Below are 144,179 nucleotides of genomic sequence, written 5' to 3' on the forward strand. Positions count from 1 at the left end.
GTAGACCCAGCTTCCAAGAGAAAATATGCCAAAGTTATGGTGCCATCGTCAGATAAGGACAAAGGCGACATACAATCTGAATATTATACCATGCAGGTCGTAGAGATTGAGGTGGAAACACATGAGAGGGTGAAATTAGATTCTTAGAAAGCCCTTAATTCTTTATTGAGAAGATTGGATTAGGAGAGGGATGAGAAAAATATCTTGAAGCAGAAGTGTGAACAGCTGACCAACGTTCTTCTAAAGGTCACACAATATTCTCAAGAGATAGAGCCTATAGGATCCTAAATAGATACCGAATCTCTCAAGAAGATTGAATAGGTGGGAGCTAAAGGCCGAGTGATGGATGAGTGGATTTCAAGGCTAAGGTCAGAAGACTCTCATCTTCTGAGCTCAATAGTGGAACTATTGTCTAATTATGAAGTAATCCAGAGTCAGGTGCAAGGACTCAAAACCTCTTTATCATAGGAGATTGAGGAAGTTGTGAAATGTACTACCTTGTGGAGCAAAATGGAGGACTTCAGGATAGATGTCCTGGTTGAGAACAAGGCAATTCCCACATGGGAGAAGTACATCCAAATCTTGTCTTTATTATCTCGTAAGCAAGAGACAATAAAATTAATGATTGCAGAGTTGGACCGGGAGAAGAAAGAAGGTGATGACGAGGTTGACCTTATTTTTGCCAAAGTTGGTGATCTCCCTTGCTATTTATATGATGGTGATCAAAATCTCATCACTACTGAAGTTGTCATGCACAAATTCCTTTCTTTGATGGATCAATGCATAGGACAAGATTTCTGTCTTGATACATTTGATAAACTGTTAGAAATTCAAGTCAACTTTGAAGTCCTCGCATGCATGCTAAAGGATGTGAAAAAGAAACAGGTGAAGATTCAAGATGCAATGTCCTGCATCCAAATCATCACAAGTTCTACCTTGATGCTGAACGAAACAGAGATGAAAGCCATCCTTTCTAAATTCGAAGATTTCCAGAAATCCAATGAAGAAGAGAATTAAGAATGAAGTTCCCCCTCCTGGAATCCTTTCTTCATGTGTCTGCACTAATAAATGATGTCATTTTTTGTGCAGCTGCACATTTTCTTTATGTAGTAGTTGTAGTAAAATGGGACTATGCAGTTGAATAAGTCAACTGTGCCACCTTTTTCTCAACTTATTTTCATATATAAGGAGGCCCTTTTTGTAAATATTTATCTTTTTCATGCTTAGCAAAACTTTGCTGAATTTTTATCCCAATTAAGACTTTGGGCTTTTGTGGTGAAAATTCCATCAAACAAATAAAGAAAACAATTTTGTTAATTGCAAACTTTGCGTTGTATCAAGAAAATTGTTTATATTATTTAATGTTCCTATGTCCTTTGAATATATATTATCTTTACTTCTTTGATCTTTAAGATATTGCTATGTGGTTAGAGAGCTCTCAAATATTGCAAATAGACTTTGTGCTCTTAGCATACTTGAGAAATCTGTTGATAAATTAAGTAACTTGTGGTAAGCTTTGTATTGCTGCGGTTATTTGTAGTTTAATGGATTAGAAATCTATACTTGAAGACTTTGAGCTTTAAGCTAAGTTTCTAGTTGTTTAATTTGTAACGATTAGTGTGAATTAATGTTACCTTAAAGGAGAATTTGTGCTGCTTAATAGTAACTCTTGGTGTAGTTTATTAGATTAATAGTTCTTTTCTTTAAGTATCTGAAGAGGTAGAGAAATTGTAACTAGATGAATGGAGAATACATAAACTCTGAAAAAAGAGAATTATATGCCTAACACCAAACCACAAATTTAATTTCTTATTAATTAGAGGAGAAATTTCATACGGAACCTCCCCTTGATGAGAGGAGAGATTAATTTCTCAGCATAGCGTTGTGTGAATTATATATTTCGTCATTAGTACACTAGTGACAAAATATTCACCCAACACACATGTTGCTTGCAACTTTCGTCACAAACACATTTATTTATAGTGGCTTGAAAGAGCTTGGATTTAGATTGTTACCACTTTGGTCATTCCCTTTCACTTGGCCTTATGGGCTATTCGGGAGCTGGCCCTCTAAAGGTAGGACAAAGGGAGCCTATTGCTCAAGACACAAAAGACACTTGTTCATTTTTGAGCACCAATTGAAGTGTTTTGCTAGACTAAAGAAGACAAAGAAAGCAATTTCATAATAAAATATTTGTCAAAGATCCTACACCAAACTTGTTAATAGTTGTGAAATAATACCCCTCCCGCAAGCACACAAGTTAGGTAGTTTTTTAGAAATCCAAATGACTTTGTGAAATAGGGGCCTTCGACAATACATTTTTTTGACAAATCCAAACATCTGATTTTCCATAAGTTATGTTGTATAAAAATTAAATTCATAAAGAATAGACCACCTGTAGAATTTAGAGACATTTCCAGAAATGTAAGAAATCCAAAAATTTGTTGATTTGCCCCAAAAATTAATTTTTATGAAAAATCATAAAAATTCATACAAAATTCAAACTTGATCCAAAAAATCTTAATGTTTACTAGAAACTCCTGATACCATTCCCAACCTGCACAAAAAAAAATATTGCAAAAATTCCAAGTAGTTTGTGAGATATGATCAAAACATTGAAAAAACCTAATTTTTAAAGATCTATTTTTTCATGAATTATTTTATTTCAAAATTAAAATCACAAATAACAGATCCCTTGTAAAATTTTGAGAAATTTTGAAAAATGTAAGAAAATCCGAAAAAATTCACTAATTTGCTCCCAAATTTATTTTTTTTAATGAAAAATCATACAAAATTTATAGAAAATTCAAATGTGCTCCAAAAATTATGACTTTTGGCCTAAGCACTTCACATACTGTTCTCAACCTACGAAAAAAAAATGATGGAAAAATTCCAAATTGTTTGTGAGATCTGACCAAAACATTACAAAACCCTAAATTTAAAAGATCTGATTTTTCGGGAAATATTTTGCACCCAAATTAAATCACAAAAAACAGACCCCTGTGGAATTTTGAGAACTTTCCAAAACTGTAAGAAAATCCAAAAATATTTCTAATTTGCTCCCAAAATTTTTTTTTTATGAAAAATCATAGAAAATTCAAATATGCTCTTAAAAATCTGAATTTTGGATTGAGCACTCTTGGTATTGTCCCTAACCTTTTAAAAAAAATTGATGCAAAAATTCCAATTGATTTGTGAGATCTGATCAAATGTCTTCAAAATCTTAATCTTGTGTCCAAAACCCTAGCATTCACAAGGTTATTCTCTAATTTTTTTTTACAAAACAACAATATAGGGTTAGAAAAGCTTGCAAAAAAACATAGATCTAACAAAAATCCATGTCCCACCGGGCATGCCAAAATGTATATGGTGAAAAATGATGATAAACTATTGTAGAACCATAAAGATTCAACACAAACAATCTAAGTCCTACAATGAAACATTCACCAATACTAATAGAGATACCCAAGATTGTGTAAATCAACAAAATAAAGCATTATTACCTTTCACATGTCTAGTAGGGTTTCAATCTCCATTATCTTCCTATCTCCATTGATCTTGTTTGATATATTTGTTCTCAGATTTTATGTGTGCACAAGAGCTCAAAAAAGAATGGAAAAGTGGTTGATAATTTGATCACAGGAAGGTTTAATTGCATCGTTAGGTGATTAGATGATTAGATGATTAGTTGATTAGACAATTAGGGTTGAAAATGAAGGAGAGTATCCTCTTATATAAAAGACACTATAGGAAATGGAGGGATAAGATTGAGAGGTGTAAAGATAAATGGTCAGCTAGGATTAAAGGGTAGGTAGAGGAAATAATTAAATGATAAAGTGGGTAGGTAAGAGAATAATTAAGAGATGAGTGACATGTGTCATGGGTAAAAAAGGTTAATGAATTAATTAAATAAAAAAGATTTATTTAATTAATAGAGAAAGTGAGACCAATTAAATAAATAAAATATTTATTTAATTTAGGAAAATGATAATTTAAATAAATAATAGTATTTATTTAAATTAGAAAAGGCATAGAAGAGGTTAATGAAATTAAATAAATAAATAATAATTTATTTAATTAATAGAAGACTTAGGATAAAATAATTAATTAAATAAAAATATTTATTTAATTAGATAGGACAATTTTAGATGCCTAGAACTGCTATAAGCTTCCACTGAACCATGATACCAAGCTCTCCATAGCATCATGATAACCATCTCCAAAATGAAGATCATCCAGGTTTACACACATACAACTAAAATGTCAATGACATCAAGTAAACCATAAACTCCATCTCAAGAAGATACACAACAATCAAGATCAAATCCTACATCACCACATCATCACTGTCAAAAGGTCCCACTGAAAGTGTGTAAACAATCTATCCATGACATAATGATAAAACCATCCTATAACATGAGAATCAACCAAAGTCATCTAACAATCAAAGAACTCAAAGTGCACATCATGAGCTTGCAAAAGTCAAAGTAACCATGATCCTCAACCAAGAAGATACACTGCCATAACAAATTAGGAATCCAAAACAAATCACCATCGATAAAAGCACCTACAAATCCAACCATGTCATACCAAAGTTCTTAAACACAAGGAACAACCATGGCATCATGATTACCTCCATGAAACAAGCATCAAACTCTCAATATGTCCAACCTGTCAGCATCACATAGTCAACCATGTAGGTGCCCCATCATGACTGTACCTGGTAACATCTCTCATCCTCAACATGATAACAAATCAATGAACCAATGATTAAGCCAAGCCACCAAATCTGAATATGCATAAACAATGAAAGATCTATGGGCATAAACAACCCATATCTAAGTCATAGGCACAATCTGTAAGTAAAGACAACTCACAAAACTGCATAACTTGTAGACCAACCAATGCAACATACATAGCCAAACCAAACTAATATCTATGTCATCATAAGAGCAATATGAGATAAAACACTGAGTATACAATGACATAAAATTAAAATCTCCAATATCTAGCATGTCTTAAACTCATAATGTCACCATAGTAAAAAGGAACCATAATAAGCTCAAGTCAAAATATCAACATATAAATCATGTCAAATCTGCTCCAAACCTGAATCAAACTAAAGTGCTCTCCAAGAATTTTCTTTTGACTATTCAAAGTCCAAAATCTGACTCCATATGCTCAAGTTATGACCTCTCAAAGTCATAAAGGTACCTGTCACTTCCAGCTCATATTTCATTGCCCAAATAAGAAAATCTAGAAAAAATAATCATATCACAATGAATTAAACAAAATCATCTTTCCAACGACTATAAAAAGTTGAAATATTGACACCATATGCCCAAGATATGCTCTGTAAAAGAAAACAACCAATTAGGCTATATGCAAGCAAATGGACTCCCAAAAATCACTAATATGTCATTAAATATTTTTCAAATTTTCTTCAATATGCCAAAATTATCATTTTCAATTTTTTATTCCAGGTGGGGCCCACTAGCCAAACCCACCCCTCTGGCATATAAAACTTCATTGGAAGACATAATACAAAAGTTTTTATTAAAAAAACTTTCAAAAACGAATTTCCATTTTTTATTTCAAATGGACAGATTTTTTTATTTTAGAAGTTGTTTGTTATAAAACAATTTTTATTTGCCACCAAAGTGGGAGGGGACCACGGTCCCACCCCCACTTGTCAGTGGGTCCTGGATGAGGTAAAACCACTAATGGCAAGTGGTAGCGTCGATACCCTTGTAGTGTCGGTAGTGGCTGGCAAAGCCGATACCACTGTGTACCGCAAGTGGTGGGAGGGTCTGCGGACACCCCCTCCCCCCACTCAAAATATTTTTTAGATTTTTTTTTAATCTCTTACGCCTTTTTAATTTTTCAAATAATTTTTTAAAAGGTTAACGGGTTTAATTAACAGGTAATTTTTAAATAATATATTTTCTGACCACTGTGCAGGTGGTACAACCATACCGTCTAAAAAAATTTCAAACTCATTCCTCTGTTATCAAAATAGGGCAAGTTATATTTCAAAATTTGTCTCTCGACCTCTCTGATCACAACCATGGGGTTTGTTTTGTCCCATAGGGCCAAATATGAAACTCCAACCCTAAAACCCCCAAAATGCTAAATCATGGAAACCCATTTTAAAACAAATTTTTATAACACCAAATTTGCAACCCACAACCTGCAACAAACCCTCATATCTTGTCTTATCTTTCATTCTTACATGCATCCATGGATTCAATATCTAGGGTTATAACACCATAAAAAAACCATATAGCTCTGATACCACTTGAAAGGAAACTTGCAACCAACTTTATGACAATTTCCACATAACCCAACTTAGATTTTAATTAGATCAACACATAGAATCAACATGCAAAGAATAGACAACACACCCATGAAAATGTGACACAAGATATATCTTGGGAAAACCCTAATGAGGGAAAAACCCAACCTCTAAAAGCATCATCCACCATGTATTATTAGCAATGTGTCTATTACAATACAACTATGGAAAGCCTTCGCAAAACCCAATCATCAACAAGCACTCCATGTGAACAAACATACAACCACACATCTCATGCCATACTTCCAACCTCCACAAATGCTAACCTGACTAACTGAACAACCCAAACAACTACCCTTGTGGTTGCTGTTATAAACACAAGCTCCCACATTTAAACCATGTGACAATAAAATATAATATTTTTCTTACCTACCCTTGACCCACATTCAATATTGGGTACTTCATCACAATTACATTCCCCAATATTAAATAAATACAATATAATAATACCATTGTATCAATACAAATCATCAAGTGGTTACAAGAATATTCCAAGAGAATCTCTACATGTTGCATGTCCATCTAGGGGGTCCTAGGTGCAACAATACAATATGATATTACAATATAATTCCATGTCCACCTCACACAATAATAAAATAATAAATACAACAATAAAACATTATTATGCATGGTGTACAACACCATTTTCCCAACAGTCATCATCAACATTAGAAGAGTAATCAAAATTAGAAGCATCAATAGCAAATGAATTTCATTTGCATCTTTCCACCATGTCACATAACCTTTACGGAGCAAGAGAGAACAATTAGTGGCTAAGTGACTAGTTGAGAAGCATCTACAACAACAAAATAGGAGGCCCTCATAATCCAATGATTGAGTCCATGGCCTATCTCGAACCATAAGAACCACATCCCCGAGGAGTGGCATAGAGATGTCAATGTCAATAAGGGTTTGAGAAATAGTAGAATGACCCATAAAGGATGTGGGATCATCCACCTTCAAAAAGCATCCGATAGAGTTGCCAATGGCCTCATAACAAGATTTCTCCCAAAAATGAAGATGAAGATTGGGAAGATGAACCCACATTGGAAACACATTGAGTGGTTCGGTAAGAGGGTTAAAAGAAGTTGTCCAAGGTTTGACTGAGAGAGAGTTAACTCCCCAAGCCTACAATTTTATCAACACCAAGTAACGATCATCAGAAGAAGCTAAATATGCAATAAAAAAATCCTTATCACAAGGGTAAAGCTCAATGGGACTAACCACGAGCTTCCAAGAGACACTCACCCAACAGTATGGATCTAAGAGGGAAGACTAAAACCTAGCAAATTTGCACACCAACCCACAATGTTCAGAGAAACCAACATTCTCAACCACATCTTGGCCACAAACCACAATAGGGGAGGTCTTGGCACAAGGAAGAGGACGAGACCTCCCCTTGGGAGGATGAACCACAATAGATCTAGCAACATGAGCAAAACTCCGCCCATCTGTAGAAAAAGGCCCATGAGGGTAGACCCCTTCCTTGGACAAACCAACATCTTGAGCAAGAGACCCACCCACAACCAGGGGGTCGAGAGAACCCACAACCTAAGGAAGAGTCCCCAAAGGTGTAGGCGCAACGGATAGAGAGTTGTCAACACCACATAGGCTAAATGAGTAGGTTGCAAGCGAAGGTTGGAGGGTCATTGGGGTAGTAGAAACAATAGTTTTGAACAAAGGGAGATTTGTTGGAGCAGCACCAAAAGCGGTTTTGAATGACATAATTGTTGGAGAAGCACCAAAAACAAGAAAAACGTGAATGTGTTATTCTTGGATTGTGGCAATATGGGATTCTCAATGAAAGAGTAGTTTGTATGTGTAGAAGGAGCTTCATTTCAATATATATTTCTACTCTTTTGTGGTGCATTTGGTGGAAGTTAAGGGTTTCATCTTCCACTTCTTGTGTTTAATTTTGTTTGATTTAGTGCCATGCCCAATCGAAGCGGATGCATTGAAATTTCCTTTTCTAAGAAAGATTGCTTGAGTGAAGTGTTAAATTGATGTAAAATCAATTCAACAATCCTTGTTGCATATATTTCAAAATTTTACATGTTATGCTAAAACTATGGAAAATTTGCTTCAAAATATGTGTGCTTGGAAAGCAGTGTTTCTCACCCCCTTAACTCTAAAAGGGAATGCTTTAATTCTTAAAAAATAATGTTTGAAAATTTAGTAAAATTGACATTGGAATTTGAAAAAGCTTGTATGCTTGATTTTAGAGGTGATAGATATGATCTTGTCTTGCTTTTAATGGAGATGATATATTGACATTGCATAGTAGATTTGTCATTGATAATACATTATGTGGTTTTTTAGGTAGCTTTTTTTTTTCTTGAAATGGTTTTTGTATTCTATATCTTGTGTAATGTGTTTATTTCTCTATTGGAATTCTTTGATTTTGTTTTATCTTTGATTAATTTTTTTGAATTGTTTGAATTGATTTCCATTTAATTAGTTGTAATATTAACCTACCAAGTATTGATACATTTTGGATTTCTTAAATTTGATATTAAAGCTCGTTTGGATGTGGGTTACAAATTTGTGATATTTTTTTCATTAAAATAGTAAATTTTGTCTTAGGATTTATAGGTCTTTTGGATGTGTTAATAATTTAGATTTGTAAAGATAATTTTAGTATATGCAATTATAGGCTTTATGGCTGATAAAAATGTAAATTGTAGATTTGTAGAATAACATTTTGTAGCATCCTAAAATTGCACCCTTGTACAATTTTGACCGCAATGGGTCCCTACCTCAACATTTGCACCCCTTGTCTTGATTGGGACCTGATTATGCTCTATGTCCCCAATGAATTGCATCATTTTTTAATTTTTCCAAGCATTTATCACCTTATCCTAGCCCTAAATAGGGGTAGGACCAGGGTGCCATGCTCTAATCCCCCCTAATTTGGGCCCCCTTCAAACCCTTTGCCCTATTTCAAATTTGAGCGAGATTCCCCTCTTTGTGTCGGCTCACATCAAGAAATTAGCAATTTATATGATGGGTAAGTATAAGAGGAGGATTTCCTCTCTCATTTTAACATCCACAAGCATCACATCAATCCGGCAATCAGTATACACACATGAGATCAAACATTCAAGAGCAATTGAGCATTAATCAGTCTTCCTTCAAGCCTTGGATCAACAATAAAGTCAAGATTCAATAATTGAAGTAGACATCTTTCATTCTATTGAAGACTTCATCAAGCCCTAATTCCGTGTTGAGACAAAGAAAATTTCACAAAGAGGTATATCATTTGATTTTCAAACATTATTCAACATCTCCCTCAAAAGGAGAGTCTTGCATTCCAACAATTTCAATTATATTTATCTCAATTTCATGGTTAATTCCAAAACAGGGGTTTGACCTAAGGCAAGCCCCTATTCCCAACCTATTTCCCTTTTTTTCTGTGTGCAAGATGTTGGCATTCTACACTCTTATGAGAATAGTTGATGTTGTCATTGATGGAAACCAACTGGCAATCACCTGGCAACCCATTGGCAGTTACCGGCACCGACAATAGACTTCTACATCCACCGACAGGCACTTCACTGACAACGGCAACAATGCATACCAACATTCAAGCTGACATGGAATAAACTTTTGTTTATTGTTTTATAATATAATTATCTCTTGTATAAGCCGACATGGCATATTGTAAAAGACTCATATATGTATGAGATCTTATAGGTCATTTTAAAAATGATGTATGAGTGAGAGAAAGGATAGATAATATTTTTGTATAAGGTGATATAATTGACAATGAAGGTTTTGGTTATAGACGGAGCTTAAACTAGTACTCAACCTGGCATAGCTAATGCTGATCTGAAGCAATACATTGTATTCGATTATGATAATCCACTTTGTAAGTCAGTGAGACTTCTATTTTGTAGTTGACCAGTGAGCTCTAGGTTACTAGCCTTCCTGCATTTGCAGCCCCCTCATTGTAAGCAATATTTATTCATTGGCCAGTGAGTGAATATTGTGGGTCACAAATCCCACCGAGGTTTTTCCCACACCAGTTTTCCTCATTAAACATCTTATGTTATGGTGTGTTATCTATGTTGTCTCTATTATTCTTATTTGATGCAATAATTCTCATCTATTGATACACTTTTTTGGGATACAAAATTCTTAATAAGTTTAAATATTCTCTTAACCGGTTAGACACTAATTCACCCCCCCTCTCAGTGTCTTTGGGACTGTCATTGATTCTAACAATTGGTATCAGAGCGTGATCCTCTATTTTCAAAAGCCTAACAACTTGAGGAAGATTCTGACACCAGTACAGATGGAGAACTTAAGAAAACAATTGGAAGGAGCTCTTGTAGATTATGATGCAGAGAAATTGAAGAATATCAAACTTGAAGATGATCTAAGGACTGCATAGGAATTCATTAAAGGACTTCAGGAGAACTTTGCTATAGCACAAAATAAAAGGAAAGAACTTCATGAGAAGATGCAGAAAGATGATGATGAAAATGAAACTCTTAGAGAACTTGCAAACAAGTTGAGACAAGAAAACGGTAATATGAAGAATGAAATGCAAGATATGACTATGAGGTTATGTAAAGATATTGAAGACAGGAAGAAGAATGAAGAAGACTTGACTAGGAGACTCAATGATGTTGGAAATGAAAATCTAAGACTTAGTCATGAAAATGATATGCTGAAGACAGATCTGATTCACATGCAACATGATAAAACTAAGCTTATGAGACAAAAGGGAAATCTGGAAAATGAGTTGGCTACTGCAAATAAACACAAAGACAAATTCAAGAAAAGTTCAGAGGAGCTTGATGACATGCTGAAAAAATCAGAAACCTAATGGAGATACTAATGGACTTGGATTTGAAGTTGGAGAAATTTTTGGTACTGCAAACAATCTAGATCAGAACAAACCTGTAAGACAACCTAATGCTTATAATTTTAATGGCAAATGTTTCAATTGCATCAAATATGGTCATAGAGAAAACCAGTGTAGATTAAGAAATAATCAGAATATTAATGCACCTACCGGTCAATGTTCTAAATGCAACAAAGTTGGTCATAATTCAGAAAATTGCATAATGAATGTGAAATGCTATGTTTGTGGAAGATATGGAGATTTATCTAATCAATGCAGAACACAAACCGGCATAGGATATGGAAAGGCTATTCAAAGGAATAATGTGACTTGTTATGCTTGTAACAAAATTGGACATATTGCTAAATTTTGTAGAAGCAAGACTTCACCAACAAACAATAAAGGATCCAGTTTGAAAGGCAAAGAAAAGGTAGATGAGGTAAAGCAAGAATTTTCAAAACAATAGATCAAAAAGAGAGATCAGATAGTTGATGAAACTGTCTCTATACTGGTAGAACAGAGTAATCCTCCACCGACAGGAGATTCTTCATCGAACTAAAAAGTAACCCTTTGGGGGTATTGCAACAAGTTGAAAATCATGCAGATTACCCTCGGTTGATGGTGAGAAGATAGATTTCTTCCTTATCGACAGATGTGTTAAGTTTTCACTTAACCAATGAGCATTTAATGCGGTTGGTGGAAGAAATATCATTATAAATCAACTAATTTCCCTCATTTTCAACTCACCGAACATTCAAATTAGTAGAGAGCGCGAAAACTGAGCTAAGGCATTCAAGGCGAAGGTGCGGAGTGATTTCTTGAGGCATTCATAATATTTTCAAGCAGTAAAAGGTATTTTTCAATGGCCTCTTCTTCTGCTCCTGAGTTTATTCTGAACCCTACCATTGTGGAAAATGTGAAACACCCTAGACCCATGTTTAAGATAATTCTCAAAATTGCCAAGCAAGATGACTTTGTAGGGGCATTTTCAAAAATTGCTAAAGGTGTAGCATTTGCAGAAGACCCTAGGATTTATATACATTGCAATATAGAAGAACCAGGTTCTGAGGAACTAATGAAAATGTTTACAAAAGTAATTTGTGATGAACATGGTGCTGTTAAACCCGAACATAAAATTGTGGAAACTCTAGGTTTTGTGGAAATTCTGAATATCCCTCAATTTCCAGAGGAAGTAGTGAGGATTGTATTGAGTAGAGCACATGGAGAATTCTTATGGTTGGATTCTGTCTGCAAAATAACCTAGCAGGCAATTAGGGCAGTGACTGGTTTACCCTCAACCGATAGCAGACTTGATAAAACAAAGAATATTACCAACAACAAAGTGATAAGCCTAACTGGAGCAACATCTAACAATAGATCACTGAGAGTGAATGATATTAAGAACATCAATGTGATATTTGTAGGTATGGTGCTAGGTTACAAGGCCACACATACCAACAAAATCAACTTTGTTTCTAGTCTTTGTATACACAGTGCTTATGAGATGATAAATAACAATGCAGTGATAGATGTGTGTGAATGGCTAAAAGATGAGCTTATTGACAATTTGAAAAAGATCAAAGGAGATAAGAAAGGCACATTCCGTTTTGGAAATCTTTTGGTATGTTTAATGTTGTATTTCACTAAAGAGATCCCCAGTATAGGACCTAAAGACTTTGGATATGATATACCGATAGGAAAGCAACTACAGGAAGCTTTTACCGGCATGGGAATTGCTAGAGACAAAAACATAACATACTACTTCAAAACCTTCCAAGCTAAAATGAGAACTAGAGAAAGGCTACTACAGAGTGCAGTAGACAAATATAACAAAGAGATCTGTTTTGTTATCAAAAGAGATGAGACATAGATGGAGGTAGTACTCCCTAGGACTATCTGGTCACCGAAATGGGATATGAAGTAGATCTTACCATTTTGGAGACATATGCTAAAGCTTTACTGGAAGCACCAAGAGAACCATCAAAAAAAGTCTTCGGTAGTGCTGAGACTATTAAAGGAGATGTAAATTTGTTGAAGAAAAGAAAGAAAAGAGAAAAATTCATTAGAGATGCTTCTAAGAAAGTGAAGGAAATCAAAGAAAATGTCATGAAAATTAGTGGCATGTCGGCTAGTGAGCTTGAAGGACTTCAACCGGAGGCACATATTTCACCGATTGACACATCTTCTAGAACTGATAGTGAGAAACCAGAAGAGTTTAAAAGAGTTGAAAGGAGGAAGAGAAAAATTTCATTGGTACCCTCTCCTTCACCTAAGAGAGCAAGGACTCCAAGAAAGAAACAATAGGCAGTAAGGGGACTACCCAAGAAACTCACACCAAAGAAGAAACAACAACCGGTTACCCCTTCTTTGAATGATTTATTGAATGAGATAACTGATGATGGAAATTTGGCTAATGTACACAAACTGTATAACACATTTAATGATTCTGACAGGGAAAGCATTGAGAACAATATTATCTTACACTTGGACATATATAAAAAGGTTTTAATTGAAGTTGTGGATGACTTACCAAATGAATTATATAGAAGATTGGAAGCAAAAAGGATAGCAGTGATGGAATTAGACAAGAAACTGAAAGTTGAAAAACTTCTAGCTGTACATCCTGTTAATTCAAAAGAAGTTGATGAACTAATTTCTAAGGCTAACCGATCTGTTTTTGCCAGTGGGCACCGACAAGTAAGCTTAATGGCAGGAAGAGTAAAAGAGATTGCAAATGAGACTACAGATAATTGGGATATATTTTTTGTGGAGAAGGAAAAACAAGAGGAAATGAACCGACCAAAAAAGACATTTAAAGTGTATCAGAAGGACAAGGACAAGGGCAAAGGAAAGACTGGTGGAATTCCAAACATCAAGATTACTGACAATCTACTGCCACCACCTTTGGATATTGCACCGATACACACAGATAATCCACCGATTATTGACACTGAAGGTGTTACACATGATGACACCAATCTCGAATCTAAGATACTCTTTAACATGAATGTGGATACTCAGGAAGTAAATATTGTTGTGGACAAGGATAATTCAGAGGTTAAGGAAGACAATGTTGATAGTGGCAACATGGCAAAAAAACTGGTAGAAACTGTTGAAGTTGAGATCCCAACCCAAATAGAGCAACCGTCTTAAATTGGAAAACCTACTGAAGGTAAAGATGCTGGTACAAGGCCACCAGAGACAGAGATACTGACAGTTGAACTTTCAGGAAAACAATCTGAGGCTGAGGTACACACTGAAATAGAGAAATCGACAATCACAGAGACATCAAAATAGTCTAAGAAACCTTTGCAGGTTGAGATGCAAACCCAGACTTATCCACCAGAGGAAAATGCAAGTAAAATGGTTACAACTGGTGGAAATACAGAGGTAATAAAGGTAATTGGTCAGGCATATAGCACATCAACAAGTGAATTCAGACCTACCAATGTTACAGAGGTACTTTTGGATTCAATCAAAAAGATAACGGATTGCAATGCATTGGCCTATAAGGCAATTGATAACACTGATCCTATTCTTAAATTGATTGCACCAAATTGTAACATAGATCATATTAAGGATTCTTTGGGTAAATTGGACACATTGTCCAAATTTTTTGCTGACAATGTAATAACCATTAACAAAGTGAACGAGGACACAATAAAGGAGAGAGTTGAAAAAGAGAAGGACAAATTCTTTGATGACACCATAAAGAAGTGTACAGAACACCTGCATACATTATTACCAACACTGAACTCTACAATTTTGGAGTACAAAGAGCTATATAGGGAAACATGCAAATCTCACCTTCTGACAGAGGACGTAGATAAGGAGATCAGTAAAACACAAAAACAAATCGATGACATAGTTGATAACATAATTGGCTCATCCGGACACATAACAGTTTTTGAGCAGGAAATGGTAGGTTTTGAGGAAAAATTAGAGAAACTTGAGAAAGAAAAGGCAAGGATAAGGTCTAATGCCCAAGAACTTAAAAATAAACTTGGTCCCAAGTTGGACAATCTTATTTCTCAGAGAATAGAAATATCTAAGGCATTACTTCAAGGAGAGCGATCACCGGAAGATCACATGCATTATCTCACTGACATGATCCAATAGACCGAGGCAACCTTGAATGACAACAAAAGGTTTATGTAGAGTCTAAATCTAGTTTTGGCAGATATCTTTCAGATTGTAACCAACCGGTTATAGACTTTGAGGTGAAATTTTTGCACTCGTTTGATTATTTTTGACAACCTTTGTCATTGATGTCAAAGGGGGAGTAGTGGAGAGAAAAATGCTTATTCAGAGGAGATCATTTGCTCAAGGGGAGCACATCTTTTTGGAAACATTTTGGACTTCAATTTTTGGAACAGTTTTTGGATTTTTCTCATGAGTGTTGCCATCAATGCCAAAGGGGGAGATTGTTGGAATTCTACACTCTATGAGAATAGTTGATGTTGTCATTGATGGCAACCAAATGGCAATCACCTGGCAACCCACTGGTAGTTACCGACACTGAAGATAGACTTCTACATCCACTGGCAGGCACTTCACCGACAACGGCAACAATGCATACCGACACTCAAGCCGACATGGAATAAACTTTTGTTTATTGTTTTATAATGTAATTATCTCTTGTATAAGCCGACATGGCATATTGTAAAAGACTCATATATGTATGAGATCTTATAAGTCATTTTAAAAATGATGTATGAGTGAGAGAAATGATAGATGATATTTTTGTATAAGGTGATATAATTGACAGTGAAGGTTTTGGTTATAGATTGAGCTTAAACTGGTACTGAACCTGGCATAGTTGATGTTGATCTAAAGTAGTGCACTGTATTGGATTCTGATAATCCACTTTGTAAGTCAGTGAGACTTTTGTTTTATAGTTGAGCAGTGAGCTCTAGGTTGCTAGCCTTCCTACATGTGCAGGCCCCTCATTGTAAGTAATATTTATTCATTGGCCAGAGAGTGAATATTGTGGGTCACAAATCCCACCGAGGTTTTTCCCACACTGGGTTTCCTCGTTAAACATCTTGTGTTATGGCGTGTTCTCTATGCTCTCTTTGTTATTCTTATTTGCTGCATTAATTCTCATTTACCGGTACACTGTTTGGGATACAAAATTCTTAATAAGTTTAAATATTCTCTTAACCGGTTAGACACTAATTCACCCCCCCCCCCCCCTCTTAGTGTCTTTGGGACTGTCATTGATTCTAACACAAGAAATGGGCACAGAGCTACGATCTTCAAAATATGCATTATTTGTAGAAACAAATCAACTGTATTTGGCGTGCGAAAAGTTAGAAGTACCAGAGTGACGGGCACTTTGTGTTAGAGTAATTGGGTCTTTACTTGATTAATTAAACAATATTTGTTTAATTCTTTAAGTTCCCAATTATCTTTTTACACTTAAGCTAACATTAGGTGCATATCAATTAATTATTTTATTAATTATTATGTGCAAGTCTAGGGTTTATTGACCTATTAGAGGTTAATTTTTATTTTGATTGTATTATCTTTTCACAATACTTTTTTGGTGAATTGGAGCTCTCATCTTTTGAGAATATTTTTCCTATGTTTTGTGTGTTCTTCAAATTATTGCTTCCTTGCTTCTCCTTATAACAGGTTATTCGGCTTGTAGAAGATCTTCAAGCTACTGTGGGGTTGTATTTCTCAACTCCAATATGGTATCAGAGCTCAGATCTGCAGCTACCTGTTCCTATTTTTGAGAATTTTGCATTTGAAGCAGATCTGAGGTTTTAGGCATTTTTTGTGTGCTTAGGGATAAGGTTTTTTTCTGAGAACTTTGGGCCTAAACGGACTTCACCGTCGTGCTTAGAAGGCCCAAAAACCCCTACAGTCATATAAAATTGTCCATTTTTGCCTCTTGAGCATCTGGGTGATTTTTTTTCTCCCAACTAGGTCGTATGACTTTGGCACGCAAATCGAGAATATTTTTTTTTTGCCTTTTTATGGCATGCAAGCTAGATCTTATCATCAAAATCTTTCAAAAGTCGTACGACTTTGGCACGCAAATCGAGAATATATTTTTTTTGCCTTTTTACGGCATGCAAGCCGGATCTTATCATCAAAATCTTTCAAAAAAATTTCAACAAAATCAAAAGGGGGCATTAAAAAATTTTTACAAAAAAAAAGGGGTTTTTTAGGAGGTTGCAGTTGTCAGAAGGTATCGCAGGCCGTCGTACGACGCCTGTGGCCCTGTCTGCCAGGCCTTGCCGGCCAGCCCCCACCACCGCCATCGGCTATCGTCTCCCGCTCAGCACCGCCACCCGCTTAGTGCCGCCACTCAGAGACTTCTGCCCGAGCACCACCTCTGCCCGGCCGCTCTGCTCAGCCCCTCCTCCGCACGATTGCTCCGCCCTGTTGCTCCACTCCACCCGGTTGCTTCGCCCGACTGCACCACCAACGCACCACCGGAGTCAGGCTTCTTCACCGGAGCTCCACCCTTCAACCTTTTTGAGGAGGAGTTGGTTTTTTGGGTCTAGAGTGAGTTTCCAGAGTAAGATTTTGGTGAACGAATAGACGTCGAAAAGGTGATTCCGAGCCAGACCTTGTGGTGGTGGAATTTTTTCCTGAATCTATTGTTTGACTGTATTTTTTACCAGTCAAATTCGGGCTTCTTTTTTGCACTTCTGGGGCCGTAGAATGGGCAAATGGACTTCGTTTTTCACAAACAAATAGGCGTTGGAAAGCTCTTAGCATGCTCTATTCAGATTTTTGATATTTTTTCTCATAATTTTTCACCAGGTACATGAGATATCAGTTTGAAGTTTTTTTGCTTATGCACTACTTCCGTCTCATTACTATGTACTAGTATTTGGGTTTACCTATTGTGGGGGGTGTCTTTTTCTCGCTTTCTATCATTTATATCAGAAATCAAGAACACCAAAACTCTCAAAACAAACAAACCCTTCTGCATCTTTTGTCTATTCTGAAAGATCACATAATAAAAACAACAACAAGCAGGTGCAGGTGCAGAGTTTTTTTTGTTTTGTTCTCATAGCAAATCCTTCAGTTGAGTTGTTGACTTCACACAACTATCACACCTAGAAGCTCCGCATCACGAGGCTTCTCAGGGCACGAGGGTTGTAGGCTTCTTTGGATGAGGTTCAGCCAGTATTGCAACGTCCTTATGGGATTCTTATGCATAGGAACAAGCTGAATGAGGCCATGGGTTTGTTCTCCTTGCATGTCTCCGACAGTCTTCTATTTCACCTTGATGAGTTGCTTACTCCTTGGGATATGTGGTTGAAGTTTGATTCTCTCTTCGAGAGGGTCAATGAGATTCGGGCATTACATATTGAGGCAGAGTTGGTGTCTTTGTCACCTGATTCCTTTCCCACTATTAAGGATTTTTTGAACAAATTAAAGACTACTAGATCTGTTCTTTAGGGATGTGGAAAAATCAAGATAGATACAGAGTGCATTCATTTGATTCTTTCGAAGCTTCGGGGTCACTTTCAATTTTTTGCCTCTGCTTTCTACTCCACCATGGATGGCTTGGGTGCTCGTTTCAACATGCCCACCTTTGATGTCTTTTGTGAGCAATTGTCTCGTGAGCAGTCTCATCTTTCTCAGCTGAATACGCTCTCAGGCTCCAAGAACAAAGCATTGGTCGCTCAGTCCTCTAAGGAGAAGGAGAAACAGAAGCAGAAACCAAAGCCCAAGAAGAATTCTACAGGTAGTGAGTCTTCCTCTAAGCCACCTCCTAAGTCTGATTCTAAACCTCCATTTACTCCCAAGCAAGGGAAATCTTCATAGTCTGGTGAGTCTTCCTCCAAGACTAAGAAGAAATCAAGAGACACTTGTAGTTTTTGTGGCAAGGAAGGACATCTAGTTTCCAGGTGTTGGAAACGATTAGAGGCTTTAGAGGAAGCCATGTAGCAGCATCATATTTCCTCACCTCAGGCGTCTTCTCCTTCCACAGGGAAAGGTCATGCTCTCACTGCTCGAGCTTCGACCTATGGGTCCACATGGATTCTAGATTCTGGTGCTTCTCACCATATGACTCACACTCAGCAGATGGTTACCTCTCTTGCCTCTTGTGGCACTTCACAGATTGCAGTGGGTGACTCGGTTCATCTTTCAGTCTTGGGTTCAGGTTCTGTTTCATTAGATGGGGGTACTCTGCAAGATGTTCTAGTTGTCCCTGACATCTCGACGAACCTCCTGTCCATCTATCAAATTTGCCACTCTGGCTCTGGTAAGACAGTTGAGTTCTCACCACATGATGTGGTTATTCGGGACCTCCATGACTCTGATTTAGTTGTTGCTACTGGGAGTGTTGACATTGCATCTTGTCTGTACAGATTTGATGGATTTGAGCCCTCTGAGGGTGCGGGTTCTTCTCTTATAGCACATGCAGAGTCCGTGAGTAAGCTTTGGCATGAGCGCTTGGGCCATGTCAATTACAGATACCTTCAGTAGATGAGTACATAGGCACTTGTTCTTGGGCTCCCACAGATTTCCTGCACTAATGGTGTTTGTCATGGTTGTGTTCTTGGCAAGCATCACAGAGATCCCTTTCCGAAGGGAAGAGCCTCTCATGCTTTGGCACCCTTGGAGTTGATTCATAGTGACCTCATGTCATTTCCCACTCCTTTTTCAGGGGCCAAGTATGTACTCACTTTCATTGATGACTTCTCTAGATGCACATGGGTGTACTTTCTTAAGTACAAGTTTGATGTCTTTGATTCCTTTCAAGTCTTCAAGACATTTGTAGAGAAGCAGTTTGGTTGTTCTATTTGACGGATACGTACAGATAATGGGGGGGAGTATGTGAATCAGGCTTTCAGAGATTTTTGCACTGAGCATGGTTTGCAACATCAGTTTACTGTTCCCTACACCCCTCAGCAGAATGGTGTCGCTGAACGCAAGAACATAACTTTACGGGAGATGGCGAATTGTATGATTCAATCCAGGTCCATGGATTCATTTTTTGGGCTGAGGCAGTCAATTGCGCCAACTATATTCAGAATTGGATGCCTCATAAGGCTATTTGACATATGACTCCTGAGGAGGCTTGGTCTCATGACAAGCCTGATGTTTCCTTTTTCAGAGTGTTTGTCAGTGACGCGTGGGCTTTTATTCTTGATGCTCAGAGGCGTGCCATGGAGCGAAAGAGCCGACCATGCCATTTTGTTGGCTACTATGATGATTTTAAGACATACAGGTTGTTTGATCCTGATTCCAGAGAGGTCCTATTTCGACAGGATGTTAAGTTTGATGAGCGCCTTCCCACAGTGGATACCCCGACTCCAGTGTCTACTCCTCTGCCTCCTCCGACCATTGCACCCCTTCATGATTTTTTTTGAGGATGATTCTAATGATGGTGTTGATGATCCACCATCCCCACCTCCACCTGCTCCACCTCCGATGCCCAAGTGGGCTCGCCTTACTGTTGAGGTGGCAGGTCCTATGGCTGGTGATCCTTCAGATACCCATCGCACTCATTCTCATACTGTGGGTTCTAATCTTTTAAGTCATGCTATTTCAGATGATCCTCAGAAGTTTTCAGAGGTGACAAGTCACCCTGAGTGGGATTGTGCTATAGAGGAAGAGTATTCTTCTTTGATGAGGAAGCATACTTGGGATCTCTATCCTCTTCCTAAGGGCAGAAAGATGGTTAGGTACCGCTGGTTGTATCACACTAAGTATGCTGCTGATGGTTCCATTGATAAGTACAAATCACATCTTGTTGCGAAGGGTTTTTCATAGGTTGAGGGTACTGATCACTCCGAGACATTTGCCCCTGTTGCCAAGATGAATTCCATTCACTTTGTACTATCTCTTGCAGCTTCTCGGCGTTGGCATGTTTTTTAGATGGATGTGAAGAGTGCCTTCTTGCATGGGGATCTACATGGAACAGCCTCAGGGATTTGTGCAGGATAGTTCTTTGGTTTGCAGACTTTAGCGTTCATTGTATGGTCTCAAACAGGCCCCTCGGGCTTGGTATGAGAAGATGGACTCTTTCTTGCTCTCCATTGGGTTCTCCCACAGTCATTCTGATCACACAGTGTACATTCAGCTTCTTGAGGGTGACATCCTGATTCTTGTGCTATATGTTGATGATCTTCTCATCACGGGTAGCTCATCCTCTATGATTCAGATTATTCAGTGTGCCTTGATGGACCGGTTTGAGATGACAGATCTCGGTCTTTTGCACTATTTCCTTGGTCTTCAGGTGATTTAGTCTTCTGATGGGATCTACCTCTACCAGCAGAAGTATGCTCTTGACATGCTTCAGCGCTTCGGCATGCTTGATTGCAAGCCTGCTCCCACTCCATTTCAGTCAGGGGTTGTTTTGACCACCGCTTGCCCCACTCCTTCGGTAGATTCTACACTTTACAGACAGTTGGTTGGCAGTTTGTTGTACCTGACTCACACCTGTCCTGATATTTCCTTTGCAGTTGGTCTTGTCTCTAGATTTTCCCATGATCCTCATGAGAGTCATTGGCAAGCTGCCAAACGTATTTTGAGGTACATTTAGGGCACTAGTTCTCATGGCATTCACTACACATCTGAGGAACCTCACATTGTTGGCTACACTGATTTAGATTGGGCTGGTGATGTCACTGATTGGAAGTCTACTTCTAGCTTTGTTTTCTATCTTGGCTCTGGTCCTATCACATGGTCTTGCAAAAAGCAGACTGCTCATGCATTATCATCTACAAAGGCTGACTACCGAGCTGTTGTGCTCGCTAGTCAAGAGATCTTATGGCTTCGACAGTTGATGACTGAGTTTGGTTTTCCTCCTAATAGTCCCATTGTTCTTTGGTGTGACAATCAGAGTGCTATTCATATTTCCCGCAACCCAGTAGAGCATCAGCGGACGAAGCACATTGAGCTTCACATGCATTTCATCCGTCAGTTGATTCAGGATGGTGTTCTCATTCTGGAGTACATTCCCACTTCCGAGCAGGTTGCAAACATCTTCATGAAACCTTTTGCATCGCCGCGCTATCTTCAGTAGCGCTCTATGCTTGAGGTGAAGGAAGTTGTCCTTGGGGGGTCTTTATGAGGCCTTCCTTCCTCCTTCTTCTTCTTTTAGCATGTTCTTTTATCTCTTTTTGGAGAGGAGTTTTTTCCCACTAGGTTTTCTCCTTTGTCTCCATTTCACAGAGATTTCATTGTATTTGGGTACCTGATCAGGCCTTGTTGCCGGGACCCATCTTTCATGCTTTCAGTAGTTGTTCTAGGTTTTAGCTTCTCCCTAAGTCTAGCTTAAGGGGGGGTGTTAGAGTAATTGGGTCTTTACTTGATTAATTAAACAATATTTGTTTAATTCTTGAAGTTCCCAATTATCTTTTTACACTTAAGCTAACATTAGGTGCATATTAATTAATTATTTTATTAATTATTATGTGCAAGCCTAGGGTTTATTGACCTATTAGAGGTTAATTTTTCTTTTGATTGTATTATCTTTTCACAATACTTTTTTGGTGAATTGGAGCTCTCATCTTTTGAGAATATTTTTCCTGTGTTTTGTGTGTTCTTCAGATTATTGCTCCCTTGATTCTCCTTGTAATAGGTTATTCGACTTGCAAAAGATCTTCAGGCTCCTGTGGGGTTGTATTTCTCAACTCCAATACTCTGCTCCCTACTTTTTTGAAGTTTTTCTGAGGATCATATCTGAATCTGCATATACTACTCAGATCCACGTGCATGCAAAATTTGACGATTGTAGCTCACTATTTCCGTATATTTACATTCATTTTTTAGCACTTTTTCTAATTTTAGCATTTCAACTTACAAAAGTGGGCAAACCATTCACAACACCTTAAAAACATTAGTTTTCAGTCCTTACCACTCTTCATTTGGGATTAGATCTATTGGATTTATCCCTCTTTTGAATGTAATGACAAATTAGCGGTTTTCATCCCTCTAATGGTGGAAACCCTAATTTTCACCATTAAAATATTTAGAATGGATTTTTAGATGGACAAAATTTCAAACCTATGGTGATTACTTGTTTGATTCCTAAATGAACAAAAGTTTCAAGTTGATTTTTTAGGATATTGGATTTGAGAGATTTCAAATCTAAATTCATTTAATGGGAAGAATCTAGATGATGTTTTGTTTCTATTAATGTTGATGGAAGGTGAATCTACATATTTTTGGGTCTACACTATTTTTGTGGATCCAAGTTGAAATGTATTAAGATTTATGAGTTTTACATTTTTCTATTTGGCTTTAGGATGAGCATTACCATGATTTCTATTACCTAGGGAGGTCACACGTGGGTTTTTTTTGGGTGCTTATTTTTTGTACATCCATGTTGTAGGAAAAAATTAGAGAAGATTTTTTGAAGTGTTGTTCCATCTTTTAAGCATATATCAATGGTTGGAACAATATAAACGACAAAGAAGAGAGGAAGTTTTATTTTTGTGAACGTTCAAACTAAGTTTGGTCAATGTAGAATTGATCTATTTTCTAAAATCAATGCAATCACATAAGGTTTATGTGTACAACAATTTTGATTTAATAACAAGTGTCACAAGTAATGTTTCAACCATTTTAATGAGATCATGTAGCTAAAAATCTTGACTAATCTTATAAATGTACTCTACAGTCAACTAATCAAAAGTGTTTTTAGTCTTGGCAACCTCATTTTTAGTTTGGGTTAATATTTACGACTGACTAGTATTAAAGTGTTTTTAGTCTTGGTAATTTCATTTTTAGTTTGGGTTAATATTTAAGGTTGACTAGTATTACAAAATTTAAAGCATGTGAGAATGATATACAAATTTATTATTTTGGCCTATAATAGAATAACTTTTAATGAAAAAATCTTTAAATGAAAAAGAAATTTCTATGCAAACCATATCCTCATCCACAAGTGTATATCACTAATGAAAATTTAGAACAAAATTTCTAAGGTTTTGTGTGAGTAGTTTGATTTAAAGGTGAAATCCTAGGGGTTTAGACCATATCTCTATAAGCATTAAAAGAAATCTCAAACATGTTTTATGGTCACAGGATTCCAAAATACCCATCATGTGCAAAGGTTTTATCTTCAATTTTCAATTTCTTCAAAACCCTAGAATATATCAAATTCAACTCATCAATTGATCTATGATTAAGGTTTCAATATTCATTAGAGGATCACGAGGTTTTAGTGAAAAAGTTGCTTCAAAATCACATAGTATTCACGTGTCAAATTGCTATTTTTGATAGTTGGTTTTAGTGGTCTTATTTCTAGAATTAGTTGAGGGTTAGGTCTTTTAAACATTTCAATATAAACCATGAGTTTTTGGGAGAAAATGTGATTATTCTAAATTCCAAATTTTTGGTACCTTGTAACTCATGAATAAGTGCTTTGTGCACATAAATTCTTAATGATAGTTGATTCTACATTCATGTTGGTGAGATATCATTTGATGTGTTATTTATGTTTGCTTTACTATTTTGGAGATCACATTGATTAATTCGATTTAAGCTAAATGATTACATCAAACTTTGTATTGAAATTGTTCATCCATCTAAGTGGTAGCAATTTGGTTCCTATAGTCATTCTTGCCTTCGAATTGTTTTCCTCTTTCCAAATTGTATATTGCTCTATTTTAGCTCCTTTAATCCATAAATTTAGAAAATCTCATTTGTGAGAGAGTTGATCTCAGTCTTGTACTTATAAACATTCTATATATATCTATATATAGTTGAAGGTAAGTTTTACCCAATATACTATTTTAATTTGAGTTGCTTCGAAAAAAAGATAAATTAAAATACTACACATACCAAAATATTTTCAAACATATGATCTATGCAATTTCGAATATTAATATTTATTTCAGTTTTTACACTGATTTTCTTTTCAAAATTATAAATAACATTATACACATAATTTTAATATAATTCATATTTGTTCACGTAAATATAATAAATAATGAGGTCTTTTATATATTGTATTTATATAAACTAAGACATTTGTTATAATCGTCTCTCACGAATTTATAGTTAATTGAAAGCACATATATGATGATTATTTCAATTGTACAATCTACATAGGAACCTATCATATAGTAGCTATAAAAGAACAAACATCAGTTATATTAAAATTTTGTGCACAATGTTATTTACAATCTCTCTTTATATGTGTATGGTTTACAATTCATCAGTTTTTGGAACTATGGTGAAGTAAAGGAGATGAGTATTCTGACTGTTTGATGAGAATTACATGTTATTGTGAAGATTGGAGAAAAGCCTATATACAGTCAACAATGGAAATGCAGTTCATTATACACACTCTCCTTTGCTAGAAAGCACAATGAAGAACAGCCAAATTGAATTCCTCACTGGATGCATAAATATAAGTACCATAGAAAAATCACTTTGTAAGTAATTCTCCCTGCATATAATTTTCACAAGATCATATCCCTTATTCATCAAACTAACAACAAAAATAATAAGAACTCTTTGAGATTTATCTATCCTTGAAAATCATGTCCGTTCTCTTCATCTTGAAACTGCTATTGTAGTTGTGCAGGTCTAAGGATTATTCCAACTCAGACTAGTATTAATTTTTGACATATGTATTATCAACAAAATATTGCCAAAGGCATCAGCATGATATATTATTACTTCTGCATCCTATTTCTCTATGATATTACATGAAGGCAAATCCTTTAAAGAGCAAAGATGATGAAACTTGAATCTTTTTAATCATGGCATTTCATCAAACTTGATATGGGTTAGTGGAAGCCATTTAGAAGCAGATATAAATTCATCAGCATTGAATGAACTTGATTGTTTTTCTGAAAGTTGTTTAGACCAATTCACTCTTTCTAAAACTTTGCTTCCAGGACCTTCACTCTGAAACTCTCCCATGAATACTTTATCCAGGGGCAGGTCTTCACTAGGTGTAAGCCATCCAGCTGGATGTACAACTTTGGACAGATGTGAATGGATGAAAACTGTGGAAGAGTATTGCTTTAATGGTGTCCCCAAGTAAGTAGAAACGTCCCCTGTTGAAAGGAGCTCAGGGGTTCCATCAACCTTGCATTTCTGAAATGAAAATCCTGTGTTCTGATTGGGATCAGATTTGGTCTGTGCTGTGCAGGTATTGTTTTGACCCCGAAGGGGCTTCAAGGCTAGAAGACTGCAATTCTGAAAAATTGCAGCAGAATTGCCAAATATGAACTCCACAGTACCAAATATTGTACATTCCTTATAAAATTGACGATAAGTGTGGGAATAAAGAGTTCCCTGATATCCCTTGATCGTGCACTTGTAGAAGGCTGTTTGGTCTGCACTAACTCGAAGAGCTACAGCTTGCATTTTCTTTGGGCCTGATGTGTTTTCTATAGTCAAATCTCGAGCAATGAATCCATTGCCATCAACAGCTTCAGCATTAAACCAGTTTGTGTCAGTTCTATGACGAATAATCTTACAAAGGGGCAAGCTAAAAAAGAATATCAAACTATAATTATTGAAAGACAAATAACCCCAAACTAGGGTTTGTTATTTTTCATCAACAAATGGGAAAATTGATCAAGTGAATCTGATACAGGGCTAGGCATTTCGGTTTAAGTATAACCATCACATACTTCCCAGTTGGAAATTGATAAAGATTCTTGTAGCAATTTGAACCTGGGACCTGTTCTCAAGAGCTACAGCTTACCGACTTCATGTAGATTAATATAATCTCCATCATTCTGAGTCTGTCACATAACTTGAGCAGGGATTAAACAAAATCGAACTGAAATCAATCTGATCTTCAAAACTTACTGAATCTGGCAAAGTTTAGCTTTGTTTGAGAGAGACTTGCCGATTCAAAGCATAAGACTTAATTGTTCAAGTTTCTACAGAGAGGAAGCATTCATCTTGCCAAGTCTTAGCAGAATCCAAGGGTAGGTACTATGACCTATCTGAATTTTAAGCAAAACAAGGCGTTCAAGAATATAAATCATAGATAAATGTTTGTTTATGACAGTAATTAACATTATGAGAAGGTTATTTAACATGTTAGACAAAACTATTCTAGTACATCTAATGAACAGAATAAGGAGTCCCGGAGAGAGGGAAAGGAAGACAACGCTAGGCTTTTCAATTTGCAAAATGAAATTGTATCATAAGAAGAAAAATGAAATTTTTTCATCAAAGCTAGAAGAGGAACCTACAAATTGGATACACATCTGTCCGAAAATGCAACTAAGAACAGAAAAAAAACCAGATCTTTCAACCCCTCATAAGAATACATTATTGATGGTTCAGGCCATTAAGAATAATGAGAAGTCCCTCAGAAATAAGGTGGTGGGTAGGATTCAAAATTCCCTAAAACAGTTTGGCTTCAATCCACTTTGACTTGCTGATTCTTCTGTTATTATTGGGCATTCTTCTGGATTTGCCGGGTTAGTGGTTTACTGTTGTTTTGTTGGCTTTGAGTGGTTTGTTTGTTGTTCCAAACAGTGACTGAGTCAACCTCAGGAAAGAATGAAAGTTCAAATGCAGTGGTGATCCCATAAGTGCTCAAATCCACGACTTGTATGCCTTTTGATCAATGTGAATCAGTGATGATGAAATGCAATGTTTATCTTTCAAATCCACACTTAGGATGAGGTGCTCAACTATTCAATGAATAAGGTGAAGTGCTTGGTGAAAGTGATTTCGTACTTCGAATAATTTTGGAGAAGCTATGTAACACCAAGTCAATCTTGTAATGATACTATCTATCACTTGGTGAAATCGATGGACTTGAGAGATGAAAGTGAGTTTTGTCCACCACCTCATAAAATCTACGCCCAGGCAGAATCCATGACTTGGTGATGTTGAGGTGATGGTGAACAAAGGTTGCACTTAATTGAATTTAGCCTTAGAATCCTCCAAGTTTGCAAGCAAAGGTCTTTGATGAACATTCAATGAACTAGGTGAAGTGAAATGAAGATCAAGTCGAGGTGGAGGTCACACTTCCTTGCGTTGCTCAAATCCACGACCTAAGAGGTGAGGTGATGACTTTTGTCCTTGAGTTGCCAACATCCGTGACTTGTGGAGGTCCAAGGCTTGAAGATCTTTGAAGGCGATAATGAATGAGAGTGATGCTATCCTTAAACCTTAATGAACAATAATGCAGATGCCTTGGAGTGAATTGGATGAAGAAATCTTGATGATAAGAGTGAATGATGATGATCAATCCATGACTTGAGCACATCCATGAGGTGCTAAAATCCATGACTCAAGGGTGGATGGCAAGGTTGATCCATGAAGTGAAGAAGAAACAAAGAACTCATTCAATTTTTGATTTGGAGAATGAAGATCAACAACATTATGAAGGTGAATTAGTTGACTAAGTATTGGAGTTATCATGCTTGAATAATGATGATGACTATCCTACACTTGCTCAAATCCATGACACTCCAAAATCCATGAACATGAGAAATCCACGACTTGGAGATGGATGGTAGTAAATTGTCCATGGATTGAGAGAATCCACGACCTAGTGAAGGTAAGTGCAACATCCATATGTTTGAGTAAATGATGGCCAAGTGAAGTGAGTTCATGATGTGTTGAAGTGTATATATATATATCAATCAATAATTTGGAGGGATTTAAGTAAGTTTGTCCATGGGTGGTGAAAATCCATGGTCAACAAAAATCCATGCCCTTCTAAAATCCATGACCCTAGGAAATCCACAAAGCAGCTAAATCCATGATCTAAGAGGGTAAGTGAGAAAGTTTGTCCTTCACTTGACAAAATCCATGACCTAGGGTAGAAGATCAACATTTCTCCTTGACAAGCAGAAATCCATGACCTTAGACATGGAAAATCAGACCTCTTCCGCGTACAACAGAGCAGACAAGGTGAAGAAATCACTTAGAAATCAGGTTAAGAACATAGGAAATCAGTCCTAAGATGTTAAGGATCAGACTTGAAGAATCCTAAAGCACTCAGACCTAATTCGCTAAGGCTGAGAAAAATAATTATCTGAGATGGCGAATTGGGTTGAGAGGGGGGTTGCTTATCTTGGTATTTATATGCCTTCAAGCAAAGAAATGGGAATCGCCCAAAATCGCCGAGTTTGGGTGATTCCCGAGTCGAGTGAGGGTTGCCGAGTCTATTGGGCTCGAACTCAGACTTGGACGAGTTTGGCCCCAAAAATCGCCATCTTCCAAACTCGCCTAAAATCGCCGAGTTTGGGAGTCAGGACTCGCCAAACTCGGCTGATGTAAGGCAACTTAAAGACACAAAAAAAAACATGTTTTAAAATGTTTTTAACTTAATTTTTTTTGTTTATATTTTGCTTTGCCCCTAAAAGTGAACTTCATTTCATTCATTTGGCAAAATAGGAGGAGAAAAGTGAGTTATGAGGAGAAACAATAGAAAAATAACACCCGACGCCTTTATCAAATAATAAAAGTCTTTTGGCCTTGCGGGGTGCTGCCCCTCGATCCCACCCTGTATTGCAACAAGGAACACGCCAGGGGCATTGCCCTTGGACCCCACAAGGGGCGCTGCCCCTTGACCCCAACTTGGGGGCACTGCCCCCAAACCCCTGTCATAAAATTAGGGGGGAAACTACACCGATAAAAGTAGGGAAATTTTAACCTCCGAATTTGATTAGGCTCCATATAACAACATATACTTTCATTTGGTGCATCAAGAGTTGGAAAGGAAGAGTTTGCATCTCATTTGATCATATGATGACATGGATTTTTTATTCCATGAGTTTGGTTATATTGTATACATTTGACAATATTTATATATCTATGTTTGTTATTTCCTTCAGCTACAATTTGTGTTTATGCTTATGTGATTGATGTATACTTGTGTATGTAATCAAATTAGCTTTTATTTGATGATGTTATTGTGTCTTTAAGGTTTATTTAATGAAGGGTGCATGAAACAAGTTTTAAATCCTTAAAAATCTCTAAATTTCTTGAGTTTTTCACTTTGTCGAGTTTGCGCCGAGTTTCGACTCGGAGTCTTGAGTCCCAAGACAAGTAGGCCTCACCAAGTCAGGTCCGATTCCTGAGTCTCGTTTCTTTGCCTTCAAGATCAAAGGGGTAAATCAGTTGAATTAATGAGGAAAAATAAAACAAATGATGCTATGGCCGACTTGCTTTGTGTAAGCAAAATTTTTCAAATCTGCCAGCAATAAAAACAAAATACCTAAGTTGGCCCTAGATGGATAAATTCATTCAAACATAATGCACTCTACATGAGGCTGACCTGACGTTGTTTCCTCTAACATGAGCTCTTGCAGGGAATTCAAGATCAAAGTTGAAATAAATCATTGTGAGGGCTGGCTTCTCTTAAGGTTGATTTGCAAGCTTATAAATGCAAGGCGAAGGAGGCGAAGGAGATTGATCAATCAATTGAATCAAATTCAAATTTAATTCTGATTTTAATGGTTAAGCAGATTTGGGAGGTGCAATGCCGCAAGAAGCCTCCAATCTGATCAAGGAATCCACGACTTTCTTATGAAATGCTAAATTTGTCCTTGCCTTGGAGAATTCCACGACTTTGAAGGCTTGAGTGACGACCTCAAATGAGATGAAGGAGTTGCTCAAAGGATGCATACTTTAAAATCAAACTCTGAATTAGGACCTGCATACCTGAAAATCAGAAATCAGAACATTTCGAGCCTTTATTAGATAACATGTTTTTGAAATCAAGATATATCATGTGTTTGATGCTATCCTTGTTTGTTTTGTAGGCGATTAAGGAAGAGGGTGAGGGAGCAGGCTGAAAGCATTTCAAGGAAACATTGTAACAAAAAAGGAAAGCACTCCACAACACTTCAGAAAGGCGAGGAGGATTGAACAATGCAAGAGAGAGACATCATGACATCAAGCATTGCAACTACTACAAGGATGATGAGCTTCGGAAGAAAATTTCATCAGCAAGCATGGGAGATCAATCATCAATACAATGATCAAGGTCAAGAGCGATCAACCACACACTTGTGATGTGTTACAAGGCGTGCAAATTGGCTGAGGTGGCAGTAACTCACCTCCCTTCATCAATCAAGGCCAACACATCCAGATACATTGAACCTAATGCATCCAAGAATGGAGCAAGTGACACATGTTAATTTCATCAAATATTGTTTATCTTACCTAACCTTGATTCCTATTGTTTAGAATTCAATGTTGGACATGTGTCCACAATATGTAATCAAATCATAGGTCAAGTATTAAATGTAATGCAAAGTTAGTTGTAACTAACCCTAGTTAGGGTTTTCTCATGTAATCTTGGCCATTGATTTGGATTTGATATTGTCCACTTATTTGTAAAGGGAGCTCTTTAAAAGGACTTGCTCTCCTAATTTGTAAAGGTTAATAGTTAGAAGTAGAAGACATTGGATAGAAAGTAGCTAGAGGTAGAGTAGGAGGAGAAGGCAGAAATTGTTGCCAAGAAATCTAAATAAACATACTTTTCATTGAATTTGTGGTGAATCGTGGCGTTTCTTTTACATATTGTATGGTTTCTTGTTATATCCTCATGTTAGATGAAGTTCATTGATTGTGGAGTAATGTATGGATGTTAGATGGTTCCTTGGTTCATACTATTTGTGGTTGGATGATTTTCAACTACAGTGCATTGTTAGCCTGAACCTTAAAATGTGCTAAGTTCAATTGTGGATATGTTTTTTTAAGTTGTGTCAGTGTATTGGATATTTGGATGAATGTTCATGATATGAAAACCTTTCATTTCCCTTGGAACATTGCATCGGTTTTGTGTAGTTGTTGGCTACATGGCAAAGCAAAGCTCGGTTTAAGGAATATGTCCATCCAAGCATGATCCAATGCTATCATTGATCTTAGGAATAGATTAGATTCCATTGATCTTAGGAGTAGATTAGATTTCTCTAGACCCTAAATCCCTTTTGTCTTTTTTTTTTCAAATCAAGTAAATTTCCACGTTCCAGCAATATTCAAGCATTCATGTACAACGTAAGTCCCCTTGGATTACCAGCAATCACACCACCCATTGAGACTATCCACACGTCAAGACCTAATAGTAGAAACCTTGGAGTTACCTCGTATGATCACATAGCTTAGCATTCGAGAGGATTTTGTTCAAGAGAAGATAAAATACTCGGTATTTTATTTTGTGTTTGAAGGTGTCATAAAAAACACATCAATAGTTCCTGATCACATAGCTTAGCATTCGAGAGGATTTTGTTCAAGAGAAGATAAAATACTTGGTATTTTATTTTGTGTTTGAAGGTGTCATAAAAAACACATCAATAGTTCCCTATCTTTGTGTATTTCTATGCCCAAAATTTATTTTTCTTCCCCTAGATCCTTCATATGAAAGGTCCTAGCCAATTGAGCCTGTAACTTATCAATGTCAGCCATGCTTTTCTTGCTACAAGAATATCATCAACATATAACACCAAGATAATGAATAAACCATTTTTCAAACTTTTAAAGAAAACACAATGGTCATAATCACTTCTTGTAAGGTTTTTGCTCACCATGAAGGAATCAAATTTCTTGTACCATTGCCTAGGTGACTGCTTTAGGCCAACAATGACTTTTTGAGTTTGCAAAGACATATTTTGTTGCAATCTTGTACAAACCCTTTTGGTTGTTCCATATATATCTCTTCATTCAAATCTCCATGTAAAATTTTTGTTTTAACATCTAGTTGTTGTAATTCATGATCAAGTAAGTAATCAAACTAATGCCAATACAATCCAAATGAAAACAAGCTCAACAATTGGTGAATTTTTTTTATAAAAATCAATACCTTCCTTTTGTAAATATCCTTTTGCTACCAGTCTTTCCTTGTACCTTTCAATTTTATCATCGACGCCATTCTTCAGTTTGTGGACCCATTTGCAACCAAAAACTTTCCTACCTGTTCGAAGTTCTACCAAGTCCCATGTTTTATTCTTCTCCAAGACATCCATTTCTTCTTCATTGCTATTTTTCATTTAGCATTTTCAGTGCCATCTATTGCTTCTTGATAACAACTTGGTTCCCCATCATTAGGGATCAAAGAAACAGATAAAACAAAATCATCATACCTTTTCAAAGGATTTTTACTCTTGTAGATCTCCTTAGAAATGGTTGTGGTATTTCCATATTTTCCTGTATATTTTTTGCATCCACATCTTCATCTTTAGAAGCTTCTTTTTTGCTTCCTATTTTTTTGTAGATGGTTAAGTTTCCAGCTAAACTTGTTGATATTGTGGTACTTGTTCGTGTTTCATATCAACTTTTACAATGTCTAGTTTTATAAGAGAAGATTCATCAAATACATCTTTGCTGCTGATGATTTTGTGGGTAGTAAGACCCCATAATCTGTATCCCTTAATTCCATCACCATAACCAACAAAAATGTATTTATTGGAATTGGGTTCCAATTTAGAACATTGGTCCTTCGAAATAAGAGCATAAACTTTCAAAATTAAATAATCACAAGAATGATCTATCCATATGTCTTTAAGAATTTTACAATCTATTGCAACTGATGGTGACCGATTTACCAGATAGCATGTTGTATTAACCGCTTCTGCCCACAACTCTTGCTCCAAATTGGCAATACTGAGCATGCTCCTTTCTCTCTAGAATAGTCATGTTCATGTGTTCAACACCACCGTTTTGCTAAGGAGTGTAAATTGTGGTTTTATGACTTTCAATCCAAGCTTCCTTACAATAATTTTCAAACTCCAAAAATGTGAACTCAGCTCCATTATCTATTTTTAAACATTTGATTGATCGGTCAATACTTTTTTCAACCAAAACTCAAAACTTCTTGAATACACTAAACACATCAACTTTATTAAAAATATAGACCCACACCTCTTTAGGGTAATCATCTATAAATGTCACAAAATATGGTGTTCCTCCAAAATAAATTGTAGGGGATGGTCTTGTTGATGTGTCTTTTGTACACAACCAAACACAAAATAATATACCTAGAGGTATCTTATCCTCTCTTGAGTAAAGTTTCTCGACTGCTGAAGATCTCGCCGAAGGATTAGTCGGAGTAACTCCAAGGTTTTGATGTGTAGGTTCTCTACGTGTGGATAAGCTCTTTGCGGTACGATGTGATTTTGCTAGAATCACAAGGGGGACTTACTTTCGCTGGCCTGAACATCTGATTTGCTTTGGATATTACTGGAACGTGGAATTTCACCGGCCCTTGATTTTGAAAAAAAGAAAAAGGACAAGGGTTGGAACATGATCTATTTCTAACACTAAGAACGTAAGAGCAATGAATGACCTTTGATGAAATTCTAACTAAGTCTTGCTTTGACATCCTAGGACCATCTCCACAAGATTAGTGCAATCTTCTGAGGAAGACTTATGATGTTTAGATCACTGCTACAAGCATGGACACTGTCAGGTTGATGCATATCAATGAAGAAGCGATAATTGAAGTTAAGCTTAAGCTGAATGATTCCAGTTGACTACGCAAGGCAAGTCTGCAATCAACAAAACGCTAGTAGTATGGATATACGAATTTCACTGTTGATCATACAAATTTCTTCCATTCATCTAATAACATGAAATCAAATTTGAGAAGTATAGAGACCATACAAATTGTTGAGTCGACACATAAAATCCACCATTTCTTCAATGAAATTTACAAGTCTTTTACAACAATCTTTGCCTTCTCTTTCTACTCTACTCTAACTATTTCCTATTCTTTTACTACTATCTATTCTCTATTAACTATTCACCTTTTCAAATGAGGAGCCAGGGCTTTATATAGAGAACCCTTTACAAACAGACAGCTTTGATTGAGTTAGAACGAATGGCTAGGATTACAAGATAGAAACCCTAATTAGGGTTTGTTACAACAAACTTCCTCTAGCCAATGAGAAAATTACATTCCCGGAGCAAGGACCAATAGGAAGCAAGGGTAGGTACACCGAAGTTTGTGCCACCTCCAATAAATTAGGTACATTGAATCTAGTCCTGCTGAGGTGGACCAATTCGAGCAGAGGAATGATGACTCGGATGCCACCTTGCCTAATGCTTGTGACTTGGTTGATCCTCCTCTGTCTTTGATATGATGAATGATGTACTTCCTTTGCTTGACCAGGCTTCCTTATTGTCAAGTCTTCCTTCTCCAATAGCATATCTTGCCCTGAAGTGTTGGCAAAGCCTTTCTTTGTCATCTTGTGGTAGAATGAGGTCTTGAGGCTAACTTGAACTCCTTGAACACCCCTAGTCTTCCAACACTTCAAAACACCTTGAATCCTCCCTTTTTGCATGTGGAACGTCCTTGATGATGATGGACTGGAAGAGGTCGTCCTTGTCCTGGCCTGGTCTTCTTTCATGTGCAAAACAAACAATAAGATGATTAATGACACAAAATAAATTCATTCTAACATAGCATTTTCTACATTAAATCATCAATGAGAAGACATCAAAATGGAATTTTGCTCAATATCCTCTCCAGGGACGGGCCCTATAAAAAATTCGCTCTAGACCCTTTGGAAGGGTTAGGAGCGAAATTTGTATTCCTAGCCAATTTAGAGCTCATTTCATCATTTCATAATCTTAGGCCTAGCCTTCAAACCTCTTCTCATCATAATCTCACAACTAGCCCTTTGCCTAGCTCAAACAAGGTGAAAAATAGGAGTTTCATGTGACCACAACTTGCTCAAACAAAATCTTCACAACTTGTGACCACAACTTGCTCAAATGCATGTCTAAGGATCCGTTTAATCTCAACCAACATCAAGCTTGATGCAAAATTGGAGAAAAATGGAGTTTTTGAGGATTTCGCTCTGGACCCTTTGGAAGGGTAAGGAGCGAAATTCAAGTCTTAGCTCAAAATTTACACTTTTGGTGGTCAAAAAGCATTCAAAGGCAATCCTAAGGGGTTTTCTCACCTTGGTCTAGGCTTGACTTGGCACAAAATTTTGGAGGATAGAATAGGTTTTAGGATTTTCGCTCTAGACCCTTTGGAAGGGTCAGGAGCGAAATCCTTGTTTTTGCTTAATTCCTTCACATTTGGTGATCACTAGCAACTTAAAGCCATTCTCAAAGACTTGACTTGGCACAAAATTGAGAGAAAATAGTGGTTTTGTGAAATTTCGCTCTGGACCCTTTGGAAGGGTCAGGAGCGAAATTTCAACTCTAGGCTTGATTCTTCATCTTTTCAACTCCAATCTTCTTTGCAAGGTAAAAATACACCACTCTTCGCCTAGGGAACAAGGTTTGGGACCTAAACATGGAAGCAAAAGAGGTTTATCAAGAATTTCGCTCTGGACCCTTTGGAAGGGTTAGGAGTGAAATTCTTGTTCTAGGCAAAACCTTCATCTTTCAATGCGTCCAACTACCTCTCAAGGCAAGAACATACCAATCTACCCTCCAACATGCCTTGGACTCCAACGCCTAGCCAAAACAAGGAAGCAAATGAGAGTTATAAAGATTTTCGCTCTAGACCCTTTGGAAGGGTCAGGAGCGAAATTCCTACTTTGGGTTGATTCTGACTACTTCGTCGCCTCAACCCAATTTTCAAAGGCAAGAACACATCAAAGTCTTTCCAACCATGCCACAAAACTCAAGAATTTGACCATCTCCAAGAAGAAAATATGAGTTTCCAAGAATTTCGCTCTGGACCCTTTGGAAGGGTCAGGAGCGAAATTCTAGTTTTGGTAAAAAATCCTCCATTCTTCCACATTCTATCACCTCAAAAGGCAAAGACACATCGTTCTCCTTCCATCTACACCCAAGGAACTAGGTTTGTGTGCAAACAAAGAGGAAAAAAGGTGTATAGGGAGAATTTCGCTCTAGACCCTTTGGAAGGGGCAGGAGCGAAATTCACATTTAGGCTCAAATCTTGACTTCATTTCTCACATTTCTTCATCCAAACAAGTGTTTTGCCCTCAATAATGCCTGGGAATGAGTTAGTTCTAAGTTTGGGTCAAAGTAGAATGTCTTATGGAGACTTTCGCTCTGGACCCTTTGGAAGGGTCAGGACCGAAATTTGACATTTTGGTCTCTCCGTCAGGATTCATGTATGGAATATAGCATTTAAGTATAAGTTATACTTTAAGTTATATTCCATATATACTGTCAAGATGTTTGAGAGTGGTTTCAGACCTCCAGGAGTTACAATGCAAAATCTAGTTTTTGGAGGATTCTTCAATTTTCCAAACAGTCAAATTTCAGGATCAGGATGACATTCCAGAGTTAGCCAAATTTCAGGACATTTGAAGATCAGGATGACATTCCAGACTTCATCACTCACCAATTTGACTTAACTCAGACCTTCAAAGATGATATTCAACAAGAGCAAAAGTTTGTCCTAATGAAGACTTTCAAAGATGACCCTAACCCGGAGTATCCACTGACTCACCTTTAGCTAAAATAGAGCCTGCTATCTTAGTGATCCCTTGGCAACACTCAGCATGCAAAGGCTAATAGACAAAACCCTAAAAGACCTAGAAAAACAAACCCCGGAAAGAAAAAAAGTAGGGGTCCCCATTTGCAATGGGGCGATGTGTGAATATGTCACAACAGGTCCCCAAACATCTAAATGAATATAGTCTAGAACACCCTTACTTGTATGACTACCTAATTTAAACTTCTATCTACACTAATTCCAAAGACACAATGCTTGCAAAAATTTCAAATTCAAAGATTTTAAATTTGGAATTAACTTACGGTAACTAGTACCTTTAGCCCTTTCTTGCTCACGTAACCCAATTGCTAATGCCACAAATGAGTAGAATCATTTGTTTCCTTAGATACCACCGCTACTTCATTTTTATTAGTACTCCCATCTAGCCTGTAAAAGTTTCCAACTTTTGTAGCCTTCATGACCATTGAAATGCCCTTGGACACTTTCAACACTTTGCCTTGACAAGAAGATTTATAACCATCAAAATCTAAAACTCCCAAGGAAATTAAATTCTTTTTCAGCTCCAGTACATGTGTAATCTCTGTTAAAGCTTTTACAACACCATAAAACATTTTAATTTTAATGCTCCCAATCCCAACAGTCTCACATGAAACATTGTTTCCCATAAGAACAACACCACCATCAATAGCTTGGTAAGTAGAAAACCAACTCCTAAGTGGACATGTATGATTAGAAGCACCAAAATCTAATAAGAATTCCTCATGATGTTGTAAGAAATTACAAATAGATAATACTTCACTGACCATACCTAAACTTGTCTCAACCGGATTTTCTTCTTTTTGGAGCATCATTCTCTTCTTTCCTTTTCCAAAAATCTTTCTTGGGATCCCTTGATTTATTGCAGTACCAACATTTTCCCTTACCCTTTTTGCCATTTGACTTATATCTAGATGTACCTCTCAAATTCTCCCCCTTTTCTATGGATCGACCTCTAGCCACCATTTCTTTTGGTGTGGAGGTTTTTTCACTAGACATCCTTCACACCTGTTTAGACAACAAAGCTCCCACAATAGAATCAAATTCAAGGGTATCAGTTGTGCTAAATCTAATAGAAGTGACTAAGTGATTCCAAGAATCGGGCAGTGAACGCAACAATGCGACTGCCTTGTCTTCATCTTTGATTTTTACACCCATACTAGACAATTGACAAATAAGAGTATTGAAAATATTTAAATGATCAACAATTTTTATAACTTCATTCGCAAACTATACAATTGCCTCTTCAAACAGATTCGGTTTGTCAAGGGTTTTGTCATGTAAAGACTCTCCATTCTACTGCATAAGCCTGTTGTTGTTTCCTCTTCGACAATATTGAAAAGAACCTCATCTGTCAAACACAATCGAACTGTGCTAAGAGCTCTCATATCTAAATCTTCCCAACCCTCATCAGTCATATTTGCAAGTTTCTTTGACTTTCCTACCAATGCCTTGTGCAATCCTTGTTGCACTAACAAATCATGCATCTCAAGCTTCCAAAGCTTGAAAGAATTCTTTCCATTAAATTTCTCTACCTCAAACCATGTATTTGAAGCCTTCATCATTTAATGTTGCAAAACCAACAATGAATCCTAACACAATTGTGGCAAAATAATTGCTTTGATACCACTTGTTATGGAAGCGGAAACATAAAACCCAGAATAATAAAATATTGCAGCACAAGTTAGTTGTGAATAAGTAATGAAGAAAATAAAACAGAAGAACAAAATAACACAAAAGACACAAATTTACATGGTAAAACCTTGATAATATGCCAAGGAAACATCCATGGGATAAGGTATCAGAATTATTAATGCTCAAAGAAAAACAATTACAATCTTCACAGCTGCTGCTATCACAATTACAATTCAATCACTTTGCCATTAAATAAACTGTTTTTCTAAAAGATGAGATAATATTTGTTTTATTGTTTTATTGTTGTCATAATCCAGCACTTGTGTACTAAGCTTTTGATTCATAACTTTATCCTTGCAACAACAATTTGTTCTTAATATATATTGTATCATTGTGCTTTGAATCTTTTCATATTTATTTGATGGATGAATGAAGTAAATCCAGCAAGCACTATACAGAAACCTGATTCGAGGCAGTTGCTGAGAAATAACTGACAACAATGCTAGAAGAAATTTCAACTCCAACTCATGCAGTAGATGACAAGAATGTTCCAATTATTGATAGAACCTCCTACTGTACCACACGGCACACACCATCCAAGTAATGCCTTCCTCTTAGTAACTTGGCTTCTTCTACAAAATTAAGCGTGCTGCCTTCACTTCCTAAAATCGTTTAAGGAAATGGATAATTGTCTTTCACCACCATCTCTACAAGACCTTTGTGATACTAACCATGAGGCGTCATTCTCTCTTCAAATGGTTGTTTGTAGGACTCGTGATGAAGATATGTTCTGGAGACTATAATTCTTTTATATCATATTCTGGTTGTGAGTATGTCTTTTGACCACCACCTCCCTACCTTGCTATCTTGTCTAGTGGTTACATCCAAGGATAGGTCCATCAACACCAAGTTGAACCTGTTCCTATATGATGTAATTGATCATTAATGCTGTTTGATTCCCTCTTTCTGTCAGTTTTTTTTTCTCAAATATTTTTTGGAGATTTTGTTGCGACTACAATTTGTGAATTTGTAACTGCTGTAGTGGAGTATTCAGTAGTTTTCTTCTTTAGGATAGTAGTTTTTTTTCATTAAAGGGAGTGTGTTGCTCGGATGAGATAAAAAGTTTTGGGAACTAGGATGTTATAGCCAACTTGGAGGTGAATTCGCTGTTGTATTCAAGTTCAGAAATAAAAAGTTTTTTTTTATCTGCTGCTAGCTTTTCTGTATACTGCATTTGTTTCTTTTTCCCTTATGTGTAAACAAAATATAGGGTGAATAATACTTTGGATTATTTGCATTAGTTGCTATGCTGTATTTTTTGTTATTTTGTTTAGATCCATTATAAATGAGAGCAGACTATTGAAGTTGTAGCAATAGAGGTTGTCTGAATCAGAATTGTATTAGAGCATTCACAGATGCTGGGATTAGAGAATTTTTGTGAAGAGTTTTAATAGCTTAGAGGAGAGCTATGGGTATGGCTATAGATGCAGAGGTGGCGTTGGTTCATAATCTGAAAAAGAGGATAACCAAATTGGAAGAAGAAATAGGACAAGGATAAGGCAAAAGGAAACAAGATACAAGCAAAGGAAGTTTAAAAAATTATGGTGAATGTTGTGTTAATGCATTATAGCTTCAGTAAGATAAATGATTGAATGAGAGATAAATGAAGTCTCTCATTCAATCATTTATCCTATCGATAAACTATGATGAAAAACTTCAAGCTATTGTTCCTTCATTTGATGGTCATTCTTCATTTGTATATGTTCAATCTACTTAGTTTGATCAATGCTTAACTATCGATAATCATCTTATAGCATAGAATACCGATTAATATCGGTTTACATTATAATGTATGGACCCCGATTAATATCAGTTATCATATTAACTGTGATCACCGACTATTATCGGGCTAACCAATGTATTCCAATTTATATTGGTTTATATATTAAACAGTAAACAATAATGGTTATTGTGATTAACTAGTATACACCGATTGGTATCGGGTGGCAAATTAAGCATACACCGATTGGTATTGGGTTGTTAAGTTAAGTATACACCGATTGGTATCAGGTTATTAATTAAGTGTACACCGATTGGTAATTGCAATGATGAGTCAAAGGGTGCGATCAAGTAATGTCTTGATCGGTCATGTCTAAAAGACATGACCGGTCAAGGCATTGCTTGATCCTCCTTGCTTGAATATACATATCAATCGGCATTTGTGAGAAGGACATCAAAATCAATAAATGCTCCTCTCACCTGCAATATAAAAGAAGATAATCAGACTTATCATATTAAATAGATAATACATAGATAAAAGAATAGATAAACTAGAATATAACTTGCATTTTGAATTGAGAATTGAATAACTTTACATGTTGGAGCAAAGTGAGGCAAGTAATAATGAGAACACAAAGAATAGTAAAGCTGAAACAAAGGCATTCAAGGGTTGTGTAAAGGTGAAAGGACGTGTGGGAATACATGCTCACCTTGTAATTAAGAGGTGTTCTCAAGGAGGAGGGTTATAAAGTCTAGGATTAGCCAAGCAATAGAATTGTTAGAACAGGGAAAGATAAAATCTCTTTTGGAGTTGATAGAATTACTAGTGGATGGAAGGACCTTAAATGTGATTTACAAAATGTTTGAGAGAGAGCAGATAGATGAATGGGATGAAGATACCAAAAGAAGGGGAAACAATTGATGATCACCTTGGAAGAGTAAAAGAGGTAGAGGACTACAATGAAGAGGGATGCATTCTATCACTAAAGGAGGCTTAACATGTTGCAGCCGTGAAATAAATCCACATTTGAGATGAAACTGCAACAAAGACAGAGATCTAAAAGGTGATACTGTGAAGAATGAATGTGAAGAGCATGATATTGTGAGCATGCCAAAAGTTGACATTGCATAAATAGATGAAGAGGAAATGGACTCTTGATAATCTGTGATAGGGCAACTAGCCATGGAAAAGATATATTGTGATGTCCCTTTTTTGTTGACATCAGTTCTTTAGTGAGGATTAGCCTATTACCCTGACCCTCGTAGGCTAATGGGATTGGTTAGAGGGTCTTTTGAGGATTGGTATCATCCCCAGTGTTTAGAGTGCTTCAGTTTGGTCTTCGTTTGGCATCATTCAGACATCATTTGCTCTACTTACTATTTTTAGTAAGTCTTGGGATGTTAGAGATCAACCCCTGCTATTTTTAGTAAAGGGGGTATGGTCATATGCAGTCTCCTCATGTTAGCTCCTAGTTCAGACGGCGTTCGAAAATACAGAGTATTCATGGAGATATTAATGTTTAATTGGCTCAATTAAATATTAATTATTTGGAGATTATATTATTAAGTCATAAAATGACTTTATATTATAAAGCACTTAAATGAGGGTCTATTTATCATGAGAAGGGGGCCAAGTTTATTAATAATTTATGAGCACATAACCCAAGGTTTAATTACATTATTGATGTCAATGAAATATTATAACATTTCAATGTTAATTAAGAGCTTTTTGAAGAAGTTCGAACTTCTTGAGAAAATATAAGTGTGCAAAAGGAATCGAACTTGATTATGTGATTGGAGTTTTTGATTGAAGTTTCTCTAAAGCATTGAAGTGTAGAATACCAAGGGTTTCTGCAGGATTCAAGGCTCGTCGGCATTGGAGACCGTGGCTTCTTCATTGTAACAACATATAGAGGGTGTGCGATATCATCTGATTATGCTTGTGAGAGTTGGCTTCATTCAGGAGTCAATATTGAGCTGATTGGAGGGTTTATTTCAGAGTTTGTTTGTAGATTGAAAGGGATTATATTCAGAGATTTATTTGCTGATACAGTGCCCGTGAACAATGCGCTACAGTACCCATGAATAGTAAATCGCTACAGTACCCGTGAATAGTAAACGCTACAGTACTAGTGCATTTTAGAAGAGTTAATCTACATAAATTCAAAGGGGTTTTAAAAGCGATTTCAGATTGTTGGAGGCTACATTTATTGTTGTTAGTACCTGTTATGACCTTTTCACACATCGCCCCATTGCTAACGGGGATCCCCTCTTTTCCAGCTTTCTGCATTGTTAGGTTAGGGTTTTGGCTGCTTAGTGGGCAATTTTGTGTTTCTTGTGCCCGAGTCTCGGAGTTTTGATTATGCCTAGTGCCATCTAGGGTTTTTGAGGTTATAGGATCAAGTTGCAAACGTTGATATTTTAATGATCCTAAATTTTGTCTAAGTGTTGACCTTTTTGAGCGTTAACGTGTTTTTAAACACGCGCATCAGTGATTTTAAAGTGCCAGGGTATTCCCAGACCTTTTGGAGTTGTTTTCTTGCTCCTAAGGTATTATTTAAGTTGATTTCACACTTTATCCCGATAATTTCCTAGCGTTTCGCTCATCTTTTTGGAAAATTTGCCTAAGTCTAGTCTAATTTTGAAGTTTCTAAGTGATTTTGAGTGGTTAAAATGCCAAATTCCTAAGGAAAATCCATATTCCAAGGGTTAGGAGGTCAAATTCCATGCTAGAGGTGCTTTTCCCCTCATATTCCAGACTACCCACCCTTTTCCCCCACTCAAAATCCACACTACACATGGGTTTCCCCTGAAATCCATACTGGTTATTATTTTCCACCACTGTTTATCCATACCTGGATCGATTTTCCCCTAGAAGTGCTAAAATTTAGCTAAGTGTCAGGATTTTTCCAAATTGCCATCGATTTTCCACCTGGAGTGCACACTATAGTGCAAACAACATTGAGGATGATTCCATGCCTGAGGTCGATTTTCCACCAAGATGTTTTGTGGCAAGTTAGTGCGGGTTTTTGTGCAGACTCTCAGTCCAGACCCAAGTCGATTTTCCACTGAGAGCATTTTGATGAGTTTTAAGTCCAGATTTTCATCCAGACTGAGGTCGATTTTCCACTATAGAGTATTTTTTGCAATTAAAGTGAATTTAGAGTGTGGATTTTGTGTCCAAACTGCCATCGATTTTCCCCTTGAGTGTTTTATGTGCATTTTGATGAAATTTGGGCATGGATTTTTACCCAAGCTAGGATCGATTTTCCCTTGTGGGGAAATTTTTGACATTTTAATGATTTTTAAAGGGATTTTTTAATACCAACTTAAGTCGATTTTCCCCTAGAGGCTCAATTTGGACTTAAATCAAAATATTTAATAAGTGAGCCTCATTTTAATTGCTTTTAAATGATGATTAATGATTATTTAAAATTTAAAAAAAGCAAAATTAAATAACTTGCAATAAACATTTAATATTTTAAACCTTCTAGAAGCAAGTTGGTTTTTACCAAACAAGTTTATAAGCATGTGTTTTATCCCACATTGCTTGTGTGGTGAAAGTGAGAGGTAAAAGCAAGTATAAGAGACTTTGTGCCATTGTTTGGGGTGATTTTCTTCATGCTTGGTGGCTGCCATCATTCCCAGCTCACTGATTTGTTTCAGATCTGAGGTTTGCTTCAGATTTGACCTCCATTGTTGGCTGCACAATAATTTTCAGACTTCAATTTTCATTGCCCAGCCAATTCCAACTTAGGCGATTTGCATTTGGAGGTGTTTAACGGAGTTTTTAGTGCATTTTCAGACCATTTTATCGCTGTTGCAGGTCTGAAAACTCCATTATAGGCAATTGTTCTCAGAAATTTTCATTTCCAGCCACCTAACCACTTTGGCGAGTTTGCTTGTAGCTGATTCCTTAGTTATTTTCTATCATTTTCAGGGATTTTTAACTACTCTTTGCAAGGTGCTGGTAAGTCTGAAGTAATTAATTTTCAAACTTGTCCTTAGAAATTTATTTTTTACCAGCCACACTTACATTCCTGAATATGATTGTTTCCATCACCAAAATTGATTTTTATCAAGTTATGCACATTTTTTAAGGATTACAAAATGTTTTAAAAGTCTGATTTTCAGGTTGTCTTCAGATTTGTTGACCTCCATTGTTTACTGCGGAAGGTGTCTTCAGACATACTTTGTGTGAAAACACAACCTTTCACACCTTCCCTTAGTCATCGTTGATCCGGTATACTCCTTTGCATTTTAGCTTGCATATTTTCTGAGCATAAGGAGGTATTAATGAATTTTATAGAGGGTTTTCATGCCCTAGCATTGTCACACTTTAAATTTAATTGTTAAAATCCAGAGTTACCTGGGGACGCGTCCCTGACCTGAAAACCCCCGTCCCCGTCTCGAGGATGTTTCGGGGACTTGGGGACGGCTAGGGGACGTTTCCCCCCGTCCCCAAATTGCCCTATATTTTTAGAGGACGTCCCCGAAACGGGGGGATGCCTGCCCTAGCCTTGGGGGACGTCCGTACGTCTCAGGGACGGCTGGGGACGGCTGGGACATCCCCAATCCGTCCCGGGGACGGCTAGACGTCCCCCTTATCTAAGGCCATTAAAAAATATTAAAAAACTAAAAAAAGTTGTATTTTCAAATTTTTAAATTTTTTTTCTAATATAGGCCCCTTATTAATTCAAATTGTTAGTAAAAATAAAAAAATTAAAAGATAACATTAATTTAATTCATAATTTTGAAAATGAAACTATATGGCAGCAGTGTAGCCTTTGGGCATTTTGACACAGAGATTAGAAAATCGCCCAAAAATCGCCAAACTCGGCGAGTTAATAGAAAAATAACACCCAACACCTTTATGAAAGAATAAGTTTTTTTGGCCTCGCGGGGCGCTGCCCCTCAACCCCGCCCTGTATCGCGATAGGGAGCGCGCAAGGGGCGCTGCCCCTTGACCCCGCAAGGGGCGATGCCCCTTGACCCCACCTTGGGGGCGTTGCCCCCAAACCCCTGTTGAAAAATATGGGGGGAAACTGCGTCGATAGAAGTAGGGAAAATTTAACCTCTTTGTTTTGACATTTTGTATGTTATTTCTTTAATATCTATTATGATATGCATATTGACAATGTGAATGAATTGAAATTCTGATTTATGAATGCATAATTGCATATTGTATATTGAGTATTAACAATGTTGTATGTTCAGAATTTACATTCTAAAATGTCTTCAACTTTTCATAGTATCATACACATGCCATTTCCATGTTTTATTGTTTTCATATGAATATAATGTATGTATGCATGCTTTATCCATGTTTTCATATGAACATTTAGAATTTTGAAATTTTCCTATATATTTTAAATATTTCCTATATTTTAATAGCCGTCCCCTTTGCCGTCCCCCGCCGTCCCCAAATTTGGCAAAAAAATTTGCCGTCCCGGAAACGCGTCCTGCCGTCCCTTGCCGTCCCCGTCCCGGAAACTCGGGGTAACATTGTTAAAATCTACAAAGTGTATGGATTATTCTCCTGACTTTATGCTCTAATTAGCTAAAATCTTTAGAAAGTCAAGAATTTTATCAAGAGCATTATTTATTTTCCTAAGTCTAACTTCAAGCTTCGTACAGGTGCGATGTCGAAGTCTGGATATAAGGAAAGGAAAGAACTACAGAAGATGCTGGAGGCTGGATTCTATCCAGAGCTTAAGATTTCATCCAGATGGAAGGAGATTACAGATACAAACATGCATTTCCTAGAATTCGACCAGATGCAACAGCGGATGTTCGAAGTCGGAGATCAAGTTCTTTCCCCAGCATATGCGAACATTATGAAGAGTGGTATTTTTCATGCCGTTGGATTTCCACAGTCCATACAGTGCAGTGAACTTATCCTGGAGTGTACACGATGTTATGATCCGCTCACGCGAATGATCAAAACTCTTAAGGGCGTTGTCATTGCCTGCCTTGCTGAGGATGCTATTGCAGAGGTGTTCAGAATTCCATGCGGAACAGACATGAAGGATGTGACCAAGGATGAATATGAAGAAAGATACACAAAGAAGATGGGTGTATGCAAGAATTTGATAAACAAAGAGTGGATGATTGAGCCTAGGTCTCATCATTCCAAGGCTCCCAAGACACTCATGTGCATAGATTTCAAGGAGGAGAATAGCGATTTAATATTCTTACTCAACAGAGTGATGGGCATGCCGAAGGGAGCAATTTTCGATGGATGGATGTTCTACTTCATCCAGGATTGTCTTAGAGGAACGTTAGTAAATTGGTCTAAGATTATAAGTGACAATCTGGACTTTCAGTTGACGAATGTAGAGCGGTCCAAGTCATTTGCCATGACTTCTTAACTGGTATACCTACTTGCACAGTTTGTTTCATACAAAGGATTAATATGCAAAGGTGAAGTCGGGAATGGGCAAGGACAATTTAGGAGTCATGAATGCTACCCCCAGCTGAGCATGTATAGAATTGAAGACTATAAGAGAGTGAATGATGCATTCACTATGTACATCACACGGATGCTGCAGGGCGGAATCCATAGGAGATTATCCAAGGAGGCAACAGAGTTAATAGAAAAATATGGATCTTGGTATATTCAGTTTCCCACTTTCATGTACCTTAGGATTCATGGGTTTCAATCTAAACCCTACAGACTTCCTAGGTATTCGACTGATAGAATGATCTTGTTGGAAGTGGTGAGACAGCTTCTAGAGTTCGATGTCATTCAAAGAGAGAAGCATAGGACAGGCATGACATTCCCTATTTCAGTTGGGAAGACATCAGAGGTTTGTCAGTCTGCCATAGCCGCCAGCACTGTGAGTGAGGAGCTTGCATTCTATCGATTTGCTACATACAAGAAAAGAGAAAGATTTGATCCAGACAAGAAAGTTGGAAGGATCAAGGGAGAGAAGTTCATCCACAAAGTTGACATAGAGAATTATTGGGCTAACCTGATGGACAAGCAAGCAATGAAGAGAAGAATGTGGTCCAGAATGTTAGTGGATTTCATGAGGAAGTGTGGACTTTTCCTCATTCCTGATCAAGTGTTAGATAACAGAGATCATACACATCCACAGTATGAGAGTGAAATGAAGAAGGCAATCCTATTGCCAAATTGGTCAGAGTCAGAAGAGATTAACCTGAATGTATTGATGAGAGAGGTCTTGAGTTTCTCTCGTGCATGGGTAGATATACAGATGAATAAGTTAGTTGATATGGGTGTTCCCTTCACTTATGAAAGGATGAAGCCAGAAGAGTCTACTTTCGAGGAAAATCAGAGGACTATCAGTGATGTCAGGATTCATGCAGACGAAGAGAGTCAAGCTCCCAAGAGAAGGAAGAACATGCAAGGAGAAGTCAAGGCCAGAGGGAGGAAGATTGAGGAGGTGAAGAAGAAACAGAAGACTATCATTCCCCCACCTATCATTCCTTCACCCCCTCTCAGTGTCTCATCAATCGAAGTGATTGAAGTAACAGAGCAGAACAAGGAGACTCAGCAGTGTTCCAACACAGTGATACTACCAAAGAATACTCAGGAATTACATGTCACAACGATATCTACACCTCCAAATGAGAATGATGATCAGCTGGGATCCCCTACTGTCCTTTTGGAAGTTATTTTGGGAAATGAGGTATACGATTGGACCAGGAATAATCCCGATGATGATGATGATGTTATCTCGGCATTGAGGGGACTTGATCAAGAAATGTGTCTCGATGATGGTATAAAGATGGCCGCTATTCCTGAATGGCTGATGAGAAGTATGGAAGAAAGTAAACAAATGATAGAGGTACAACCTATTGACGACGATAGAGGTACAACCTATTGACGACATTGATGACTACCTAGCTAGGAGTGCTAAGGAGAAAGAGCCCAAGAGAGCGGAGATTTTGTCGCACATAGCTAGAGATGAGACAGGAATGCGGATTGCGCAGGTTGTTGTTCCTATTGCAGGCGTGATAGCGGACATTGCTACTCCTATGGATTTCTAGATCACTTCAGTTGCCCTTGGTCGTACATCCAGAAAGCAAGAATTTTAGGAGGTTGGTGAAAACCTCAAGGCAATCGATGCAAGGTTAGACAGAGAGATTGAAGAGAAAGAAAGGTACAAAGAAGAGAATATTAGACTTAGAGAGTATATTGCAGGGATAAGGCGTGAAGATCCCATCCTTATTTCCCTTATTGCAGTTGTCCATGGAATGCATTCACACTATGAGGCAGCGAGAGGTACACTCTCAAAGGTGGAAAAGTGGGTTGAGAATACAAGAAAGCGAGCAGATGATTTCCTTACTCAGTTTGTCCATGCAAATGATAGGACAACAGGGCTCGCATTCAGAATCCAGTATTTGGAAGGAGTTTGGGAAGAATTCCAACCTATTCAAGACAAGACACCTCCAGGCTTTGAAGAAAATTCCTAATTCCACCTTGGTCAACAAGAACATTGTGCACAGTGGAGACAGATACGATTTCCATGGCTGGTATTGTTCATTAGCCATGAAGAAATCAACTTATGAGAATGCCCAGTCGAGTTGTATGGAGATGGAAGGATTAATTCAAGACATTCAGATGAAGATCCTTGTCTCGATTGAGGAATTATTGGGTGTCGATGTTAGTGATTCTAGTGGTTTACACTTAGCTGAATTAAGAGACAAGATGAAATTTATGTATTTTTGTCAGTTGGACTCTTTGAAGAAGAGTCAAATAGATGACTTGGTCTCTTTGTTGATTCATGTTCATAGTCCGCAGAAGCTCATGCCAGAATGGGAGAACACTTTGGATGCTTGCTTGGATTCACTGGACGTGATTGATTTACAATAGGATACCTTGCCTGGCATTTCCATGGACGAGTTAGATTCAGTATTGGCTAGATTCTTGGAGTATGCTAGGAGAGAGAGAGATGCAGGAGGAATCTTCTAGAAGATTCCCTATTTGATGACTAGGTATCTTTTCATTGGGCCATATGTAGGTGGCACCATTTTTTATGTAAACCCTAATTAGGGCAATTCTAGGGTTTTGTTGGCATGATCTCGGTCATTGATCTTGGATCAATCTTGGCCATCCATTTTGTAAGAGACTCCATATATGCCTCCTTGTCTCTCATTTGTAAGAGAGAATTTTTGTAGAATTGTTGGTATATGCTGCAGCTATTTGAATCATAATCATTGTTCAATTGTTGGTGATTTTGCTCTTCAAGTGTTGTATTTGCATTCATGGTTCTCAATTCCTCCAAGTTAGATTATGATTTTAGATTAGAATTTATTTTCATGTATGTTAGATTGAGTGAAAGATTTGTTGAATTCATTTGTGTGGAATCTTTAATCCATGCCACTAGCCTCTTGCCACTGGTAAGTGAGCCTTGCGTGGCCAATTGGAAATTTAAGTAAGCTTAACTTCAACTATTACGCGTCCCTTGACAAGCATCAACTTGGATGGTGTCAACGTTTGATGGTGATAGCCTAAAAATCTTTAAGTATACCTTAGACGATTGCACTAAGCTTGTGTCAATACCTGTTTGTGAGACCTCGCCTAGTTTGATTCCACTAGATCTATTCATCATTTCCTACATTCCTAGGCTTAGAATAGATTTCCTGAACCCTATTCCTTTTGCCCATTTTTTAGTAAGTAAATCCAGAGCCATATTGATAAATCTTAAGTTGTCAGCACACCTATTCCGCATCATTCATGATAATCCAAACATTTGCATAAGTCCCCAAGTGAACACAACAATTCACATCGACCATTGAGTTACCCACTTGTCAAGACCTGACATGTAGAAACCTTGAAATCATTTTAGTTGATCTCATTCTTAGCATCTGAGGTGATTTTGTTCAAGAGACGGTAAATTACCTTGGTATTTTATTCTGAAATGTTATGTGCATAAAAAACACATCAACAGTACCACTCATTGGCATGTGGGAATTACATGTATTTATGACAAGTGTTTGTGTTAATGACAATCTGCTGTAAGTGCATTTTGGTCTCTTAGAATGCATGCCAAATGTTCGTAGAAATGTCTAACAGTTGTAGATGCATATTTCATACGATTTCAGTCACACATTGTCATTGAAAGGTTAGTGGTAGGTGTTACATTGCATTCTCATTTAACTTCAAACTTTGATATATGTCCTTTTGAGTTCAATGAATGCATATTATCATCTCTTAAATCAGAATATCAAAAAGAAAACCACAATCAGCAAGTACAGAAGTTTCATGACAAGTGTTTGACAATATTCCTTGAGCATTTAAATCATAAATTTTCAATCAAATTTGGCAAAGGATATTACATATATAATTGCAAGGAAGAATTGGGAAGCATGCTTGAATGGTACAATATAAAAAAGAAAGAATCACCTATGTGAGATTTTTATTCCCTTAACTTGATTATTATTTTTAATTGTTTATGTGTAGGTGCAATAGAAGGTTGGACAAGTAATGAGAGATCCATGCTGGTTTTTGGTGTAGAAAGTGTTGTCACAAAAGTTTGCACCCTTCCTGAACTATCAACTCGTCAACCTCATGAAACATGGAAACAACCCTCAAGTGTGGGATATTGCACTAGGGGGTTGAATCTCCGGAGGTCGGCTTCCTTTCTAATCCAGGTGTAGAGTGTTGAACCAACCTGTTGATGTGTTTTTTATGCACATGCGAACACAGAGTAAAATACCAAGGTATCTTATCCTCTCTTGAACAAAGTTTCCTTGAATGCTGAAGATTTCGCTTAAGGATCATTCGAGAAGACTCCAAGGTTCTTATATGTAGGGTCTCTACATGTGGATAAGCTCAATTTGGTCTGATGTGATTATGTTGGATTAACAAGGGGACTTCCATCCGAATGCCTGAGTGTCTGATTTACTGGAACTCAAGTCCTATCTACTGGCTGGGATAATAAAGAAATAGCAAAAGGTAAAAGGCTCAGAAAGTCTACTCTAAGACCTAGAATGCAAGAAGATGGATGAATGACTAGTTGGAGTCCTACTAGGCTAGGTCTCACCATCAAACTTAACAATTCAACACTAGCTCAGTGCGATCTTCTAGGGTAGTTCTGAAGATGTTCAAATCGTTACACCATCGAACACTGATCACCATTCAAGTTAATGCATGAACAATAGACGCGTAACGACTCGAGATTAAACTCATTCATGCTAGTTGACCATGCAGGGCGCACTTACAATCAACAAGAGGCTAGTTGTTTGGATTAGGCGGATTCCACGCGAGTGCATTCAATAACTTCCTTCATTCAATCTAATTATTTACCATCTAAAATGAAGATTTAACAAGAGACCATGCGTATTGCAAAGAAACAACACCCTTCACCATACAATTAAGGCAACAATTTCTTGCCTTCTCTTTCTAATCTACTCTATTTGTTGACTATTCACTATTGACTATTCTCTAGCTATTAACTATTAACCTTTACAAATGAAGAGCCAAAGCTTTATATAGAGAGCTCTTTACAATTCAATGGCTCTGATTAATTTACAATCAACGGCTAGGATTACAAGATGGAAACCCTAATTAGGGTTTGTTATAACAAACTTCCTTAGCCAATGAGAAAATTACATTCAATGAGTGCGGACCAATAGGAAGCAGGGGTAGGTACACCGAAGTTTGTGCCATCATCGGTTAGGTACATTGAATCTGGACATGCTGAGGTAGACCTATCTGACTGGAGGAATAATGATTGGGATGCCACCTTGTCTGGTACTTGCTCGTATCTCTTTTGATACTTAATTTGGTGATGCTTAGAAGCTAACGTTGATTAACTCTTTTGAAACTATCTGCTTCTTCAACATACCCTTGCACTAACCTCTGTTGATACTCCTTTGTCCTTGATGTGCTCAATGAATGATTTACCTCCTAGACTCCCATGTGTTTGATGAAGCCTCCTCACTGTCAAGTTTTCTTTCTCTGGTAGCTCACCTCGCCTTGAAGTGTTTATAAGATCTTTCTTCTTAACATCCTGTGGTTTCTTCATGTGGTAGAATGAGGTCTTGAGGATAGCTTGGTCCATTATGTGCAATTTCTTGAACACTTGAAGTCTTCCAATGCTTTTCTCGAACACTTGAAGTCTTCCAACACTTTAGAAGTAGCTTGAGTCCTCCTCCATGCATTTGAAGTGTCCTTGATGATGATGGAACTTGAATAGGTCTTCCTTGTCCTAGCCTGATCCTCCTCCATTTGCAAAACAAACCAAAAAATGATTAAGTATACATGATATATTTATCTTAACATGGCATTTCTTACCTTAAATCATCAACAAGAAGGCATCAAATATGGAATTCGCTCAGGATCCTTTATAGGGACAGGCCCTATAGGAATTTCGCTCTGGACCCTTTGGAAGGTTCAGGAACGATTTTTGCTATTTTGCTCAATTAGACCTCATTTTCAACATTTCACAATCCTAAACTTAACCTTCAAAGCTCCTCCCATCATGATCTCACAACTAGCCCTTTGCCCAGCTCAAACAAGGTGAAAAATATTTTTTCTCGAATTGCGTGCTAGGGTCGTACGGCCTGGTACTGGAGAAAAAAATACTCCCAGAGGCTCAGGAGTCAAGACTAGGCAAGTTTTATATGACCATAGAGGTTTTTGGGCCTTCTGAACATGATGGTGAGGTCCGTTTAGGCCCAAAGTGCTCAGGAAAAAGGCCTATCCCTAGGTGCATAAAAAAAAAATTCTGAAAAACCCCAGATCTGCTTCCAATGCAAAAAATCTCAAAACAAGAACAGATAGCTGCAGATCTGAAGCTCTGATACCATGTTGGAGTTGAGGAAAAATCAACTCTACAGCTCCCAAAGATCACCTGCATGCAAATCTGGAACTCTGATACCATATTGGAGTTGACGAAAAATCAACTCTATAGCTCCCAAAGATCACCTGCATGTAAACCTGACACAAAAGGAGAGAAGCAAAAAGGCTATGGAGGCCAAAATTTAGAGATCGAGAAAAGAGGAGTCATATTGATTGTGCAACAAGAATGCAATTCAATAATTACAATTGTTATGAAAATACAAAGAGAGAATCCTTATAAGAGGATACTCGAAACCCTAAAGGTGAAAAACCTAAGGAATTATAAGATTCCTAAGTTTAGCTTAAGCATAGAGTTTAATAGACTAATAATTAAATAAATAATTATTAGCTAATAAATGATAACTCTAACAAAAAATAGGGATTTCAAAGGATTTCGCTCTAACAAAAAATAGGGATTTCAAAGGATTTCGCTCTGGACCCTTTGGAAGGGTCTTGTGGCGATAACCTCGTCGGGACTATAGACGTCAGACTAGCAGCGAGGCTCTATCCAGGATGCTTATGAAGTTTAGATATACCACGTAGCCCAATCACAGGGGAACCTGAAGGTCATAGTTGCCTTGTCGAGAAGAATGAATACACTTGCACACACCTAGGTAATCAAAGATTAAGTGTCTTGATCTGGTTAAGGATTCTTCTTCCTCTTTGAGTACATTTTCTATTCGCCTGATAAGTTGAGTTGAATTTTTTAGGGGTTCTAAGTGTCAATTGAGTCTTTATCTCTGAAATGTTCAGGAACATTTATTCAAGGTGGCGCTAGATGTTGTGACGTATTCACACATCGCCCCATTGCAAATGGGGACCCCTACTTTTTGCTTTCTACGGTTTATTTTCTTGGTCTTTTAGGTTCTTATCTATTAGCCTTTGCATTTGGAAAGTTGTCAGAGGGTCGCTAGGGGGCTCATTAGGATAGCAGGCTCTGCTTGAGTCAGGCGAATTCGCCTTAAGAAGTCTGGAATGTCATCCTGATCCTCAAATGTCCTGAAATTTGGCTGTCTGGAATGTCATCTTGATCCTGAAATTTGACTAAGTCTGGAAAATTGAAGAATCCTCCAAAAACTAGATTTTGCATTAGAACTCCTGGAGGTCCGAAACCACTCAAACATCCTGACAATATATATGGAATATAACTTAAAGTATAAGAAAGAAAGATATAAGGAAATACTTAAATGTTATATTCTATATATGAATCCTGACGGAGAGACTAAAATGTCAAATTTCGCTCCTGACCCTTCCAGAGGGTCCAGAGTGAATTTCCTAATATCTCCCTTCCTAGTCTTAATTTGCCTCATAAACCTTGTCCTTATGGCGTAGTGAAGAGAGAATTGATGTGTGAAATAAAGTGAAGTGATAAAAAGTGAGGAATTTTGACATGATTGCAAATTTCGCTCCTGACCCTTCCAAAGGGTCTAGAGCGAAATCCTCCTTATTGCTTATTTCTTCATTATGGACATCAAATAATGGACTTGAATGGCAAGGAGAGGATTCAAGAAGATAAGTCTAAAGCATGATGAGTGAAAAAGGTCAAGAAATTTGAGCCTAAACTTGAATTTCGCTCCTGACCCTTCCAAAGGGTCCAGAGCGAAATTTCTCAAGGACCTAAGATTTCACCTAAGTCATTGGATAGTTGGGTAAATTTGCATGACTATGGAAGGAAATGCATCAAGGATTGAGTCTAAGGCGAAGCCAAGTGGAAAAGAAGATGATTTGAGCCTAGAGGAGAAATTTCGCTCTTGACCCTTCCAAAGGGTCCAGAGCGAAATTCCCATAACCTCTATTTTCCTCCTTGTTATGACCAAGTTTTTGACTTCTAAGGCATGGTTGGGAAGATTTTGATGTGTACTTGCCTTTGAAAGGTAGTTTGAGGTGATGAAGTGGTGAAAATCAACCCAAAGGATGAATTTCGCTCTTGACCCTTCCAAAGGGTCCAAAGAGAAATCCTCAACTTGATCTTCTATTTTGCCTAATGCATTAGAAAGACCTTGTTTTGAGCTAAATGGATGGCAAATTGACTTGATTGTGGTGAGAAGAGATTGATTAGATCAAGTTTGAAGTGAATTGAGGAGAGAAGAAGTGTGAAATCAACCCAAAGTATGAATTTCGCCCCTGACCCTTCCAAAGGGTTCAGAGCGAAATTCTCCATAGACACTATTTTCTTCCTTGTTTAGACCAAAACCCTTGTTCCTTGGACATAGTGGGGGTGGATTGATATGTTTTTTGCCATTTGAAGTGATTGAAAGTGAAGGAGATGAAGGATTTTGTCCAAAAGTGTGAATTTCGCTCCTGACCCTTCCAAAGGGTCCAGAGCGAAATTCCTCAAACACCTATTTTCTCCTCATGTGAGGTCAAATCCTTGGTTTTTATGGCGTGGTTGAAGGTGGATAGGTCTATATTTGCTTTGAAATGTGGATTGGAGTTTTGGTGAAATGAAGGATCAAGCCTAAAGTATAAATTTCGCTCCTGACCCTTCCAAAGGGTCCAGAGCGAAATTCTCAAAACCTCCTTTTTTCTCCCAATTTTGTGTTGAGCCAAGCATTGACCAAGGTGAATTGAACTTGAAGATACCCCTAGGCATGCATTTGAATGAGTTGTGATCACAAAGAGTAAGGATTTTGAGCTAAAATGTGAAAATCGCTCCTGACCCTTCCAAATGGTCCAGAGCGAAATGCTAAATAGGTCCTGTCCTTGGCCAAGGTCTAGAGCGAATTTCTCCTTTCAGGCCTTCTTGGGGGTCAAACAAGTGTTGCCTTCATGAGAGAGGGATCCAAACGTGAGAATCAAGGTAAAATGAAGTGAGAGGAAGGAGAAATTCAACCTAAGGGAAGAATTTCGCTCCTGACCCTTCCAAAGGGTTCAGGGCAAATTTCTTTATGAGGCTTTATACCTTGCTCCAATCTACAAGCTAGCTCATTCCCAAGTAATTTTGAAGGCCAAAGACTTGTTTTAATGACTCAAATGCATGAAGGACGGAGCTAAGTGAGGGAAAACAAGCAAAGTATGAATTTCGCTCCTGACCCTTCCAAAGGGTCCAGAGCGAAATTCTCAAAATCCTCTAATTTGCTCATGTTTAAGATCAAGATATGGATTCCTAAGGTATTGGTGGAGAGTAGACTAGTATATACTTGCCTTGAGAAGCAATTTGGAGCAAGGAAATGAGGGAATTTAGTCTTAATCATGAATTTCACTCCTAACCCTTCCAAAGGGTCCAGAGCGAATCCTTTGAAATCCCTATTTTTCACCTTGTTTGAGCTGGGCACAGGGCTAGTTGTGAGATCATGATGGGAGGAGGTTTAAAGGTTAAGTCCAAGATTGTGAAATGTTGAAAATGAGGTCTAATTGAGCAAAATAGCCAAAAATCGCTCCTGACCCTTCCAAAGGGTCCAGAGCGAAATTTCCTATAGGGCCTATCCCTAGAGAGGATCCTGAGCGAATTCAATTTTGATGCCTTCTTGTTAATGATTTAAGGTAAGAAATGCTATGTTGGTATAAATATATCATGTATACTTAATCATCTTTTGGTTTGTTTTGCAGATTAATAAAATCAAGATGGAAGAGGAACAGGCCAGGACAAGGAAGACCTATTCAAGTTCCATCATCATCAAGGACACCTCAAAAGCATGGAGGAGGACTCAAGGTGCTTCTAAAATGTTGGAAGACTTCAAGTGTTCAAACAGTAAAACTACCCATCTGCAAAGATCTTCATCCTACCACATTTAGAAACCACAAGATATCAGACGAAGGATCTTATAACACTTCAAGACAAAGAGAGCTACTAAAGAAGGTGAGTTGACCATGACTTCCTATCACCATAATGCAAAATCAAGAAGGAGGCTTCATCAAAGACTTGGGAGTAAAGGGGGTACATCATCCATCAAGTACACCAAGGATAGAAGAAGATCAACCAAAGCACAAATGTCAGACAAGGTGGCATCCCAGTAATGGTTCCTCAAGTCAATTTGGTCCACGTCGGCATGTCCAGATTCAATGTACTTGACTCACCAGTGATGGCACAAACTTCAAGGCACCTACCCCTGTTTCCTATTGGTTATCAAATATTGAATGTAATTTTCTCATTGGTTAAAGGAGTTTGTTATAACAAACCCTAATTAGGGTTTTCATCTTGTAATCCTAGCCATTGATCGTAAATCAATCAGAGCCATCAAATTGTGAAGAGCTCCCTATATAAAGCTCTGGCTCTTCATTTGTAAAGGTTAATATTTGGTTAATAGAGGTTACAATAGCTAAGAGTTAGTAGCTAGAATAGTGAATAGAATATCAATTAGAGTAGATTAGGAAGAGAAGGCAAGAAATTGTTGCTTTGATTGTAAATGAACTCCATTTTCATTGAAGTTATGGTGAAATGTGTCGTTACTTTGCAATACACATGGTCTCTTGTTGAATCTTCATTTTAGATGGTGGTTAATTAGATTGAATGAAGGAAGTTATTTAATGCACTCGCGTGGAATCCACCTAGTCCAAACCACTAGCCTCTTGCTGATTGTAAGGGCACCCTGCGTGGTCAACTGGCATTGAATGAGCTTAATCTCGAATTGTTATGCGTCTATTGTTCATGCATTAACTTGAATGGTGATCAGTGTTTGATGGTGATGATTTGAACATCTTCAGAACTACCCTAGAAGATCGCATTGAGCTGGTGTTGAATTGTTCAGTTTGATGGTGAGACCTAGCCCAATAGGAATCCACCTAGTCGTTCATCCATCTTCTTGCATTCTATGTCTTAGAGTAGACTTTCTAAGCCTTTTACCTTTTGCTATTTCTTTATTATCCCGGCCAGTAGATAGGACTTGAGTTCCAGTAAATCAGACGCTCAGGCATTCGGATGTAAGTCCCCTTGTTAATCCAGCATAATCACATCAGACCAAATTGAGCTTATCCACACATAGAGACCCTACATACAAGAACCTTGGAGTCTTCTCGAATGATCCTTAGGCAAAATCTTCAGCATTCGAGGAAACTTTGTTCAAGAGAGGATAAGATGCCTTGGTATTTTATTTTGTGTTTGCATGTGCATAAAAAACACATCAACACAACCCAACACTTAGAAATCCTATTCTATCTTAATCTACCAACTTGCAAAGGAAAAGGGGAGAAGGAAATGCAGAAAGCAAAGGGAGGTGGAGCACCAAGATTATGAGTTTGTTTCTTCTTGCCTGAAACTGCACAAAATATTAATGAAAAGAAACAAAGGAAACATACACAAATCTCTATTTTTCTAACTCCTAGAGGCATGCATGAAGGTTAGGGTTTGAGAAGATGTCGAAGGAAAGATATTTACAATCAGCAAGTACAAACATAATTAACATAGCATACTTGCATAGAAACAAGAACAAAAATATATTCAAACATAAAGGAAAGATGAAATTTGCACAAGATATTTGAACAAGAGAAGAGGTAAAATAAAATGGTGACTTTCATTAATATGGAGGCAAGGCTGATTTACAGCTGCAGAACAAAGCTCTTTGAAAGAGAAATGAGGGAAGAACCGTTTGAAAATATCACAATCTTGCCTTTATAGATCAAGCATAACTCAGGTTTTGCGATGAAGTTCGAACTCAACCTAGCCAAGTTAACCAACAAGGACAATATGAAAGCAAATTAGATCAAAGATCTATTTTTGGCATGTATATTTGGTCTTTTGGAAGCGCACTAGAACAAAAGGACTTCTATAGGATATAAATGAGACATGGGCACGAGCAAGTGGAACCAGCAAAGGTTTGGGGATGCGCTCATGGTATGTGTGTCAGAGAAATGGACACTTGCAGGCCGTAAGGAAGCATGGCACTCTTGAGATGGCATTGTTCTTCAATATCGGGCCCCAAAGAATGATCGTTGTGGAAGCAGCAAAATTAAATTTTTTCCTCTTTGCAGGCCACTGAAGAAGTTTGAATCTTGGTCGTTGAAGCCCCAATTGAAAGTCAATGGGCCAATGAGGAGTTGCCAATGTGTCAGGGATGACACTCGTCAAAGCACACCATCATGCTTGAATGGTGGGCCCCATCTTATATATCTGCGAGCTCACATGGGGGCACCATGTGGAAATCTCCTTTGAAGCAAAACAGCAGCACAAAAACTTGGTTGGCCCCAGGACTAGTTTCGACAACCTTGTTGGGATCCGATAGATGTTTTGAAACCTCTTCACCATGCCGAAAACAACCTTGCAATCCTTTGAAATCCACCCATTAAGAATTGGTGCTATTAGTCGGACTTCTAATCGATTGTGCTATCACCAAAATGAACTTGAACTTGCAACTTAGAAGCTCGGAAGCTTGGAAAATTAACAAAGGCAGGGAAGCAAAGGAAGAGCAATTTAGAGGCTTTAAGGAAGGCAGGAAAATAACCAGTTTTGAGAATCTTGTTGGACTTCAAACTGGTTGCGAAAACCAATTTGGGGCCTGACAAGAGGTTCAAAATAAGTTAAAAAGGGGGCCGAGAAAGAAACACAACTTCAAAAGGAACCCTTCGTCGGAAAAAGTTAAGGTTTGGAGAACCTTATTGGAAATAGATAAAGGTTTTGAAAACAATTTAAAGCTCCAACAAGCCAAAGACTTAGCTAAAAAAGGAAAAGGTCGAAAACAAAACCAAAGGTGGAGTTTGGAGAGGTTTCGAGAAACGGTATGAAACCCTAAATAGGTTCTGAAACTAGGCCCAAACTACAAATTGACATAACTTGGGCAAATTTTGACCTTTTTAAGTTGGGGTTTTTGCAAATGGCTAAGGGAAAGGCCCATTTATGATTTTCTTAGATCGGTTTTCATCAATGGGCATTGATGGGGCATAAATGACAACAGAAAGATCACTACAGATGGATTTAAGCCAAGTAAAAGATATAAACTGCAAAGGAGAATTGGAAAGCATGCCCGAATGATATAATATAGAGAAGGGAGTATCACCTATAAGAATTTTCTATTCCCTTAACTTAATTACTATGTTTTAATTATTTATGTGTAGGTGCAATAGAAGGTTGGACAAGGCATGAGAAGAGCCTTAATGGTTTTTGGTGAAGACCACTAGAGGTGGGTCTAAGGTTACAAGAAGCTGAAAAAATGGAAAGAGAACAATTTAGCAGAGATGTATGATATATAATCCAACGAGAGGCTGGAAGCATAAGAAAAAATCAAGTGAAACTTTGGAAAAGTACCTAACATGGTGGAAGCGCAGGCCACGGCAATCGGGTTCTTGTGTTCTTTTAACTAGGATATTCAAAATTTCTAAAAAGAAGGGGAGGATGATGTAACCAACTGTTAATGCTGATTAATTCTCTCTTTCCATCAGATTTTTTATGCTCAAATATTTTAAGAATTTAGTAGTTTTTCTTTTGAAAGATGGCACTTTTTGTTTATCAGATGAAGTGTGTTGCTGGGATGAGAGAGAGTTTTGGGGACTGCCCTGTGATAGCCATTTTGGAGGTGATAATTTTTTTGTAATCAAGTTCATATATGAAAAGGATTTGTTTTCTGCTGCTATCTTTCTCTATAATGCATTTATTTCTTAGCCCATTTTGCGAGTTAAGAAAATTTTAAGAAATTACATGGTAAAGATTACTTGGAATATTTGCATTAGTTCCTATGCCGTGCTTTTTGTTGTTCAGTTTAGATCCATTATCAGTGAGATCAGAGTATTGAACTTGTAGGAAAAGAGGTTGTCTGCATCACTATCACTCCAGTTATAGTCGAAGCTTCTTCCTTGGGTATATTTGTAAGTCAGCAAACTGATGATGAGCTTCATATTGCTCATGCATTGCTTAGTTGACAATGGGGCCCATCCTAACTGAGCTTTCTCACAGCTCTAAAATGGACTCTTTTTAGTATCAGTATCCTCTTCCTATGTTTCATTGCCTCCCATATTTTTTTCTGTTAAGCAGGTTGGACATGTATCTGAGTCATTTTCGGCAACTCTTGTGATTAAGTTCTATAACCTGAAACCAATGTTATCCCTAGTACAAGAATATCGACAAAGATCTTCTTCAATGAAAATCATAGCATATGAAGAATTTCTTTTTTCTTACAAAAAAAACATTTCAATTCCTAGGATATTCCATTCCCAAGAGTTCCAGTTCTTCTCATTTGACACTTAGCTTATAACCGTCTGTGGTCTCCTCTGTACTCACTATTTGTGGTTTACATGCACTGCACATTCCACTAGATTGCATTTTCTCATAGCTCACATTCGCAGCTACAAAGTGGTTCTCATCTCTTAGGTGAAATTGAGAGCCATAAAATAATTGATGGTTGAAAGTTTGAAACAACTGTAGAAAGTAGATAGAAATAAATGAAGAGATAAGTGGACAGCTGCAACAAATTTTAAGGTGGATAGAAATAAATAAAAATGGGTAGATAGCTGGAAACAATAAATGACGTAATAATTTTCTCTATATGTACACTAAAATCATGTAGTGAAGAGGGAAGAAATGCATTCAACGATATAGTAATATCATACTGTTTAATGGACATCCAGTCATATCTTTCATACTTGGTCCTTGTGGTAAGGAACTTGGTAGCAGCTAGCCCAATGTTTGCTAGTCCAGTTATATTTACTCTATATTTTGTTGCACTGATTCCTTGTAATTATAGTTTATATGTGAGAATGTCTGTTTTGTGTCCAACTAGACTATGAATTTAGTAATGTCAACTGTATTTGTTGAAGGTTATGTCCAGTTCAGAAGTAATCCCTCTGGTATAATAACTCCAACTTTTCCAGTTGAATAGTGGAGACCATTAGTGAAATGATCATATTGATCAATTCGAAAGATTAAAAACATTTTGCTCAAAGATTGAATCAAAAGTATTTGAATTCTCATAGGATGTGATCATCCATCCGCTATGACCCCGTGAATTATCATTTTTTGTTATAGTTGAGTACTTATTTTCTAGCTCAAAGGTACACTGACTATGCTTTGCAACTCAACAGGTTGAAATAAAATAGCATAATCTCATAATTAGTCAAGAGGACATTGAAAACACTCTATGTAATCACTATGGCTACAAGTTCCCAAAGGTTTGAATATCTACAATGGAAAATGGTAACAGTAACCACCAATCACAGTCGACCGAGCAATAAAAAGAAATAACATACCTACAGTGGCTGATCTGTAAACAGATAATCCCATTTGCACATTCTTGCTCCCAGAGATGATTGTGTTCTTCGTACCATCACCAATGAAGACAATGTTGGTCATTTTCTTCGAGATGATGACATTCTCCTCATAAACCCCAGCTTTAATATGAATCACATAGCTCTGGTTGGCACTCTGGGGAGCAGCATCTACTGCATCCTGAATTCTTGAGAAATTCCCACTCTCATCTAAGGCAACAACAACATCTGGGACTAGAAATTTCTCCTCAAGCAAAAACCTTTTCTCTGTTTCCCAAACCCATGTCGGAAGCAGGGCAGAATCGCTTACACCAGACAGTAACCGTCTTGAATGGGACGGACTTTCAGAATCCCCTTCCAACATTGGAAAAGTCTTGATCAGTGCCAAAGAATTACTCAACAACATAGACACATTCTTGCCCTGTTCCATTATGTAACCTAACCTTTCAATATCACCTAATCCATCAAGACATGTAGTCTGGTATGTGAGAGATGAGCTTAACCATGTCTGCAAATCAGAAATATCATCTGAATTTGATTGCAACAACTTGGTTAGAGATGAATCCAGCCCATCTAATGAATACTCAAGGAGCTCTACACAATCATTAAGAGTCAAGGACACAGTGTGATCCCCTTGATCCTGAATGAAGTTCTCCACACTCTGCATCGCACTATTGATTCCTTCCATGCCTATTCTGATTGATATGGCCACTAGTTTCAAGCTGCTTGCATTGATAGCCCCGGGAAAAGAAGAAAGTGAATGAACACATATATCTGGATAAAGGGTATTACTGCAGATAGACTCTATGGCCTTTGCTCCAGATTGCACACTGGATGCTCCATGATGCTTGGAGAACACTTTTCCCAATCCAACTGCCAAACAAGCAATGGCAACTCCAAGGAAGAAGACCAACAAGCCCAAAAACATGTAATGTCTTTTCCCAAATCTCTTTGGCTTGACCTCATCCTGCCCTTGTTTTTCAATCTTCCCATAATTGTTCACACTAGTCTTCATATTTGCAAAGATTCTAATCACTCACTTTTTTAACCTATATCTTCATAGTAAGCTTCATTCTAATCTAATACAAAGTCAAAACTTCTATGAAATTTATAACTTCCAAATCAACATTACTCAAACTGGTTCTAAAGCAATAACCCACAAATCATCAATCACATCTATAAGCTTTACTTAACTGTGATCAAACACCCATGCAAGTTATTAATCGGTTTACTTTCACCCGCATTAAGTATCCAATTCTCTTATCTCGGCCCCAATCATAAGATACTAACCCACATACCATTAATCATATATATAAGCTCAACTATGATCAACCATTTATGCAAGCTGTTAATCAGTTCACCATCACCCAACATAAAGTACCCAATTCTCTTACCTTGGCAACAATCATAACGCCAACAAATCGAAGTCACTCTGAAAATTTATTTCTTGTTTGTTATGGGCTTTGCTCATGGACCCTACCAGAAAGAAAAGAGAAAAAACAAACCCAAAAAGAAAGGATGTTGAATGCCTTCTTGTACACACTTCCATTCTGTCAAATTCTGATTCTGAATTCAAATTAGCTGTCGCAATGACATTCAATGCTCACCTATTCAACAGTAAACGATCAAAAGCAAATCCAAAAATCATAATTAGATAATCTGTCTTCTTTCTCATCAGAACCGGTGAGTGTCTACTCAGTCATCTGTAGCTGCAAAAATGACTCAAACAAGGCTACTAAACCTTCTTCCCATTATGGTGATGTTGCTAACGTCTAAACCAGTGAAATATTACATCATCATGATTGTATACTCATATCATTTTATTGGATTCTATGCTTCCCTAGAATTCTGTGATCATGAATCCACGTATTGGTATATCCGTTTTTCAATATCGTATCCCAAGGAAAATTTACTTTAATCATTTGAATAAGGTATATAAAATCCTAACGGTCAAAACATTGAGGATGTCGGATTCTGGGTAATACTAGTTAATCTTAATAAAATGAATGTTTAGGAGGGAGCAAATTTGAAGTGCAGTCAAAACGAGTCATATGCCCTGGGAAATCAAAATTGGTTCTTAGTCCCGATGAATACTTCACATGCATGCGACTTCCAATGTGAGTGAATGTTGCAATCAAAGTCGCTTATCTTGAACTATTCTCAGGGTCAAATTTGAAGCTTTGGTTCCAGCCTATATGGAAAATGACACTCTAAGTTAAAAAGAGAGAGAGAGCAATGAATGAATAAATTAAAAGATTGTATATTAATTGTTTGAGAATAATAAGGGAGTGTGATGGTATGTTTTTTTGTAATGTTATCTAATAAAATTAAATCTTTTTTACTTGTAAACAAATTAGAGATGAGATTGGTGTTGTATTTCAAGTAAAGTTGGTGGAATGGACACCATCATACTTAGTTCTAAGCTAAAAGAAGTTGATTATGTGTGTCACTTAGGTTCATACTCCCAATATCAATAGACTGTTAAAACAATCTAAGGTGGTTATAAAATAAAAATAAAGGATGGCTAGTTTTTAAATTTAATGAAGAGACTATTGTGATAGATGTTAGTGAAGGGAAATGAGGGCATCCCAAAAAGACCTCTAAGATGAGTATGTGCATCTAGTACCATATGTTTCTTTAAACATATTACAACAAGTTGATACATGCATACATTACCATGTCATAAAAGCGGAATCAAACATAGTTGATTTTTCATGATTAAAACTTTAAAGGAAAGCACTTGCAATTTATAAATATTTACAAATCAAGCAAGTTTTAGTGGCATTATGTCATACAAATTCAAAGCATCAAAATCATAAAACATGAAGATATAAGACAAGACACAAAACACAAAACACAAATATTCATGGGGAAAACCCTTTCAAGTAAAAAACCCCACACTCCAATAGCCAATGTATTATTCAACAACAAGGTTACAATACATTTTCAAGCTCTAAACCTTTACATGGAGATTTGCATCTTGTTCCATTTTTGGAAGAAATCTGATATCATAAATAACCCCTGTCTGAATCACTCCTCTCCTCAAGCTCCTTAGCAAACACTTATATTTATAGAGCTTACAATGCAATAAATGTCAAGTTTTCAAAACCCACACCTAAGCATGAAGATGCCACATGGAAGATGTCAAATACATAACATGTGAAAATAGTAACTTTCCAATTGACAACTCATGCAAAATATGCAACTGCCAATTATTACCAAACTTGCATAAGAAACTACACTTGCCAAATAAGTAACTACACCTCCAAAGGCATCCCACATTTCATACATAGACTCAACATGAAATAGAAACTTCATTTTTGCATAGCTCCTACTTAATTAACAAATTCCAAACTTGACTCTCCAAGGTGGGTGCCAACTTCCTAAACAATAGGACCTTGTCATAGTTAACTCAACAATGTCAGAACACATGTCACCAAAGCACACCTTTGAGAAGTTTTCACAAACTCCTCTCTCCAAATGAGTGCCCAAGTGACAAGTGGTACTTAATTGAGCTCTTCTCATATTGCATGTAGGAAATATCCTCCCATACAATTCCCACAAAGCGATATGACAACCTATTAAGTTAGCACTTAGGATATAATGAAATATTGCATCAAATATAATCCAATAATTAATGCTAGGACTCTCAAAGGTTGAGACACCTTAATCCCAACATTCTCTCACTTAATTAAAGCTGTGAAATTTCCACAATCCATTCTATGATTCACTTATTGCTTCTGGATTTGATTGTGTGAGCAAATTTTTATCTAGATGATAAAAAATTTCTCACACAATCGAATTTGGAAGCAATAAGTGATTGTCCCACTTGTCGAATACCTGTCAAGAGCCATTAGAATCAACAAGATTCAAACTATTAAGAGCCAAATGACGAAATCACATCATCAAAACCATCCATAAAACTAAATGAATCTCAAGCATGCTCCCGTGCTCCATCAAGATACATGTAACAAAATCCAAGATGTCCACCATTTCAGGCAACGATTCATGTTTTTCTCCAAAATTTCAACCTATGGAAGAAAAGGAACAAGCCAAGGTGTAGATGCACTAGTCTAGAGAACACAAGCATCAAATCTAAGTGATAACAATGGCTATAGGATGTTGCCACAAGTCTGTTGTGCTCATGAGCTATACAAAAGAATCAACCAACTTCAAAACCCATAACTAGAACACAATTTTGAAGCCAAGTACTCCCTCCTAAAAACATGATCGAACCCCACTTAGAACAACAACCAAAAACTTGATTGCTCCCATCCAATTGATAACCACATGACTGAAAAAAAGAACCTGTATCAAATACTTATCCATTAAATCATCCATACCTCTATGGTATGAACAACATCAGTAAACTCATGCCAACAACATTACTTAACCTATAAGCTACAATCGCAAGCTTCATGTGTCAAACTTATCAATGAAGAACATACACATTGAGGAACTTCCACTACATGGGTAATGTCTAATATGAAAAAGATCAAGACATAGTAAGTCTACCAATAACATCATATAGAGTGTAAGCATGTAGTACCAAAGAGCATCCACAAAGATATGCAGCTCCTATAACAAAAAAGTTGCTAGAAATATCTCTCTCAAGAAGTCTCCAAATCTCTCCAAAGTTATCTATCATGAAAATATATAGTGAAAAATTATATAGAGAAAAAAATGATCCATAAACACATGGATTTACATGGAAAAAATTGGTAAAAGTATACTAGGGAAAAACCCATTAGCAAAGATCATTTGTATTATTTAGATAAGGAATTTTCACACTTACAACAATCTTTTAAAAGTGTCAAGAAAACATGACTTCTCGTAGCATTTTACATCTGATTTGTGGAGTCCTAATTAAAGACAACTTTCTAAAAATGGAAAGTATGACTACCATGGTACCCTATGATGAATAATTGTCACTATTCAAATAACACTAGTTCCCTACCCTCTCTTGATTATTCATCATTGCTAGAATAACACTAGAATTGACTTCATATTCCAATAGTTATCCACATCCAACAAAGGAAAGAGATAAAGGAATCTCCATGTCATCGCCCTCAGAACAAGTGACAACACATGAACACAAACTAGTAATCACCATAGCTCCACACAAAACCTCACATCCAATATCATGTGAATCCAAATATCTAGGAAGATAACCAAGACCAAAGAGAGAACCTATATATCAAACACCTATAAAATTCCCTTCTACATTCACGTCTAAATCAAAATTGTGTGAAGTTTGATCTCCTTTACAACCCCAAAAAGAAAAGCATCACCAATACCCATCTCATTCAATCTCAAGAGATCAAATACAACATATGTAGCATGTAACCAATCATGGATGTAAGCCTCTCAAATCAAAGAAGATCAAACTAAATCCATTTCTATCACATCTCGTTCTTTTTGCTTGCATTATTAATACAATAAACTGGTTGAGACTATGTATAATTGTCTTATGAATGTTTGATTATTGATAAACGTGTTTTAAATTGGATGTTATTTCCAAATGCATGGAATTGAAATTGAAATGATGATGAAATGTTATGCACATGCTTCAGCTATGGCTTTATGGACTAACCTATTTACGAGAATATAAGTGAGAATGAGTGTGGGAATATGTCAAAAGTGAGAACTTAGACATGAGATAGAAGTGTCCTAGCCACTCGATAATGATTGGCATAATGGAAACCTAATACACACACACACCCACACCCACACATAGTTGCATACAATTTGCATTCTGAATGATTAATATTGTATTTTATGCTATTATGATGTATAGTTTACATTGAATGTTATGCTTAAATAATGTTATGGATATACAATTTTGTTTATGTTGTGTTTGTTTCAAATGATTTGATAGGAAAAATAAAACCATTTCCCTTTTTTTTAATGTCATTACACTCATAAAATATGTACTTGTATTAGAAAAATAATGTCTTCTTTGTTAAATGCAAATGTTAGAAGTGTAATTTTAATTTAAAAACTTGCATTTTTAAATAATCAAACTGAACGAGGCACCAAAATAGGCTAATTAACATGTAAAATACATGTCATATGTGAAATGAAGGAGAGCTTTGAAGAAAATATTTAGTAAAAGACCTAGTCAAACTCATCCTGGGAGTCAATGGAAACTACATATTGCCCAATTTAGGGCATAATATTTGGCATAGAATTATGCAATGAATTCTTTGGATTTGTTAGTGATTTGAAGCATGTGGCATAGTTTTGGGAGGGTTTATCTTTCATATTTGGGCACAATTTGGAGCTCATATTTGGGCTTAATTCCTAGGTCTTAATTGCACTTTTAATACGGGGATGCATTTTTCTAAGATTTTGCTTGACAGGGTTAGCTATTGGACTAACTTTAAGAGCATGTAGATTAGTTTTTGGAGGGTTTCTCTTGCATCTTTTGGGCACAATTTGGAGCTCAAATTTGGGCTTAATTCTTAGGTTTTAATTGCACTTTTAATATGGGGATGCATTTTTCTAAGCTTTTGTTTGACAGGTTTAGCTCTTGGAGTAACTTTAAGAGCATGTAGAGTATTTTTTGGAGGGTTTATCTTGCATCTTTTGTGCATAATTTGGAGCTCAAATTTGGGCTTAATTCCTAGGTTTTAATTGCACTTTTAATATGGGGATGCATTTTTCTAAGATTCTGGTTGATAGTTTTAGCTCTTGGAGTAACTCTAAGGTGATCAAAAACTAACTCAAGATCAAGTCTAGGCATATCCACATATGACTAGGCAAAATTGATTTGTCTCTCTATGAAGAATGCGATGAAGTCCTATTTCTCCTTTTGTGATAGAGATGTTGCAAAGTGTACGATTCTAGGATTCTTCGAGGTGCTTAAGTTAATTTCCCATGCCTTCTCAATAAGAAGTGGTGATCTCTCTTGATTGATAGGGAGTATGTCAAGTCTTCCATCTTTAGGTGCCTTAAAGAGGTTTCACCTTCAATATGTCCTTTATTTTTAATTTTTTCTTGGTCTAAAAGTTCCTTTCAGTTTTCACTAGAAGACCCAATTTTTACTTTGATATTTTTGTGACTAGAATGATTGCCACACTCTCTATAGTATGTCATAGCATCAATGTTTATGGTAAAGCCAATTTTATAATCCCCCAAGGATATACCCTCCCAATTTTTTATAAACTCAGTGATAACTTCATCATTTTTCACTAAATCCAAACTCAAAGATCCTTTTTGGTCCCAATCAATAAGGTTTGGGTGGATTAGGGGGGGTTATCATCAATTTGTGCAAAGACTAGGGATACAGGTGTCAGAGTAAAGACAGATGTGTCATTAGGTCCTCAAAATGGTTCAATTTAGGGTCATTGGTATACTTATTTTCATAGGAAGCATCAAAGCCCCACTCCCAATCATAAGTCTATATTAGTATCCTCATTTGAAGTCTTGACTTTGTTAGAAATATTAACTTTCTCACTAGAAAGTAACTTAGTACCACGAGCAATCAATTCCAATGGTCCACACTCAAGCCCTTTGTACTTAGGCAATTTTTTAGGTTGAGTAGACTCTTTGATACCTTGATTTTGAATCCCAAGACCACTATGACCATCATATCCCTTTTACTCCATGAAAGTTAATCCTTTGGCCACATTTTTCAACAGGTAGTGTGACAAGTTTTTTATCTTCTTTGTCTTTATAGAGCTGTTGGGATATATCTTCTTGAATGTTTTTCTTGTGTAGGTCACCATATTTTGTGAAGGTAATGGGTTTTCTCTGTATAACAACCTTAGGATATAGATTCATCGATTGAAATTTCTCATAAGACTTATATGATGGTGATAGTTTTCCAAATCAAAATGACTCATTGATATCATATTTGTCACACCCCTTATCATAGGCTTGAACCTTGATCTCAAGAACAAAAGTGGAGGGAGTGAAGGATTTATGTGGATCAATATGCACAGATGATAGGGAAGATGAAGCTTCAAAATTGATAGGAACTTGATATGCAGGTGTTCCTCTTAGGTTGTTACAATATTGAAAGGGATCAGGATAACCAAAAATTGTAATCTAAATTCCATTAAAGAGAAACTCAAGGCATTGATGAAAAGTGGAAGGAATGACTTTAATAGCATGAATCCAAGAATGAACAAGGAAAATATTTTATGGGAGATTAGGGTCCAGAAATTGATATATTGTATCATGCACTACTAAACCAGTTTGAATAGGAAAGATAACTACACCTCTAGAAGCCGCTCCATGTCATCATAATCTTTTATGACAATATTATTTGTTATGTCAATGGTTTCCTTGAAATACCCTAATGTTTTGACAAATTTCAAAGTGCAAGTATTTAAGCTTGATCCTCCATCTATCAAGACTCATATAATCTTATGTTTATGTATGAGGACTTCCAAATGGATGGGATAATTGTGAAATGGTTTATGAGAAGGGACATCCTTTTCAGTGAATGTAACACTATGTGTGGTAGTGAGGTGTCTCACCATGCCCTGAAACTAATCAAAATTTATGCTAGTAGGTAGAGATGTATCCTAAAGTGCTTTGTCTAGGAAAACTTTGTATGTAGGGGATATGCATAAAATCTCAATAATGGATATTTGAGTTATAGTTTTTTCTCAAATGGTCTAAAAGGTTATACTGATTGGATGGTTGGGATATAGAAGTGGCCCCTTGAAGAGTCACTATGGATATGTGGGTAGCTATTGCACATTTAGGATTTGTATTCTTGATGGTGAGGGTCAAAACATGGTCATCAACTTGATCAATTTGATTAATTGTATACTCATAGCCCACACTACTATAGTTAGAATTATTATTGTTTCCTCGATTAGAGGCACCTCCCTTTCCATGATCACATAAGGGATCCTTAAAAATCACATGGTCATTACTAGTTGCTCCTAAAGGGGTTTCAATTGCTATTTCTCCTTGGTCTATAAGGTCTTGGATAATCTTCTTTAATTCTGTGTCCTTTTGTTCTATGGTAATCACAAGTAGGTTCGATTTGAGGTTCATATGGTTTGGTTTCACAAAGTGTGATGATATTTGGTTGTATCATTTTTTGTAAGGTCGATTTAATAGGCTCTCCTAGGGGTGTGTACTTGCATCTTGGAGTTGTATTTGTACTAGTAGGAACCCTTTGTGAATTATTTTTAATAACATTAGATAATTGAGCAATAATTTGAGGTTTGAACATTGTTTGTGGTTTAGACATTAAATGTGGAAGTTCCTTGAAGGCTAACCATAAGTTGTGCATTATTAACCACTTTTGTATCTACCACACCATCATTGATGATGTTTTTGTTTTTGGACCTAAATTTGGATTTGTCATTAGATGTGATGGTATTGTCTTTATTTTCTTTAAAGATTTAACAAGTAATTTAGCAATAAGGGCTATTCAATGGAAACACCCTTTTCAATAACCTCATATTAAAATGTGTTGAAACATTGGACTTGCAAGTGAAACACCATTTTGCAGTTTAAGTTCCATATGAAAATCAAACCAATTATTTTTTAGGTTTGTAACACAATCATTTTCTAGCAAGATTCCTCCATCTCTACAAGAAAAAGGAAAAGGATTCAACATTATTTTTTTGTGTTGCAAAGGTCACTAACGGATATCATGTGCTTTGATTAGAGGTAAAACAAGTTTTGATGGGGGCCCAAAACCCATTACAAAAGACCACTGAGGGTTCAAATCAAAAAACAAAAGATACTAAAAATATAACAATAGTGACAATCAGTAGCAAAAGAAAGATTGTTGCTAAAAATAATACAATAGGACTAAACAACATAAAACCAACAATTTACCAATAAGCAATCTCAAACATCAAAGGGAACAATAGTCTACCTCAAAACAGGGGTCAAACTTCCAACACCTGAAAGATACTTAACATATTAGTAACTAGAATAAAGGGTTTTGAAAGGCTCCCATAACCTTCATCCATAACACAAGAATATTTGGAAAACTCCACAACCTAGAAGCCCAAGCCAGTCGTGAAGGAATCAATCATACCTATATCATCAAAATCTAAAGAACATAAATTGCAACACTTATCACGGCTACAAAAATGAACAGGAGGAAACTTCCCATAAACCTTGTTAGCACAAACCCAAGCAAAACAAATTTGAGTCAATAGAGCATACCAAGGGGAGGGATACATGGAAAAAAAGGACTAGCCAATAATGGAAACCTCTTCTATGTCAACCACCACAAGAACTGCAACTATAAACTCTTTTATGCCAACAAGTTAATGGTCCTCACAATCGCCCATAAATAATAAGAGCACCTCTCACAATTTGCAACATGTTCTTCTTGGCAAAGGAAATGGAATAATACAAAATAAAGTGGGCATATATCTAAAAAAAAGGGGAAGAGTGAAGGTAGAAGGAGAGACAAGCCTTAGGAACAACCTACTCTATGTTATTCACAACAAGATCCACACATGTAACCTCCTCTATGTCACCATTTGGAGAAGCCACTCTAACCCCTGCCAACCCACAAGCTTCAAAACAAACACAAATTGAATAATGAAGTGGAGAAGACCCAACAATGAAGATAATTTGAGTATTAACAAGACAACACTAGTAGTGACTCCAACAGTGCCAAAGAAACCTAGAAGAGGACCATCACATAGCCTCCCCATTCAACATATTGTTCTCTTTAATCTAGGGGTTTAAAAGCACCAAACAAATGACTCCAAAGAGAGCCCCAAAACTAACAAAAGAGCCAACAAAGGTATAGGAGAAGAAATCCTTCACCAAAGAATAATGTTAGATAATTTTAACAATTAGCTATGCATTTTTGCTAAAGTTCACTTACTTGTGCTTCTAGTTTCTTAAGTTTTCTTAGTTGTGCATCCAATTTAGCTAGAGTTGAGATATTTTTTAGCTCTTCATGCTTGCACTTTAGTTCTCCTAAATTTAGCTTAGAGAATATTTGTGCTTTCTTTATAAGCACTTCATTATATAATTGTAATTCATCCTATAATATTTGATTTTGAGGAATATGACATCTTTTTCTTACTACTCTCATTTGTGGAAGGTGTTCTAGTTTGTTGTTTGATCTTGCAGGCTTTTGTTGCAAACTTTGTATTTTAAAATTCAACGTGGTATCAAACCACAATATTTTCTCCTACATGGTATCATAGCTCAATATTTAATCCACCATCATATGAGAGCGCAGATTTGGTGAGCCCCTTCTCAAGCTTTGAGAAGTTTTTTTCTCAAAAGTGTTGTAGGATCAATTTTTTTTTTTTTATGGACGTAGAGGTGGGTGATTTTTTTAGTAGCTTTTGGAGAAAAACAGGGAATGAAATAAGTCAAGGCAACTTGCCTCCTATCGTAAGTGATAGAGCACTCCAGTTTCTCCCTCCCTTCATGTCCTGCCCCTATCCAATGGCACTCCAATAGCTCACTACCCTTACAACCCGTCCAACTAAAAAGAGTGGAGAATTGATCCATTAATGGGGAAGCCCACCATAGTTTGTGTCATAATTTTTTTTGGAAATTTTCCATTTTCAAAAACTTTCTATTTACAAAACCTTTCTATTTTCAAAAAAAATCTATTTTTGGAAAGTTTCTATTTTTGAAAGTTTCCATTTTTGAAGCCTTCAAGCCCTTTTTCATATATTTGGTTTTTTGGCTATACCTTGGTGATAGAATGTCCATTTTTTTACTTTCTCATATCATTGTAAATCTCGTTTAGAAGTCTATCTAAATTTACAAGTGGTTTGATCTGATTTTGCTCTTGGTGACTACTATAGAATGTTGAATTCAACCTTGTTTTTTATATTTTTGGGGCCATAACTTGGGAAAATAGATTCCATTTTTTTACTTCCACATATTGGCAAAATCTCTCAAAGTCCTCTATTTATTTCTACTGCTATAGTTTCTAGATTTTACTCCAAGTAGTTTTTATTCAATCTTTTGTGTTTTTCACCTTATGGTTAATTACTTGGTCTTTTTTGCTTCTGGAAACTTTTTGTTTGCATTGGATGGATTTTCTTGGGTTGTCTTTGTTGGCTTGATGATGATTGTAATGATTTATATGGTGTCATTGATGTAACACATAAACACATATGTTCACATTGTCTACCGGTGTGACTTCAAAGTTAGTTATACTGCAACTGGTATACTAGAAGGTTTATATTAAACCGATACATGGTGACAACTGGTATATGTATGGAGTCAACCAATGTGTATATATTTACATATGGATATTCATAACTCGACATCAACCAGAAGATCTAGTGGAGATTATTCAAGGAGCATCAAAGGACAAACAATTTATATGTTTAACTCCAACCGGTACTATTGGTCCAACCAGTATTAGTTGATTATGTGATGAGTTATCCTCATCGATAAATTTTGGCAGTATTTTTGTGATGAGTTAGGATTGTTTGACCATATACACTACACCTAGGAAATTGTGATATGATTTCTCAAGGCCAAAATGAAATCTAAATGTCTATATATTGACATCACAATGAATTATTTTGCATGAGCGAAGGAGATATGATATGTGATGTTTTGATGTGAAGGAAGAAGTGTTAAGTTGCAGAGTATGTTGGTGATGAAGTTTTTAGCACAAAAGAGGATCTATTCAAGCAAGTTGTGCTACTACTAGATCACACCATCTGTTGTTTTCTAATCACTGCAACAGTCAAATCCCCTAACCGGGTAAGCTTTAACAAGCTTCACTATACAAATCCTCTAACCAGGTGATCCATTAGTTTGGATTCAGAAATCCTCTACTGAGGTTACTCCTAATAGGGTACTACCTTTAACAGGGTATAGCTTTTAACTAAGGTTGGGATCTTTAACAGGATTCGCTCCTAGCAAAGCAACTTTTTGTAGACCCTAACCGGTCAGTTATCTATTACTGTAGATAGTTAACTCATGAGTCCCATCTCACTGTGATTTTTTCCATTTGAGTTTTTCATGTATAAATACTTGTGTTATGGTGGATTTTTTACTTATTGTGGATGCATTTATATCATTTTGGATTGCATGCACATTGTTTAACAAACCGGTTAAGTATATCTACCAGTCAGTGTTTAAAGTAGTATTTTTTTGGTGTCACTGATTCACCCCCGCCACCCCCCCCCCCCCCCCTCTCAGTGCTTTACAAATCCATCAATCCTACATGTATTTTCAACACCTTGTCCTATTTTGGCATTTTGAGCATCATTTTTATGCACTTTTTTGTGTGTAGATGCACTATAATAAAGTGTCACTCTTGTGTATGGGTTTTGGGGATTTTGCATATTTTCTTGTGACTTATTTTGTACATGCATTGTATTATAAAGTGTCATGGGGGCTTGTGTTTTTCTTTTTTTTTTGTGATCACACCTTTTTATGGTGAGTGTCCCTCTATGAAAACATCAAATCTTAGAGATTCTTGTCACATACATGTGTGGATTGGTTGCATATCCCTTTTCAATTGCAAGTATTTTCTTGTGCACATTTATATGTTTACTCTCCTTCACGCACTTCATGATGACACACACTTTCAATTGACCTATCATCTCTCCCCCTTGTTAGCATTATGGAGGGTTTCAACTATTGGTGCTTATGCTTCTTTGGTTTCTCTTTGGAGTTAGACAATCTTGTATTGTGTTTTGTGGATGCAACCTTCCATCTTTTGTTGATCAATATTCTTCAAACTATTGGTACCTATATTTTTGACTATCAGTTTACCCTTGCATGGTTGAGTAGTGTCATTGGGGTCACTCATGCAGATTCATGTGCCATTTGTATCTTTGATTGCTATACGTTTTACCTTTTTTTCCATCTGATTTTTTGAGTAGTTTCGTTGGGGGCACTTGTGCAAATTCTTGTCTTCTTGATCCTAATGATCCTATTTTTTTTAGAGGAGGTTCTTCATTCAACACTATAATAGTTATCATTCAAAAATTTTCTGTAGCTTCTTCATGCTTTACAGGATGTTCTTCAAGTTCCTATTCTTTTGGGATATTATTTTCTTGGAGGCTTCTTGGTCCTTCATTCTCTTTTTCCCTCTTTTGGAGAGGATTTTTCTCCCACTCGATTTTTCTCCTTTTCTTCATTTGTGAGAGATTGCATTATATTGGTTTGTACATGGGTACCTCATTAGGCCTTTAGTTGTCAAGACCCATCTTTCATTCATTCATTTAGAGGTTTTTTACTTCTTCCTAAGTTTCACTTGAAGGGGGTGTTAGAGTATTTTAACAACTAGTTATGTTTTTTTGCTTAATTTCACTTAGTTGTTCTTCTAGTTGATTAATTCTCTTAGTTGTGTGCCTAATTTAGCTAGAGTTGAGCTTTTTTTAGCTTCTCATGCTTGCACTTTTGTTCTCCTAAATTTATCTTAAGGCATCTTTGTGCTTTCTTTATAAGCACTTCATTGTGCAATTGTAATTGATCCTATAATATTTACTTTTGAGGAATATGGCATACTTTTCTTGCTACTCTTGTTTGTGGAAGGTGTTATAATTTGTTGTTTGATCTTGCAGGCTTGTGTTGTAAAATTCAACATGGTATTAGAGTGAAATTGTTTCTCCTACAAGGTATCAAAACTCAATCTTTAATTCAACAAAGAACATGACAAAAAAGCCCAAAAAGACTTCACCTCAATGGAATTCAAAAAAGAAATAGTCAATAAGAATAGAGGGACACCTAAAAGAGGGAACCCAAACAACTTAGAAGTGATGGAAATCCCCTAAAAAAGGAATAGAGGAAGACCGAAGAACCAAAAAAAACACAAAACCAAGTACCCAAATAAAAAACTCCATAGGTGACCAAAAGAAAGCCTAGAGAAGGAAGAGATAGGCGACCAAAATACTAGTAGCCAACCAAGTCGTCTCGTCATCAACAATAGAGAGACATCAATTATAACAATGCATATTCCCTTCATACTTTTGAAAAATAAATTTGTCAATAGTGTTCATCAAATGCAACACCAAGGTGGGAGGACCTAATCGAAGGCACACCAATGTGTGGTGAACAATAGCCAAAATGAAAAAAAAAACCACCTTTAATGCCAATAATCTCTAGTCCAAAACAGGGCAAAGAAGCCCACATAGCTTCACAATACCAACAAACCTAGCCTCACTAAATGCAACTTCCTTTGGATCCCACACCAACAATAGTCCTAGTGGATTATTCACAAGTAAGGCCGAGAAAAGATTGTATCAACATCCTCATCCCCTTATGATTCATCATCCACTCCTCCTTTAGAAAATCCTCTACCTCTAAAAAAACTAAGCCCCACACAGCTCCCATTCCTACTCTTTATTAGTTTATGTCTTGGGCTCAATGTTGTACAAAAAGTGTGCAATAAATTTCTCGGCTAGCTCTTGGAATGTTCTAATCCCATGGGGAAGATATGAGAACTATTCAATTTCTTGTCAACTTAAGATTTGTGGAAAGATACACATTCAATATAATCAACCTCTAAGCACGCTATATAATGTTCTTAGATATGTTCTCTTAGATTAAACTTCTCATTATTCTTTTCTTGCTTTGGGCATAACAAAAATATATTGAAAGGGTGGCATTGGTATAGTCCTGCCAAAAGGATAAGGTCAAATGTCTTTGAATGTGTATGTCTTCTTGGTTCTACCTATTTGCATGTTTGTAGTTTGTTGATGTAGATTCTATAATTTTTTATCAAATATGTTTGTGGGTTGGGGTTGAATATTGACGTTTTGGTTTTGGGTTAGCTATGTATTGTTATATGATGTTGCTAGGAGTGGATAAAAAAGGGATTGATTTCTTGGTAAATGTGTTTATTTTTTAAATTTTTATGATGGAGGATTCTAACGATGTGTAAAATGGATTTGGTACTGGTTATGTGTCATAATTTGGTTTGGCAAGGGGATGTGTATTTAGTTTTTGTTGCATCCAAAGTTTTATAGATGTGTCACCAGGTTTTGGTTTTGATCTATGGGATCATGTTTGGTATTTTTGGGTAATGTACTTAAAAAATGTTCAAAATATTTGGCTTGTAAGAACAACCAGCTAAAAATGTGTTTTGGTTTTGAGGTGTGGGTAGGATGTGTTGGCTTAAATTATAATTTTGTGAGATGTGAGTAATAGATTGGTTTGTAGGTGGATGGTTCAAGGGTTTGGTATTGTGTTTAGATTATTTGTCATGTTATTTAGAGGTTATTTGTTGCATTGTTTTGTGGAAGATATCGACTATTTATTTAAGGGATGGTGTTAATTTGGTTTAGATTGGATGATGTTGAATTTATTTGGTTTTGATTGGGTGGTGGTAGTTGGTTTGTCTAAGTTGATCATAAAATTTTCTTGATGTAGCTTCCTCAAGACCCGATCCAAATGTTTGATATGCTCCTCTCTTAACCTACTAAAAATCAGAATGTCATCTAGATAAACAATCACAAATTTACCATTAAAATCTGCAAGCACTTCATTCATGAGTATCATGAAGGTGCTAGGTACATTTGTGAGCCAAAGGGGCATCACCAACCATTCATAGAGCCCCTTATTGGTCTTAAAAGTTATTTTCCACTCATCTCCAAGTCTGATCCTTATTTGATGATAGCCTGATTTCAAATCCACCTTTGAAAAGTAACAAGCTCCTTCTAGGTAGTTCATTAGGTCCTCAATTCTTGGCATTGGAAACTAGTATCTGGTGGTAATCTTGTTGATGACTCTTGAGTCGGTGCACATTCTCTATTTTCCATCCTTCTTAGGTACTAAAATAGTAGCAACTGCACATGGGCTTAAACTCTTCTTTATTAACCCCTTATCTAAAAATTCTTTCACTTGTCTTGCTATTTCTTCATTTTGAGTAGGTGTCATTTTGTAAGTAGCTTTGTTTGGCAAGGTAGCTCCCGGTATGAGGTCTATCTGATGGTTCACATCTCTGTATGGGGGTAAAGCATCTGGTATCTCATTCACCACAATGTCCTTATATCAGTCCAACAAGGTTTTCACTTCTTGAGGTACTATCGGTTTGGGTTCAGTCTTTGCCTCTTCTTTTGGTTTCACTATGATGGCATATCATTGGTTCCCTTCATGCCTCAACTCATTTAGGAACTCCTTCCCACTAAGAAACATAACACTTGAACCTACATGTATTTCTTCTCCCTGAACAACCAAAGGATCCATTTGGAACTTCCTTCCTTCGTTTGTGATAACATAAGAGTTCTTCTCCCCATCATGTATGGCTTTGACATCATATTACCAAGGGCGTCCAAGCAACAAATGGCATGCATCCATGGGTAGTATATCATATAGTAGCTTTTCCTTATACTCTCCAATTTCAAAGTCTACCCAAGCTTTCTCATCAACTAACACATGTTGTCCTTTACTCAACCATGATACCTTATAAGGATTGGTGTGTGGCAACCTTTTCAACTTGAGTTTTTCTACCATTTCAACTGCTACAATGTTCTCAGTAGACCCTGAATCCACTATGACCCTATAAATCTTACCATATGATCTACAAGTGGTTTTAAAGAGTGTCTTTCTTTGAATAGGTTCTTTGGCGTGCGGTACCTTCAACAAGGTCCTCCTTAACATCAGGTTCTCTCCATCTAAAACTGGTCCAACTTTGCTGATTGGGGAGGTAACACTTTGATTGTCTTCCTCCTACACCAACTGAGTTCTCCTTTCACTTACATAAGAACTTGAAGTCTTTTCAGAACACCCGTTCATTGTGTGGCCCACTTGATGACAATGAAAGCACTTACTGGTGAAGACTGTGGGTCCTCTTCCTTAATTACCAAATCTGCCCCTAAAGTTGTTTCTTCCTCTAGAGTTGCCTCTAAACGAACCACTCTTGCTAAAGTTATCCCCACTATGTTCAGTTTGATTGTTTTCTTCATTCTTTCAAGAGTTATGACCCCTTCCAAAAGTGCCTCTTCCTCTAAATCCTTTACCACCTCTACCTCTTTGATTGAACTCACATTTCCTCTTGATCTTTTCCTCTACTCTCAAGGCCAACTAAAAACTCTTATGAACTGTCTCAGGTGCCATCATGCTAATTTCATCTTGAATGTTTTGTCTAAGGCCATTTAGGTATCTTACTACCTTCTCCACTTCTTCCTCTTGTTTCCTTGCTCTTAGAGTTAGTTTGTTGAACCCCTCTGTGTAAGCACTCACATCCATTTCCCTTTGCTTCAAACTCATAAACTTCTTGTGTATCTTCACCTCATAATCTAGAGGTAGGAATTGAGTTTTGATTCTGATCTTCATTCTCTCCCAAGAGTTGTTCTTATTTCTCCCAGTTTGTTCTCTTTCTTATTGCATCATGTTCCACCACACTAGAGCTGATCCTTTCAACTTTTTCTTAGCCATATTGACCCTCTTCTCTTCTACAACTTCCTTGTATTCAAAATAATTGTTCAAAGCTTCTATCCAATCCAATAGCTCTTCTCCATTCAAGATTCCACTATAAACCGATAATCCATCTAGGCTATCCTTGTTGAGTGATTTAAGGGCATCTAAAAAGATTTGCTAATCTTTCTCCAACTCCTTCTTTGCTATTACCACTCCTATCACATTTGTATCTTCATCATCAGTTTCATCACCCCACTTTGTGATCTTGCCCTTCCCTTTCTTGGAGTCTTTCTCCCGAGCTTCATTAAGCATGTCTTGGACCAACTTCCTAATGACCTCTTGACTCATTGCCTTAGGTGGCATGTTGCTGGATTTTGATTCTACCTCTTGGTATCACATACACCACTTTTTTCAATCAAGTGGCTCTGATACCAATCTGATGTAGAGGGGATGCTCAATCCTTCAGGGTTTGCTAATTCTTGGTGTCTCACTAAGCTGTCTCTTGAACCATCCTATGGTTCCTCTCTAATCCAACCTTCCAAAGGTTGTAGGGCCCACCCTTACTGACCTTCCCAAGGTCTTATGACTAAGGTGATCATCCCTAGACTTGTGAGTGTCCAACACTCCTTAATTGAGACTCTCCAACCCAACCCCTACTAACACCTTCACCATGATCCAACCCCCTCCACTATAGGATCATCATTCACACATTCCCAACACACATAGGGTTGGTTTTATTTTGGTTTCCAACCCTATCCCTTCACCTAGGTCTTTGGAGATTACCGATTCCAAGCTTAACGACCAATTTTCTCCTTTAGGCCTACTATGAGACCTAGTCCAATTAGCCCTACCGGCGAGTTTTTTGCAATTATCTGTCAAAAGTTCTGCATACCAGTATGAACTCTTTAGCTTTTTAGACACCCTTTTTTGAGTTACAAACTAATGCTCTGCAAAATGGACATGTGTTAGACTAAAGCCTGTGGTTGTATAACACACAAAAACACAAAAAACTGTTAGTTTTAATCAACCAAAAACTAATCTAAGAAGGCATATCAAAAGAGACACTAAAAAAACATGATAAGATATTTAACTATGGAAGTAAATACCATAAGACATCTCCAAATGCCTTTTAACATGCTCTTAGCTCCTTCTCCTTTGTTCCTCTCCTCTCGAAGTTCCAAATTAGTGTAGCTCTTAGCAGCTTTTTGCACTATGGACGCTTATGGAGGTTCAAGACTGTAGATGATTAACTATGCTATGCAAGTGTAAAATAAGCTAGATATGAGATGCTATGAACTAAGATTTCTTTTTAGTCCAAAATGATAATATATTAGTGATTTTATGCTAAAATACAGAAAAAATTTCGGCCCATCTCTCGAGGGGGCATACCACCCATTAAATCAACATTTTATGGGGCATTTCTTCACACCTATTTTTCTTTCTTTGAAACAACGCGATAAACCACATTGTCTCAAAGAGGGGCAAATGTAGTCACATAAATCTTTCCATTTTAATTAAATGAATATTTCGTATTTATTTGATTAAAAATCCACTAAGCCATCAATTAATTAAATTAATATTTAATTAATTCATCTTAAAACATTCTTCTATTAATTAAATAAATTATTCAATTTATTTTAATTAATTCATTAAACCAAATTCACAATCAATTAAATGAATAAATCATATTTATTTCATTTAATCCCCTTTTCCTCTTTTAAATAAATAAAATAAAATATTTATTTAAATCATTTATCCCCCCACTTGCATTTTCCTACAAATGCAACTTGCACACATTTATTGAAATAAATTATTTTTATTTTAAATAAAATCCTATTTTCCCTCACCCACCAAATCCACTTGCACCCCTAAAACCCCTTCTAGATTCTTCTAACCCCTTCCTAATTAACCTAATCCATCCCCTAATTATTGTCACATTCCTAAGCAACTTGGAGTCACTTCTCAAAGACTTCAAAGTCTTTGAAAAGCATTTAATGCTTTGTGTGTTCAACAGTTTAACCTCTAGAGTCTTCCAAAACTACTAATGGCTCTTGCATGACCATTAATGGCTCTTACATAACCATTTATGGTTAATTCAACTTGTACTCATGTGTCTCGTCAAGCATTTATTGCTTTGACCATGGTTATCCCTTTTGCCTTTGCACAAGAGTTTATCCATTGGATAAAAACTTTATTCTTTGAATAAAGAATTTATTCATTCAACCCAACCTTGACCTTAACTCCCAAGTTAACTCTCAGGTCATGTCAAGCGTTTAATGCTTATTCCCTCTCCTCTCAACCTATCTCACATTGACACTTGTCATCTTGGGATTAGGTTGAAAGCCATCACATGAAAATTGACATTGTAATAAAACCCTAAATAGGCCGACTTTGTTTTTGCCCTAAAAATGCATGTTATAAGTGGCTGGGATTCTTAAGGCGTGGGAAGGTTGTTGTACTATTTTTGCTGGATAATAAGAAAGATTGGACAATTGTGTATGGTGGACGTAACCCATTTTGGGTGAACCAAGTTAAATCTCTGTGTTATCTGTGTCCTATTTTATTTCTTTATATTTTGTATTTAAATCTGCATATGATTGTTAGTTCATATTTGTTTCGGATCTGCTTGAAACCCTAACAATTGGTATCAGAGTGAGGTTTTTCTGTAAATTGGTAGGACTTTCAGATTTGAGTGGGAGCAATGGAGGATTCCAAATTCAAGGTCGAAAAGTTTAACGACTAGAACTATCAGTTATGGAAAATGCAGATGGAGGATTACCTGTATCAAAAGGATTTATGGCGGCCATTAGAAGGAAAGGCAAAGAAAGCGACCACAATGTCAGATGAAGAGTGGGACATTTTAGATAGAAAGGCACTGGGATCCATTCGATTGTGCCTTGCACCGTCTATAGCATTCAATATTATAGAAGCAAAAATGACTGTAGATTTGATGGTGACATTGGCTAAGTTGTATGAGAAACCCTCAGCTTCAAATAAGGTATTTCTTATGAAGCGTTTGTTTAATTTGAAAATGAGTGAGGGAGGATCTGTAGCGGAGCACTTAAATGAATTTAATACAATTACCAGTCAATTGTCTTCGGTAAAAATTACCATTGTAGAAGAGGTTAGGGCTCCCTTGATTTTATGTTCTTTGCCAGAAACCTGGAATAGCTTGGTTATGGTTGTAAGTAACTTTGTCTCTGGTAAAAATACTTTGGTATTTGATGATATTGTTGGTGTTATCCTAAGCGAGGAAATGCGAAGGAAAAACACATGTGAGACTCCAATATCATCGGGTAGTGTTTTGAATGTGGAGAACAGAGGAAGATCAAAGGAAAGAGGAAAAGGCCCTGGGAATGAGAAGTCACGAGGGAAGTCAAAGAAAGGACACTCTCAATCTAGAGGAAAGAAAGATTGCTAGTACTGCAGAAAGCCTGGTCATCTAAAGAAAGACTATTGGTCTCAGAAAAACAAAGAAGGAGACAAAAATGAAAATGATAGTAAGGAAGCTAATATTTCAAGTAATACTTTACAAGATGCTTTAATCTGATGTTTGGATAATGTTAATGATTCCTGGGTAATAGATTCTGGGGCTTCATTTCATGCTACACCCCATAAAAAATATTTTCTAGATTATGTTCAAGGTGATTTTGGACAGGTATATTTGGGTGATGATGAGCCCTGTCAAATTGTTGGAAAAGAAAAAATAAAGATCAAGTTGTAGAATGGAAATGACTGGTTTTTGCAGGAGGTAAGACATGTTCCTAATTTAAGAAGAAATTTAATTTCTATAGGGCAACTAGGTAGAGAAGGTTGCATAGTTACCTTCTCAGACGGTATCTGGAAGGTCACTAAAGGATCATTAGTAGTAGCTAAAGGTGCGAAGGTAGGTACATTATATCTGTGTACTGGTAACACTTACTCTACCTTAGCTGCTATAGATAAAGTTACTGCAGGGACAACAACAATAGATGTTGCAAGAACAAATTCGATAATGTGGTACCATAGGCTTGGGAACATGAGTGAGAAAGGGATGAAAATCCCTCACTCCAAAAATCTATTGCTAGGACTAAAGAAGATTGATTTAGAGTTTTGTGAAAACTGTGTTTATGGCAAACAGAAAAGAGTCAGATTTCTCAAGGTTGGGAAAGAGAAGAAGAGTGAGAAGTTAGAGCTTGTACATTCAGATGTATGGGGACCAGCTCAGGTATCATCTCTTGGTGGCTCTTGTTATTATTTTATTTTTATTGATGACTCAACCAGAAAAACATAGGTATATTTCCTAAAACAAAAATTAGATGTTTTTGAAACTTTTAAGAAATCGAAAGCTTTGGTTGAGAATGAGACAGGAAAAAAGTTGAAGTGTCTCAGATTGGATAATGGAGGCAAGTATTGCAGAAAAGCATTTGAAGATTATTTCTCCTTAAATGGGATTTGAAAGTAGAAGACAGTTCCATGAACTCCACAGGAAAATGGTGTGTCAGAGAGAATGAATAGGACTATCATGGAACGCGCGAGGAGCATGTGATTGCATGCTGGATTGCCCTTACATTTTTGGGCAGATGTTGTACATACTACTGTCTATTTGATAAATAGAGGACCTTCAACCCCTTTGGATGGTGGTATTCTAGAGGAGGCATGGACTGGTAAAAAGGTAAATTATTCTTTTCTGAAAACCTTTGGTTGTGAAGCCTTTGTCCATGTTGATAAAGAAAACAGCACCAAGCTTGATGCTAAATCTCAGAAATGTACCTTCATTGGATATGGGATAGATGAATATGGCTATCAGTTATGGGATTTTGAAAATAAGAAAATAATTAGAAGTAGAGATGTTATATTCAATGAGAAGGTTATGTATAAAGAATAGATGCAGGAAAAGAAGCATGAACATGACAAACAAGAATATGTGGTGTTGGATGAGATTCCTAAAAATGAAATGCCATAGGTACCTGATGCTCAGCAACAACAGATTGTCCCACAAACTCCTGCAAGTGTTAGATGTTCTACAAGGTCAAGTAGACCCCCTGAAAGATTTTCTCCTTCTTTGTATTCTATTTTATTAACTGATTTTGGTGAACCCAAAGAATATGAAGAAGCAATGCAGGTGGATGCCAAACTAGAGTGGGAGCTAGGCATGAAAGAGGAGATGGACTCCTTGATGAAAAATAAGACTTGGGACTTAGTCCCTTTACCTGCAGAAAAAAAGAGCTTTGCCTAACAAATGGGTTTATAGGCTGAAAAAGGAGGAAGGAGGTCAGAAAAGATATAAGGCCAGACTTGTGGTAAAAGGTTTTGCACAAAAAAAGGGTATAGATTATGATGAAATATTTTCTCTAGTTGTAAAAATGACTTCAATTAGAACTATACTTAGTCTTGTGGCTGTAGATGATTTACATCTTGAACAATTAGATGTCAAAACAACTTTTCTCCATGGAGATTTGGTGGAGGAAATTTACATGTTGCAACCACAGGGATACAAGGTCAAAGGTAAGGAGAACTTGGTGTACAGGTTGAAGAAAAGTTTGTATGGCCTAAAGCAAGCACCCCGACAATGGTATTTAAAATTTGATAGTTTCATGGCTGAACATAGTTATCATAGATGTCATTATGATCATTGTGTATATTTTAAGAGATTGGATAATGGCAGTTATATTATCCTGTTGCTTTATGTTGATGACATGCTTGTTGCTGGGTCTAACATGCAACATATAAATTATCTTAAATAGAAATTAGCCAGGTCATTTGCTATGAAGGATTTGGATGCAACTAAGCAAATTCTTGGTATGAGGATTACACGGGACAGGAAAAATAGAACCTTGAATTTGTCCCAAAGTGAGTATATAAATAAGGTGTTGAAAACATTTAACATGCAGGATGCAAAAGTAGTTAGTACACCTTTGGCTAGTCATTTCAAATTGACTAAGGAGATGTGCCCAAAGGCACGGAAAGAGGTTAATAAAATGTCTAACATCCTGTATTCATCAGTTGTTGGCAGTCTGATGTATGTAATGGTATGAACAAGGCCAGATATTGCACATGTAGTGGGAGTTGTGAGCAGGTTTATGAGTAATCCAGGTATGGAACATTGGAATGTTGTGAAATGGATCCTTCGGTATTTGAAAGGAACCAATACGAAGGCATTATGTTTCAAAGGATCTAATGTTGTTCTGAGTGGATTTGTTGACTCTGATCTGGCAGGTGATATTGATTCACGGAGGAGTACTACAGGGTATGTTTTTACTATAGGGGGAACTGCAGTCAGTTGGATTTCTAGGCTGCAAAAGGTTGTTGCACTTTCAACCACTAAAGATGAGTATGTTGTTGCTACAGAAGCTAGCAAGGAGATGATTTGGTTACAATGTTTTCTGGAGGAATCCCACAGGAGGATCGCCCATTGTATACTGATAGCCAGAGTGTCATTCATCTTGCGAAGAACTCTGCTTTTCATTCAAGGACAAAGCACATTCAGCTCAGGTACCACTTCATCCAAATTGTTTTGGAGGAGGGTCAGTTACGACTTGAGAAGATTCACACAAGTGAGAATCTTGCTGATATGTTCACGAAGGCAGTTCCACAGGAGAAGCTGATTTCTTCATCAGTTTCTGTTGGTCTTCTTGATTGATAATTGTGGAATTTATACCAGTCGAGTCCTAGTGTTTTATCCAGCGGATGTTGCATGTACAGTGGTGTCATGTGGTATCAGTCTCCAAGTGGGAGATTGTTCGGTGTGGAGCCTAATCAGTCTCCAAGTGGGAGATTGTTGAAATATGGAGAAAATTTTTTTTTGGGTATATGTTTTTGTTGATGAAAATCGACATTGTAATAAAACCCTAAATAGGCTAACTTTGTTTTTGCCCTAAAAACACATGTTATAAGCGGCTGGGATGCTTAAGGCATGGGAAGGTTGATGTACTATTTTTGCTGGATAATAAGAAAGATTGGACGACTGTGTATGGTGGATGTAACCCATTCTGGGTGAACCACGTTAAATCTCTGTGTTATCTGTGTCCTATTTTATTTCTTTATCTTTTGTATTTAAATCTGCATATGATTGTTAGTTCATATTTGCTTTGGATTTGCTTGAAACCCTAACAATATTTGGTTGGGCATCATTTTGTTACAAGTTTGAGTAATTTATGGGGGTATCAAATTAAAAGGGTTTGTGCTCAACGGGGGATTATTTTGGAGGGTTTCCTTAACATTTGAAAGGTTGACATCTGGTGATAATTTAGTTCCATTTTGTGAACTAGCAACAAAATATATCAATTTTGGTATTTAGTGAGATGAGAATCCATGAGAATTTGGACTATATAATCTTGTAATGTTTCATCAATTTCATCTTGTGTTAATTGTTGTTGACTACTATCCAAACAAAAGTTCAGAGGAGATGACTGCAATGGGTATATAGGAGGTTGTTACATCATACTTAAAGATATTCTCTAGTAATATTGACTAGTAGGGTTAGTCATATGATCTGACTATGATAGGTCCACTACATTTTCTTACTTTAAGATATAGTTACAACAGGCATAAAAGAGACTTACTGATCAAGAAAACACTAATGATATGCAAACTAAATATCATCTAATAAATGTTCTTTTCAATTTTTTTGTAATTTTCAAAACTTTATTTATTTTTGGGATATTTCAATGTTTTGGGATTTTCTAGAAATATTTGAATGCAATCTAAAGGTAAATCTAATATTGTCAAAGGTTGTGTCTAGACGTTGAGTGATAGTGATTGGATGATGACTGATTATGTCAAACTTGCACTGCACTGATGATTACAACTTCAACATATAGGAAATATAAATAAACTAATATAGCCTTAAATGTTGGCCAAACTAGTGATAAGTGTAATGCCCCGCCAGGAACCCTAAAGGAAAACAACACAACTAGGCAACTAAAGGGTGAAATAATTTTTTTTTGTTAAAGACTAAGTGTACTAACTATAATCATTGCACGTTTAACAACTCAGCGGAAGTCTATCACAAGTTTTCCTAAGGGTAACCAACAAAGATTAATTTCATAGATTATATTAACACCACAGTAAATCCATTCAATAAGATAAATTGAAAACTTAAGTTTAAAACTACACATATATCTTAAAACAAAAATATACAAGTATTCCAATGTATCCAATTTTCATAAATCATTTAAACATAAGATCAAAACAATAACATTCATTTCACTGACATAATAATATTACAATATCCATAAATACATGGCTTCCAATAATACCACTGGTTACAAAGGTACAATATCAAGGTTACATAAAAAGTCTGATACAATGACCATAAGGTCTCAACTGAACAAAGATCTCGAACAAGAGCTGGTACATAAACCACGATCCAAGAAACACTAGCGAAGCCTTTCCTCGCCTGAAGATACAATCCAGAACATCCAATGGGAAATGCCACTACCACCCGACCATGTGATCCCGAAATGGAACCACCCCACCGTGCTAGGAGATAGTAGAAAACCCTCAAGCAAGCAAAGTAAGACAAGTACAAAAGGACTACAAGACTCTGCAACTATCCATGTAACACAACTCACAAAACACTAGTGACTCTAAGAAGAGAGTGTCATCGCATAGCTTGATGGTTACCATGGTACAACCTCCATAGGTCTTGGCCCCCATACTCAGGTTTCTCCTGGTAACCTCTTCCGAGCCTCTGGTTCCAACTAAGTCTCATGCGGACCCTACCAATCCTTTCATGAAGACAAGGTGGTAAGTTTGCCATTCCAGGCCTTCTCGTAACATCATGAGCCCTGTACAAGCACTCACCTATGCATGAGGCACAATTATCTTAATTAATATTTAATCCACCCACCCCCTAATCAATTATTAGGTTATCACTTTTTAACTAACTTTCGACGGGTTATCCTGTCATCCACTTCGGGCACGACCCCCGCTCGAAAGCCACTCTCTCTCTTAGGACACTAACAGGAAATGTTTCTCTCTATGAGAACTCTATGGCGAAATAGGCAACCATAAACAATCCTGACAAACATAGGTGAAGGATACACAAATACCAACCCAAGATTGACCATTTGGACAAAAACACACAATGGCTCATATCAAATAGGTTATACAACAACACTTGATCTAGGAGAAATAATAACATAGGACACAATGACAATTTAACCAAAATTGCAATGAAATAAAAGTTGACTGAGAACACAATATACGCAAGATCCTATTATAGACAATCTTTCCTTAAAAACAGCCAAAGCATAAATAACATGCAATTTACAAATTTCCAAATAACAAGAATTTACAACTTTTTAATACCAAAAACATCCACTTTGTCATTTGTCCAAAATCATTTAAAATACAAATAATTCTCCTATATGTATTTTCAACATATTTATTTAAATTAACATTCCAAATTGTAATTAAATATTATTTTAAATAATATTTAAAATATTATAATAACTACCCAAAGAAACATATATATATATATATATATATATATATATATATATATATATATATATATATATATATATATATATATATATATATATATAAACACATATATGAATATACATATATTTATTTATATACATATATAATATTATACATAATAATATTTAATTTATCTAATCCCTTGGGTACAAAACCCGAAACAGTGGACAAGGTTTAAAAATTAATTAAAATTAAAAAAAATCACTTTAATAATTGTAAAAAGCCCCTATCACGGTAGCCTAAGCTACCGCCAGTAGCTAGTACTACTGTTCGGTAGTACTGCTACCGTAGGTAGCTGCTACCGCCGGTAGCACTGCTACTGTCTGTAGTAATGTGTACTGCCGCCGGTAGCGGATGCTACCGTAGGTAGTTTCCTTTTTTTTTTTTTTTTAATTATTTTTTATAATTTTTTTTTTTTATAATTATATTTTTTTATATATATATATTTTTGAACAGAACAATAAAAAAAAATACTTTTTCAATAATTTCATTTTAAATAAAATTTTAACAACAATAATAAAAAAACAATATTTTTCCAATAATTCCATTTTAACAAAATTTCAATCCTTCTTCATTTTAAAAAAAAAAAATTTAATTAACCCAAATAAATTTAATATGTAATTAAATTTATTTTCTTAAGGTAATTAAAACCATTTCTCAGGTAAATACCCTTTCTTACAAATCTTGCAAATTTCCATGCATTCTAAAATCCGACAAATTTTCTATAACAATTTTCTTAATTTTCACAAAATTACATTCTTCCCACAAACAAGAAATACACATCAGGCATGAATTTTCAAACAAAACTTGAATTCACCAGAAGAGAGTTTTGGATTTGACAATTATTTTACACACACATCAAGCAGAGAAAAATAGAATTATTTTTAATAAAACACAAAACTAAGAAATCATCCAACCTGGTATAGCTTTCTTGGAAGAATTCTGTAGAAGAGCCCTAATCCCTTCAATAACTTCTAATAAAATTTCTTCACCTAAATTCTTGACCTGTTCCTGTGTATCCCTGTCTATCTCCCTAAATAAAAGACCTAACCCCTATTTAAACTAAAATTCTAGGTTTAATAGCTTTTTCACAAAAAACCTAAATTTAGAATAATAGTAATTTATTTTATTTTATTTTCTAAATTTATCACATGCAATAATTAAAAAACATTATTCTTTCTTTACTTTTCTCATGCACATTAATTAATTTCCTAAATAAAAAATTAATACAATATTTTAATTCCAATTAATAAATTTTCTAAATAAAGAAAAACAATACTTTAATTCTAATTAATCCTTTTATTCATTTATTTAATTATAACTTTAGAAAATAATAAATAAAATGAATCTAATTTATTTATTTTTAAATAAAAATATATTTTTAATACCATGCAGCTTAATTTAATAAGTTCTTTAATTAACTAAATTTATAATCTCAATGAATAAACAATACAATAATGAGATAATTTCATAAACTTAATTAATTAATTAATTAAATCCACTTAAACACTCAAATTAAACAAATCTCAAGCAATTACCCATAAAAGATAAAATGACAAAATACGAAGACCGAACTATCTGACAAAATGACTAACTGACGACACTCGTACGAGTGTAACTGAGTAAAATAGGGTCAACTACTATCTCCTCCACTTCCATCGGAAAATATAAGGCACACTCAGACCTGTGAAGCCAGGTGGAGACGATACCCCGTACCTACCCGGTACTTGTACCTGCAATATCCTGCATCACCGAACCACACATGCATATATATATATATATATATATATATATATATATATATATATATATATATATATATATATATATATATATATATATATATATAGAAAATATGGCATACACACCGATGAAGGAAAATCGCGACGTTCCCTGTCTCATCGAAATAAGTGAAGGAAAATCGTCCCCTTGCATCCAATACACTCGCAAACACACAACATATAATTCCACATTGCATAAATAAAGTAAAATGTCAGTACATAGCAATAATACATAAAATGCCATAAATCACAAGTACTGAAATACTACAAATAAATTATACATCTCATCTCCAAATAAAGCATAATGTCATAAAAAACTGAATAATATGTCATGGTAATATATCCATTGAAAAACAACCAATAAAATATGAGTCTAATGAGTTCAAACTAGTAGGGGTACTACAATAAGAAAGATGCAAGGTCCTAAACAGCTAATGATTACTCTCTGATTGGACTAAAATAATTCGATCTAAATGTGAAATATTTTGAACTCTAAGGATGCTAGATAGTGCAAAGAAAAGTGAACATGCAACCTAATAGGAAGTCTCGAGTCTGTTTGCATGTCAAAATTAAATTTTAGGAAATTTAAGTGTTTCCATTTCAAACTTAGGTGCAACAAAAAAAAACATATGCACAATAATTAGAGACAAAAGCATAAGAAACAACTACAATAATGCAATAGTAAGTGTCAATAGTGTAGGACTCTACAACAAAAGTGTATTAATAGATATCAGATGTGCAAGCACAATGAACATATGTAGATATTAGGAAAAAATGAATGGAATTATTAGACAAAATCACAAAAAATAAGATGGATGCATAGAATTTTGAACAGTGATAGTACAATTAGCTAGTTATCTATCATGATTATTTGATTTCAGAAACCCATCTCAATGTCCAATTATAGATGGGTGGTCTAATTTGTGAGCAAGTCTCTTTAGATTAAGATAATATTGATTAGAGTTTAAATTTCAATTCTTAGCCTAAGTCAAAGTTTATTTTTGATAAATTTGGAAAGAGTGGTTTTGGGTTCAGACCAACAAATTCAAATCTTCAAGAGTAGGTAGTTTTAGTTGTAAATTGACAAACTTTGTTTTAGAATTTTCAAGTTTTAGGTTTTTAATAGTCATAGGCACATGGAACTCAATAAGATATATAGTGACAAAAAATATGTGTGCATGTATAACAGATAATAGTGCATATTTTTGGACAATAGTGTAAGAAGGATGAGTGACAACGTGTAACAACTCTAGATAATGGTCCAACTACATTAAATAGAGATAGAGAAAATGATCAAAAGAACCTATGTGGGTAATAGAAGCATTGATAGAAGGGACAATTGCACAACAAATTAGAACAAAAGCATAAGTTCAAGTAGTTACTTTTAATTTTTTAGCAAGTTTTGGTCTATTTTTAAAAAGTTTTGGGTCTATGATGACAAGAAGAAACTCATAAAATATAGAAGATATAATGAAACTCATAAAATATAGAAGACATAATGGCTAATTGACTTTTGAATTCAAGGTGATATGGATTAAGGCTAAAAAGATCAATCACTTCACTAGTTTTGCACAATATAAGATAGTATTAAGACAAGCACAACCTAATTATTCAGATAGGTGTGTATACTTAGTGTAGGCCCATAACACAAGTGCTTATATCTCAAGATTGGTGTGAGACACCTTTATTTCTAGGGTGGATAGGTAGAGGTCCAATAGCACAAAGAATCACCTTCTCTCTCTCCTAGGGAGGCTAGAGAATCCCAACCCAAGAATTTGTATCTCTATTCAAGGAGATACATCATGAGTAACTTTGGGGCATGATACACATCCCTTGCACTACAACAAATGATTGGTGATGGCTCCCAAGGATTCTAAAAATAAGGTTTCATAATGGGGGACAACCATAAATAGAGAGACCATATGTAGTAACCTGAGATTGGAGGGTCTCCTTTGCTCTCCTCACCAAACAAGTCTCGAAAAAGCAAGGGTCTTGCAACTAAGATTCAAACAATGCTAACCACTCCTTGGGGTACAAATTTCACTCTCCCCCTATCTATAATCCATAGGAAGATGTGGTTAATGTTGTAACCTAGGTTCATGAGGTCCTAAGGAAGACCTCCTACTAAAAAGAAAAAATAGGAAGATGTGTGTTTCTCTTGCACCCAGGTTTGCAAAGGCATATGAGGAGAGAGGATACACACAAACAACTTTAGATAGAACACAACATGTAAGTGCACCAAACACACAAAAATTTAATTTACCCTAGAAAATTAAATGTTTTCTAGTCTAAAAATTGAAGACATACAAAACCCTACAAAATCACACATCAGTAGTTTCAACTTTTTCCCCTTTTCTAGCAATTGGCCCTACAAAAGATAAGTCAATAGTTTTAGAAGATCTTCGATGGATGAGGGGCGAGCTATATAGATTCATTATTAGTTGAGATCGCAAAAAAATTGTTAGCAAAAAACTCAAATAAAAAACTAAAGTCACTAGAACAATTACACAAGAACATGAAATGATAGCACAAATATAGTTAATGATAGTACACTTTTGTAGAATAGAAGCATGCTTCTGCAAGATAGATGTATCAAAAGATATTATAAAAGCCCTAAATTGAAACAAATGCATAGTAATTAGAACATCCAAAAATATTAAGAAACTAGAAAGAAAAAAGAACAAAAGTAACAAGAAAAATAACAGAAATAGATGTTAATAGTACTGATTGGGTCAAAAATTATGCTAGTTTGGTGAATGAATGAATTTAACTAAGTGCCAAATGCACTAATATAAGACCTAAACCTACTAAATCATGAAAAAAGCACAAGAAAAAATAGTTTTTTTCTTGGGATGCAGGGTCCCACCAAGAGTGCCAAAATGTGAGACTAGAAATCTAGTGTGCATCTACAAAACCCTCAAATCAAAGCATAAACCTAGCCCACCAATAGAGAAAACAAGACTAATGCAAGAAACTAAGATAAACAACAAACAAATAAGCATTCATCAAGAATTAATCATGTCATAAATATCCATTGTCCTCAAGTTTGCTTTGATTTTTGATAAAAGCAAAATTCAAGTTGTGGTTAAAGAGGAGGCAAATGGTTTGAATAAATAGGGAGATAGGGAATCAAATCAATAACTCAGTTCAGATCTGACCAAAGAAGATAAACATTTGAGATTGTGTTGGAGGAATTAGTGGTCAAAGTTGGAAAGAGTAGTGGAGGAGTGACATAGGAAGCAATCCAGACAAGTTGTTGGTAGAAGAAATTGAAAATAAATAATTAAAATTATTTAAGTTATTAAGAAAAAAGGGAATAAATAAAACAATAAGATTATTTATTTATTTGAGAAAAAGAGGAAATGTGAATAATCAAATAAATTTAATGATTTATTTGACTATAGAGGAACATTAGATAATGAAATAATTTTGAAAGATAATAAGAATAGAAAAGGATAGGTTAATTAAATAAATAAAATTATTTAATTAATATGAAGGGAAGTGATTGTTAACCTATTTACACCTCTAAGAACAAATATTATTTAACAAAATCATACAATGGGTTCAATGTGTTCAAGATTTTAAGTTTGTGAATGTCCTCAAGGGAAAATTTGTTTAAAATGTTGGTCATGTTTCAAACTAAGTTTCATCCCACACCTGTAAGCTATAGTTACAGATTTAATGAGCCCTTTGTAATAGTAGTCAAAGGTCCAAAATAGATTAATATTTATTCATTCATTTAAATATTAAAAAGTTAGCATGTTCATTAGCATTTGGAGGGAAAATGGTTTGTTTCTTTTCTTCATGAGACTCTTCCAGCTCCACGTAACCCAAAATTTAGGGTTTTGTTGTTGTTCTTTAGGAAACTTACATTGAGAAAGGGCATGTTGAGGTAGAAGTGAATTAGGAAGGGTACATTGCAATAAAAGAAGCGTGAAAATAGAATATAACATGCAAAAAAGAAAGAATTGAAAGAGGTTTGCTACTCACCCGTATAGATCATGCATAAGAAAACCAGAGTGCCATGTTTGTTTGTTATTTAAATACCCTATCACTTTAGAAGGAAATGTTTGTGACTTTCAAAGTTACATCTAATTTTTTATGTTGACATGTTTGGCTTAACTGATGAAGATGAGATGATGGTGGATGGTTGTACCGGTAGAGGAAGATGACATGATCAGTTATTTATATTGTCATTGATGGCAACTAGGTTCAATGATGTTTAATGATGTTTACAGTTCATTTTCGGTGATTGACTTGTTGGCTAAGTGATTTGGTCTACCGAAGTAAGAGTTTGACAATTTGACAGAGTTTACCAGAGTTTGACAATTTGATAGAGTTTATCGGCAAGCCTACGAATTAGGACCTTAACTGGTAAAGCATATAAGTTTTGATGGAATCGAGTGATTGGTGATGTTTGGTGACTTGTGGTTTGATACATAAGCTTTAATGATGGATTTGGCTATGTAACCAAAACCACATCCTATGATGGTTATTGGAAGGCATGTTTCCAATTTCTGATGAAGTTTTGCCAAGGTTTAAGAAGGGTTTAAAGACCGGTAAAGAATTCTCTTAACTGGTAATGATTTTTGGTTTGGCGGTGATCTACATCAAGTTCACGTGTTGATGATAATGTGACACAAACCGCATGATGAGTTTGAAATATTTTTTGGCGCGTTTGGAGAACAAATTTCTTAGGAATGTGCAAAGTGCTTAGCGAAATGTGCTAAGGGTTTGACTTGTACCAGATCGACTTGCTGTGACAATTTGTGATCATTCAACGACCGATATTGATTTGTAATTGATTTTAATGATCCCTATGATGTTTTGTAATGAGTTGTAAAGATCTGTGATGATCTATGTAGTAATTATTAGTGTTTTGATGTTGACCTAGTTGTAGAAGTTATTTATGTCAACAAGGTTGATGTTTTGTAGTGTCGGTGGTTTTGAGAAGTGTGAGAAGCCAAACCAGTGTGTGTGAGAAGATCTGCCAGAGAGATGCATACTTAGAACTTAATTAGATCTAATCAAACAAGTAGTAGAGTGCTATACACAGACCATTCACTACTATTCTCTAACAATTACAACAACTAAAATCCCTTAACTAGGTAGGTCCTAACATGGCTCACATTGTAAAATCCTCTAATAAGGTGACTCAATAATTGAGTTCTAAATCCTCTTCTGAGGTTGATCCTAAAAAATCAAAGCTTCTAATGAGGCTGAGGTAAATCCCTTAACCAGGTGACTCCTAACAGGGACTGCTCCTAATAGGGCATCATTGTAAGCTTCTAACCAGACTTGGCTCCTAATAGGGTGCATTCTGAAAGATTGCAAAATATTTGTGGGTACCAATTCCCACTGTGGTTATTCCTTATTTGGTTTTCCACATGAAAAACATGGTGTTCATGTTTTATTTCTGATAACCGATAAAGACAATTTATGTTTGTTTATTAGAGATCTTAAAGTGGTTACCGGTATTGATGATTATATGATGAAGCATTCTTATCATTTAATAAGTTGGTAAATGTGTTTTTTGATCTGATATTGAATTGATGGCTGATCTAATTAATAAGTTGCATAAGAGGAAATGATTATCTAGATCTGATAAGGAAATCTGTCATGAAGATTTGGTTTAAGTGTTGAATGTTTTCAGATCTGAGATAAGTCTGTTTTGGTGTTGAAAGTTTCAATTTTTGTTAATATTGATTCACCCCCCTCTCAGTATTAACCAGACCCTCTAGGTTTATTAATTGGTATCAGAGCATTGGTCCTCTGTGTATAGAAAGCCTAATAGCTTGAGGGAAAGATTCTGTAAAAGATGATGAAGAAGGAGGGTCCCAAGTTTACCATGGACAACTACCAGATATGGAGTGATCAGATGAAGATCTATATTAAAGGAATGGTTTCACAGTACATGAATCATGTGATAACCAAGTATGTTGCTCCTACTACCAGTCCCTTGACACCAGATGAGCTCAAAGAACATCAGGAAAACATTCAGGCTCTTGAAGCAATTGTAAGTACTCTGCCTGACTCTGAATATATTGATGTTCATGGATTAGAAACTATAAATGAAGTATGGGAGAAATCAAATTTAATCTATGGAGGAGATGAACATGTACAAAGGGCAAAGGAAGAGAGTCTGAGAGGAAAATTTGATGATATGAAAATGGTTGACGGTGAGAGCATAACTCAATATGGACAAAGGATTAAGGAAGTTGTAGGTGGAATAAAGAGTGTCGGGGGTAATATTGAAGATGATACTATTGTTAGAAAAATTCTTAAAACTCTTTTACTGCAGTATTCTATTAGAGTGTTTGCTATTCAAGAACTGAGATCCATTTCAAAAGATAAAGTTACTATTGATTCTTTAATTGGAAAGTTAACTGCATTTGAACTTAATAGTTTTGATAATAGTGTTTCAAAACCTTCTGAATTTGCTTTCAAGGCTTTGGTAACCATTACATTAGCAAGGAAAAGAAAATATTTTTATCATAATTATGACTGCAAGTCTAGTCATGGTGGTAGCGGAGGTGATGGTGATGATGAAGATTATCTGATAGAACTTGAGGCATTACTGGCTATAAGATTCCCTAGAGGAACAGGTAAATACAAAGGTAAATTATCCTTGAAGTGTTTCTCTTGTAGTAAGATTGGACACATGGCTGCTAATTTCCCTAACGCTGATAAGAAAGATAAGTTTAGGAGATTCAATGGAAAAAGAAAGAAACATTGTTATGTTGCAGTGGATGGAGGTGTGACTGATGATGAATTAGAAGAAGATGACTTTGAGGAGATTGTATTTGTTGCTATGAAGGAGGATTTGACTGATGAGAAGGATTTGGTGTCTCATATGGATAACAACAATGAATGGATAATAGATAGTAGTTGCTCACACCACATGTCCAATGACAAAAGTAAGTTCCCATCCCTTGAAGAGTTTGATGGAGGTGTTGTAAGATTTGGTAATAACTCTCCCTACATGGTTAAAGGTAAAGGATCAATTTCATTAAATGGGAAGAGTAATGCAGAAGTCTTTTGGGTTGAAGGACTAAAGCATAACCTCTTGAGTGTTGGAAAACTTAATGATAAGGGATATCTACTTGAATTCAAAAGTGGAGTGTGCAAGATTCTTGGAAATAATGGAGAATTAATTGCTACTAGGAAGTATACGAGAGGTAATTTATTTCATTTGAATACTAATGTAAATGATTGTTTGGTGAAGATTGAAGACAGTTGGTTGTGGTACAAGAGATTTTGTCATGTCAATTTTGACAATTTTATTAAAGTTAGTAAGTCAAGTATTGTTAGAGGTTTGCCCCATCTTGTGAAATTGAACAATGTGTTATGAAAGGATTGTTAGATGGGTAAGATGACCTCTGTATCCTTTAAGAGTAAGTCTTTTTCTTCAGAGAATATTCTTGATTTGATTCATACCGATCTTTGTGGTCCTATGAGGACTAAGAGCTATTTTGGTGATAAGTATTTTATGATATTTACTGATGATTATTCCAAAATGATGTGGGTAGCTTTTTTGAGAGAAAATTTTCAGGCTTTTAGTACGTTTAATGCATTTAAATCTCTTGTTGAGGAAGATTCCGGGAATAATCTAAAATGTTTGAGATCTGACTGGGGAGGTAAATTTACTTCTGATGAGTTTGTGAAGTTCTATGATGAACAGGGAATTACGAGGTAGATATCAGCTCCTAGAACTCCACAACAAAATGGGATACCAGAGAGAATGAATAGAACAGTTGTTGAAGCTACTAGAACCATGTTGATTCAAGGTGAAGTACAAAGATGTTTTGGAGAGAAGCAGTCAGCATTGTTGTCTATACCTTGAACTGAGTACTTGTCAAAAAAGGTAATAACAAAACACCTTATGAATTATGGAATGGAAAGACTCCTAGTGTAAGCTATTTCAAAATATTTTGGAGTAAATGTTATATTAAGAGATGATTACATTGAAAAATTTGATGCTAAGTTTGATGAAGGAATTTTTCTTGGTTACTCTACAAAGAGTAAGGCATTTAAATGTTATAACAAGAGAACTAAGAAGATCATTGAGAGTGCTAATGTGAAGATAGATGAACTCTTTGAGAAATCTAGTGAGTCTAATAGATCTAAGACTGAGAAAGATGAAGAAAGACTTGTGTTCATAGAACTGGAAGTGCAAAAGAATGATGAGAAAAATGTTGTAGAAATAGGTGTTCAACCAGTAAATACAGAGAGTGATGAAGAGAATGAAGCAGGAATCACAACACCAGAACCGGTTATTCCAAGGTATGTCAGGTTAAATCACTAAGAAGAACAAATAATTGAAGATAAACATGTTGGAGTACAAACAAGGAGGAAAATCAGAGAAAATTCTTGTCCGATTTCTACTATTGAGCCGAGAACAATAATGTAATGCCCCGCCAGGAAATCCCTAAGGGTTTAAGTTAAAAACACTCAAATAGAGTGTAAATTTTTTTTATTTTTTTATTTTTTAAATAATAATTAAGAGCGTTAATGCAGGGTTACGACATTAAGATAGTTGAAGTTAAGTCAATTCATAATTAGACACGACATTAGAATACAATGGAGATTATCTGTCGACTTAGATATCACAGCAGAAGGCTCAACCAATCCTAAGGAGTTTCCTAACGCGATTACATAACCTTACACCTAACTCAACTTGCGTCATCAGATCCATTCAACTGGATATCATAATTACGAGATAATGCATAGATCTTGATTATATATGAGTTCAATGGTTTGACATCTTATAACTTTATGAAGCGTTCAATTAACTTGGTTGGTGAGGTGGCCATCGAGAGGTTAATTACTCAATGCACTTTAATTTCATAATTACATTAAGAGGCCCCCAAAAGGGTTCATGTGATTAATATAATGAAGTTCATTCCTTTGAGTTTTAAAATAACCATCCACACTTGACATCATCCTTTAATGCTATAAGTATGCCTAACGAGATTCATTCTTTTAGGGTTAAGCTACGATTAGTTATACGAGGATTCCTTCATTTGATTTTAAAATATTCACCCTCGTTTGATATCCTTCTTAAATATTAAAAGCATGGTTGATAAGAGAAATTCATTCCTTAAAGATCATCTACAGTTAATAGAATGAGATTCCCTTCATTAGATTTCGTGCATAGCCAACTGATGAGTTGAAGTTCTTTTATGAAAGGTATAATGTGAGTAGCCATGGGAATTCTTTTGAAGTTTTAAAATAATACTACTAGATGGCTAGAATCATTACGTTGAAAATGTATTAGAGCCACATGAGTTCATCCTTCTAACTTTAAGATATAGTTAGCAAGATAATATTTATCATTTCAAGATTAGAGTAATAAGATCATAATGACGTTCTTCTATTAGGATTAAAATACAATTATCTTGTTGCAAATCACTTTTTTTTTTGTTAAATGAAAATAATATGAGAGGGATTCTTTTACTAGGTTTAATGTATAACCAACAAATCAATTACTTTCCCATTTTAGATTAATTTTAGCAATCATGAGGGATTCCTTTTATATAGATTAGAATAAGGATATCTAATTGAGTTCACCCAATTATAAAATAAATCTGGTGAGGATTATTTGATTAAAATTACAACATAAATTACTAAGTATATTCATCCAATATACAACATGAATTACCTAATTGAGTTCACACGAATATCAATTTACTCTGGTGAGGATTATAGTTAAGGTTAAAGCGTGAAATAACTTAACAAATCATCCAATGCAATGAAGCATAATTAACATGGCGTGTTTTTCATTCACTAAGGTAAAAAGATAGATGTTTATATGATGTTCAACCTTTTAATCTCAATCTGGGAATCGTGACATAAGTTTTAACTTTGTTTTCCCTTTTACATTCAATCCATTTACATACTTATTAACAATTTAATCCAATAAAGTAATCTAGCGAGGTTCTTTCCATTATTACTACGTTTAACATTATCAAATTACTTTTTCCACAACTTTAATTACAATATTTAAATATTTTGCCATATTCATAATTTACAACGTTTTATGAACTTAAATAACTACATTTAACCATATGAATAATGTTATGCACTTAATTTTGAATTCATTAAATTTTCACCATACACTTATGCAAGAATACAATTGTTCATGATAATTTAAAACATAAAACAAAGCACGCTATAAACATCGCATAACACAGATATGATCTCGGAGTTCACCCCGGATGGGCTACATCTCCAGGTCTGCTCAACTGCAAGACCCCTTTGGTATTATATCGTTAAGGTTACATATTTACATGTCTTTACAATCTTGCCTTTTAGGCGAACACATACACTATTCAACATCTACCTCGTTAGATTATTACATAGGGATCCCTTTTAAAAGCGGGTCAAATTGAATCATAACAAAGGAAAACAAACAACCTAGATTCTTTTGTTTGACGGTAGCCTAACTAGGGGCTTGACCGACTTATAACCAAACACTATCATAACAAGTCTTGCCATTACATAACCAAATTCCATTGTAGAGATTTAAACCTACATAGGCATTATCCGATAGAGGTATCCGTTTACCATATCTGTTTAACCATTAATGTCGACCAAGTTTATGGTTTTGCTAAATTAACTTTTGTTAAAAATTCACCTTTAACCCACCCTTAATACTAGTCCATGCTAATATTACGTATTAACCCAAGTTTGGACGTAGCCAATATGAATTTTAAAAGTAAACCTGTATTCAAGTATGGATTTACTCATGTTGATTCCCTAAAGTCCAAATATATTAATTAATAATCCTAGATTAATAGTATAAGAGACTGAATTTAAAATTAAATAATATCAATGAACTGAATGTAAATCCCTTATACTAATTTTGAATTCACTTGTTAATCTGATTCTTCTCTATTTTTTATTTTTATTTTTTTATATCTTATATGCATATATTCATTTATTTATTTTATTTTTTTTAAACAACTATATAATTAAAAATAAATAAATAATTTAAAAATAAAATATGATAACCCCCTTTTTTTTAAATTTAAAAAAAAAAAAAAAATTAAGAGTGGGAGGGTACCCACGTGGGCCCTCCCCCCTGGCAGCCCAGCTACCATTGGTAGCGCTGCTACCAAATGGTAGCAGAGCGCTACCTTTGGTAGCGCTGCTACCATTTGGTAGCAGTTCGCTACCTCTGGTAGCGCTGCTACCAGCAGCTACCATGGGGTTCGAAAACACTGTTTTTTTTTTTTTGTTAAATTTTTTTTTTATTTAAAATTTAATTTGTTGCAGCAAATCAACAAAAAACACAGTTTTTTTTTTTAAAAGAAAACAACAAATCCTCTGTGCACCCACACAGCCAGAGACAGGGGAAAAAAGAGAACAAATCCCCAGCAACCTCTCTATTTTTTATGTATTTTTTTTTTTGAATATCATGAACACAACACCCAAAATGAAATGTAAAAAGAAATAAACCCCCATTTTTTTTACAGTCATAAATAAATTTCCAGATTTGCCCAAACACTCTATTATGGGCCAAATATCCCCACATCCGGTTTGAAGCCACTAATTTCTTTAAGAACCAGAAAATTCTTTTCAAGAACAACCAAATTTTTAAATGAAACTGAAACTAATCTTCTAGAACATTCATGGTAAAAAAAAACAAAACATTTCTTTCTTTTCTTTTCTTCAACATTTCATGGAGATCAACACAAAAACAAAAGGGTAGTTAGAATCCTACCTCCAAATGCATTCCGAGAAGAGATTTCTTTGACAAGGAGCTCCACCTGCAACTCCCATGCAAATCTCCCATTTTTTTTTTCAAAAAAAAACTCCCAAGCAAAAAGAACCCCCAAAATGCTTACAAAACTAGGTTAAAAAGAAAAAGCCCCAATTTTGCCCTAATTCTCTATTTCAAAATTAGGTATTTATTTTTAAAATAAAATGAATGAAAATCCCCAAATGGAAGTCATTCTTTTCCATTATTTATTAATCTTATTTGTTTTCCCTTTTTAAAATTAAAATGCTCCTTTTTCTTATTGAGTTTTAAATTTTAATTTCTCAATATCGATTTAGGCCTACATTTATATTTTGGAACTATCTACCGGGTAAGGCGTTTTGATTAAATTTTAATTTTCTAAAAATCAATCTTTTTATACTATATCAACTATACAAGTAAAAAGGAAATAATTTCATTTAAATAATAATAATTTACCCCTTTTTCTTCCAAAATGCGAAAATGAGTAATTTAATTCTATCTCTCAATTGACTTTTAAATTTTTCCTTTCCAAAACGCATAATTTATTAAAATCGTCGTTATTAAAATTAACTATTAAATTAACTCGCTACAACAAAATAAAGCGACATTTTTAAATAAATGACTAATCTAATGCAAGAGTCTTGTTTATTCAAATTTCTCAACTACATATGCGTAAATGTTACAACTGTGTAAATGAGCACACTAACCCCAGTTAAATACCTTAAACTTGCTACAATAATAATTTAAAACAATCTCTTAAATTAATGATTTATCATACAAAGGAAGTTACCCATTTAAATTTCTAAATTTCTAATGTCCTCGTCTACTCATAAATTTGAATTTAATACTTAGGATAACAAACCTCACTTACCTCGCGCAAGGCACGCAAATCGAGGAAGTCCCCCAAATCTCTCGACATGCATCCCAATGAAAAGCAAGCCCCACAAATCCACACACGATGCTCACCTAACCATGGCTAAGGCAAGACGAGAGTTATATGACCTCTAAATCCGAATTCTAAAGATGAAGAAGCATACTCAACCTTGCAAATTCCAAAGGAGATGAACCTTGCCCTAAGCGGTGTTGTACCTGCAATCTCCTGCACCCATGAATTCATACAAGCATGCATATACATATACATATTCAATGAAGGCGTTAGCTCAAGATTTATCTCAAGGGTTAGGAAACAATTACATTTACACGAGAATCGATGCAAAAGCACAATAATAAGTATGCACAATTTATTTATATTGTCTAAACTACACATTGCATATCGGTTAATCTACCATTCAAGAATGCCACATAGGAAGTCAATTCAAGGTTAAACGGGTTTTAAAAGTCCGACTAGGGTATGGGCATTACAAATAAGAGAAGCATTAAAGGATGATGAATGGATTAGTGCAATGAATGAGGAGTTAGATCAGATAGAGAAGAACAAGAAATGGACACTTGTTCCCAAACCGAAAGACAAGAATGTGATTGGAACCAAATGGGTTTTTAGAAACAAGTTAAATAAAGAAGGAAAGGTTGTGAGAAATAAAAAAAGATTGGTTTGCAAAGGCTATGCACAAGACGAAGGAGAAGATTATGGTGAAATTTGCACCTGTGGCGAGATTGGAAGGAGTAAAAATGCTACTTTCTTATGCTGCATTTAAAAAATTTAAAGTCTATCAGATGGATGTTAAATTAGTTTTTCTCAATGGCATCCTTGAAGAAGAAGTATACATAGAACAACCAGATGGATTTGCTTTGTCTAAAGACAAAGATATGGTTTGAGAAATATATAAGGCACTGTATGGATTGAAGCAAGCACAAACAACATGGTTTGAAAGGTGCATGCACACCTTATCAAGATAGGATTCCAACGTACCAGTGAGGACATTAACATATATCTAAAGACTGGTGGAGAGAAAGTATTGATAGCTAGAGTATTTGTGGATGACATTATCTTTGGTGGTAATGATGACTTATGCATGGATTTTGCTAAGGAGATGAAAAACAAATTTGAGATGTCTCTTATTGGAGAGATTAGATTTTTTATTGGGTTGTAGGTCCAGCAGTGGGATAGTGGAATTTTTATATGTTAGAGTAAGTATGTCAAAGAGGTGTTGAAAATATTTGGCATGGAAGATTGTAAACCGGTTGGTACTCCAATGGTGACAAGCTACAAGTTGTCTAAGAAATATGACTCACCATCTGTGGATGAGAAAGAATACAGGTCTATGATTGGTTGCATTATGTTGTTCATAACAGACCAAATATTGCACATGTTGGATTGGTTGCTAGATTTCAAAAGGATCCCAAGGAGACTCACTTGGTAGCGGTGAAAAGGATATTTCAATACCTGAAAGGAATAGTAGATTATGGTTTGTGGTATCCTTATAAAGGAAATTTCTCTTTGGATGTGTTTACTAATGCAAATTGGGAAGGCAGTGTAGATGATCAGAAAAGCACTACTGGTTGAGCTTTTCTTCTTAGAGTCAGATTGGTTTCTTGGACAAGTAAGAAGCAAACTTGTGTTGTTTCTCAGTCAATAGAAAAGGCAGAGTATGTTACAACATCAATGAATTGCATGCAGGAAATTTGGATAAGACATGTTCTTGAAGGATTTAGATTTGATATGTCTAAACCGATAACTATTTACTATGATAATACTAGTGCAAACAATATTTCAAAAAATCCCATGCTACATGCAAGAACAAATCACATAGAATTGAAATATCATTTTCTAAGGGAAAGAGTACAGGGAAAACAAGTACGCATGGGGTATGTGACAAGCAAAGAGAAGCTAGCAGATATTTTCACAAAACCATTGCCGAAGAAAACCTTTGAGTATCTCAGAGGTAAATTAGGGGTCAAACCCCTACTTAGACAAAACTAGAATGTAGGATGCATCAATCCAGTGGGATTCATGACTATTTTTCACTTTGGATTGATGAGATTTAGGCTACTCCATAAGGGGAGCAACCTAGATGTGTTTGAAGACATGTTGAAGACAACAACTATAGCAAACTTTATGATTTGTGATTCTTATGCACCTTTGGCATTGCTGTCAAATGGGGAGAAGAAATATGACTAAGAGAAGAAATATGATTAGTAGGAGTAGATATAGTGTAACCGACAGATGAGGTGCAACAGAGAAGAGAAGAGTTATAGAGAAGGTCCAAAACAAAGCGAAATAGTAATGAGTTGAGTATGTTGATATTTAGTGTTGCCATCAATGCCAAAGGGGGAGATTGTTGGCATGTTTGGCATAACTGATGAAGATGAGATGGTGGTGGATGACTGTACCGATAGAGGAAGATGACATGATCAATTATTTATATTGTCATTGATGACAACCATGTTCAATTGGTGTTTAATGATGTTTACAGTTGGTTTTCGGTGTTTGACTTGTTGGCTAAGTGATTTGGTTGACTAGAGTAAGAGTTTGATAGTTTGACAGAGTTTACCGACAAGGCTGCAAATTAGGACCTTAACTGGTAAAGCATATAAGTTTTGATGGAATCAGGTGATTGGCGATTTTTGGTGACTTATGGTTTGATACATAAGCTTTTATGATAGATTTGAGTATGTAACTAGAATCACAACCTATGATGGTTATTGGAAGGCATGTTTTGAATTTCTAATGAAGTTTTGCCAGGGTTTAAGGACCATTAAAGAATTCTCTTCATCAGTAATGATTTTTGGTTTGGCAGTTATCTACAACAAGTTCACGTGTTGATGATAACACAATACAAACCGCGTGATGAATTTGAAAGATGTTTTGGTGCGTTTGGAGAATTAATTTCTTGGGAATGTGTAAAGTGCTTAGCGAAATGTGCTAAGGGTTTGACTTTGTACTGGATAGACTTATTGTGACAATTTATGATCATTCAACGATCGATATTGATTTGTAATTGATTGTAATGATCCCTATGATGATCAATAATGAGTTGTAAAGATCTGTGATGATCTATGTAGTAAGTCTTATGGTTTTGATGCCGACCTAGTTGTAAAAGTTATTTATGTCGACAAGGTTGATGTTTTGTAGTGTCAATGATTTTGAGAAGTGTGAGAAGTCGAACCAGTGTGTGTGATAAGATCTACCAGAGAGATGCAAAATTAAACTTAATTGGATCTAATCAAGCAAGCAGTAGAGTGCTATACACAGATCATTCACTATTGTTCTCTGACAATTACAATAGCTAAAATCCCTTAACTAGGTAGGTCCTAACAAAGCTCACATTGTAAAATCCCCTAATAGGGTGACTCAATAACTGAGTTCTAAATCCTCTTGCAAGGTTGATCCTAACAGATCAAAGCTTCTAATGGGGTTGAGGTAAATCCCTTAACCGAGTGACACCTAACAAGGACTGCTCCTAACAGGTCATAATTGTAAGCTTCTAACCGGGCTTGGCTCCTAATAGGACACATTTCAAAAGAATGCAAAATATTTGTGGGTACCAATTCCCACCATGGTTTTTCCCTATTTGGGTTTCCATGTGAAAAACATGGTGTTCATGTGTGGTATGCTTTTCTTGTGATGTTCATGTTTTATTTCTGATAATCGGTAAAGGCAGTTTATGTTTGTTTATCAAAGATCTTAAAGTGATTATTGGTATTGATGATTAAATGATTGATGAAGCATTCCAATAAGTTAATAAGTTGGTAACTGTGTTTGTTGATCTGATATTGAATTGATGGTTGATTTGATTAATAAGTTTGCATAAGAGGAAATGATTATCTAGATCTGATAAGGAAAATTGTTATGAAGATTTGGTTTAAGTGTTGAATATTTTCAGATCTGAGATAAGTCTCTTTTGGTGTTGAATGTTTCAGTTTTTATTAATACTAATTCACCCCCTCTTAGTATTAACCGAATCCTCTAGGTTTATCATTTTAAGATTTGCATGAATTACATAAGAAATGGCATTATGGAGAACTTATTCCATTTTTTATCTATTTTTATTGATGATTCAAGGAGTTTTGTCATTATATCATGTGTGTTTGCAATGGAGATGTATGAAAAGTCTTAGATCTATTGTTCTTTTGTTGAAACATCATGCACACAAGTTGTATCCTTTTTTGTCCCCATATTTTACTTAGGAGGTCAAATTCAAATATTCAATAACAAAGGTTGATAAAACTTGAGGAACCTAAGAAATCAATGATAAAAAATGTACATATACCCCATGTGACAACCACCAAGGGTTTGAAATCTAAAGAAGATCAAAATAACAAGAAAATATAGCATCCTATAAAAAACAATACAACACTCAAGTGTACTATTTAAATGCTCCACATTGAAAGCTAAATTGCTAGAGGATATCAGTTATGTAAGGAAAGCAGAGTGTGGAAACACTTTCCAAAATATCAATTTCTTAGGGAGAGAAGTAAGGATTGCTTTTAATTTCAAACTATAGTCATCAAGATACACAATGTAGGAAATCAGTGCAAGATGAAAAATTCACAATCACAGAGTTTACATCAAAATTCACATGGAAAAACCCTTATGGGTGAAAAACCCACACACCAAGCAATGTCTTCGTGTATTATAGTAAAATGAATTGTATACAAGATACAAACTTAATTGCTATGTCCTAGTCTTTGTTTTGACAACATTACAAAAATCAAATTATGTTCAATCCACATATCATAGTCTCAAATCCCTCTGCAACTGATTAAATTTAGCATCCAACAATATCGCCAATCGACCATTAAATCATTAACATTTTCTTAGAAGTTTATATTTCTCTTTTGCAAACCAGTTTGATTCAGATTCCATGGCTTTCAACTTCTAACGAAGAGACAACGAACTCCCAAATTTCCAGCTTGGACCAACCATTGACAGACAACTCAACAGGTCAACACAAGGCCATCGCAGTCCCACCAAGTCTCATGGCTTATCGACATGAGTTCCTCACCTCGACAATATCTTAAAACTGTTCTGTCGAACTTCATTGTTACATCAAAAAGTATCCTTTCACCTAGATCAACTTTATGTCTTCTTGATTACCTCTGTTGTAATGTCCCCATTTTTTAGGCAAAATAATTAATTAATTAAATTAATTAATTGCCCCGATTAATGATATTTCTTAAGGATAGCTTAACTGATTATTTTAATTAAAAGTATTAAGTTAATTATTTATAAAGTTATCAAATAAATAAATATTAAAAGGTAACTTTATATTTAATTAATTTAAGAAAGTGACTTAAATTAATATTATATCATAAAAGTCACTTAAGTGAAATAATATTATTTCTAGAAGCTTCTTGAAAGGATGGAGAAAAAGTATAAAATAAGGTCAAGTTAAGTTTCTAATCATTGAGGATTTGGTATTTGATTTGGAGTTCTTCGTGGTGAAGGAACCAACTTGGATTTCTACCATTATTGACCATTGGGAACAAAACATCTCAATTGGTGATGTGATTTTGAGGTTGTGAAAGATCTTCTGAATTAACGTTGGTTGTGAGCTCTAACTCAGGAGTTCAACCTGGAGCTTATTGAGTTTTATCTTTAACAATCATGGAGTACGACTAGGAAGGAATGTTTCAGACTTAGGTGCAATTGATGTTTGTGACCTACACTTCATTCAGGAGTTAGGCGGTTTCTTGGAGTTATTTTTGGTGGTGGTTTGGAGGAGTCTAAGTACTTTAGTCTTCAGAAAAATAGAGGTAGCTATTAAATACTTCATAAGTCAATTAGGTCCAAGAAATCAACACCATTGTGTCATTTGTAATAGTTTGAAATTGTAATCAGATCTTAATGACAATATTATTGGATATTAGTTTGTTATTCTACAACATGTATGGAAAGTGTTTGCTAAAATGTTCATTTCATATTTGAGTTGCATTTGAGGTGTATTTCTTCTTGTTAGTTTAATGTATGTCCTCTACATCTATTGCAATTAACAAATATTATTTTTCATCGATGTCAATAACACACAGAGTTATGCAAAGTCTTCCAAGTGTCAATAATGTGCAAGGTTATCAATCTGAAATGTAGAATAACAAGTCTAATGCTTGTATTTAAATAGTTTGATATAATAACTTGGCCCAAAACATCAAGGAAGCAATCAAATTTTTAATAATAGTAGGTTTTAAGGTGAAGGATAACTATTTGGCAATATTCCTTGAGCCTATCTTCAACAATTTAAGGCCATAATCAGCAAGGGATATTACAGTGGTATTAGAGAAAAGATCTTGCCATCTTGTGGTCCCTTATAGTTACAAGCATGGCTTCATCACGTGAAAGAGATTGGAAGAAAGGATTTATAGGGCAGGAAGGAAATTAGAACATACATCTCAACAAAATGAGGTTCTTCTAAGTACTTTGGAGGAGGTAGAGGCTTATTTATGCAAGGTTGGACAAGATCCATCCCAATCAATACAAATTTCTATAATTCCATTGGTATGTTCTTTGGTTAAGCCATGACTTATGAGACATAATGATGAGGTGATAAAACTTGCAACTATTTCATGCATTAGTGAAATTATGAGGATAACAACCCCTAATGATCCTAATGACAACCATATTATGAAAGAAGTACTTTAGATCATGGCAGCAAGCTTTGAAGGTTTGAATGACATCACAAACCCTTATTTTTCTAAGAGGGTAAAACTACTTGAAATATTTGAAAAGTTCAGATTTGAAAACATTATGATATCCTTGGATTGTGTAGATATCATTCACAAGATGTCTCATATATTTTGGAGGGTTATTGATGAGATTCATCCTAGTAGCATGATTACTTCTATGCAATCTCTCATGTTTTTCAGTTTTATATGAGGAGGATGATGTAATTTCTAAATTTATGTCAAATGACTTATGGAATGTTTGGAAATATGAGAAAGATGTGTCACCCATGGCACATGAATTGTTAAGGAGATTGGTTGAACAACATAAGGATAGAGATAACTCACCTATGATATGCAAAAAAATATATGATGACTTTGTTAGGCATGTTGATTTAACTCAAAAGGATATGAGGACAACCTAGGGGAATGAGTTGTCTACATCATCTTTGCAAGAAGTTTTAGTTGAGACTACTACATTAGAGGCCCAAGATATTAAGGTGGATGTTGTTGGCATATGTGCAGAGTAAATTGACATGATGATATTGTATGTTGTCATTGATGTCAATATGATGAAGAGTAAACCGGTATATTGAAGTAAGCACTTGCAAGAGAACCGGTATATATGAAAAAGTGAAGTGGTATGTTGAAATGTGAACTGATATATGTGAAAAAGTAAAGCAGTATGTTTGTCCAAGTGAAATGGTATATGGAATGTTTTGTATCAAGGTTTCATATGGTATGACTACTGACTGGTAGTCTTAGCTTCAGGGTTTCCAGTTGAAGTGTTCTATGCCTATGTGATTCAATCGATGACATTGTGTGATGTGTTAGCATTGTAATGAAGAATAGATTATGTTGCCACATTAGCCTTGTGCACGTGAAGGATCTTGCATGAAGGAGATTGATCCTATCTACCTTGGGAATGTGCGAAGTCTCTGCAAATGGTGGAGAATGCGTGATGGATTATTGCCTCCAAGAAGTGGTGAAGAACGAATGATGGAGAACGTCTTGAGATCTGTTCAAGACCGTTGTATTCAAAGCAAAGTGTTCAATGGTCAGGATTGAACCGACTGAATTGCTCAACCTAAATGCTTAGGGTTTAGGGTTTATGCTATCAACCTATCTATTTCCTATAAGGTCGATGTTGTTTTTCATGTTGAGTTTGTTGGCAAATGTTGTGTTTGTATTTAAGTGCAAAGATACGTGATTCTTGCCAGAGCGGATATGAGAATAGATACCTGCAGAGTGTGAGTGCAGAAAGAAGAAATTGAAGCGGATCTGCATTGGCATTGAGTGCTGTTACTAGATCATTGTAATACCTGTTGACCTCTAACCACTTCAACAGTTGAAAAATCCCTGAACAGGGTAGCTTTAACTGACTTGCTATAAATCCTTTAACAGGGTGACTCAAAATCATTGAGTTCTAGAAATCCTCTAACAAGGTAACCTTTAATAGGGTTTAACCCTTAACCGGGTATGTTAGCCATCCCTTAACTGGGTGATCCCTAGCAGGATTGGTTCCTAATAGAACCTATTGTAAAGTCTTTAACCAGACTAGGCTCTTAACAGAGCGGACTTCAAAAGGGTTCAAAGAATAGCTTGTGGGTATTCATCCCCACTGTGGTTTTTCCCAGTTGGGTTTCCACATGAAAAATATGTGTGTTATGTGTGATGCTTCTCATATGATGCTTTGTTATTCTTTGTTAAGTGGTAAAGCATGTTGAACCTATAAGTCTTTACGTTTCTCTTAAAGTATTTCTAGTGTATGCATATGGGTGAAGTGGAAATAAGATGTTAGATTGTGTGGAAAGCTGAGTTACCGGTTTATGTCTTTCACTATGTTTAACCGATAGTAATCTGGTTCAAACCGGTGTTATTGCTTTCCAGTCAAAGTGCAGGGTTCTCAATCAAACCGGTTCAAGGGAAAGTGTTTTTATTAGTACTGATTCACCCCCGCCCTCTCAGTACCGGTTTGGTACTAAGTGTTCATCATTGATTCATCAATTGGTATCAGAGCATCCTCCAAGTCCTCTAAGTTGTCAGCCTAACCACTTGAGGTAAAGATCCTACTCTAATGGTGAAGAGGGAAGGTCCAAAGTTCAACAGAGACAACTTTAAAATATGGAAGGACAAAATGAAGATATACATCAAAAGCATGGGTGCTCAACATTGGAGCTATGTTGAGAATGCTTATGTTATCCCTACCGGTACTCTCACCGATGATCAAAAGAGAGAGATTCAGGAGAATGGGCAAGTCATGGAAGCCCTAATTAGTAGTTTATCTGACATTGAGTTTATTGATGTTCAGGACAAAGAAAATCCCAAAGAAGTATTGGATGCCCTTGAGAATATCTATGCCGGTGATGAGCATGTTAAACAAGCTAAGGAATAAAGCCTTAGGGGAAAGTTTGAAGACATGTGGATGGTTGAAGGAGAGACCATTCAACAATATGAAATAATAATCAAAACTATTGTTGGAGATATCAAGAGTGCAGGGGGTAAAATGGAAGATTCCACTGTTGTTAGCAAAGTTTTGAGATCCCTATTACTGGTCTATGCAATAAGGGTTGCTGCTATTCAGGAGTTGAGGCCTGTAGATAAGACAAAGGTACCCCTGGACTCCATCATTGCAAAGTTAATAGCTTATGAGCTAAATAATTAGGATGGCAGTATTCAGAAGACTAAATCAGCCTTTAGAGCATCTGCTGCACCATCTAGAAAAGGCAAAGAAGCTAGTACCAGTGGTGAACTAGGACAAAGTATAGAAATGGATGGTGAGGAGATCCCGATGGAATTTGAAGCTTTTCTTACCAAGAGACTTCCCAAGGGAACCGGTAAATATAGAGGTAAGCTTCCTTTGAAATTCTTTTCTTGTAACTGGATAAGACACATTGCTATAAACTGCCCTAATGGTGACAACAAGGATAAACCAGATAGGTTCAAGAAGTTCAAAGGAGGAAACCAGAGAAATTATTTTGTAGTAGTTGATGAAGGTGTCACTGATGAGGAATTAGAAGATGAAGAAAATGAAGATATTGTGTTTGTAGCAGTCAAGGAAGATGTGTCAGACAAGAAGGCTCTTGTCTCTCTCTCTTTGATAATTCCAATGAGTGGATTATTGACAGTGGTTGTTCTCACCATATGACTGGTGACCAGAGTAAGTTTCTATCTCTAGAAGAGTATGATGGTGGTGTGGTTCATTTTGGTAATGATGCACCATGTATGGTAAAAGGTAGAGGGTCCATCTCTCTGAATGGAAGAAGCAATGCTGACAATGTGTATTGGGTAGAAGGTCTCAAACACAACCTTTTGAGTGTTGCTCAACTGAATGATAATGGACTCACTCTGGAATTCATAAATGGAGTGTACAAAATCAAGGGAAAGAATGGTGAACTGATGTCTACCAGTATGTAGACCAAAGGTAACCTATTTCAGCTAAATGCTAATGTCAGTACATGTCTTATGGCTAAGTTTGAGGATAGCTGGATATGGAATAGGAGACTCTGCCATGTAATATTTGACAATATTGTGAAGGCCAATAAGATCAAGGCAGTTAGAGGATTGCCTATGCTGAGCAAACTGGAAAATCCTTTGTGCAGAGAGTGTCAACTAGGGAAAATGTCTTCCTCAACCTTCAAAGGTAAACCTTTCACTGTAGACAATTTACTTGATCTTGTGCATACTGATTTGTGTGGTCCTATGAAAACTAGGAGTGTGCAGGGAGATAGGTATTTTATGATTCTTACTGATGATTGCTCAAGAATGATGTGGGTCACATTCTTGAAGGAAAAATATGAAGCTTTTGGAAAGTTCAAAGCCTTCAGAGCACTTGTAGAAAAAGAAAGCGGTAAGAGGAGTAAGTTCTTAAGAAATGATCAAGGAGGAGAATTAACTTCCGGTGAATTCAACCAATACTATGAAGATAATGGCATCAAGAGACAACTGTCTGCCCCTGGACTCCACAACAGAATAGCCTAGCAGAAAGAAACAACCGGACTGTGGTTGAAGCAGCTAGAACTATGTTGATCCAAGGAAAGGTTGCTCACACCTTTTGGAGAGAAGCGGTGAAAACTGTAGTCTACACATTGAACCGGGTACTTATAAAAAAGGGCAAGGACAAAACACCTTATGAGTATTGGACCGGTAAGACACCAATGGTAAGCTACTTCAAAGTGTTTGGTAGTAGATGTTATATCAAGAGGAGTGAACATCAGAGCAAGTTTGATGCTAAATGTGATGAGGGAATATTCCTAGGGTATTCCACAAAGAGCAAAGCTCTCAAATGTTTCAACAATAGGACTTAGAGAATTGTTGAAAGCATCAATGTTAGAGTTGATGAAACCTCTGAGAAATCTGACGAAACTGATAGTGAGCAAGTAGGAGATGAACCGGTAGTAACCTTCTGGGAACCGGTTGCAAAACAACCAAGCACCAGTAATAGTGCTCCTACACCGGTAGATGCTGATACTGATGGAGATGAGGATGAAGAAGAAAAGCAAGAGGAAACAACTAAGATCATTCCTAGGTATGTAAAGTTGAATCATGATCCAAAGTAGATCATAGGAGACAAGGATGCAAGAATTATCACAAGAAGAAAGATCAGAGAAAACTCATACATGATCTCTGAATTTGAGCCTAAAACATTCAGAGAGGCACATAAAGATGAAGACTGGATCAAGGCAATGGAAGAGGAACTTGACCAGATAGAAAAGAATGGTACATGGTCTTTGGTACCCAGACCGGAGCATAAAAATGTCATTGGCACCAAATGGGTTTTCAGAAATAAGTTGAATGAAGATGGCTTAGTGGTTAGAAACAAAGCCAAATTGGTGTGTAAAGGATATGCCCAAGAAGGAGGAGAAGACTATGGAGAAACCTTTGCTCCAGTAGCCAGATTGGAAGGATTTCGTATGCTTCTTGCATATGTAGAATTCAAGGGATTCAAAGTATATCAAATGGATGTAAAGTCTGCATTCCTGAATGGAATACTAGAAGAGGAGGTGTATATAGAGCAACCAAATGGGTTTGCCCTATCAGAAGATAGTGACATGGTGTGTAGGCTACATAAGGCCTTGTATGGACTAAAGCAGGCACCTAGAGCATGGTATGAACACTTGCACTCCCATCTTGTGAAGATTGGATTTGAGAGAACAAGTGAGGATAGTAATATCTACTTGAAGTCAGAAGGAGATCAGATTCTGATCCGTGAGGTATTTGTTGATGACATAATCTTTGGAGGAGATGACAAGATGAGTCATGATTTTGTAGATGAGATGAAAAAGGAGTTTGAGATGTCACTTATAGGGGAGATTAAGTTCTCCATTGGACTGTAGATTCAACAAATGAAAGATGGAATCTTTATCACTTAGTCCAAATATGTCAAAGAGGTGTTGAAGACCTTTGGCATGGAAGACAACAAACTGGTTGGTACACCGATGGTGAACTGTTGTAAATTATCCAAAGAGGATGACTCAGGGTTGGTAAATGAGAAGGAATACCGATCAATGACAAGTAAATTGCACTATGTAGTACATAGCAGATCGGACATTGCACATGCACTGGGCATTGCTGCACAGTTCCAGAAAAGCCCACGAGAATCCCACTTGGTAGCAGTAAAGCAGATTCTGAGATATATGAAGGGAACTATTGACTATGGATTATGGTATCCATACAGTAATGATTTCAACCTGAAAGTGTTTACAGATGTTGACTGGGCTGGTAATGTGGATGACCAAAAGAGCACAACCGGTGGTGCATTATTTCTTGGTGGAAGACTAGTCTCATGGATAAGTAAGAAACAGAGCTGTATCTCTCAGTCTACAGCAGAAGCGGAGTATGTTGCAGCATTTATGAACTGCACCCAAATAATTTGGATGAAGCATGTATTAAATGGCTTCAAAGTTCATGTATTTGAACTAGTAAGTATATTTTGTGACAACACAAGTGCAATTAACATCTCCAAGAATCTGGTTTTACATTCTAGAACCAAGCACTTTGAGCTTAAATATCATTTCTTAAGGGAAAAGGTTCAGAACAAAGAAGTTTTACTGGAACATGTTTCCAATAAGGAGTAGTTAGCAGACATATCAACCAAGCCTCTACTGAAGGCTACCTTTACCTATTTGAGAGGTGAATTAGGGGTACTGCCTCTTCAAGAGGTGAACTAAAGGTGTGTGCCCCACATCAGTCAGGACTTACATTGATATATTTTTTCTCAAGATTGGTGTGTTGAAGGATGCTACTCCTTAAGGGGAGTAGCATAGTAGAACATAGATGCTTATGCCTTCACTTTGGCATTGTTTTCAAAGGGGGAGAAGATGTGAAGCGGAGAAGATATCTGCAGTATTGGGGGAGAAGATGTGAAGCTTAGAGATATCTTTGTATATTGCCATCAATGCCAAAGGGGGAGATTGTTGGCATATGTGTAGAGTATGTTGACATGATGATATTGTATGTTATCATTGATGTCAATATGATGAAGAGTGAACCAGTATATTGAAGTAAGCACTTGCAAGAGAACCGGTATATGTGAAAAAGTGAAGCGGTATGGCTGTCCAAGTGAACCGGTATGTTGAAATGTGAACCGGTATATGTGAAAAAGTGAAGCGGTATGTTTGTCCAAGTGAACTGGTATGTTGGAATGTGAACCGATATATGGAATTTTTTGTATTAAGGTTTCATATGGTATGACTACCGGTTGGTAGTCTTAGCTTCAGGGTTTTCGATTGAAGTGTTCTATGCCTATGTGATTCAACCGATGACATTGTGTGATGTGTTAGCATTGTAATGAAGAATAGATTGTGTTGCCACGTAGGCCTTGTGCGCGTGAAGGATCTTGCATGAAGGAGATTGATCCTATCTACCTCGGGAATGTGCGAAGTCTCTGCAAATGGTGGAGAATGCGTGATGGGTTATTGCCTCCAAGAAGTGGTGAAGAACGAACGATGGAGAATGTCTTGAGATCTATTCAAGACCGTTGTATTCAAAGAAAAGTGTTCAATGGTCAGTATTAAACCGACTGAATTTCTCAACCTAAATGTTTAGGGTTTAGGGTTTATGCTACCGACCTATCTGTTTCCTATAAGGTTGATGTTGTTTTTCATGTTGAGGTTGTTGGCAAATGTTGTGTGTGTATCTAAGTGCAAAGATACATTATTCTTGCCAGACCAGATATGAGAATAGAAACCTGTAGAGTGTGAGTGCAGAAGGAAGAAACTAAAGCGGATCTGCATTGGCATTGAATGCTGTTACCAGATCATTGTAATACTTGTTGACCTCCAACCACTTCAACAGTTGGAAAATCCCTTAACATGGTAGATTTAGCTGGCTTGTTGTAAATCCTTTAACAGGGTGACTCAAAATCATTGAGTTCTAGAAATCCTCTAACAAGGTAACCTTTAATAGGGTTTAACCCTTAACCGGGTATGTTAGCTATCCCTTAACTGGGTGATCCCTAGTAGGATCGGTTCCTAATAGAACCTATTGTAAAGTCTTTAACCAAATTAGGCTCCTAATAGAGCGGACTTCAAAAGGGTTCAAAGAACAACTTGTGGGTATTCATCCCCACCATGGTTTTTCCCTGTTGGGTTTCCACATGAAAAATATGTGTGTTATGTGTGATGCTTTTCATATGATGCTTTTTTATTCTCTGTTAAGCGGTAAAGCATGTTGAACTTGTAAGTCTTTATATTTTTGTTAAAGTATTGCTAGTGTATGCATATGGGTGAAGTGGAAATAAGATGTTAGATTGTGTGGAAGCTGAGTTACCAGTTTATGTCTTTCACTATGTTTAACGAGTAGTAATTTGGTTCAGATCAATGTTATTGCTTTCGAGTCAAAGTGCAGGATTCTCAGTCAAACTGGTTCAAGGAAAAGTGTTTTTATCAGTACTGATTCACCCCCCCCTCTCAGTACCGGTTTGGTACTAACTGTTCATCATTGATTCATCATATGTAAATAACGATCCTAGTGGAGCAGCCACTAGTGTTTTGATTAAACACAATGGAGGAGACACTTTACAATGGCATGATATCATCACTGATTTATTTGAGGATAGAAGAATTATGTTCCATAATTCTCATGAGATTCTAGTCCTTAGGCATGGAAGAATTTGTGAAGATGAGTGTATAAGTGTGGGGCATGAAGCTTGCATTAAAGAGGTGCTTGAAAAGGGTTAAGACTTTACACAATGGTATGACAACTATTCTAATTTTCATAACAACAATCATACTTCTTTACATCAATATTAGGTAACCACATTATCACATGAGGAAGATAGTATTATGGAATATTTCTATGATAACACTCACGTTGTGGGTGATAAACATGAGGAAGATAATATAGATTCAAGCCAGAAAGGCCATGCAATTGTTCATCATTCCAAGGAGGAATTTGAAGGCAAGGACAAACAAGTTGAAATCAATCCCTAATTTCTGTGCATGAACAACAACGGTATGTCTTCACTTTCTCATGATATGACAATATTTAATTATGAAAAAGGAAGTGGAATAAATATTACTATGGTGGGTACACATGATGCAAGTAGAGGACATGGAAATTTTGATGTTGCATCTCATTTCAGGACAAGTTTCAGGCACTTTGGAGCAGTTGATATAGAGCAGTCCCAAAGATTTATTGATGGATGCCTAGAAAAGGAAAAGAAATCCAAGTTGTTGGTTCAACAAACCGAGCTCTATCTTCAACACTCCATAGAAAATGGTAAGCAAAGTTTGTTTAATTCTAGAATTTTTTTCGAGGATGAACATTCTTTTGAGGGTGATGATGATTTTTGTGATGCCACTCATAGTGGATCAACCACTCAAGAGTTGTTCTTGGAGGGTAATTTCATATGATATGGAAGCTATCTACTTGTTGGTTGGAGATTTAAGCTTCTTAGATTCATCATTGATCGATGGCTGCCCTACTTGGGTTCCCATTGTAAATATTTCTTTGGCATGGTTCACATCAGCTATTGAGTTGATACAATAGATTCAGTTGGTGGTGCTAGTTTTGGTGTTACAAGAGATCTTTGGTGATAGTAGGGACATTACACATATCTTGCTTTGGGATCCAGGTTGAGTAGAGTTTTTCTTTGCAGTTAAGATTGCTTGGGGACAAGCAATTTTAGGGAGGGTGGACTCTAATGTCCCTATTTTTGAGGTAAAATAATTAATTAAGTTGTCCCAATTAATGATATTTCTTAAGGATAGCTTAATTGATTATTTTAGTTAAAATTACTAAGTTAATTATTTATAAAGTTATCAAATAAATAAAAATTAAAAGGTAACTTGATATTTAATTAATTTAATAAAGTGACCTAAATTAATATTATATCATAAAAGTCACTTAAGTGAAATAATATTATTTTAATATTATTTCTAGAAGCTTCTTGAAACGATGGATAAAAGGTATAAAATAAGGTTAGGTTAAGCTTCTAATAATTGAGGATTTGCTATTTGATTTGGAGTTCTTCGTGGTGAAGGAACCAACTTGGGTTTCTACCATTATTGGCCTATGAGAATGGAAACTCTTAATTGGTAATGTGATTTTGAGGTTGTGAAAGATCTTCTGAATTATTGTTGGTTGTGAGCTCTACCTCAAGAGTTAGGCGATTTCTTGGAGGTATTTTTAGTGGTAGTTTGGAGGAGTTTGAAGGTTAGTTTTTTTCCAAATCATGGTCTATCATGGAGGGTGATCAGACCTACTGATTCACACATTTTCATTCATTACTCATTGTTGGTTGCTTAGAATTTTGTGGGCATTTGTTTATTCAACTTGGTTGGCCTTGGCAATCATTTAAATCATTACTTGGAAGGGATAGACTTTTGTATTTATTTGTTATTACATCTACAACTCAAGGGTTTTTGTGTCATACTTCTAGTAGGGCGATTTCACTATTGAAGACTTCAAAAATTCATTTGACAACTCCTACATAATCACTGGGATCTACTTTTCCTCGTGGCATCAAATAACCAGGTTCTTGATCATCATTTGCCTATCAAATGTCTAATTTCTGAGTACCTTAGTCTTCAAAAAAATAGGAGCAACCATTGAATACTTCATAAGTCAATTAGGTTTGAGAAATCAATGCTATTGTGTCATTTGTAACAGTCTGAAATTGTAATAAAATCTTAATGACAATAGTATTGGATATTAGTTTGTTATTCTGAAGCATGTATGTCAAGTATTTTCTAAAATGTTCATTTCATATTTGAGTTGCATTTGAGGTATATTTCTTCTTGTTAGTTTTTTGTATGTCCTCTACATCTATTGCAATCAACAAATATTAGTTTTCATAGTTGCCAATAACATACGGAGTTAAGCAAAGCCTTCCCAGTGTCAATAACATGCAAGGTTATCAGTCTAAAACACATAACAACAAGTCTAATGCTTGTATGTGAATTGTTTGATATAATACCTTGGCCAAAAACATCAAGGAAGAAATCATATATTTTAATAACAACAGGTTTTAATGTGAAGGATAATTGTTTGACAATATTCCTTGAGCCTATGTTCAACAATTTAAGGCCATAATTAGTAAGGGATATTACATCTGTTCTTTATCAACAAAGACTGTCACTTCGATATCCTTCCTAAAATGCTTTACCAAATTCTCAAGGCATATCAAAAACCCCTTTGTCTCCAACACCAAACACACGCTACAGTGAAACAGATCTTATTGCCATGAAAGAAGACTCCAATGAACTCCTTCAGATGACTTACCGAAACCCCAAGCTACATCAAAATCTTAGTTTTCGCCAAGACTTCACCAAAGCTAGTTTTAAATAGACCTTGTCGGTATAGAAACATAACTTTGGCTAAGTGTTGGCAAAGATATACTAAAACCATGAGCTATACTAAAATGTCACTTGTCACCAAGACTTGCCTAAGGTTAGATCAAAGTTAGTTTCTTATCGCTATCATATTTTTTTGGCAAGAAGGGTGACTACGACTATAGGCTTGAAATGTCTTAGTGACATCACATGTTACACCGTACTCCCTGACATCGCCAAGGCTTAGAAAATGTCTCACCGATATCGGTAAAAGGTATGATCTTTGTGAACTGCTTAAAGAGACTTGTCGAACACCAAGGTCACACCGAAATCACTACCTTTCTCAACTTTTCCAAGACACAAAAAGAGTCACATCAAACTTTATGAAGGGACTAATCTTCTATGAGAGATTCTAACCAACAAGTTTGAGGCATACTTCCTCAACATTCTCCCACTTGACAAAGAACTTACTGACACCTCTAGAAAACTTAGAGACTACTGAATCATGGGCTTCAAGGCCCATTGAATTAGCACACCATTTGAACTTATCCATGCTCACAAGTTTTGTCAACACATCTACAACATTCTTTAGAGTACCCACCTTTTTCTAGATTAACCTTTCCATCTTTCACCTTGTCACAAAAAAAATGATACTCCACATCAACATGTTTTGTCTTGGCATAGAAAGTGAGATTTTTAGCCAAAAAAATAGCACTCTGACTGTCACAACATATAGAAATATGTCTTGCATTAAAACCAACATCTGAATACAAATGCTTAAGCCAAACAACCTCTTGATATGAATGGGTTGTTGCCATGTACTCTACCTTTGTAGTAGATAAAGAAACTACAACTTGCCACCTACTCATCCAATTGATTGCACCACCATTCAACGTGAATACATATCCACTAATGGATGTTTTGCTATCAATGTCCCTTTCCCAATTAGAATCCACATATCCATGAATGTTGATAGTCCTCTGTAATCCAACTAAGTTTCCATGGTAACACAGAGCATACTGTAACATCCTAAAATTTCACCCCTGGCAATTTTTGACTACATTTGGGTCTTTGCCTTAGTGTTTGCACATCTCAGCCTGATTGGAGACTTGAATATGCTCATGCACATCAAAAACACTTTGCAACTTAACATTGCACTCAAAAGCCACCTTGATCCTACCCCAAAATAGGGCAAGACTAGGGCATGGTGCCCTGAGCCCCCTTAATGGGGACCTATCTTGATCCCCTCCCCTTGACCTAACTCAAATATGAAGCGGTAAAATACCCTCCATGTTGGCTCAAGTTGGAAAATTAGTCAATTAATCCTACAAGGAAGTATATAAGAGGGATTTCCCCTCTTGTTTGAACATACATGAAATCCACAATCATTATCAAGCATTCAAGCATCTAAGAGATCAAGAATTCAAGGATTCAAGAGCAATTGAGTATTTTCAGTCTTCCTTGTCTATTTCAAGAATTGAAGAGGAGATCAACATTCTAATTCATGAAACCCTAATTCCATGTGGAGGCAAGGAAAAATTCACAAGGAGGTATAAACATTTCATTTTTAGTGAATTCAATATCCCCTCAAAGAGGAGGATTTTCTACTTTCAGTCATTTCATTTACATTATTTCAACCACTTGGTTAATTTCAAAACCAGGGTTTGACCTGAAGGCAAACCTCTATTCCCAATACATTTCCCTTTCTTTCTATGTGCAGGAAATAGGTGCACAACTATACTTTTATAATTAAGCTTTATTCTCAAAGGAAAAACCCTTTTCGACACGCACAAAGTTCAAAGGACCGATAGGAGGGTACCCCTATCCAGAGACACGGTCCCTGCAACTTTTGCCCAATTTTGCAGACCAGCTTCGAATCATCTCAAACTTCTTAGATCCAGGTGCATGATTGAATCCTGAATTTGTAGCTCGATGTGTTCTCATACGTTGTCTTAATTTCCAACACTTAATCTTAATTCAACTAGTCATCTTACAAAAGAGGGTCAATTGCATTCCAATCACAATCAATTTACTTATTATTCAATCCTTACATCATTTAGGATTGGATCTAGTAGATTCATCCCCCTCTTTTGAATGTAAAGTCCCCCCTCAAGTGAAAATTGAGCTTAGTAAATTCCCACACTTCCAAGTGGAGAATTGGGTAAAGCTCCAAATTTTCCACTTTACACATACTGAGAATTTCATTTCAAGTATCTAAACACTCTCTTCACAACATCCGAATGTGGTCTACCTATATTTTCCATAAACCAGCTTAATACTCCCAATACTTGGGTAATGTCTGGCCTAAAAATTTTTAAACTAGCTAAACACTTTTGATTTACTTCTGAGAAAATACACAAATGCCCTTCTCGAATAATAATCTATAAGAGAAACATAATATATAGAATTCAATAACAAAGGAACACTAATTGGACCAAATACATCAGAGTCAATAAAATCAAACAAACTAGAAGATTTATGAGGACTAGAGTAAAAAGAAACACAATTTTGTTTTCCATAAATGCAATGTTCACAAAATTTGAATTCAAGATTACAATTATCGAGCCCCTCATCAAGATTTTCAATTTTTCAGAGTTAGTCCTTCTCTCCTATATGACCAAGTCTATGATGACATAACATTGTTTTTTCTATAGGAAGTTTAACCTCCATTGAGCTTGCAATGTCTCCTTCTAGGTAGATTTTCCTGATTTTTTAGAGGCACTATTGCATTGAATAGACTATGCATCTAGCTTTAATAGAGTACCAACCCGTGCACCCTTAGCCAACACTATTGAGCCTCTTGTCATTTTATAGCCACCACTAAAGAATGTAACTTGTACACTAGCATCATTCAACTTACTAAAAAAAGAAAATTTTGAGCCAGACCTAGTATGTGTATTACACCATCAATTATGTTAACTCTTCCATTAGGAAATTGAATTCCGACCCTTTCTTGACCAAAACTTTGAAGAGATGAGTCACTAGCTAGGTGGACTTTTCCACCATCATATTCCTCATACTTTGAGAACCATTCTCTATGAGATGTCATGTGGAATGATGCACCTGAATCGATTAACCATACATTATCAGTTGTTTGAATTGCCAAGGAAGCACTGAAGGCATTTGCATCACTCTAAGAAGATTCAATATCATAAAAGCTCTTCTTCTTCTTATTTGTCTCCTCCTTGAAATCCTTTCGGATATGGCCAAACTACCCACAATTCTAGCACTTCACCTTGGACTTCTTCCTAGGAGACTTTGGTCTCTCCTTCGATTTGGATTTGGATTTCGTGTCCTTTTACTTTCCTTTTTCCTTTGATCTGCCTCGAACAACAAGAGCCTCCTTGTCCATTTCAAAAGACTTCCTCGGTGCCTCTTCTGAAAGCAATGAAGCAACCGTATCTTCCATTTTGAAGGTGGTTGTTGTACTTCCAATAGCCATCACCAGATGGTCCCAAATATCAGGAAAGGAATACAACAGAAACATACAGTGATCATCATCCTTAATTTTTACTCCCATAAAAGTTAACTATGCCACAATCATGTTGAAATAATTCAAATGGTCTTCCATAGATGTCCCTTCGCTCATCTTCAAGGAGTACAACTTCTTGCTTAGGAACAAATTATTTACGAGAGACTCTCCCTGATAATTATCACCAAGTTTCTTCCACAAAGAAGATGTTGTCTTATCCTCATGAATATTCAAGAGAACAAAATCTATGAGACATAATCTGATCAGCCCTTTGGCTTTCCTATCTATGGAGTCCCAATCTTCTTATTTCATGCTTGGTGGTTTAGTTTTAAACAATGGAACCCAAAGATCCCTATCTACCAACAAGTCTTCCATCTTGAGTTTCCATAACTCATAGTTGCCACCATTGAACTTCTCAATTTCTACTCTCCTTGTTGTGCTTGCCATATTCAATCTGCAATTTCAAACAATCCTCTGCAAAACTCCCATTGCAGAATCAACACAAAAAACTCATCCTACTCACAAGGATAACACAACTAGCCAGGATTTGATACCACTTGTAAGGGAAGAAAAATGCGAAAACACTTTCCAAAATGTCAATTTGTTAGAGGAGAGAAGAAAGGATTACTTTTAATTTGAAACTATAGTCATCAAGATACACAATGAAGGAAATCAGTGCAACATGAAAAATTCACAATCACAGTATTGACAACAGAGTTCACATGGGAAAACCCTTATGGGTGAAATAACCACACACCAAGAAATTTCTTCTTGTATTACAATAAAGTGAATTGCATATAAGATACATACTTAACTGCTCTATTCTAGTCTCTGTTCAGGTAGCATTACAAACATTCATGAGAATTCCAACACTTCAAAGAGCATACCATTCAACTTTGCATAAACACAAAGATTCATAACAAAGCATGAACAATATCCAACTCCAATGTTCACAAACGTATAAGCTCATAAATTCAACATGATTAAATTGATCTTAAAACTTGATCATTTCTCACTCATATGCCAATGCATAAGGGGGATCAAAATTGTGGACCCTTCTACAGTCCATGTAATGCATATTTGAAACATTCAATTTGTACCTGTCAAAGTTTTTGAAACTGATTCTTTAAAAGAATCCCATAAATATTATTGTCTTAAACAAAGTAAATAAAGAGTCTTTAAAACATTGAAATAAAAATCATTGAAAATGATCATGTAACATCCCTAAGGTTGAGGTGTTATCTCTTTATTCCCTACGCTGGCATCTCTTACTTGTAGAGGTGACTATTGGGCTTGTTGCTCCTTGTACTCTTGAAATGCCTTCAAGACATGTAGAATCTCTTGTTCACAGGGAATGTATACATTGCTAATTCTTATTCCCCATAGTCCTCTCCTTTCCATGATTTGTTCAATCTTTGCTAGGAATGTTTTATCATGGTTTGTGCATCATATTAAAGAGGCATGAATTCTGGTAAGTTTATCATACTTCTCTTTATCAAGGACCTTTGGATAAACTAAGGTATCTTTTTAAAATACAGACTAGAGCTCCTCGAGCATGGCATTCCCACAATTCTCCTCCTTTTTGATTTGACACACAATATTTGCAAACTCTTGTATAACCTACACAATCATTTTGTCACCTTCCTTCAATAATTTTCCTTATTCATGGATAGTTTGTTGTAAGAAGGTACATTTCCACATAAGACTCTTGATCCACACTACGCAGAGAGTATTTTGAACATCAAGAATTATATTTTCTATAATAAAAACTTCTAGACCCATATCCATAATTTCTTGAAGTTTTCTATTGGTTTGCACATGTGAGGCTTCTTTAATCTTGGTATTTCCTATTTTTGTCGCAACTACATTCCTTGCTAAGATGAGTTTATTGAACAATTTACACATGTTATTAATGAATGTAAAACCTTTGACATTAATTCCTTCAATCCATTTTTGAGTCATCCTCCCAAAGTGACTGCCAATATGAACCTTCACTATCAATTCTTTGTTAACCTCATATTTGTGGTCTAATGTGTTATATTAAGGACTAGATGCTTGAGAGGAGGGACCCAACAAAGACCTTAAACAATTTGACAAACAATTTATCGATGCTTTTAATCCTTGTCAATTTTGTCTCTTTCCATTCTTCCATCAACTTAACAACACATACTTAGAAATTGTGTAAATCAACATCTTATTTGGAGGTACCATATCAACATGGGCCACATTAAAGTCAACCATTGTAGCCTGACTTGGATCTATTTGCGTTGTGGGCTAAGCAGTTTCTAAGAATAGGTCATCAGAGTTTGCATCTTCTACCAAACGAGAGGTAGTCTTGATCTTCTTCACCTTTGGGTTGGAAAGGGATTTCAATATTTGAGAGAAGGTATGTTTGGGGGGTACCTTAGCAGATTCAATTTTTTGTTTTCTAGAAAAAGATACCTCTAACCATGAAGGGGAAGAGATAAGGTTTGAATGAAAATTTTCATAGTGTCAGGAGTATATAATAGGGTCCTCTTCACAGGTCACAGGGGGAGTTCTATCCACATGTTATAAATTGAAGGGGAAAAGTGTAGATTTACCTCTAGTAGAACCTCCCACAAGGTTAGCTCCATCAGTAAGCCCTAGATGTTATGATTATGTAGCCATTCCTTTCCCTTTATAATTGTACCTATCTTTTTTTTTCCGTTTCATCCTCTTTCTCCTTATATTTCTTTTCTTCTTTGATATTTATCAAAGAGAATTCTTCGCATGTTTTCTTTGGTAGCTTATCCTACTATGGTGTATCCTTGTCACCTCTATCACCACCTATACTATTCAATGGAATTGTGTGTATGATTGGGGCTGAAGAAGTGCTCACATTCCCTGTATTATCTTATCTTGTAGACCTTTTTTATTTTTTTGGAGAGGGTTTTGAAGTCTCAACTTTCTTCTTTTCTAATCAAATTTGAGTTCTTTTTATAAACTTGGTCATTCTCATCTCCAAATCCTCTTATTTGGGTTGATTCCAATCAATGAGAGCTAAAGGTTGCAATTGAATAGTAGAAATGTAGGTCGGATCTATCAAATTAGACTTATCATATATGATACCTTCAATGTACCAACCCAATTGGTAATCAGTTATCTGTTTTAGGCTTAGTCTCATCCAACTTCACCTTCTCACCTCATATTAATCAACACAATCCTCCCAGTAATCTTCTAGACATGGTACATGATGGAATGTAGGACCAAGATATATATTTTCTTTTACAAAATATTTACTTTCAAATTGTAACTCGAGGTTGTCATAAGTCTCCAAGTGTATTTAGACATGTCTTTCCCAAGACAATACATTTTTTTGTGTCTTGCAGGACTACAACCCTAGCCTGAAAGGAAATCAGATGTCAATCTTTTTCCTTTCTTAACACCTTTTGTTGACCTCACAAATTTGTCCACATAATTTGATAGGGAGGTTCTCACAAAAGAGTTTCACCTTGATTGGTAGGTTGGTAAAAGATGTTATAGTGGGCTTCCATACTTGTTTACACCCTTCTCTTCTCTTTTATCAATCCCAACAACTACACTCTTTTGGGAAGCTCTCTATCAACTTGTTTGCTCTCATTACTCAAGATCATGGCTAGGATTCACTAGAGTAAATCTAGCCCTCAAGTTGTCAAAAATATTCAAGATTCACTTGCAGGGGACTAAGAGTATGTTAAGATAGTGTATCGATACCCATCATGTAGTTTTGTGATTGGTTTCACTCCATTTCTCCATCACCTTCACTAGTTCCTATTTTCTAGGCCTAGTAGCCCTAAGAACCCCTTTTAGCCCTACCTTCACGGTTTTTGCACAATTGCTCAGAAAAACTCCAAAAGAACTCCTAAGAGCTTTAGTGATTCGAATACCCTTTTAGACAATCTTTGAGATTCGGGAGGTTAGGTTGTCTGATACGTTCGTATAGGTACGGACCCCAAAATGGCTCTTTTTGAGGGTTTAAAGGTTTAAAGCCTTCTCCAATAGGATTTGTTGATTCCAACACCCTGTCACACCTCCATACTTCTACTGAGACTTTTTTAGGCTTCATTATTCCATTCCAAGAATTTGGCACAACCATATTTGATTATCCCTGCAAGTAAAAGTGCACACAATAGTCAAGTTCCCTAGTCGGGCTATGACATAGCTCACCTAGGGCTTGATAGCAATTTGTTTTAATGAAACCTCCAAGGAATCAAAATGGATATATAAATTATACATAGCATCCATTAATTTAATCCCAAGGGCCATTGAGAAAACACAATGGGATTTCAAGTTGGAGCCATTGCTAGGGTCTTAATCCCTTGCTCAAACTGAGAGTAGTGCAGTTCAAGAAAATTTGCAAACAAAACACTAAACCTGCACTATGAAAGAGTATAATCACTTCCAAAGCACCACAAAAAATAATTTTAAACCACCATGAAATAAAAATACTGAGATTAATCCATCTAGTATGGACTGCTATAACCAAAATTACAAGTTTTATGTCAAAATTTGAAAAATTGCTTTCCAATATTATTCAAAATTTTCTCTTAGATCTTCCAACCTATTTAAAATGATTTCAAAAGAATTATATATTCCTACTTTCTCATAACCAACCACCCATCGGTTTCTTAACCATCGATTTGCTCACTTTTTGAAAAGTTGCTCCAAAAGTTGCAAAAAGTTGTCAAGCAACAATGACAACTTTTGCTCCACTTTGCATTTTTGCAACTTATGCATCTTTACTCACTCTAAACCCCTTAGGATGGTTTACTAACATCAAAACAACATGGCCAAAAGCCTTATGAGGCCTTACAAAGAGTTTTACACTATTTTGCAAAATGATGCCATTTTTGGCTTACAAGGGCACATAGGCCAAAATTGAGAAAACAAACTAACACTAGAGACAAACATAGTTAAAATAACCCTAAAACACTCTTGTGGACTTAACAACAGTCCATTATTCATTCATTGATCCTATTGAGGATCATTCATTCCAAAATTGTGAAAATTCACCAAGAAAACTAGGTGCTCCTACACCATAATTCAATCAAGACAAACTTGTCCTCTACATACCTAGGAAATTTATGGGGAAATCCATAATAACCCCCTACCCTAATGTAGGTAAACATTGGAAACTATGATAAATATCTCCCAAATTTAGTAACTAGTTGGGCAACTTCCTATGAAATTATTTTCTCTAAGTGGCCTTGTAACTCCCTTACCAACCTTATAGTGAATGTATCATTCACTCTCCTAAAATTAGAATAAATCTTTTATAATTATAGATTTGGGTAGAAATCATAGATTTTCATGTCATCATCAAACTCATCCACATGGCTTAGACCATCCCAAATTTTGGTGCAGACTAAAGCATAAATAGATCGGGTGACATGTGTTATGACACATTGAAATAAAAGCTAGTGATCATGGAGTGAAGTCGATCACTACTCAAACTTGCATAGTCCATGTATGAGTTTTTGACACATATAACCTGGACAAATAAAAACATACATTCATCTAGATTGAAAGTGCCTTCATTAGCTCTAAGCTTGTGTAGCAGGATGATTATATCAACAATCTCTCCTTTCAAATATGAGTTATGAATGGTTTTGGGCAGTTGTGATTGTCCCCTTCTTAGTGTTACAAACCATTCTTTGGAAATGAAATTAATATAGACACCCTTCTTTGCATTGAACTCACACTATGAAATTGTGAAATCACAATGGGAGTACATTTCTCTAGTAGGTAGTTGAAAACAATTTTGAATGGTGGCACAGTTGAGGGTTATGAGAACCAAGTTTTAATTGCCCTAGTATTGAGGTCATATCTATTGTCACACCCCAACACCAAGTCTGTGCATTGTATGACTACCGAGAAAGCCACCACTTCAAGTAACCCACTTTCTACCAATTTTTGAGTGACAATCTATTTGTCAAGGCTTTCTACCCTCCTCCAAAATTCCTTTAGGTCTATATATCCAAATTTGGTATCTCCTACCTCAGTTAGTGATCTTTTAAGAAAAAATTGGGCAAAACCTCCCCTTGTCACAACCATTTTTCAATTGTCAACCTTAAAAACCCTAGCTTTATGAAAAATAAGCTCTATGATGGTTTCAAAATAACCTACTTGTTATGCAACAATGATGATAATGCTAGGTTCCCACTCTATACCTGTATCTCCACTTATTGTTCTCTTTTACACCTAATTAACTTTTTCGAATGAAGTTTTTAAAGTGAAGAAAAAGGGACTAATAGCTTAATTTAGAGGTGCATTCAATGCCCAACTACTTCAGCTGCTAGTAATTAATGCATGGTACTCTTTGAAGGTTGTGCCACTACTTAAGATTTCAAATAAGTTAGAATAACTTGTCGAGTTTTGCCACAGTTTTTAAATCTCCATATTGGCTCTGGTTAATGAAAGTTGTGTTCATTTCACTTTATCTTTAATTTTTAATTTTTCAGTTTAGGGATGAGAATCAGGCTCTAGTAGTTTTTTCTAACTTCTTCAAGGCCTACCTTTTCCTTGGTTCCATTTGTTACTTTATCTTTCTTTGTTCTTTTCTTTGAGTATGAATTGGATGACTAGGCTTTGACACAATTAGGAAACCATGTTGGAGTCTGACACCTATTTTACAACTTGGACTTGCCAGCTTTGACTCAAGACATAAATGTAAAGATAAACATAGGGATAGCTTGAGTTTGGGCATTAGGCCTAACATGACATTAAACTTTAAAAATTTTAAATCCTTAAGCCCAAAGGCTTATAACTGAATGAAGTATCAAGGTTCGATGGGACTATTAAAACCTAAGGTAGAAGCCACAAACACTAAAACACTTTCAAAGAGGAAAATTTGAGGGATCAAACAAGTATAGGAAGGCTTGTTAGACCTCAACAACAATTTTTAACTAAGACATACCCCTGACACACTTTTAAAAATTACTAAGTGTTGAGACTCCTTATGGTATAAATGAAATTTTGTACACACTAAGACTTGAATTATCATATCTCAAACCCAAAGGAGAAGAACAAGGTTAACATTTTCACAGGGAAGGGAAACTTAGGCAACACTACCAATAGAGAAAAACAAGATTAATGCTATAAACTAAGATAAACAATAAATAAATAAGCATTCATCATGTCGTAAATCTCCATTGTTCTCAAGTTTGCTTTGAAATCTTATAAGTGTTGCTCTCAAAAATTGAAAAGAAGTAGATTTTTTATAAAAGCAAAGTTCAAGTTATGGTTAAAGACAAAAATGAGCAAAATGGTTTGAATAAATAGAGAGGGAGGGAATCAAATCAATGATTTAGTTTGAATCTGGCACAAAGAAGATCAATGGTTGAGATCACGTTAGAGAAATTAGTGGTGAAAGATAGAAAGAGGAGTGGAGTGGTAGAAAGAATCAATGGACAAGTGGCTAGTGGAAGAAATTGATATTAAATAATTAAAATTATTTAATTTCTTGAGCAAAAAATCAATAAATAAAATAAAGCATTTGACAAAAAAGGGAAATATGAATAATTGAAAAAATTTAATAATTGTAGTGTCATAAAATTGCAACCCTAGCAATTTACGACTCCATTAGGGTCCTCATGCATGCGAACTCAAATCCTCTAGCCTGATCGGAGACTGGAGAGTGCTTGGCTTCTGAAAACTGCTTCTTCCTTGGCCTCCGCATCACTCTGTGCACACTCTGTCCTAGAGACAAGGGTAGGATAGGGACATGGCGCCCCTATCCCCCCTTGGAAAGGGGCGTGGTGCCCTTGTTCTCCTAGGATAGGGGCATGACACCCCTATCCCTATCCTATTTTGGGGCAAGACCTTTCTAGTGCAAGCATTGTGGGTTGTGAGGTGAGTATGAAATATCCCCGATGTCAGCCCGTGACAAAATTCAAATCATTCAAACATGTATTTAAGAGGCATTCGTCCTCTCATTTGCATAAGTTGGATAAGTGAGATAGGTCAAAGTTGGATGTGTGCAAGCGATAAAGAATTCAAGCATTCTTTTCCAGCATTGAGCATTCTCAAGTCTCCCTTCAAGGTTAGGTGTTGCATTCAAGTCAAGGATTCAACCATTGAAGAGGAGATCCCTTTCAACATTCAATTCCACACAAGAATTTCTATCAACATTGCTACTACAACCTCCCTTGAGATGATTTACAATTCAGTCTTTCATTTACATCTACTTGCAAGTACATTCTTTCATTACTTGGTTAATTCCAAAACTGGGGTTTGACCTAAAGGAAAACCCTCAATACCAACACATTTCCCTCTGTGTTCTATGTGTAGGTTGTAGGTGCGCAACTATACTTTCAGACTCGAGATTCATTTGCAGAGGCGGAAAAACCCTTTTTCATTTCGCGTATTTTTCGGAGGACCGTGTACATTCCTGCCACGATCCAGACAACTTTTTGTCAAATTCGTAGGGCAACTTCGTCTCGACATTGTACTGCTAGATCCAGGTGCACAACTTCATCCCATATTCCGATCTCAAGTTATAATCAGTTCTTTGTCACTTTTGCACTACATAATTCAATCAATTTCCTTTCTAAATCAAACAAGGAAAAGGGGGATCATCTAAACATTCTCAATTGATTCAAAATTCAATCTATCATCTTTGTGTGGAGAGATTGAATCTAGTGAATTATCTCATCCCCTTCTTCCTAATGTAATGGTGAAAAGTGCTTGAAGGATAATCAATAGTGAAACTCTCATCTCTCTTTGAGGGAAAGCGTAATTTTCCTCTTGATCTATCACTCATCATTTTCCCACCATTGCAATAAATTATTCAACTATAGAGGAACATTAGATAATTAGATAATTTTTAAAACTAGTTAATTAAGAAAGATAATAAGAATAGAAAATGATAGATTAATTAAATAATTAAAAAATATTTAATTAATGATGCAGAAGGAATCATGAGAAAAAACATGGACAAAAAAGGGTTAATTTTCAATGTCTACAACTAACATCAAATATCATAAGAATAAGATTTAACAATGATACATATGTTAAAATTAATGTTCAAAATGACTCTAAGAAAAGATTGATGTATGATATGACTGCAAAATTTTCTAAATTGATTTGTCACAATCACAACAAAAAGATGTATATATTAAACGAATACCTCAAAATTTGTGAAATTTTTTATTGTTTGTCAAGTTTTTTCCATGATTGTGGAATAAACTTGACAAGTACAAATTTAGGCAACCTACGAATCTAAGCTCTATACATTTTCATATGTTTCCTTTTGGCTTGCCTTGAATTTTTTAGTCTAATCTTTAAATAAGAACTAAACTTATGTACACGATAAGGATAGTTAAATCCTTTGTTTCAAATCGAAGTAAGGATTTTAAGTCAATTATTTTAAGCAAAATCAAGGATAGAAAATAGTTGTAGAATATAATATAACATGCTAATCTAGTGTTGATATAATTAGATGATTCTTTTAAGGTTGTATGAGGTGTGTTAGAAGGTTTTGAATTCATTTGTTTGCTAGAAATTCTAAATGAAATAAGATTTATCCTTAATTATGACACCCTAAAATATGTAATTCAATCATTTCACACTTCAACTTGACTCTTAATGGTCATTTGGAAACAAAATATGTTGCATCACATTTCAATCTAGTTTTAAGAAGAAAAAGGGTTTTATTTTTACTCTCATTAAAGTGATTTATATCGCTTTTACAAATACACGTTTAAAATGAGATAGGAAATGAATAAATTGATAACTAGAATATCAAATTAGCATGTAGTATACCTTGAAATATTTATGTATTGATAATATCACTCAAAGATTCATTTAGACTTTGTGATGTGTGCTAGAAGATGTCTAATACATGTGTATACTAGATGTTATTAATGAATTAGAGCTTGTTCTTATGAAAGAAATTATTTTACATGATACTTTTAAATTAATAACAAAGAAATCAAATTGAATTCAAAACAAATAATTTATTTAATTAATTAAAAAATAATTTAAAATTTAGTTATTTTCAATTAAAAAATATTTCGAATACCTAATATATATGTTTCTCTATATTAAAAAAAAAAACTCCATAAATAGATTAACATCTAAACTTTAAAATTTAATTATTATTTATATCATATATGTTTCCGTGTATTTTTGTCCAGAGACTATATTTGTATTTAGAATAATCTTTTCATAAACTTTGACTAGATATACATTTTAATATGTAAATAGGGAAAAGGTGGTTTATTTATAATTATTATTAATATTAAAGCATTGAAATAAATTTTAATCTAAAATATTTAGAGATGTTTTCAAGTTTGAAAAAGCAAAGTTAGGTTTTATTTTAAAATATATGATATATTCATTATGTGTATAGAAGATAGCTATAGTCATTGAAACGGGTGCAGGTTAATCTTTACATAAAATGACACTTCAAAAAATCTTTCAGATGTGCAAAACATAATGTTTTTTCGTCAGATTTTTTGTGGTATAACATCAATGGAGATACAGAACACGAAGATTTCACTCTTAAAAATTTCGCAAAAATTCATTGTTTTTCAGATTTTAAAAATTGTACGAAAGGTTATTTTGTGTGAAGATTAGTTGCTTCCATTGAAATGAACATAAAACCTATACTATCAAAATAGTATACTAAAATAAGATATATTGAAATAAATGTCTTCATCACTAAAATGGAAGTCCCCACCACATATTTTTTGTTTTTAAAATAACATCCCAATGTAGACAATTGTTCTCGTTTACAATTAAAAACAAATAGGATAAAGTGAAAATTTGAGACATGCTACCTTTTGAATAGTTTTAAGAGGTAATATTACATTAAATTATTTTTAAAGATGAGTGTTTATTACATTACTTTTAAAAATATATTATATTAAAATTGAAATAAACATCACATTTAAAAAAAATTCAAAGAAAGATTTTAAACATATAATTAAAAAATAAATAAGGTAGGTCCTAAAGCTAGGCTTTGACTCAGAGCATTGACAAGTTGGGTCTTGTTCCTACATACAAACAAATCAAGGAACAATATTTTCAATGAAGAATCCTTACTATTGATTTACACAATGAAATTATTTTCTTTTCTAGGCATAAAACTATAAATTTTCTTACCTTGGGCATTCTCAACATCGTCCCTTTCTATGGAGACAATGGAATACATTAGTTTAAAGGAATAGGATCCCTAGTGGAGCATGTTTTACGGATTTGAAGAGACCAAAATTATTTCTTTGGAGTACACACAAAAATAATTTGAAGTCTCATAATATAATGTAGGGCACCATGTATTGGTCAATGCTCACCACTCCATGGACATGACACCCATGCATTTCAAAAACTCCGAGGTCTAAATATTTTGTTGTCTCAATAATTTTTTCAAAGATCACTTCTAATATATTTTTCAAAATATTCATTGTTTTGAATTGGATTACATTAGTGATTGTATAAAATTATCTATTCGATAAAATTGTAGGTATGATTTCATCCACCTAAATTTGGATTAATTGTATTTGATGGTGGACATATTCAAACATTGATAATTGTTTGTTGGTATTTGCATTACAAAATTTTAAATTTGGTTTTCAAGATTTATTTTTGAAAGAAACACTCTTAGATCATTTTATTCATATTATATTAAGAGCATGTTTATAAAAAAACGATTTCAAACATTTGTCTTTGATATTTTTCAAGTTCGCAAAAATCTTGTTACCTACATAAACATCATCACCTAACCCCATGATCACATTCACTTTTACTATTAAACTTAGTCTCACAACTTGGCTAAGGTGCAAGGAAGTCTTAAACTTCAACCATTGGTCCTCTGATGCTCTTTAGTACCACCCTTATTTTCCTTCCCTCATATTTTAGTAGGCATATAGTTCTTACTAGTGGCGAAGATATGGAAAATTTCAACACTTGGCCCCATAAATGCTCTTTTCTACCACTCTCATTTACTTGCCTCATATATCAGTAGTTAAATAGGCCTTGCAAGTTGTTGAGGACAAGATTATTAAAGAATCATAGGATTGTGTCACTAGGAAGACATGATTGTTGTCATGATTTATATATTAGACACTTGGAGCATTATAATTGAGTCATCTGTACTCCTCGGTCCTTAATCCAATCTCAAAGCTCAAATATCAAACCCTTATCATAATGTGAAATTAGGTTAAGTTCAAATTGTAAGAGATGTGATGCTAATTCTTCCCAGTTTGATTTAGCACATATCTAATTATAGTTTTGGTTAATCATACTTGATTTCAAATTTATGCAAGAGTGAATAAAAATTTGTTGTGTTACAATCCCTTAGTCCCAACTCTTTCCTCATTTTAGTAAAGACTTTGGATGCATATGCATTGTAAGTTATCCCTTAAACTATTATGAATAGTCTTATATGCTTGGGAAATAATGATTGGCTTTAGAAAAAAAATATAAATATTAGTAATAGGTTATTGTATGAGAATCCATAAATTATATTGTATTGAGCATTGTTATAAGAAGTTGCTTCCTTGAAGAGACCTATTATTTATTATAATATAATTATCAATTCAACACATATAATATTGTACATCTTTGATTTAATGATACATAATTTTGAAATGAAGGAGAGCGGGAATGGGAGAAGTCGTAATGGTGTTGGGGTTACAGATGGAGGTGATGCTATGGAGATAATGGGGAGGTTGATGATGATGGTGGGGAAGCTCCTTGGTATTGCTTCCTTTGGTAGCATCCTTTTGTGTTTCCATGTTTTTTCCTTGTTCAGGTTGAGCAGACATCTAGGTTGCTTGATGACAACGTTGAGGAGGAGCGTGTGGAAGGCTTTAGGAAGAATCTACCATCTTGGGCTTTCCTTCCTTCTTCATTCTATTGTGGGTCTCATGCATCTTATTGTTTCATGACCTGCATGTCCATGGGAGGGGGTTGGTCTTGCTGCTACTGGTGGCCTTCTATTTTGGCTAGTACTAGTCCTATGTGGAGCCTGGAGTATGGTGCATTGGCACTTCTTTTTGGAATGATAGTAGCCCATACAACATTATCATTGTCAGGAGGTTTCTAGGCCCCTTGCTTTCTTGGCTTGGGATTCCTAGCTTTTTTCTTTTGTGTTGCACGGGTTGTTTCCTGCCTGGTCGAAGTGTGTGGGGGGGTTTCTTTGTATGGATCTTTTATTACTTGGGGTCTCTTCGGTTGGTTGTTGTTGCTGCTTCTATGGTGTGGCCTCTATGAGATGGGTTTGGTAGGGCCTTTTGTGTGTTGATGTTCACCCAGTTTGTGGTCCTTAAATTTTGTGAAGCATAAAAATGGAATCAGGTGACTAAGACTTAATCCCACTCTCATGTACAGATAGTCGAATACTATTAGCAAACAGATTTGTCTCTTTTTCTGAAATATTAATAAAAGCAAAATATGACTCCGATTCACCCTTTTGTGAAAAGAAACAAATTACCAATAGTTGGATGAATTGATTAAAATTCAACCTCTACATTAGAGGGCAGCTCCTCATATGATTTGCAATGAATTTATTATATATGTTGACACTTTTTACCAGAAAGCGTTAAAAGGCTTTAACATTCATCCATCAACACAAATAAATGTCTTCAAACTAAAAACAAAGAAAATCTTTTGAACATCTAGTGAGAGTTCACAGACTCTGATTCACCAACATGCTCGTTGTATAAATACAAATCATAGCAAATACACAACAGTATTGTGATGTCTAATCGATTCTCTCTCATGCCTCATAGGACAAGGGGGATTAGCACAACTAAATCCACAATGAATCTTCTAACAAGTAATGATAACATGAATTGAAGAAAACATAGAAATAACTGATCATAAAATGCTATCATGCTTATAGAAAACTCCTCAGGAAATATTACTAATCTTCAAACACACAGATTCAAAGACTGCATATCATAATACTTTATTGATAATCAACCATTCCAGTTTGCAAAAATTCATGGAAAAACTAAAATGAATATCATCTACTGTGCGAAAAATCACAGTTTTTTGGACTTTTCTAAAGTCTCAGAAATATCATCTCATAGCCACAACGTGGCCAATGGTTATACGGGAAACACGGAAAGTCATCAGCTTCTGCCCCACAAAATCAGAGAAACCAACCTTAAAAATCATTTTTGCAACTAACAAGTTAAAAGAAAAAACAATTCTGCACTTTTCATATCGAGTCATCAACGTAGCCTCAGAACTTGGCTTCTGATGCCCAATAACCGGCTTGCAAAGTTCATGCCTTCCATCAGATGATTAGAGTAACCAAAACAAACCTTCACCAATACCTGATAACCGACTCCCCTACTAGCTTTTTTTCTATCAGGTCATTAGGGTAACATCAAATGTTGTTTTTCGATGGCCAAAAGCAACTTCTCGCGCTCCGCACTTCCTATCAGGGTTTGACGTAACATCTACACAACACTCCCAAAGTCCAATGACTATGTCTTCCACTTGCATCTTTCTTATCAGGTGTTGGGATAACAAGAAATCCCTTTGTCCGATGCTTCGTTATCTGGTTGTGCTTTGTCATCGAGCTGTTGGTGTAAAATGGAAGCAGTCTTCCCGATAGCCGATACAAACAGGTCCCGCCACTTTCATTATCATTAAGAGCCTTAGAAGTGAACTCTTGAACCTTGAACCATTTCACAAAGAGTTCAACGGTTCAATTCATTAAAGAAGTACAACAGGGAACAAGCGACATACAACATAACTGGGAACGATCAACAACAAAGATTATTAAGAAAACTCCTTGGACCATTTAAACCGCTTGAACCTTTTGAACCACTTTGAAAATTGGTTCAAAGTTCAAATACAGAAAATAACTTAAAACAGAGACATCCGCTCGTTATACAACAACACATTGTTGCGGCTTACAGAAGACATTTTGAACCTTGAACTAATTTGGTTCACGGGTTCGAAGTTCAAAACAGATGACAATAGAATGCTTGCTTTCGGGAGGACAAAGACCACTAATGACTTTTTGAAACATGCTTTGAACCATGAACTTATTGAACTTTATTTTAGACAGATTTCAACGGTTCAAGTACGGTGAAGAACAAAAGACCGACAGAAATGAAGGCACAATACAACAACTTGCAAGTATGAGTATTCAAAAATGGAAACTTGTAGGGGGGAACTAACAAATATGAAAGAGCCTAGGGAGATAATTCACTTTGAGTACTTCTTGTGATGAAGAGAGAGTCAAGGAATATCTCTTTGGGTTTCTATTCCTTTGCTGTAAATGAGGGGTAGATGTATAAAATGCAATACAATAATCAACTGAACTAGGAGATGAGAAACAAAGCACACTAAATTGAAAATGCAGATTTGACACAAATTGAAACTAAGAGACAGAGAGCACAGCTGGAAAACAAGTTCAGAGGTGCACCTGCTATTGAAACTGATACAAAATTGTCAGATCATAGGGCATTGGGCACCCCTTTCCTTTTGCTCATAGAAAGTTGATCTTTTGGATCTAGGGTCTTAAGGGTTTGGTGTACATATCTGTCACTTAAAATTGAAAAAACCTAGGGACTAGGGCGCTACACCCTGGTCCTATCTCAGGGCACCATGCCCCTATATCTGAGATTCGAGATCATATTTAGGCCCTGAGAATATCTTTGTGTCTTCCATCAGTCCCAAAATTCATGCGTTTGATAGATTCATGTACCTACATTTGCAACTTGAAAAAGGGTGTCTAGGTGGCTATATAGGGTTTTGCCTTAGTCAAACCCCTTGTTTTGGTGATTTCCACCTCTGCAAATAGACGAAATGTATTGGAAATGTGTGTGCAAGAATCTTGTGAGTGTGCAAGATCCTAAATGAACAAGAAAGTAGATCTAGTGTTCTACTCTAAGATTTAGAGAGAAAACCCTAAATGAGTGTAAATGTAAATGCTTCAAATCACAAATGAGTTAGAGATCTAAAGCATGAATTGAGATAATGAGCAAAAATGAGAGAAATATAGGAAGTATAAAGGAAAAGGAAAAAGCGATTATCTCATTACAGTGGATGGAGGCATTATAGATGAATAATCCGAGGGTGATGCAAATGAGGACATTGTATTTGTTGCTATCAAAGAAGAGATATCATATCAGAAGGCATTGGTCTCTCACTTAGATAGTTCAGATGACTGGATTATAGACAGTGGTTGTTCACACCACATGACCAGTGACCGGAGCAAGTTTCTTACATTGAAAGGGTTTGCTGATGATGTCTACTTGGTTGAAGGTCTGAAACACAATCTTTTGAGTGTTTCTCAACTCAATGACAAAGGTTACCTATTAGAATTCAAGACTGGAGTTTGCAAGATCTTTGGAAGCAAAGGTGAACTGATTGCAACCGACAAACAAACTAGAGGTAACTTATTTCATTTAAACTCTAAAGTCAATAGTTGTTTGATTACAAAAGTTGAAGATAGTTGGCTTTGGCATAGGAGGTTTTGTCATGTGAATTTTGATAACATAGTAAAAGTTAGCAAGTCAAAATTAGTAAGAGGTTTGCCACAGTTGGACAAACCAGCGAATGCTTTGTGCAAGGAATGTCAGTTAGGGAAAATGAAATCCTTAACCTTCAAGGGCAAATATTTCTCAATTGAACATTTGCTAGATTTGGTTCATACTGACCTATGTGGACCAATGAGGACTTGGAGTATTCAAGGTGATCGGTACTTCATGATATTTACTGATGAATGCTCAAGGATGATGTGGGTCACATTCTTGAAAGACAAGATAAAATGTTTTAAAAAATTTAAGGCATTCAAATCCTTGGTTGAAAAAGGAAGTTGAAATATCTAAGAATTTACTTCAGAGGAATTCACTAGACATTGTGAAGACAATGGGATCAAGAGGTAGCTATCAGCACCAAGGACACCACAACAAAATGGTATTGCAAAAAGGAACAATCAGTTAGTAGTTGAAGCTACTAGGACTATGTTAATTCAAAGAGGTGTAGCTAAGACATTTTGGAGAGAAGCTGTCAGCACAACTATTTACACAATGAACCGGATACTGGTTAAAAGAGGTAAAGACAAAACACCCTATGAATACTTGTATGGTAGATCACCTAATGTCAGTTACTTCAAAATATTTGGTAGCAGATGTTTTATTAAAAGAAGTGATTATATCGATAAGTTTGATGCCAAAAGTGATGAAGGCATATTTTTTGTTACACCACCAAGAGAAAAGCTTACAAGTGCTACAACAACCGGACTAAGAAGATCATTGAAAGTGTCAATGTCAGAGTTGATGAATTTCCTGAGAAATCAAAAGAAACCAACAAGGAGAAGGAAGAAGAAGAACCTAACACACTATTTTTGGAACCAGAACCGGTGAAGCCAGAAGTTGAAGAACATAACACAAAAGCCCCAGTGTAACCAGAATGGGAAGGTCCAATAGAAGATGAAGAAAGTGAAGAAGAAGAACTTGAAAATCAAGGTCATGTTATTCCAAGGTATGTCAGACTCAATCATAGCCTTGATAAGATTATTAGAGACAAGAATGTAGGTGTGCTAACTCGAACAAAGCTTAGAGAAAACTCATGTATGATCTCTGCCATTGAGCCTATAACTTCAAAAGAAGCCTTTGCAGATGAAGACTGGATCAAGGCAATGGAAGGAGAACTTGACCAGATAGAGAAGAATAATACTTGGTCATTGGTACCCAGACCAGAGAACAAGAATATAATAGGTACAAAGTGGGCATTCAGAAACAAATTGAATGAATATGGAGTAGGGGTCAGGAATAAATCTAGACTGGTATGCAAATGATATGCACAAGAGGAGGGTGAAGACTATGGTGAGACATTTGCACCAATAGCAAGATTGGAAGGAGTAAGGACTTTACTTGCATTTGCAGCATACAGAGGATTTAAAGTATATCAGATGGATGTAAGTCAACATTCTTAAATGGAATATTGGAAGAAGTCTACATAGAACAACCAGATGGTTATGGATTAATTAAAGAAAATGATATGGTGTGCAAGTTACATAAAGCACTTTATGGATTGAAACAAGCATCGAGAGCATGGTATGAAAGATTGTACTCTCACATAGTAGGGTAAAAGTACAAAGTTGTGTCACACTTTAATAAAGGAAATGGTCAATGCTGATTCAAATTTTTAAAGTAAATCAATAGAAATTCAAATATTTGTTTTGAATTTTGAAATGATGTAAACTAATAAAATT

General features: G+C 35.8%; 1 protein-coding gene across 1 annotated transcript; it reads right to left on the reverse strand.

Moving 5' to 3' along the window:
* Nucleotides 1-25,504: 25,504 nt before the first annotated feature.
* On the reverse strand, nucleotides 25,505-64,676 carry LOC131073797 (pectinesterase). Its single transcript, XM_058010309.2, has 2 exons — nucleotides 62,888-64,676; nucleotides 25,505-26,578 (listed from the first exon to the last, which is right to left on the reverse strand). The coding sequence occupies exons 1-2, from the start codon at nucleotides 63,918-63,920 to the stop codon at nucleotides 25,899-25,901; spliced, it is 1,713 nt and encodes a 570-aa protein (XP_057866292.2). The 5' UTR covers nucleotides 63,921-64,676; the 3' UTR covers nucleotides 25,505-25,898.
* Nucleotides 64,677-144,179: the final 79,503 nt, after the last annotated feature.

This window comes from Cryptomeria japonica, chromosome 9 (assembly GCF_030272615.1).
Source record: "Cryptomeria japonica chromosome 9, Sugi_1.0, whole genome shotgun sequence".
Taxonomy (NCBI): domain Eukaryota; kingdom Viridiplantae; phylum Streptophyta; class Pinopsida; order Cupressales; family Cupressaceae; genus Cryptomeria; species Cryptomeria japonica.

Excerpts from the sequence above, each read along its gene's own strand:
- LOC131073797 (XM_058010309.2), bottom strand. The coding sequence starts at position 63,920 with ATGAAGACTAGTGTGAACAATTATGGGAAGATTGAAAAACAAGGGCAG. Across the intron at positions 26,579-62,887 it reads TTACAGATCAGCCACTGTAG|CTGTTGATGGCAATGGATTC; the intron begins GTATGTTATTTC and ends TTAATGCTGAAG.